Genomic DNA, 144,179 nt, shown 5'->3' with positions numbered 1-144,179 from the left:
TCAGGCTGAGTCCAGTGAGGAGCTTTTTAAAGACAATATTGGCAGCCCAGGATCATAGCCGTCTTGTCACTGACTTGACGTGAACTCAGAGCACCTAAGGGCAAGCCAGGACATGCGTCTTTGCATCACAGAGAACTAGTGCAATGCCTGCCACCAAGGATGCACTTCATAAATGTTTAATTAAACGAATAAACAAAATATCTTACCCAACCCACTCCATTTATAGATGAAAAACTCAAACCTCATAGGAGTGGAAAGTTTCATGAAGCAGAAGTTAAGACATAAAGAGAGGCAAAAGAGCCAGGCATATAAAAGAGAACATCCTGCCAATTCCTTCCTTTTTCCCAGCTCTACCTCTTCTCTCTGGTTCCTTGTTCACTAAATTAATTGACATTAATATGTAACTAAAATATATGGTTAATGTATTGAATTAAGAAAACTTGAAATATTTAAACAGACTTCTTAAAAATGAGCTGACCTCAGATAGGTTTGGGTTGCTGTGTACATCTCTATGATATGTACACTCTGCATTTATTTGTCTCTCTTTGGGTTAGTAGCCCTCAGGCGTAAAGAGGTTTATTGTACCAGCAGCTTATGTTTCTAGTTAACTCATGTAGTTCCATGCTCTCATTTTATTTTCAAGGCTAAAGAGGGGAATAAACTTGTCATAATGTATATAAGTAACTCACAGAAATAACAGAATTACCACTGAGACTCCTGCCTCTTGGTCATAGAATCAAAGATGCTCAGGGATGAAGGGATCTTTGAGTTGAATCTATGACTCCAACTGTTCAATAGTTGAATCCCTTCCACAACACCCATTCTAGGCACTTGACTATTCTCTTTCCGAATATCGTTAAATAATGGAGAATTCAGCCGTGCTTGAACTGCTCTGAGTTCTGAAAACTTATCCCTGTGTGGAGGTGAACTTTCATGCCCTAAAGCTTTCACACATCAGTTGTGCTTGATTGAACCCTCTGGAACCACCCAGAACAAGTCTAGTCTCTCATCTACCTGACACTCTTCAGATATTTGAAGACAGCTTTCATGCCCACCCCCATCACCCAAGTCTTCCCTTTTCTGGAATAAACTTCTCTGGTTCATCATATAACATTGTATTGAGTAGCTTTACACTATCAAGCGTTCTTACCTGAACATACTGTCATATGCTGTGTACAGGGCTGACAGGGGTCAGATATATACTAACATAGATACACTGTGTATTAAAATAGTTTCCCTATAATTGATAAAAAGTCATGGTTCTAAATCTCTCCCTGAGTGTCCACCACTTCCTTTGCCCATCACCTGGCACCCTCCTGACATCGGCATGACCAATAACCAAGGGTTGTTCCTAGACCAATGTGTTGATTAGTAAATGACTAAATCATATTAGTTGCTAGATGTTCTAAATATGACCTATTCCTAACTATATTTTTCAAGGTAATGGCCGGAAATTTAAAAAAAAAAAAAAAAACTTGAAGGAAACTTTCAACATTTACTCAGAGCTTCTTATGTGCCCAGCAATATGACAAGCGTTTTCAAACATTATTCTCATCTAACTGTCATAGAAAGACTGTGAAGTAATCATTATTATTCCTATTCTAGAAAAGAGAACACTAAGATCCTTGGAGGTCTCATATCTTACCCAGTGTTTCACAACTGTTAAATGTGAGAGCCAGAATTCAAAAACAGATCAATGGTCAAATAAATTTGGCAAATGCTACAGGTTCTTTATCCTCATGGAAAATCCTGATGAACTTGAGCACATTAAAGATTCTAAAAAGCTCCTTAATAAAGAAAGTAGTTTAACCCAATGCATTTGAGGTTTTACTCTTATTTAATACCCATAAGCACTTAGCCGAACCAATGCTTTAATTACTTTGGAAGCTGATCCCCACTATTGATTCATGGCAGTCTAAATGATGACTAAAGCCCCAGATCTTTTTCATGGATGTCATTGTTAAAGATCAGCTATCCTTTCCTATCCCTGAAAAATGTGTTTTGAACTCAAGGGCAGAAACTTAAGTCTATCTCTTTTATATTACCTTTGGTTAAATTCATGCTTTTTCCAGCTTGTCAATATCACAACTCTGCCATCTTATGTAGTCACTGTTCCTTTTGTTTTCATTCATCCTCACACTGACCACATTCTCTACATCTTCACTTAGACTGGGAATTATAAATGTTAAACATAGGAGAATTGAGGACTTTCAGTTTCAGATCTAACATGTAATGAGGTCGGAAGTCATCACCTCCATCCTTATAATTAAAAATCTGGATAAACTAAAAATCACTGACCTTTCTTGGACCTATTAGAGAATTGAGGTTTCAGGGCAAAACATTACCTCCAAATCTGAAGGGTTCATCCAGACAGACACAGTTGACACCTGCTTACTTAGAGCAGAAGGTAATGGAGCCATAAACTGTTAGAAACACTCACACAATAACTTTGACAATTTGCTATAAGCTGAGGGAGGACTAGTGTGAGAGGAGAAATTCCTGGGGGTCACACTTCTCAGGGGTTCCCTCACATATTTATGGGCTTTATGTCCAGAAACCCAACCAGGTTCTCATGATGAAGATCTGAGAAAGATCTTCTACTGGCTCTGGCAGAAAAAAAGGAAGAATAATAATTGTGAAATATACGCAAGAGTCTTCTTCACAACAAAGGTCTAATCTCCCTGGGGAAAGACTTTCCCTGAGCATTAGTCCAGCTGGAGGAGGGCATTCCTCCCTCTCCAGCCCTGTCTACTCTCCCTGTCTCACCTAAGGGAGAAATTAAAGAGCTATGTTAGTGCAGAAATACTTGTGAAGGTGACAGCTCAGAGACACGGCCCCAAAAAGGACTGAGATTTAATCATAAAATTATTGAATGTTTCTGCTCCCCCTACCTTTCCACCACAGCAATGGGGCTCCAGTATAATAGTGGGTTGCCAATGAAGGAGCTTCAAGATTCTTTCTGAGGAAAAGTAAACAGGGAAGCCCAAAGGCAAGAGGAGAGACAAAATTAAGGAAGAACTTGAAATCTCTGATGCCTAACACTATAGTGAACACTAAACACAGCTCAACTACTAGCCAGATTAACATAAATCCTCACACTGAAATCCTATTACCTATTTACCTGTCTCACCTTCAACCAAAAATTACTAGGCATGCCAAAAGGAAAAACAAAAAACAAAAAAACACACTCTAAAGAGAAAATCAGTCATCAGAACTCAGATATGCCAGATCAGTCTGGTAATTTATAATATAATAACTATGATTAGTGTGTTAAGAGCTTTAACAAATAACGTAGGCAACATGCAAGAACAGATAAGTGATGCAAGCAGAGAGATGACAACTCTAAAAAAGAATCAAAAGAAAATATTCCAAATAAAAAACACTCATTTATGGAGAACTATATGGAGATAACTTTAAAAAACTAAAAATAGAGCTACCATATGATCCTGCAATCCTATTCTTGGGCATATATCTGGAGAAAACAATAATTCAAAACGTTACATGCACCCCAATGTTCATTGCAGCACTATTTACAATAGCCAAGACATGGAAGAAACCTAAATGTCCGCTGACAGATGAACAGATAAAGAAGATGTGGTATATATATACAATGGAATATTGCTCAGCCATAAAAAGGAAGGAAATAATGCCATGTGCAGCAAAATGGATAGACCTACAGATTATCATAATAAGTAAAGTAAGCCAGACAGAAAAATGTCATATGATATCGCTTATATATAGAATCTAAAAAAAAAAAAGACACAAATGAACTTATATACAAAACAAAAATAGGCCCACAGACATAGAAAACAAACTTATGGTTACCAAAAGGGAAAGAAGGGGGAGGGATAAATTAAGTGTTTGAGATTAACATTTACATACTACTATACATAAAATAGATAACCAACAGGGTCCTACTGTGTAGCACAGGGAGCTATAGTCAATATTTTGTAATAACCTAAAAGGGAAAAGGTTGTCTTTTTCAGATTGAAAAAAACACAGATAAATAAATAAATATATATATATATACACACACACACATATATATATATATAACTGAATCACTTTGCTGTACACCTGAAATTAACACAAAATGTAAATCAACTATACTTCAATTAAAAATCAATAGGTCAATAGCGACTTCCAAAAACTGAAATGCAAAGAGAAAAATAATGAGAAAAAAATAAACAGAACATCTAAGACCCATGGGGCAATTTCAAAAGATATGACATATAATTGGAATACCAGGATAAAAAAGAGAGAATGAAACAGAAGAAATATTTGAAGTATAAAGGCCAAGAACTTTACAAAATTAATGTCAGACACCAAACCACAGATCCGGGAAGATCAGAGAATACCAAGCAGGTTAACTAAGAAACACAAAACAAAAAACTAACCATATCATATTCCAACTGCAGAAAACCAAACACAAAAAAGAAAAATCATGAAAGAAGCCAGAAGGAAAAAATCATTTTACCTATAGAGGAACAAGAATAAGAATCACCACAGACTTCTCATCAGAAACCATGCAAGCAAGAAGAGAGTAGAGTGAAATAGAGTGTTCAAAGAAAAAAGTCCACTCACCTAGAATTCTATATCCTGTGAAATTATCCTTCAAAAATGAAAGAGAAATACTTTTCTCAGACAAAAACTGAGGGAATTCATCACCAACAGACCTATCCTGCAAGAAATGTTAAACGTGGAAGAATCCTGGGAAGCAGCATTTAGAACTTCCTCTTTGGATAACATCATTCTGTTAAGCAGCCCTTGTTCAGACGCATGTGAACCATTTCCCAACAGGATATTTATAATTGCATTAAATCTTTTCTTCATCCTTTCTCCAGAAACTTTATGAAGGAACTTCCAATATGCCTGTGGAAGATCAAATACACTCATACGACAGGCAATATTTCTTGCTAAAAGATGAAATGAAGTTATTCTGTCATGAAGTGATCTTAGTGAGCTCTTGTTGGATTTTCTTCTCGGTTTTTCTGAATCCTCTCTTTAATAATTCATTCTGGAACCTTGCCCAATATTAATTTAAATCTCACTAATCTGGAATGTCAGAATATACTCTTTTTTGTTCCTCTTTTTAAAATGTGAATCTAAATTTGCATAATCGTATCTTCAACTTTTCCTTCTAATTTCTTTACACGTCACTGTCCTCATTTGCACCCTGGGAAACTGTACTCCTGATTTGCCACAGCAGGAAACTTGAACACATTTTTAGTAGCAGGATTATCTCTTAGACTATTTTATTCCATCTTTATCTTCCATTCTGCCTAACCAATGTTTATTCTGTACAATTTAATATAGAAGTCAGTCTATCTCAGTATGCTAACACATATATATGGAATCTAAAAATAAATGGTTGTGATGAACCTAGGGGAAGGACGGGAATAAAGACACAGAAGTAGGGAATGGACTTGAAGACAGGGAGGGGGAAGGGTAAGCTGGGACGAAGTGAGAGAGTGGCATGGACATATATACACTACCAAATGTAAAATAGATAGCTAGTGGATAGCAGCCTCATAGCACAGGGAGATGAGCTCGGTGCTTTGTGACCACCTAGAGGGGTGGGATAGGGAGGGTGGGAGGGAGACGCGAGAGGGAGGGGATATGGGGATATATGTATATGTATATGTATAGCTGATTCACTTTGCTATACAGCAGAAACTAACACAACATTGTAATTATACTCCAATAAAGACGTTAAAAAAAAGAATGTATCTGTACAATATGAACTACTTGCTTTTTTCTTAAAAAAAAGAATAAAATATTAATATGTTTTTGGAAAAAAAAAAAAGAGTTCTACTCTCTGGTGTCAGCAAGCAACTTTATATCCTAATTGTGATATACCTGCTGTCCCTGAGCCTAATCTCTTGATGATCTTATTCTTGTCCTAAATGTAACTAAGATCGTTTGGTCATCCTTGACTTTCTCATAAGTTACAAACCACTTTGGATCTTAGCCTTTCTAAAGCTGATCTTCAGATCTTTGCTTCCCCCTCTGCTGTGACTTTAAATTTTTCAGTATCAGGAGCCCTTATTTTTACTGCTCTAAACCTAAGGTCATTGAAGAGTCTCGTACATTTCCTATACTGCCACTCAGGCCAAATCTCTTCCTTCTCCATACATCTATTACACTATATATGAAAGCAGATGAATGAAATTTCCTAACCAACCTAGATCCCTCTTGAAATAAATCACAAGCAGAGGCTGAATGTCAGTTAATAAAATGTCTACCCTCAGGGCATTGAAATAAGAAAAATCAGTTTCCTGTATCTTAATAAATTTTTTTTGATAATTTTTTGTTACTTACTTATTTGAGATATTTAATAATAAAAGAGCTTAGTGAAATAAGTCAGACAGAGACAACAAACACTGTATGACCTTTCTTATACGCAGAATTTTAAAAAATTGAACTCAGAAACAGAGACTAGAATGGTGGTTACAAGGGGCTGGGGTATGGAAGAATAGAGGAGATGTTGGTCAAGGGATACAAATTCCAGTTGTAAGATGAGCAAATTCTGGGGATACAGAATAATAATGATAATCACCATACAACATGGTGATTATCGTTAATAATATTGTATTATATACCTGAAAGTTGTTAAGAGACTACCTCCTAAATGCTTTTATCACAAAAACAAAATGGTAATTTATGTGATGTGATGTGATGCAGGTGTTAGCTAACACTATGGTGGTAATCATTTTGTAATATATGTGTATCAAATCAACACATTGTATACCTTAAACTTATACAGTGTTATATGTCAATTATATCTCAATAAAGCTGGGGAGAAAAAAGGAATAAAAAGAGCTTGAAATAGTCATTGTATAACGTATAACACAATAATAGTGTGAAACATAATAATATAATACAATGATTGTATAATTGGAAAGTGCTTTGTTTCTCAAAAATCTGGGCTCCTGTCTGTATCTAACACTAAACACGGGGGAGCAGTGGTCTTTTAACCTCCTTAGTCTTTGTTTCCTCATCTCTAAAGTTGGTCTAATAAATGAACAAGCTGTTAATGCCAACCTCATAAAGTTCTTGTAAGGGTAAATGAAATAAAGTATATGATCTTGACCTTGAAAGCCTCAAGGCAGTGAATTCAAAGTATGGGACATGATGTTTTGTTTTGTTTTGTCTTGTTTTGTTTTGTTTTATGGCTGTTGGACATGTATCAATACTAAGTAACATTAAATCACATAGTAAGAAAGTGATTTCAATATTTTTAATTATGTAAAGAAGAAAGTCTCTTTTTGGTGCTGGTATGGTTTCACACCTTTCTAGCCCTAGTTAATCTCCTTTTTAAACAAAGGGAATGTAGGTCACAGGCCTCCCTTCAGCAGGCAACAGCATTTATCTAGAATTTAATTATATTATTTTGTTTTAATTGTACTTATTTTTTTAGAACTATACTTACTTTAATGTTTTTTAAATTTTTATTTATTTATTTATGGCTGCATGGGTCTTCATTGCTGCGTGCAGTCTTCCTCTAGTTGCGGCGAGCGGGGGCTACTCTTCATTGCGGTGCGCAGGCTTCTCATTGCAGTGGCTTCTCTTGTTGTGGAACACGGGCGCTAGGTGCACGGGCCTCAGCAGTTGCAGCACGCAGGCCCTAGGGCACAGGCTCAGTAGTTGTGGCGCACGGGCTTAGTTGCTCCGCGGCATGTGGGATCTTCCCGGACCAGGGCTCAAACCTGTGTCCCGGATTCGTAACCACTGCATCACCAGGGAAGTCCCAATTGTACTTATTTCTATAATTACTTTCTATTTAAACTATATTTGTTTCTGAATTTCCATTTCTTTTTCAAATAAGCAAATTGAAATAAAAAGAAAATTGACTTTTTAAATGAGTAAAAACTAGTACAGATGGTTTAAGGTTTGGCATAAATCATGAAGTTAATATAAAAAGGACTGAGGAAGTATCCTACACTGAAATGTACTCATTTTACTGTATTATACTGGTATTATCAATGGAATTATATTCTTATTATTTGTTACTAAAAACAAATAATTATTTGAAAAATTGATGTTTGGTACAATTTCCTACACCTGATTCCCAACGCTTCTTACACAGAATTTTAAAAGAATTCATCCATAAAAAATAAAAATGCAACTTGCATTTGATGTCTGACTTTTATCTCCTTTAAGTTAGGGATAATATCCTACCTCCTTTGTTTGTCCTACGGTTAACTCTCAGAGCGCCGAGTGCATAAGTGTTGCTAAGTAAATATTCAAATGTGTTAAACTGACATTTAGGAATATCAAGAAAGTTTATGTTTAAGATATCAGTGCCTCCCCAACTCTTCTCAAAGTATCACTGGATGTTAACTAGCAGGACAATTTCCTCACCTAACTCCCATTCTCAACTATGCAGTTATAGCTAGATAACGTAGAGACCAGTCTGGCTCACAGAATCTTTAGCTGTTTAGCATAATGTCTGCCAGTACCCTTAAGCAGGCTGAGTCTAGGTCAAGGAAGTGTACTTTTCTCCATAGTTTATATATGCTATAATTATAATTACATGTCATTAAGTGTAATTATATATGTCTTCTCTAATCCTTTCCCAATTCAGTCCCTGTTCCCCATCACCATGACAATGCATATCTTACGAAGAGAGCCTTTATCAACAGTCAAAAGGTGAGACCTTTTGACTTTTCTCTTCAGGGATCTCATCCATATCCATATTCTCTGTTTGTGGGCTCCTAACATTTTAATGTCTGAAATACCTAAATCCTTTATAGCCAATAGGAAAAAACAAAACGAAACAAGCAAAAAAACACAATGTCTCTACGTTCTAATCACAAAAATGGTTGTTCAAAGTCTTAAGCCAAAAAGGAATAAAAAACATTTCCAGGAACCTCATTTTGGAAGATATTTCAATATTCATGAGAAGCATTATTTACCATTAAAATATCTGAAAAGGAAAACCAAAGCCTGCAGAGGAAAGCCAGCTAAAGGCAGATTTTAAATTCTCTGCTCTTGAAGCTGGGTTAGTAGAGCTCATACCAATTGCATTTGATTAGGTTCTGCTTTAAGCCTGTGGAATCCTCTCAACTAGTTGTATGCTTTTCCTTTATTTCTGACTCTTACTCTTTTTTTTTTTTTTTTTTTGCTGTATGCGGGCCTCTCACTGTTGTGGCCTCTCCCGTTGCAGAGCACAGGCTCCGGACGCACAGGCTCAGTGGCCATGGCTCACGGGCCCAGCCGCTCCGCGGCATGTGGGATCCTCCCGGACCAGGGCACGAACCCGTGTCCCCTGCATCGGCAGGCGGACTCTCAACCACTGCGCCACCAGGGAAGCCCTCTGACTCTTATTCTTAAGGTCTTTAATCAAAAAAGTGACTTGGCTGACTGCCCAAATAACACAGTTGGCTAAAATCCCAAGCTCTGACATTTGTCTGGCATGCTAGGTTGTTCATCAGAGCCTAGATTTCTGAACCTTCTGAACGCTGGGCAGGCTGACTGCTGGCTGATAACAAGCGTCTGCCCAGTCTTCTGCCTGCCCTCAAGAAGGACTCTAGTGTAACTATTTTGTGAAAGACCAAGCTCTATTTTGCCCTTTATATGTGATATTTCCTGTCTTCCTCCCAACAACTCAATGAGAAAGTCTTGCTATGTGCATTATAGGGAGAAGGAAACCTGAGCTTAGAAAGTTGTTACTCAAGGTTATGGAACTTGTGAAGGGCAGGGCAAGTTAAAATCCAGGTCTGTCTGACTACAAAAGCCATTCTCTTTCTATTACACCAGTGAACTCCAAAACAGTGTTATAATGGTAATCTTAAGAGTGTTTTAGAATATTAAAAGAAGTATTTCAATTGACTTGCATCCAATATTAGCTTATCACTTGCCTTAAGAAGCAACTATTCCTCCCATCTGTTCAATCAGAAAATCAAATCTCAACAGATATGTAGTACCCTCTCTGGCAACTTGTGATGGTAAAACAGCTCCTCTGTTCAAATGCTGTTACACTTACTTCATGTATATGTGAACATAGTCATCCTTTCTGCAGAAAATACAGAAAATAAATGGACTACCACATCTTGCTATTGCTTATAATTAGTCTGTTGTTCAAACTCCTAAGCTTCTGTTTCAATTCTGGTTTTTTATTTACATTCTTGCTTTTTTTTTTTTTTACCGCTAATAATTTCTACTGTTGCTGTTTTATCAAATTCAGGAAAGTCAGGCCTTCTGCGCCTCATTAATAGCATTTCCTGCAGACCAACAGCACTTGTGAATCTAATAAGCCTGAGCAATCTGCAAACAATACTCCTCCCATGTATGTATAACCAAACCTTGGGGAAATAGTCTACGATCCTTTCAGCTTTCTCGAAGAAGACATGCTTTCATCTAGAGAAAAACAAAGCTCGGGACAATTGGCTGCCTGATGAATGCTTCCATATGGAAGTCTGTGATTCCCAAATTTTCTGACTGGTAAAGCATGTTGGCATCTGCTTATTGCATCTGGAGGCAGCCTGGGGCATATGAATTTTATATCCATATATATTTCTTCATGTTCCTAAACAGTGTTTTCACTATATCTTTTGGTTAAAACTCTTCCTGTTTACTCTTTCCAAAATATTCTCTGCTTCTACATTGTGGCCACCCCTCCCGGAATTATTCCAATAAAACAATTTTTAGAAGAGACCCCCAACAGGATTCCTACACTAAGAATGCTTCTATGAAGTTTTAGAAGCCCTTGGATCACAGTTTTCTGAAATACAAACAAAATCATAATAAGAAGAACGCCTACTCTTATTATCATTTAGTGGAACAGCTTATCACCACCACTCTTCAGTTCCATAGAGAACAGACTTCCACATCTCTCTGAAGAGTAAGCAGTGAGTTCTAAGTCATAGGCAGCCCACTATGTCGCCCACAGTGGTTTCTATTTTCCCAATTGAGCTCTGACTGAGACAATCATATAAATTAATAAGAAATGAGATTGAGAACATAGTCTATCTTGCTGTGAGCCCCATGCTCTTTCTGCAAAGAAATAAATGGCACACTTGTGGAGGTAAGGGAATTTCCACCACCTTGGATACCTATACCACCCATGGCTAACTAAAGTTTAGCTTAGTACTGAGTGGCACCTTAGAAGCCATCCTAGTCCGGTGCCCTCATTTTACAGAAGAGAAAACTGAAGTCCAGAATTATTGAGACTTGCCAGAATCACCCAGATAGAATGTGGCAGAGTGATAACATGAACACAAATCTTTTGAGTCACATACAAAAAAATTTTTTTGATTAACCCATTAACTTTCACATTACCACAAAGGAAGAAAGAATCTGGGGACTAGATACAAGAGAGGAACAAGTTTGGTCTTGCTAAGAAAGGGAGGACAAATCTGAATGATTCTGCCCTTTATGAAGGAAATTAAGAGTGGAAGGGTGTGTTAAAGATTAATGCCATCTCTTCCAAATTGTGCCAACATAATTCACACACACACACACACACTCGCACATCAGTTATTTATCAAAACCATGTCTATTTGTGGGAATGAAATTATGGGTCTAACACAGCTTCCTTTTTTAGGATTGAGGAAACAAGTCTGCTTTGAAATGGTAAGGGAAACTGTGAGGCTTGAAAAGGTGGGGATGCTGATTTCCCATCTGTGCCTGAGTAGGACCCGGGTCACCTGCATCCACTACCTGGCAGGTGAAGGACTGGCAGGTGACATGCACACGTAAATTCTCCAGAGCAGTGCTATCCAGGCTGGGGACTACAGGTTCCCAAAGGAGAGGAAAGGGTGGACTCAGAATGATTTCAAGAGTTCTGTCAATACAGAGTTTCCTTTCATAGAATTTTCTGTTGACTAATATTTTTTTGCCTCCCTGCATTGGAAGCATGGAGTCTTAATCACTGGACTGCCAGGGAAGTCCCTGTGGACTAATTATTATCCAAAAGCACTCACAAAACAAATGATTTCTAATATTCCCAAATGATTAGGAGTTGTTATTTTAAAGCAAATGTGCTGGCTCAGCCACATCTTTTCTTCCCACTGGCTCCATTCCCTTCACTACCTTGCCCTTTTCTGGGTCACTGCACATCACAGCTGAAAGAGGCAGCCGGGACATTCTCTGTGACAGCCCCAAACACCTAGGTGGGGAGACACGGGGGAGGTACTGCTATTTCTGCATGAAGAGAAGATCCACCAAAACAGAGAAGTTGCAAGTATGGTCCTAATCCCTGTCTCATTTTTGTGTGTTTCTTTAATTCTTTCCATTTTTACCACAGGTAAAATTTTAAAAGATGAAAAAAAACCCCCCAAAAAAACCCTGAAAAGTCTTTGCAGGTATCAGCCAAGATCACTTTGAGATTGAGTTCTCAATTAAAATAATTACTTTATTGCAAACAGCTATTCATCTCAGTAGACAAGAGCTGAATGTCTGATTTAGAGGTTAGGTTGAGACAGTCAAAGAAGGTTTGAAAAGCCCTAAACTCAATGTGATTGCACCCTAAGAAGTGGGAAAAGGGATGGAGAGGAGGAATGAGGACTTATGATGCATGGCTAAGAAGGCCAGGGTCAACATGCTTGGCAAGAAAGCTCAGGAAACAGTGTTGAATTGAACTTAACTGAAACTAGCCAACAAAGTGGAATTTCAATGTGATATTTGAATAGAAGACTAAAATAATTCTAGAATAGAAGAATGGAGAAAGAATATAGAGGAGTCTGTTAATTCCACTGAAAAATTAAAGACAAATATAACCATTTTGGTGGACTTAGATGACTAAATATAGTAATATGTCAGGAAAAATCATAAACAGTGAACTAAAAATCTTAACAAAAGGGAACGAAAAAAAGGGAAACATTGGGCTCTTTCTCCAGGTCAAATATATCACTTCCTTTAATATTAATAATAACCTTATAAGACAAATATTATTTCTACTTTATGGATTAGGAGGCCATGATTCTGTAAGGTACATAATGTGCTTAAAGTCATAAAGATACTTTGGTTTCTGCAAGTGTTGGTAGGTATTCTACAAAAAAGAATTTCACAGTAAATAATTTTTGAAAAACAACAGCTAATGCCATTTCTCTCTTCTAGAGATTAGGCTCTGAGAGGTTGTACAGAGATAAGTATTTTTAACCTCTCTTTAACCCAGAACTTCTCAAACTTATAACATGATGGGAAATGTGTGTGTGTACGTTTGTACTCTCTTACTACCTTTGTGAGCACATGAATGTTCTCTAGGAAGTATTTTGCAAGAGACAGCTAAAAGCTATAATAGAGCTAAACCAATAAGACTAAATTTAATAGAGAGCAATTTTAATCTGGCATTGGATATTTTTAAAGTCTGATGGTGCAAGAACAAATTCCAGGCCAAAAATGTCATTTAAAATGCCCAGAAGCAGGGCTATCATGAGTCAAAAGATGATGACAAAGCTAAAAGTTAATGAAATATTAGACTATGTTAATAGAAGTATACTGCCAATATTAAGGGAGGTTAGGGTGTATGTCTGGCCTTGGATGAAACCTTGAAATAGAATGTTTACAAATTAAAGAAGACATTGAGGGGCTTCCCTGGTGGCGCAGTGGTTGAAAGTCCGCCTGCCGATGCGGGGGACATGGGCTCATGCCCCGGTCCGGGAAGATCCCACATGCCGTGGAGCGGCTGGGCCCGTGAGCCATGGCTGCTGAGCCTGTGCATCTGGAGCCTGTGCTCCACAATGGGAGAGGCCATAACAGTGAGAGGCCCGCGTACCGCAACAAACAAACAAACAAACAAGCAAAAGAAGAAGACATTGACATTAAAGTTGAAAGTTCTGGGAATTATGTCACATGACATTACTGGTTAATTTGAGAATATTTTAACTGATATAAATATTTGGTTGGAGGCTTGGGGTCGCTAAGGAGAGGTAGTTATCTTGCCATAGTTAACAGATTGTCATAAGGATAATGGTGTAGACCTTGGTGTTTTTCTAGAATGCTGAACTAGGACTAACAAATTATAGTTATAAGGGATTAAATTTAGGTGTAACATAATAAAGTGATTCAATAAGGTATCTAAGAAGAAAACAGGCTGATGAAAGATTAGACTTGTTAGATAGTCTCTTAGAAGTTACCAAGGAACAGAGGCATTTTCTGGTTACTTCACTTAATAAAGTTTCACTCTGAAAATTCATTAGTGAAAATGGCAGTCTCAGAAATCTCATAGCTGTGTTTAAAGAAGAAATAGAATATTATGTACTGATGTCCAGAATTCAGACATCTTTAGTTGTCAAAGAACTGTTCTGTTGACCCAACACAGCAACTCCAGTTATTGGCTATGCTTGTGACTGAGCTTCTCCTCTTTGCTGCTCCAACTGCTTTGACCTGTCCCACAATTGACTAACTTCTTTCCATCTCATGGCTTCTCCTATTCATGACTTCTTATGCTTCAGGGCAGGAGAACCTGCCGCATGGTTTGTACTCACTAGTTTCTTTCTCTGTTGTTTGGCTTCTGACAGCTCTGTTATCTGATGATTTTCTCCATGACTTACTTTAAAACTCTGTAGGAGATCATCTTATTGTATTGGCCTGTCAACATCCAGTTTAGTGCATCACTATTAGATTTCTCTCATGAGGCTGTCTTTCTTACTATTTTCTCCAGATAGCTGCCTTGGGGAGAGCTATCCAGCATAATCCACTCAGCAGTGACCAGGATGTTGCTCCCACATGATAGCAAACATTTTGCAACCTATATGAAGGAAGTTCTCAAGCAGGGATATAAATGGCAGACACTTTCAATGACCTATCCAATATCACCATCTCTTAGGAATGTTTCAGAAGGAGCTTTTGCTCTTTTTGAAGGTTAAATAAGATCTCCTCCATAGTCTTTTCCAACAATAATATTCTATTACATTAAAGAATAACTATGAACTTATTTTACCATATTGATAAACTAGATTTTAGGTCTTCTGGAAATATTAGACTTACTGGCATCATATTTACTACAAAGCATTAATTGAACATAATATTACTTCTTCCAACAGAAGCCTCTAATCCAGACCATTAGTTAACAAGTGAGACAAAAGAGAGAAATGAGAATAAGTTATAAGCATACAGACACAAGCATATATTTTACATGTTCCATCCTGCCTTTTACTTGATGAATTTAAGCAAATCTCTTAAACTCTCCGAGACTCTGTTTCCTCATTTGAAACATGTGGAGACTATCACCTGGCTTCCAGGATGTAGGAATCAAATGATCTAAGTATAATTCTTTATAAATAACAAAAATTTCTATAATACCCTTGATCAATAATCCAGAAATGATTAAAATCACAGGGTTTTGTTTCCCTCTGTATCTTCAGGTATCAAAGTACATTCTTTCAAGCAACTGTAGAGTACCTGTTTGGTGCTCAGAAGAAAACTGAGCATTTGGAATTTCAGGCACCTTTCTAGATGACAAACTCACGGCTAGCCAATTGTTCTGCCTTGATTTTCACCATTCCCTTCTCCATATTTTTCCCATTTGATTGCCCTTAATGATTCTTATGTATACAACCACTAATTATTCTATATTTCTTATTAGTCTTTGCAAATCACAGGGAGTTATAACTTAGACAATAAATCTTAGGGGAAAAACCCAAGAGTCTGTTATGACACATTTCTTGTTCTCTGGAATAAGCAGGGATAATAATTAAGAATCACATGAAATATCACTAAAAATAGATTTCCTCTGTTTTTTTGTCATACACACATCTAAACTTTTTTTTAATGTTTATTTTAATGCGATACATATTTAGTGTCTGAGAATCATTTCACTGAGTAGCCAGGAAGCTACAGTAAGTTCTTAGTTACTAAAATGACAAGCAGATGAATTATTTAAATATCCTTATGTGCATAACAATAGCGTGTTTGAGACCAATATTCCTGTTGTGGCTAACTCATAAAGAACTCATAATCTAAATAGGAGGTATCATGCATCTTTTTTTTTCTCAATGCATGAATCTCTTTAGATAGTCATTCCTTCAACATTTATTGAGTATCCCAAGGCTAAGGATACTGCAGTCAACAAGACAGATGAATATACTTCTCTCATAAATTCACAATTCTATTTTAGGAAGGCAGATATTGAACAATGAAATAAATAAATAAATATATAATTCCACATGGAGATAAGTGTTATAAAAAAAGAAACTGGGTAACAGAATCAGGAAAAGCTACAGAGATGGGGACAAAGAAGAGCTTATTTCTACTGGATTCTTATGGAAGACCCTGAGAAGGACTGAGTGATGAGAAACCTGTCACTTGAACACTGGGAGGAAGGATGGTTAAAGTAGAGGGAACCACAATGGTAAGCATGACATATTAGGGAAGGGAGGCCACTGTGGCAGAAGCACGGAAATCAGAATGTGTTTGGAGATGTGGTCAGTGTGACAAATGAAAGCCAGATTCTGCAAGGACGTGGGAATCTTGATGATGAGTTTATATTTAATCTAAGTTCCATGGGAAGGAGCAATTGAAGAGTTTTTAGCAATGGACCAATAGGACCTAATTTACATTTTCAAGAGCTTACTCTGGTTATTTGGCAGATAGGAATGGAAGTAGGGAAGTCATTTAGGATTTTGAAACACTCAGTAATACAGACAAAACTAGTGATGGCTTGGACTGCCATTGAAGGTGGGTGCAGAGAAGAAATGGTGACTTTGAGAGGTGGTCAGATTCAGGATGTATTTTGGAAGTAAAGCCAATGGGTTTTATGATTGATGTGACATGTGAAATTAAAATGAGGAAATGAGGCAGCAATTTTTGTACTTTATTCTTCAGTCCATTTTATACCAACCTCTGTGTTGCATGGTAGGAGTTCATAGTTGATAATAAAAATAAAGAGTATCTACATAACAGAAGGGGTTTTTTTGTTTTCTTGGTGGTACGTGGGCCTCTCACTGCCGTGGTCACTCCCGTCGCGGAGCACAGGCTCCGGACACGCAGGCCCAGCGGCCACGGCCCACGGGCCCAGCCGCTCCGCGGCACGCGGGATCCTGCCGGACTGGGGCATGAACCCGCGCCCCCCGCATCGGCAGGCGGACCCCCAAATACTGCGCCACCAGGGAAGCCCCAGAAGGTTTGAGAATGAGGAAGGGTCTACTAGATATTAGAGAATTGCAGAACAATGCATTGTGAGACCCCCGTAGAAACAAAAGTAAGTAAATGCTGTCTCTAATTCTGTGATCATTGTAGGAAGACCAGGGCTTCTGGATTTGTGGAATTTTCCATGTCCTTCCTTTATTATAACACATTATTCTACTTCTGTCTTTATGTTTTACATTAGACTATAAATTTTTCACAATGTTTAATGAAGTGCCACAACCCTATTACATAATTTCAATAAAATTTGGCCAGCATAGATATGGACAAAGAAAAAAAAAAAACAAAATGAAAGTGAAAAAAAAATATGTAAAGACAAAGAGGATGAAAGAAACAGAGGGGGAAAGCCTGAAACATGCCTGGAAAATACAAAGCAAATTCATTTCTAAACATCAGCTCCTGTGTGCTTTTGAACTGAGGAAGTTTTGAACTGAGTGAGTTCAAAAGGTGGCCAAGACTGATAACATGTCTTTGTTAATAGAAAAATTTAAAACAAGTCTACTTGAGGGAGGCATACTTAGAAATCCTCTAATGAATTTCTCAGTGGGGAAAAAAAAATCTGAACCTAACCTTTGGTTTAGTAAGTTAGTTCTCTTAGTGAAAGAGAAGTCTAGTGAAACAAATTTTATGAAATGCTGAAAGAAAAACTCTGCAGAGAATTGGGGCTCCAAACTACTGTATTTCAGGCCTCTCTTCTCTATTTTTTTTTCCATCCTCTTTGTTGGCTACTCTAGAAACCATGTATCAGGCTTCTAGGCAAGGCAAAAGTCTGAATGCTTTGTGACAGGCATTTGAAAAAAATCACATTATGTCTATCAAAACTTTGTATTTGTGGAGGTGAACAGTAAAAACCAAGAGAAAAAGTCTGCAATCTGTATTACTAATACAAGGATAATGCCCAGAACCCTTTATACTTAGAGGAAGAAGAGCATAGGATCTCAGGCTATGTCCTTGAAGTACAAATATTATTTGTACTACAAGGAAAGATCTGCCTTGAACTGCATGGCCCTTGGTATTTTGGTAAACCTAGTTTCATAACCTTATAAATGATGCAAGGAAATTTCAATAAGAATCTCATGAAAGTAGACTTGGGTTGTAGAAAACATTATAAAGCTTTACTTCTGTAAGTCTCGAGGTAATTGCGAGCATCCAGTTTTACCAGCTCATTACATAATGGTCAGCTCCTTTTAGCCATGGATAAAGAGTAGAAGAAATTTAAAGATTCAAAGCTCTAAACTGTTTTAACTAACTTCTTTTGTGTGTGTGTGATACGCGGGCCTCTCACTGTTGTGGCCTCTCCCGTTGCGGAGCACAGGCTCCGGACGCGCAGGCTCAGCGGCCATGGCTCACGGGCCCAGCCGCTCCGCGCGGCATGTGGGATCTTCCCGGACCGGGGCACGAACCCGTGTCCCCGGCATCGGCAGGCGGACTCTCAACCACTGCGCCACCAGGGAAGCCCTTAACTAACTTTTATAACAGTTACAGAAAACATTTTGTCAACATGAGTAAATAAAACAAAGTGGTACTTGAGTTAAAATTAGAGTATTTCTATAGAACTTTTCATGGTAAAACGGCCAAGGTGAATTGGATAATGGGGCTGGACACATTATTTTTATATAAAATATAAAAGTAGTGATACAAAAGTAGAGAACAAGTTTTCCTTTTTATTGGTAATCAGCAAGTACCAGTGTGCCCCTCTAGAAACAATATTTTCCATCAATGGAAAAAAAATAACTAGTATATATAGATGGTTAAGGTAAACCTGGGAAAAAATGTCAAAAGGAAGATTATGCATTACAGCTTAATTCACGTGTTTAAGCTACTTTATTGGAAAGCCATGTGGTATTGCAAAAAGAGCACAAAGCATCTAGTAAGAAAGACATGTTTGCATTCATGCTCCATCACTCACCAGCCAGGTCATCTCAGGCTAATTACTTTACCTTTCTGAGCCTCAATGTCCTTAACTGTAAAATTTAGATTCAAAAATTAATCTCATGGAGTTGCTCAAAGACATAAATGAGAGATTACCTTGGAAATATTTGACCCATGGTATGTAATACCTAAAACACCTTCACATCTAATTCATAGTGTTATCACTAGCATAGGTGGCAAAACTATATCAATTTGTATTTAAAGGAAAACAGCATCATTCAAGAAATAAGAACATTCAATGAGTTCTATAATTCCATTTTCCCTTAAAATACTGCATCCTCCTCTGTAATTACACTGAGACATTTTATTATTGGCAATGAGTTAAGCATCTCTTTACACAAATACACTTCTTGTTAACTTAGAAGCTCAGGACAAAGGATAATGAGAAACACCTTTTTTACAGGCTTAGGGATAAAGGGAATAAGTGAAAGTAAGAGGCTAACAAGATAGGCAATTTCTTCTCTCTCAAAGGCGTTTTAAGAGAAAGGATCAGAGTATCTGGAGAAGAACACCGAGTGTGGATTTATTTAAGGTGAACTGAGTTGGAACGGAATGGTCTAAGTTATAAGAACTCAAGCAGGATTATCTATAAGTAAAGAGGAATTCTAGAACCAATGGAAGAATTTCCCAACTTTCACCCTTCTAAAAGAGTTGCGGAGATAAATGCCAAAGTGTGGCAGTTTTTAAACATAATTAACATTTGTCGAATCTTTATGGACCAGGCACTGTACTGAGAGCTTACATTAACAATCTCATTTAATCACCCAACAACTTTATGAGATATAAAATATTTTGATCTCTATTTTAAAGATTAAAATAATAGGGCAAGATCATATAATTAGTAGACAGAAACACCAGCATCTGATTCCAAAGTCCAAGCTCTCAACCCTTTCACTGTACCCTTTAACAGCACCGGTAGATCTCGTAAGCTTCTGCTCAAACATTTCCACTTACCAATAACAGCCTCCTGGTGTTTAACCATAACTTATGGGATCAAATTCTTCAAAACAAGCAGCCTGATATCGGGCACAGTCTGACAATTTGTGGTCATTTTCTTATGGAGCCTATGAAAATCTCTATATTGGGTTTCTTTTTTTTTTCCAAGTAAACTTATTAAAAGAACGATTCCATTTTCTTTTCCTCTTGCAAGTATCACTAGGTATGAATTTCAGAAAACTCTGTTTATCAGATTGATTTGCAGGAATTCCCTCCTATTCTGTAACCTCTTGCTTTCAATGAAGATGTGAATTATTTATATTTTATAGCTAGCATTTATTGAGTCTTAGTATGTGCCAGGCTTGGTCTTAAGCTCTATGCATAACATATTCTATTTGATCCTCACAAATCTCTATAGGTAGATGCTGCTATTATCTCCATGTTATGTCTGAGGAAACCGAGGCTCAGAGAAGTTGTGTCTTGTCCAACATTAAAAAGCTTGCAAAAAGCAGGGACAGGATTTGATTCCAGAGCTATGCGACTACAAACTCAAACTCTTAGGCATTATAAAACTGGATTAATGTCACTTTTTATTAGCTATGGGTACCTTGGGCAAGACATAAAACCTTAATGACCCACAATCTCCTCATATGAAAAATGGGAATAATAATATAACTGGCTCTCAATTATGATCAGTAAATATGAGATAATGTATGTGTAGAGTTTAAAGAGTGCTATAGCATACATAGTAAGCATTAAATAAATACTAACTAAAATTTTAATTCTACCCAACAGTATTTTTGAATAGAAATGATAAACTCTATGCAAATATGCTTGGGTGTATCTCAGGTCCTATGAACACCAAGTTGCAATAATAGCAGGACAGAGAAGCTTCCTGGAAAGACTTCTACCTGATTATGTGCTGTTAAAATGCTACAGTTGGGGATGGTTAATTTTGCTTGGATTTGTCCTTTGGCTCAAACCCCAGTCTCCATGTGAGCTACTGTCCAAGTTCTAAGGAGAGGAGAGGCTATAAGTAAAAGTTCCCACAGTATTTTTGTGACCCAAAATATCTGTAAGACTCTGGTGGATAGAAACAGAAATGCAAGGTGTCACTCTTTATAATCGAAGTAACATGGAGGAAAGAGAGTCTCCTAAAAATGTTTTCTGGGAAGAAGTTCATAGTGTTTAAACCTTTCTCTTGCATTGCTGTTTGAGTTGGCCTCCTTAAATGGTATCTCATATCAAACCACATCAAAGGACAATCCTGCAGGCTTGTATTGAAAAAGAAGCAGGCCTTGCATTTAGCCCCATTCTTCTAAAATTGTTTGGTTTGGAATTTCAAGAAAATACGTCAAATTAAAGTTATATCTATTCTATACTTTTCCTTGAAATCTACCAAAAGTACCAAAAAAGTTTTATATGGGGAGTAACATTACATTCATAAGTTCAGAAAAGTTCTACCATACAACCAAACAAACAAACATAATAAAAAAAAAAAATCAAGGGGAATGATCATGCAAAATCTACTGAGTTCAGTAAAATATGGGCCAAAATGAGGGAGGCAGCTATAAACTTAAGCATCTTAAAGTAAGCCAGAGACAGGATCACTCAAAGACTCTTCTGATGGCATTTTATATAACATAAGGAGGATTAAGGGCATGGCTTCTGCAGAAGACTCATGGTAGAGCCCTAAGAATGTCAAAGCCAACATCATGCAAATAGCACAGGAGAAACTACCACCGAGGCTGGGATATTTGACCTCAAACCACCATCTGGAGGTAACCTGAGGAGGAGGAGAATAAAAGGGAAACAAAATCCAGACTTGCAATTAAGTATGAATGTAACTGAGCAGAAGTAAATCCAGAATGATCACTTTCAAGACCATGGTAAGCCAAGATGCTCTACTGAAACCCAATATGACCTCTGACTAGGTCACCTGCTCACCCTGAAGGGAAAAGTGCTACAAGGTCAGAAAACTTTGTTGAATTGATGCAGACTTGTGAGGCAACATTCCTGAACTGAAGCTGTCCATGGCTCAGACCAGGGGTGCTTGGTCCATACTGCTCTTAATCAAAGTGCAGGTACACATTAACTTCCTCATTCAGAAGCAGGAATAATAAAAATAAAGATTCCAACATGGGAACCTCAACTGAAAGCTATAAAATTTTAAAAAATGAATAAAAGGATAAGAACAAGCAAAAAAATCGAATAGTACCCTAAGAAATAGAAGAAAATTAAGCACTACAACCCTACACTCTTGAAAGTTAAAAGGATTATGAACTCTGAAAAGGTATTCAATGAAGAGCTATAATGACCAAGAACACACCAAGGAAATAAGTCACCCTGGGTAAGAGTCACTGGAAACAATAGATCGTATCATCAAGGTCTTCAGATATTGGAACTATCAGATACAGAATATAAAATAGCTCTGTACTAGGTATTTTTAAAAATGAAAAATTGATTTGTTTAAATGAGCAAGGGACAAAAGCGTACTAAGTAATGATGAAAATTTGATAAAAAACCAAGTAGAACATTTAGGGAATATAAGCACTGAAATTAAACTTTCAGTGAATGAATTAAATAGGAGATTTGGTGCAGATAAAAGAACAATCTGAAGAAATTATCCAGAATTAGTTAAATGTAAAGAAATCAAGAGGGAAACACAGTTAAACAAGGAGAGGCAAAATGCAAAATAGAGGTTAAAACACAGAAGCATAGAATGGAGTTATCCAACATACATCTAATTAAATATGCAGAAGGAGAAAAAATAGAGAGAATGAAGGCAAGGTGATATTCAAGAGATATAGCTGAAAAATTCCCAAAACTGATAAACAACAAGAAGTCCTAGATATGGAAAGCAAAATATATGCCAATCAAGATAAACAAAAGAAATCAACACCTATACATATTGCAGTGAAGGGGCTTCCCTGGTGGCGCAGTGGTTGAGAGTCCGCCTGCCTATGCAGGGGACACGGGTTCGTGCCCCGGTCTGGGAGGATCCCACATGCCGCGAAGCGGCTGGGCCCGTGAGCCATGGCTGCTGAGCCTGTGCGTCCGGAGCCTGTGCTCCGCAACGGAAGAGGCCACAACAATGAGAAGCCCGCGTATCGCAAAACAGACAAAAAAATAAAATAAAACATATTGCAGTGAAAAAGGTAGATTATTATAGACAAAATGAAGATATAAAAATTATCCACTTAAAAAAACAACCTAGGAAGGACAATAAACTGATAGCAGACTTCTCAAGGGCAAAAAATTAATAAAGTCATAAAATAAAATCTTCAAGGTGTTGAGAGAAATTGCTACATGCCTATAATTATGAATCCATAAAATCTTTATTTCATAAAATATGAAATAAAGATTTGTTTTGTATTCAAAAAAGAGTATTCACCACTAGATTTTCACTAAAGGATTTTCTAATGGATCAATATTTAGAAGGAAGAAAATGATCTCAGGACTGTCTGAGAAACAAGAAGGAATAGTAAGAATTAATCATGATAATCATGATAATTGTCTTTATAAAATAATAGTTATTATATTTAATTTGTATAGTTAGAATTCAAATACTGGAAAATAATAGCATGCAAGTGAAAAAAAGGATGATCAGAGTTAATGGATAATATTCTTGCTTTCTTCAAAAGAGGAGGTTAACTGTTTTTATCAACTTCAGGCCTTGCTAGGTTATTAAGTGCACAAGGTACAAGTTCAAGGGTGCCCATTAAGAGTATAGAAATAGGAGGTATAATCTCAAACCCAACCCAATAGAGGGAAAAACAAAAACAAAATCCACTCATTTAAAAAAAGAGCATTTTAGGAAGCACAGAAAAAGCAAATCAATAGCACAATATAAAATACTAGGACAAAAAATTCATTTATCAAAATAAATAAAATGAAACTAAATATTCCAACTAAAAATAGACTTTTAAGGATAAGCTTTTAAAAATTGAGCTATATTCTGTTCAAAAGAGACATTTAAAAAATAAAGATCTAAGCCCTTTGGAACTCAGGGAAGGTCTAGGAAGCAGAATGAAGCTTATTTCCTACAAACAAGAAATGAGGGACACAGGAAGGATTTGTACTTGAGAGGGCCCCACAGGGTCCTGCTAAGTTTCATGCCTGCTTGAACTAATATGACTAAGCAAAAGCAAACAAATACAAAGGTTAAAGTAAAAGTAAAAGAAACTGACCCAGTGTGGAGTCAGATTTGTTCTTCCCGATTACACATTGAGTTTCTGTGATGGACCAGGCATTGTAATACGCACTAGAGAAACAAGGATATTCCCTGTCCAGAAGGATTTTCCCTTCCAGATTGTGAGGAAATGTATAAACTCCATGAAGCCAGCCATTTTTGACTGCTTTTTACTACTGAAATCCACAGACCTGGATTAGTTCCTGGTTCATACTGTGTGGCTGACAGGGTCTTGGTGCTCCAGCTGGGTGTCAGGCCTGTGCTTCTGAGGTGGGAGAGCCTAGTTCAGGACATTCGTCCACCAGAAGCCTCCCAGCTCCATATAATATCAAACGGCAAAAGCTCTCCATCTCAACACTAAGACCCAGCTCCACGCAACAACCAGCAGGCTACAGTACTGGACACCATATACCAAACAACTAGCGAGACAGGAACACAACCCCACCCAATAGCAGAGAGGCTGCCTAAAATCATAATAAGGTCACAGACACCTCAAAACACACCACAGGACGCAGTCCTGACCCCCAGAAAGACAAGATCCAGCCTCATCCACCAGAACACAGGCACCAGTCCCCTCCACCAGGAAGCCTACACAACCCACTGAACCAACATTAGCAACTGGGGCAAACACCAAAAACAACGGGAACTACAAACCTGCAGCCTGCAAAAAGGAGACCCCACACACAGTAAGTTAAGCAAAAATGAGAAGACAGAAAAACACAAAGCAGATGAAGGAGCAAAGTAAAAACCCACCAGACCAAACAAATGAAGAGGAAATAGGCATTCTACCTGAAAAAGAATTCAGAGTAATTATAGTAAAGATGATCCAATATCTTGGAAATAGAATGGAGAAAATACCAGAAACGTTTTACAAGGACCTGGAATAATTAAAGACCAAACAAACAATGATGAACAACACCAAAAAGGAAATTTAAAATTCTCTAGAAGCAATCAATAGCAGAATAACTAAGGCAGAAGAACGGATAAGTAACCTGAAAGATAAAATATTGGAAATAATTACCGTGGAGCAGAATAAAGACAAAGAATGAAAAGAATTAAGGACAGTCTCAGAGACCTCTGAGATAACATTAAACACACCATCATTCAAATTATAGGGGTCCCAGAAGAAGAAGAGAAAAAGAAAGGGGCTGAGAAAATATTTGAGATGATTATAGTTGAAAATTTCTGTAATATGGGAAAGGAAATAGTCAGTGAAGTCCAGGAAGCACAGAGAGTCCCATACAGGATAAATCCAAGGAGAAATATGCCAAGACACATATTAATAAAACTATCAAAAATTAAATACAAAAAAATATTAAAAGCAGCAAGGGAAAAACAACAAATAACATAAAAGGGAATCCCCAAAAGGTTAACGGCTTATCTTTCAGCAGACACTCTGCAAGCCAGAAGGGAGTGGCAAGACATATTTAAAGTGATGAAAGGGAAAAACCTACAACCAATATTACTCTACCCAGCAAGGATCTCATTAAGATTTGATGGAGAAATTAAAACCCTTACACACAAGCAAAAGCTAAGAGAATTCAGCACCACCAAACCAGCTTTACGACAAATGCTAAAGGAACTTCTCTAGGCAGGAAACACAAGAGAAGGAAAAGACCTACAATAACAAACCCAAAACAATTGAGAAAATGGTAATAGGAACATACAGATTGATAATTACCTTAAATGTAAATGGATTAAATGCTCCAACCAAAAGACAGAGACTGGCTGAATGGATACAAAAACAAGACCCATATATGCTGTCTACAACAGACCCACTTCAGACCTAGGGACACATACAGACTGAAAGTGAGGGGATGGAAAAAGATATTCCATGCAGATGGAAATCAAAAGAAAGCTGGAGGAGCAATTCTCATATCAGACAAAATAGACTTCAAAATAAAGACTATCACAAGAGAGAAGGAAGGACACTACATAATGATCAAGGGATCGATCCAAGAAGAAGATATAACAATTGTAAATATTTATGCACCCAATATAGGAGCATCACAATACATAAGGCAAATACTAACAGCCATAAAAGGGGTAACACAATCATACTAGGGGACTTTAACACCCCACTTTCATCAATGCACAGATCATCCAAAATGAAAATAAATAAGGAAACACAACTTTAAATGATACATTAAAAAAGATGGACTTAATTAATATTTATAAGACATTCCATCCAAAAACAACAGAATACACTTTCTTCTCAAGTGCTCATGGAACATTCTCCAGGAAAGATCATATCTTGGGTCACAAATTAAGCCTTGGTAAATTTAAGAAAATTGAAATCATATCAGGTATCTTTTCCAACCACAATGTTATAAGACTAGATATCAATTACAGGAAAATATCTGTAAAAAATACAAACACATGGAGGCTAAACAATACACTACTAAATAAACAAGAGATCCCTGAAGAAATCAAAGAGGAAATCAAAAAACACCTAGAAAAAAACGACAATGAAACCATGACAACCCAAAACCTATGGGATGCATCAAAAGCAGTTATAAAAGGGAAGATTATAGCAGTACAAGCCTACCTCAAGAAACAAGAAACAGCTCAAATAAACTACCTAACCTTACACCTAAAGCAATTAGAGAAAGAAGAACAAAAGAACCCCAAAGTTAGCAGCAGGAAAGAAATCATAAAGATCAGATCAGCTAAATGAAAAAGAAATGAAGGAAACAATAGCAAAGATCAATAAAACTAAAAGCTGGTTCTTTGAAAAGATAAATAAAATTGATAAACCATTAGCCAGACTCATCAAGAAAAGGAGGGAGAAGACTCAAATCAATAGAATTAGAAATGAAAAAGGAGAAGTAACAACTGACCCCGCAGAGATAAAAAGGATCATGAGAGATTACTACCAGCAACTCCATGCCAATAAAATGGACAAACTGGAAGAAATGGACAAATTCTTAGAAAAGCACAACCTTCCGAGACTGAATCAGGAAGGAATAGAAAATATAAACAGACCAATCACAAGCACTGAAATTGAAACTGTGATTAAAAACCTTCGAACAAACCAAAGTGCAGGACCCGATGGGTTCACAGGTGAATTCTGTCAAACATTTAGAGTAGAGCTAACACCTAACATTCTCAAACTCTTCCAAACTGTAGCAGAGGGTGGAACACAAACACATTCTACAGGGCCACCATCACCCTGATGCCAAAACCAGACAAAGATGTCACAAAAAAAGAAAACTATAGGCCAATATCACTGATGAACATAGATGCAAAAATCCTCAACAAAATACTAGCAAACAGAATCCAGCAACACATTAAAAGGATCATACATAATGACCAAGTGCAGTTTATCCCAGGAATGCAAAGATTCTTCAATGTATGCAAATCAGTCAATTGGATAAACCAGATTAACAAATTGAAGGATAAAAACCATATGATAATCTCAATAGATGCAGGAAAAGCTTCTGAAAAAATTCAACACGCATTTGTGACAAAAACTCTCCAGAAAGCAGGCATAGAGGGAACTTACTTCAACATAATAAAGGCCATATATGACAAACCCACAGCCGTTCTCAATGGTGAAAAACTGAAAACATTTCCACTAAGATCAGGAACAAAACAAGGTTGCCCACTCTCACCGCTATTATTCAACGTAGTTTTGGAAGTCCTAGCCACAGCATTCAGAGAAGAAAAAGAAATAAAAGGAACCCAAAACAGCAAAGAAGGAGTAAAGCTGTCACTTTGCAGATGACATGGTACTATACATAGAGAATCCTAAAGATGCTACCAGAAAACTACTAGAGTTAATCAATGAATGTGGTAAAGTAGCAGGATACAAAATTAATGCACAGAAATATCTTGCATTCCTATACACTAATGATGAAAAATCTGAAAGAGAAATTAAGGAAACATTCCCAGTTACCATTGCAACAAAAAGAATAAAATACCTAGGAATAAACCTACTTAAGGAGACAAAAGACCTGTATGCAGAAAATTATAAGACACTGATGAAAGAAATTAAACATGATAGCAACAGATGGAGAAATATACCATGTTCTTGGATTGGAAGAGTCAACATTGTGAAAATGACTATACTACCCAAAGCAATCTACAGATTCAATGCAATCTCTATCCAACTACCACTGGCATTTTTCACAGAACTAGAACAAAAAATTTCACAATTTGTATGGAAACACAAAAGACTCCGAATAGCCAAAGCAATCTTGAGAAAGAAAAACGGAGCTGGAGGAATCAGGCTCCCTGACTTCAGCCTGTACTACACAGCTACAGTAATCAAGACAGTATGGTACTGGCACAAAAACAGGAATATAGATCAATTGTACAGGATAGAAAGCCCAGAGATAAACCCACACACATATGGTCACTTTATCTTTGATAAAGGAGGCAAAAATACACAGTGGAGAAAAGACAGCCTCTTCAATAAGTAGTGCTGGGAAAACTGGACAGCTACATGTCAAAGAATGAAATTAGAAGAATCCCTAACACCATATACAAAAATAAACTCAAAATGGATTAAAGACCTAAATGTAAGGCCAGACACTATAAAACTCTTAGAGGAAAACGTAGGCAGAACACTCTATGACATAAATCACAGCAAGATCCTTTTTGACCCACCTCCTAGAGAAATGGAAATAAAAACAAAAATAAACAAATGGGACCTAATGAAATTTAAAAGCTTCTGCACAGGAAAGGAAACCATAAACAAGATGAAAGACATCCCTCAGAATGGGAGAAAATATTTGCAAATGAAGCAACTGACAAAGGATTAATCTCCAAAATTTATAAGCAGCTCATGCAGCTCAATATCAAAAAAACAAACAACCCAATCCAAAAATGGGCAGAAGACCTAAATAGACATTTCTTCAAAGAAGAAATACAGATTGCCAACAAACACCTGAAAGGATACTCAACATCACTTATCATTAGAGAAATGCAAATCAAAACTACAATGAGGAATCACCTCACAGCAGTCAGAATGGCCATCATCAAAACATCTACAAACAATAAATGCTGCAGAGGGTGTGGAGAAAAGGGAACCCTCTTGCACTGTTGGTGGGAATGTAAATTGATACAGCCACTGTGGAGAACAGTATGGAGGTTCCTTAAAAATCTAAAAATAGAACTACCATACGACCCAGCAATCCCACTACGGGGCATATACCCTGAGAAAACCATAATTCAAAAAGAGTCATGTACCACAATGTTCATTGCAGCTCTATTTACAATAGCCAGGACATGGAAGCAACCTAAGTGTCCATTGACAGATAAATGGATAAAGAAGATGTGGCACACATATACAATGGAATATTACTCAACCATAAAAAGAAACGGAGTTGAGTTATTTGTAGTGAGGTGGATGGACCTAGAGTCTGTTATACAGAGTGAAGTAAGTCAGAAACAGAAAAACAAATACCATATGCTAACAAATATACATATGGAATCTAAAAAAAAAAAAAAAAAAAGGTTCTGAAGAACCTAGAAGGCAGGACAGGAATAAAGACACAGACGTAGAGAATGGACTTGAGGACACGGGGAGGGGGAAGGGTAAGCTGGAACGAAGTGAGAGAGTGGCGTGAAGATATATACACTACCAAATGTAAAACAGATAGCTAGTGGGAAGCAGCCACAAAGCACGGGTACATCAGCTAGGTGTTTTGTGACCACCTAGAGGGGTGGGATAGGGAGGGTGGCAGGGAGACACAAGAGGGAGGATATATGGGGATATATGTGTATGTATAGCTGATTCACTTTTTTATAAAGCAGAAACTAACACACCATTGTAAAGCAATTACACTCCAATAAAGATGTTTAAATAAATAAATAGATAAAGATCCAAAAACATGGAAAGCATGGAAAATGATACACCTGGCAAATCAGAACAACAATTAAAAATCCTGAAATATATATATTAATATTAGAAATATGGACTTTAATACAAAGTGCTATAGGGACAAAGACATCTCTACGAAGTGCTGAAAGTAGCCAGTCATCAGAAAGATATAATAATTCTAAACTTTTATACATGTAATAAAATAGCTTCAGAATACATAAAGCAAAATATTATTTAAACATGAGAAACTGACTAATCTAACCCGAAGTGGAAGACTTTCAAACACCTTTCTCATTGTCCATGCACAGAAAGGTGAATTATATATAATTCTACAGCCAGAAATTAGAGAATACATATCTGCTCCAATAAACGTGGAGCAAGAAAAACTTGACCATGTAAAAAGCTGAAGAAAATCTCAGCTCATGTTAAACACAATGCATGATGCAAACCATATTATTTGCATTATAATTAATTAAGAAATAAATAACGAAAAGTTAAATAAAGCATCCCATACATTTGGAAATATAAAACACAATTCTATATATCTCATTTATAAAATAAGTAATAATGCATACTTAAAATATTTAGCACCAAACAACAATAAAAAATACATATATCAAATATTTGTCACAACCTGTGGGATGCATGCAAACTAGTCATCAGAAAGAAATCTATAACCTTGAATTATTACTTTAGAAAATACAAATCCATCATGAGAAATTAGAAATACAACAGTAGACTAAATTTGAAGAAAGTAGTAGGAAGGAAAAAATTTTAAAAGAGCAAAAGTTAATAAAATCAAAACCAAAAATACAATAAATTCAACAAAGGTAAAAGTTTATTTCTAAAGACTAATTAAATAGACAAGACTCTGCCAAGATTGAAGAAGGAAAATGAAAAGAGACAAAAAAATTAGGATTTTTAAAAGGTAACATAACCAGAAAGTTAGTGGAGATTAAAAAGAAAATAAAATGATACTATGAAAAATATTATGCTAAAGTCTCTGAAAAGTTACACAAAATGAACAGAGTTCTAGAAGTACATAAACTATTAAAATTGTCTCAAGAAGAAACAGAATTATCCTAAGATTAGTACAGAAAATCAAATCAAAATTTTAAAGTTTTTCTGCAAAGTAAATAGTAGACCTAGGTGATTTTACAGTTGAGTTCTACCAAGCCTTCAAGGACCAGACCATGCCAACCTTTCAGAAACTCTCTGGGAGAATAGAAAAAGAGCAGACATTCCTCACTTCAACCCTAAGGCTAGTATTACCTTGATAGACCAAAAGGCTACAATGAGGAAAATGGTTCAGTTAAGAGTCAGGACCATAACCAGTACTAGAAAGTTTTGGGTAATCTTAAACCTCAAATAGGATAAGGAGGATGGGGTGGAAGTGGAGTGACTGGATATCTGTAACTAACATAGACAAGGAAGAAGAAAATCAGGAAATCATTAGCATAAGCAAGGGACTCATTAAGATAGTTAAAATGCTAATTAGAAGAAAACATTTCAAGGTAACATAATTAAATTTTAAAGGACTTTAGATATTAAAAAACTTGATTGTAAATTTTACAAAAATAAGAGGACTCTAATGAAATTTAAAACATCAAGTTGCTGAGCATTATATATGGTATATTTCAGTTTATATAAGTATATTAAACGTTTTTGGCTTTTTAGATATTAAAAAGTACAATTTAATATATAAATTTTATATATATATATATATACATTTTTTTTAACCACAATTTAATATATCAATGCCCAGACAAAGGCCTATAAGAAAACTCACCAAAGTTTTGACAAAAATACCTCTGAGGAAGTGAAGAGGAGTTAACTGAACATTTTCAATTTGATTTAATAACAGCACAAAAATTGTTTTGTCACTGCCAGGCAACTATGCTCATGAAGATTCTCATTTGAGTACTGTCAATGATCCATGCTTGATTCCTGCTAAGCACGTTCCCTGTTCTGGCACCACGCGAGGGGATTCTGCTCTTGTAAACCTGACATTTTCAAATTCTTTTTTGTTTCCAAAATAAACCCAAAGGGCACACATATTTCTGTTGCCTTTCTAAAATGACTGCCATGGCTTCTTGGCCTTTAGGCTAAGATCAAGTGTATTATCTGTTCTTATCAGATTAAAATGAGTGCCAAATTTTTGTCTGTTCCATGCATTTTTAAGCATGGAACACAACATTTTTAAGTTTTTTGTTTTTAAGGCAAAAACATCAATAAATGTCTTCTGGACCATTTTGAATGTGAAATTCTTCCCCTTAAAATAGCAACAATCAAAAACCTCCAATTGCACAAAAGTAAAGCATGTGGATTTACAATCTCGAATTGTAAAATTAGCATAGATACTGCAAACATGATCATGTATTAAAATCCAAAGATTTTGCTAAAAGCAGTGAACGTCAACTCAGTATTGGCCTGGCTATATACCACTTGTAAGTTCAATGTATCTTTCTACCCGGAGTTGGTTCATGTGCCAACTCCGATGACAGAAAAAGGGAAGGAACTCATTATTACTGGCCTGCAAATCGTGTGACAGATTTTAAGTCTCTTAAGTATTTAAATACAATCTTTCAAAAGAAAGAAAGAAAGAAAAGGAAGCGGAAGCGAGGGAGAGAGGAAGGAAGGAAGGAAGGAGGGAAGGAAGGAAAGAAGGAGGGATGGAAGGAAACAAAACCTGAAAAACAATTCACTGGAGCTGAGTAGCAGCTGGCTTCCTGGCCATAACCTCCTGAGTGCCCACCTTTCCCTGTTGTCCTGACACTGAGGCTGTCTGTTACAAAATGATCCGTCTTTCCCTGGCCCACACCACTCATTTATGCATTCTCTCTAATCTCTGTAGTCATAGAGACAGAAAAGTTTGTTCATTCAATACAATTAAAATACGGGATATGTAGGAGAGACAGGGAAAGATAAGGTCAGAGGGTTAGATTAAAAGCAAGGAATTCTGGTCTGGGAAAATGGCTGAGGTTTACAGCAGTGATATTTGAAGTTGTAACAGAAGATGAGGACCCCAAGGAAAAGAGTATAGAGAGGAGAGAACCTAAGGAATGGCTCCGTTTAAGTGGCTGAAAGAGGAATCAGAAAAGGAATAATCAAGAAGGCAGGAGCAGAGTATTTCATAAAGGAAAGAGTGTGATCACAGATATCAAATGTTACAAAGAGGTTGAGGAAAATAAAGTTTAATTTTAAAAAAAACATAACACTGTTCTTTAGAAGGCTGTCAATGACACTTTTCCAAGATTAGCTGTTAACAGAAGGAAAAAGATACAGCAACAGATGCAAGAAGAAATCAGTCAAGATGCATATATACAGATGTATACATATGCATGTGTGTGTATATATATATATATATATATATACACACACATATCACATATATATACACATATATTTAAGGCATATAAAATTACGACAAATTTCTCTAAGCCTGGAAGTGGAGACAGCAAGTTATCCTGAAGTATGATTTTGTTAATAAGGGAAGAATCACTAGAATGGCTCTTTAATTAGCTAGTTGTAACACAAGTAGCAACCTACCATCCCAGGTGTAAAAATAAAACAGGACCTTTCATCAGCAAACAATGGCTGTCCTTGGTATATGAAGTTGGACACCATTGGAGGAGAATCGAGAAGCCAGAAAAGAAATACTGGTTCCTCTCTCTAGACTCTAAAATTAGCTACTTAAGACCTCTGATAAACTGAGATTGTCTTTAATGAGGTCCACTAACAGGAAAAGCTCACAAAGAGATTTCACCACAAGGGAAGGATCAGTCTCAACTGGTGGGTTTTGCTCCATATCTGAACCTTGCTAGGCATGAAAAGAGGGGTTGCTCCATTTTGAAAATTAGACCACAGCTCCTTCCAATTCAGCCATCCCATTACGAAAGGGGTCTTGAAGACAAAAAATGGAGCACGTGAATGAAAGCTAAAAGAACTGCCATCTTGGGAGCTCACATTCTTTTGGCGGCATTAAATACCAGATGACCTAGACTGGCTTCTTTCCAAGAAATACCAAGATCTTGAAGGCTCCGGAGAAGGAATGGTGTCAGTGCCTTGAACTCTACAGGGCAGGATTTCGGTAACAACATTTTGTGACAGCAGCAGAACAGTAACTGAACCTGGGGCCCACTAGTGTCATTTAAAATTCTCCATTTCTCTTTTCAGGAAGTTTGGAAGCACAACCAATTAAGGACCCTCGATTCTCAGGGAATTTAGGAAAGAAGGCAGAACAGGATCCATGAATGAAAATCTCCTCCTGCAAAGCTGAGCAGATTGTGGACTCATGAAATTAAATATTGAAGAGATGTGATCTTCTTTTTACTTCATGCTGGAAAAGCAGGTCTAACTGGTTAAATTCAGAATAAGGAAAAATAGAAAACATTTATAGGCCTAATGGAAGAAATCCGTGGGTAAGTAAAAAAGATGTGAGGGAAGGGAAAAACATGAATTCACTTCAGTCAGTACCTTATCTCTGAAACAGGGGCAAAGGGAAAGAGAGACAGAAGTCAATGGGGGAAGGGAATTAAGGAAACTCCTTTCAGAAGACTTCCACTGCAGTGGAGTAAGGGTTAGTGTCACTCACTGAAAATGAAGGGTAATAGAGGCTGGAAAGGGTAAAGATTTCACACAGCCCTGATGGGAAATCAAACAGGAAATTCCTAGGAGGTAGTTTTTTTCTAAAGACACTTTTAATATTTTTTAGATTTCTCATAAATTTTTCTTATACTTCTCTCTTTATCACTCAATCTAGCCCTTTAACACGACCAGAGCTGGCAGAGAAATTGTAAGCTTCTTGTGTTTCTCAAAGTGTGGTTCCTTGGCTATCTGTATGAGAATCTCTTGGGGAGCTCGTTTAAAAGGAAGATTCCTGGACCCCGCCCAGACCTATTTGACAGACTCTTTGGGATCTGGTGCCTGGGAATCTGCATCCTAACAAGTTTCTCAGGTGATTCTTACACAGCAAGCCAGCACTGGTCTGAAGATGCTGTTTCAGAACCACTATCTTAGCTCATGTCTAGTCCAGCAAGTCCTACGCATAACTGTTTACCCACATCCTGTTTTTAATCAGTGGCTCCGTCTACAGTTTTAAAACTAAATAAAAGTGTCACACACTGTGGTGAGGAAATGACAACCGTGCCTTCAAGTGCAGCTAGCTAGGATCAGACTCATACCCATGATCATCTTCTACGGTTTCATTATTTTTTTATATTTAAAAATAGTTTAAAAATCCACTTAGTTATTGATGGTCAAGAATGGTAGAATAACTATATTGAAGCAATGTTATAATAGTAAACTGCATTGTTTAGTCAATTAGATTTGAAGATATATCAACCTAGTTACTTAATTCTGAGCATTTGAGGACAAGACAATTACAGAATTTCACTACCAAACAGTGCAAACACATTTCCTCTCTGGTTTAACTGGTTCATTGGTATTTGGAGATTCAGGTAGGAAACGAGTGTGGCAAGAATGGAAGACGCTCTCTTCATTGGCCGTTGGGAAGGAAAGTGGGTACCATTCCACCTGCTCTGCTCTTCAGTCTGAGCACACACTTTCATCAATAATGAATTTGTGACCTGACCAGAAGGCTCTCAAGTCATAATCACCAAATTGGCACAGCTGTGAAGAAAAGGAAAGCTTACTTCAAATCCCAGTGATTTGCTTAGATTAAAAACTTTGTAGTTTCCTTTGTCATATGTCTGCTTTAATGTTATAACCAGGTGAAGTTCTTTGCACTCCTCCCCCCGAAGGGTTTGTGAAAAATAATGATCACATTTCTAACTACAGTCTGAGTTAAGTGGCCCTTGTATAAGTTCTTAAATTATGTTACATTTCTTTACCTTAGAATTTATCATGGGGAATTCCCTGGCGGTCCAGTGGTTAGGACTTCGTAGTTCCACTGCAGGGGCCAAGGGTTCGATCCCTGGTTGGGGAACTAAGATCCCGCATGCCGCACGGTGCAGTCAAAAAAAACAAACAAACAAAAAAAAGGGGTTTCCCTGGTGGCACAGTGGTTGAGAGTCTGCCTGCCGATGCAGGGGACATGGGTTCGTGCCCCAGTCCGGGAAGATCCCACATGCCGCGGAGCGTCCGGAGCCTGTGCTCCACAACAGGAGAGGCCACAACAGTGAGAGGCCCGCGTACCGCAAAAAAAAAAAAAAAGAATTTAGCATGCTATAATATCAATATGTGTCTTCTGACAGAACTCTACCTTTTGAGATAAGGAATTTTTAGTTGTTTTGACTTTCTAAGAGTTCCCATTAATTAGAATTAGCTCAAAAATGATTTGTTGACTTGGATGATTGTAGAAACAAGTAAAGATTGAATATATGTATTCTTTTACATACATATCTTCAAATCCTTGTCCCTTTAATAAATATTTTCCTTACCTAGTAACTGCAGAAATATGAGAAGGAAAAGCGTGCGCGCCACCAATGGTAAGTTAAATTCTCCCCTAGGAAAGTACAAATGTTCATGTATCATTTTTTTGCCTTTAATTTTACAGACTTAAGTCGTTTCCAAAGTTACTTAGGTCAGCTTCTTTTCCTTCCACTTTCTTAAGGAGGTTGTTGCATACATTATTAATACAGTTAGATTGTCTTGTCACATTCTGCATTCTATTCTGGGATCCCCCAAACTCCTAAGTTGGTTTTTATTAATTTGCATACGTTGAGTCATTCTTTGTGCTGAAAGTTCTGTGGATATTGACAAACACATAGTGTCATGTATCCACAGTTACTGGTACAATATCATACAGAGTAGATTGCCACTCTTGTCTTTAGCTCAGGCTGCCATAACAAAATTCCACAGACCGGATAGCTTATATGATAAAAATTTGTTTTCTCATTATTCTGGATGCTGGTTCCAGATCCAGTCCAAGATCAAGTTCTGGGAGGGTTCAGTTTTTGGTTAGAGCTGTCTCCTTGGACTGCCCCCAGAACTATGAGAAAATAAATATCTGTTGTTTCAGCCACACAATCTGTGGTATTTTATTTCAGTAGCCCACGTAGACTAAGAGAACATTATAAAACTCATGAGTACCAGCAAGCCCTCGCTGCCCTCAAGAGCAACAGCAGGGTCTCAGCCTGAAAGCCCGAGGGTGGGAGCCCCAGCAGGTGCCCCCAGAATGGGGCCCTGGGCCAAGAGGAGCTCACCTGATGGTGCAGCCCTGAGGTCACATGGCAGCCATTGGCCAGGGCCGCTCTGTCGCCTCCCCCTCCCCATCTTACTTGAATTTAACCAGGAAAAAATGTGATAGCACATGGGTAGCCTAGGCAGTGGGTAAATACCTCAGAAGTCCTCTTGCAGCAAGTGTCTGTACATGTTGTGGTCATTTTCTATCTTACATGTTCTCGAATGTTTGTATTTCAATAAACCTCTACCTCTTCACACACACACACACACACACACACACACACACATACACACACACACACACACACACACACAAACTCATGAGTGCTCCATCGATTCAACCTTCTCCACGTACACACACACCCCCCACCACCCGCAAACCCCTGCGAACCACTGATCTCTTTACTATTGCTATATTATTGTCTCTTCCAGAATGTCATATAAGTAGAACCATACAGTATGTAGCCCTTTCATACTAGCTTCTTTCACTTATCAACATGCATTTAAGGTTCATCAAGTCTTTTCTTGGCTTAAGAGCTCATTTTTATGATGGTTGAATAACATTCCGTTGTTTGTTTATCCATTAACCTATTAAAGGACATTTTAGTTTCTTCCAATTTTTTTGTGATTGAGAACAAAGTTGCTATAAATATTTGTGTGTGGTTTTTTGTGTAGACATAAGTTTTCAAATCAATCAGGTAAATACAGGCATACCTGGGAGATACTGAAGGTTCAGTTCCAGACTACCGCAGTGAAGTGAATATCTCAATAAATAGAGTTACATGATTTTTTGGTTTCCCAGTGCATATAAAAGTTATACTTACAATATACTGTAGTCTATTGTGTGCAATAACATCATCTGAAAAATAAAACCCACCAATTTACACACCTGAATTTAAAAATACTTTATTGCTAAATAATGCTAACCATCATCTGTGTCTTCAGTGAGTTGTAATGTTTTTGCTGGTGGAGCATCTCCCCTTGATGTTGATGGCTGATGACTGATCAGGGTGGTGACTGCTGAAGGTAGAGGTGGCTGTGGAAATTTTTAAAAATAAGACCAAAAATAGTTTGCCACATCGATTGACTCTTCCTTTCACGAATGATTTCTCTATAGCATGCAATGCTGTTTGATAACATTTTACCCACAGTAGAACTTCTTTTAAAATTCAGGTCAATCCTCTCAAACCCTGTTGCTGCTTTAGCAAATAAGTTTATGAAATATTCTAAATCCTTTGTGATCATTTCAACAGTCTTCACAGCATCATGACCAGGAGTAGATTCCATCTCAAGAAACTATTTTCTTTGCTCACCCATAAGAAGCAACTCCTCATCAATTAAAATTTTGTCACGAGATTGCAGCAGTTCAGTCACATCTTCAGGCTCCACTTCTACTTCTGGTTTTCTTGCTATTTCCACCACATCAGCAGTTATCCCCTCCACAGAAGATTTGAGCCCCTCAAAGTAACCCACAGGGGTTGGAATTAACTTCTTCCAAACTCCTGTTAATGTTCATATTTTGGCCTCTTCCCATGAATCACAAATGTTCTTAATGGCATCTAGAATGATGGCTCTTTTCCTGAGTTTACTTTGCCCAGGTCCATTAGAGGAATCACTATTTATGGCAGCTACAGCCTTACAAAATGAATTTCTTAAATGATAAGGCTTAGAAGTCAAAATTACTCCTTGATCCATGGCGTTGTGTTAGCAGGCATGAAAATAGCATGAATCTCATTGTACATCTCCACCAGGGCTCTTAGGTGAAGAGGCACATTGTCAATAAGTAGTAATATTTTGAAAGGAATCTCTTTTTCTGGGCAGTAGGTCTTAACAGTGAGTTTAAAATATTAAGTAAACCATGTTGTAAACAGATGTGCTGTCGTGCAAGCTTTGTTGTTCCATTGATAGAGAACAGGCAGAGTAGTTTAACATAATTCTGATGGGCTCTAGGATTTTCAGAATGGTGAATGAGCTTTGACTTCAACTTAAAGTCAGTAGCTGCATTAACCCCTAACAAGAGAGTCAGCCTGTCCTTTGAAGATTTGAAGCCAGGCATTGATGTCTCATCTCTAGCTATGAAAGTCCTAGATGGCATCTTCTTCCAATAAAAGACTGTTCGTCTACATGGAAAATCTGTTGGTTAGTGTAATCACCTTCATTAGTCATCTTAGCTAGATGATTCTAGCTGCAGCTTCCACATCAGCACTTGCTACTTCACCTTGCACTTTGATGTTGCAGTGACGGCTTCTTTCCTTAAACCTCATGAACCAACCTCTGTTAGCTTCAAACTTTTCTTCTATAACTTTCTCACCTCAGTCAGTCTCTATAGAATTGAAGAGAGTTAGGGCTTTTCTCCGGATTAGGCTTTGCCTTAAGGGAATGCTGTGGCTGTTTGATCTTCTATCCAGACCCCTCAAACTTTCTCCATATCAGCAATAAGGCCGTTTCACTTTCTTATCTGTGTGTTCCCTGCAGTAGCACTTTTAACTTCCTTCAAGATTTTTTCGTTTGCATTCACAACTTGGCTAACTATTTGGCACAAGAGACCTAACTTTTGACCTATCTCAACGTTTAGCATGCCCTACTCACTAAGCTGTACCATTTCTAGCTTTTGATTTAAAGTGAAAGATGTGTGACTTCTTTTTGCTTGAACACTTAGAGGCCATTGTAGAGTTATTAACTGGCCTAATTTCAATATTGGGTCTCAGAGAGGGGGAGAGATGGGGGAACATTTGGTTGGCGGAGCAGTCGGAACACACATAACATTTATCAATTAAGTTTGCCGTCTTATATGGGCACAGCTTGTGGTGCCTCAAAACAACTACAATAGGAACATCAAAGATCACTGATCACAGATCACCATAACAAATATAATGATAAGGAAAAAGTTTGAAATATTGCAAGAATTATCAAAATGTGACACAGAGACCCGAAATGAGCAAATGCAGTTGGAAAAATGGTGCTGATATTGCTTAATGTGGGGTTGCCTTCAATTTGTAAAAAAAAAAAAAAAAAAAGATGCTTCAATTTGTTAAAAAAAAATGCAATTATCTGTGAAGCATAATAAAATAAAGCACAATTAAGCAAGGTATGCCTGCACCTAGAGGTGCAATTGCTAGATCATATGGTAAGGCTATGTTTAGCTTTGTAAAAAACTGTCAAACTGTCTTCCAAAGGGCTGTACTAGTTTGCATTCCCATCACCAATGAAGGAGCATTCCTGTTACTCCACGTCCTTGCCAGCAATTTGTATTGTTAGTTATCTGGATCTTAGTCATCCTAATAGCCATCTAGTAGTATCTTGTTACTACTTGGGATTTAATTTGTAAACCCCAAGTGACAAATGATATTGAACTCTTTTAATGCACTTATTTGCCACCTACATATTATCTTAGGAGATGTGTTCACATCTTTTGAACATGCTTTAATTGGGTTGTTTGTATTCTTATTTTTGAATTTTAAAAGTTCTTTTTATATTTTGGATGCAAGTTCTTTTTCAAATATGTGTTTTGCAAATATTTTCTCCCAGTCTATGGTTTTTCTTTTGATTCTCTTAACAGTAAATTTCCCAAAGCAGAAGTTTTTAATTTTAATAAAGTTCAATGTATCAACTTTCTCTTTCACAAATCATCCTTTTGGTGTATCTAAAAAATTTATCATGAAACCCAAGGACATCTAGATGTTTTCCTTTGTTATTGTCCAGAACTTTTATACTTTTATGTTCTACATCTAGGTCTATGATTCATTTTGAGTTAATTTCATGAAATGTGTAAAGTCTTGCATATGGATGTCCAATTGTTCAAGAACCATTTTTGAAAATACTGTCCTTTCTCCATTTAACTGCATTTACTTCTTTGTCAAAGATCAGTGACTATATTTGCGCAGGTCTATTTCTGGGAGCTCAAATCTGTTTCATTGATCTATATGTCTATTCTTTTGCCAAAACCATGCTGTCTTAATTATTGTAGATTTATAGGAAATCTAGAAATTGGGTATTGTGATTCCTCCAACTTTCTTCTTCTCCTCCTCTTCCTTCTTATACTTCTTATTCTTCAGTATTACATTGGCTATTCTAGGTCTTCTACTTTTCCATGTAAATTTTAGAATTAGTTTCTCAATGATTGCAAAATACTGATTGGAATTTCAATGAATCTATAGATATTAAGTTAGGAAGAATTAATATCTTAACACTACTGAGTCTTCCAATCCATGAATACAGAATATCTATTTAGATTGTCTTGGATTTCTTTCATCAGAGTTTTAGAGTTTTCCACATATAAATTATGTACATATTTTGTCAGGTTTATACCTAAGTGGTTCTTTTTTTTTTTTTTTTGGTACTATTGTAAACGGTATTGATTGTTGAATTTCAAATCGCAGTTGTTCATTTCTGGTATATAGGAAACCAGTTGACTTTTGTATAGTTATTTGTGTCCTGTGACTTTGCTATACTCACTTATTAGTTCCAGAATGTTTGTTGTTGTTGATTTGATGGGATTTTCCACATTGACAACCGTACCATCTGAAAACAAAGTCAGTTTCATGTCTTCCTTCCTAATTTGTATACTTTTTATTTCCTTTCCTTGTCTTAGTGAACTAAGTAGGACTTTCAGTACAGTGGTAAATAGAAGCGGTGAGAGGACATCTTTAGTTTGTAACTGATCTTAGAGAAAAGGCATCTAGTTTCTCACATTATGATATTAGCTGTAGCTTTTTTGTAGATATTCTTTATCAAGTTGTGAGACTTATCCTTTATTCCTAAGATATACATTTTTTATATTCTTTCAAACTGTTTTATTTTCTCAAGTTCTAATAATTCTGCTATTTGTGGAATCACCTGACATTTGCTCATGGTTGATCATTTCCTTTTGTGCTTTGTAGTTTTGATTATGAAAGCTTTGTTTTGTTTTTCTGTGGAATTCCTGTTGTCTGCTCACAAAGATGCACCCACATAGAAGTGATAAAGTCCAGCATGTCAATCACTGAATTCACTCAAATACACTCAGATTCCCTGAGCAGAATTTGGAAGCAAGTTACTGGTTCACTCTTTAATATTCTTTTAAAATCTTCTATCATTTCATGCACTTGGGGGACAAAGTTGGGTGGTCAATAATAGACCTGGATACAGTTTCCTACTCAGCTTATCGGCTAGTTATACAATCTTGGCCAGTTTCTTTAATTTCAAAAGTCGTTAATCTTAACCTTTCTCTCTATAAAAATTAAAAATGGTGACATTCACAATTTCTTTTTGCTCAATGAAGTTTAGAGAAGACTCAATATCTGAAGTTATCCATCTGTGAACTCCTTGAATAGTGTTGTGAATAGATTCTAAGGTAGCCCCTGATCCCCACCTCCTGATGTTCATGCCTTTGTGTAAGCCCTGCTTTGTGAGTGTGGGTGGTTCCTGTGAATTGTGTCTGACAAACAATATGCCACAATTGATAGGATGTCACTCCTGTGATTATGTTCTATTATATGGCAAAGGTGCCGAGATGTCAGTCTGGTTACGTTGCATTATTTAGGACTCTTGTCTTGCTTGCACTATCTCTTTCTCTCTGTTGCTGGGTTTTAATAAGCAAGCTGCAATGAAACCTACAGCCACAAGGAATGCTTCTGACAACAACCCGAGGGATTGTGGTAGGAAATCCTTCCCCAGTAAAGCCTGCGGATGAGAACTCAGTCCTGGGTGACACCGTGATTGCTGCTTTGTGAGACACTGAGGAGACCCAGGTAAGCTTTGCCCATACTCCTGACCCACACTTTGAGATAATAAATATGTTTTAAGCCTCTATGTTTGCAGTAATTTGTCAAACAACAACAGAAAGCTAATACAAGTGCAAAGCTTCAATTAAGTAGGTAAAGCCTCTTAAGAACCGCAAAGAGGTAGGTGTTAAGAGGTCACCCAGATTTTTTTTAATCTTCTTTTAAAACAACCATTTCATTTAAAGTAAGTAAGTAAAGTGAGAGCAGAAAGTTCTGACACTGAAGAATAGCATTCTTTATTTCAAAAAGGTATCAAATTTTTATTTTATTGCCCATAGTTCTGTAAGGAAATGGATATAAAGCACCAATAATTTTGTGATCTGAAGGATAGTATAGTTGTTAAGTATTATTTACTGTGCTTAGGTTGTATACATCCATAGATATTTATACTTTATGATTAGTCACACAAACTGTGTCCAAGTTTGATATTCAGTTCAAACTGGGATTTTTAATACTGTTTGTATCATGCAACTAAGATATAAAAGAATTGAAAAGTACAAAGTAATAAATAAAAGTTCATTTCAAAAAATATGGTTCCAACCTGTTTGACACGGTGGTGTTCCTTTTAGTCACATGACAGAGTAATTTCCAATAGGCTTGATTCAAATTTGGCTTATCAATCAATGCCATACTAGAAAAATACATTTTCATAACAAATTATCAATTAATAAGTTCACCAACGTTACATATTTGACAACTTTGGGGTTAAAAAAAACTCTTCATTTTTCTTTTCCCAGTAAATTACAGCAAAGTGAGTCCTGTGGTCATTGTGCACCAGAAAATTAGAGAAATGAAATCTTCTAAAGCCCCACTGAGGTCAGATTCAGTCTGAAAAGCTGTGCTTTGAGAAATTTACCCACATTTCCACTAAACAAGAGTCTTCATACAACTTGTGAACACACAAAACATGACATACGCTTACTTCCTGTACTTTGGTTAAAAAGTGCTTAACTTTTTTTCCTGAACATATCTAATTCTTGACTCTAACTCTGCTCATCACAGACTACAGCAAAACATGCCATGTGCTTCTTCCCTGTACCATTTTGGGTTTGATGTTTACTGTAAGAAAGTATTAAACTATATTTAACACTTAAAACCACAGAAAAGCAAATGACGTATTGTCTGCTTTTCCAGATGAACTGTGGTAGCTCTTGAAACATTGTTCACATTGTAGAAGCCTTTAAAGTCATCTTTCCTCAAATAAATGTGATATTTCTTTCCCCTTGACTTGGCGAAATAGGACTAACAGATAATGCTGCATTCATGTAAACAGATCTTTAACATAATTCTAGCCTACAATGAGAAATAAGCAGTATCAATTAAATCACAATTGATTTGCAAGCCCTTGTTGAAAATAAATGTATTGCTAACCATGCAGTTATTAATGTGCTTATATCTGAAAACTTGCTTGAGGAAGCGAGAAGGAAGAGTCACCCTAAATATATGTTTGTTTTCCTATTTACCAAATAGGAATTTTTTTTTTCCTATCTACAATATCCTTATTCATGCAATATCTACAATTGTGCATGTTAAATTTTCCTGGGATTGGGGCAGGAGGTAGTCCTGTGGTGATAACTACACAGACCCAGCAAAAGGGTAAGCAATATCTAGAGAGACTAAGCGGGTAGGCTAGAGCTGGGAAGAACTGGCTTCCAATATCAGCACTGCCACTGACCATGGGAACTTCTCCCAATACCTGCTTCCTTATCTGTATGCCTAACATCTCCCTACAGGGTTATTTCGAGGATGACATGGAAAGCATCTACAACCTATTATGCATTCAGTAAATGACAGACAAGACTGCTATTGTTCCTGTGAAAGCTCTGCTTTTCACATGAATGATTCTCAAGCAGAGCCCACTGGATACTTCTGAATTCAGAGACTTAATAGGAAGCAGATCTCAATTAGAAATCTTTTTCTATTTTATTATTTATTTCTTACCCTACAAGCTTCCTTACCTTCACCTCTTTTTTTTTTTCTCAAAATGACTCACTCTTTACTCAGTTTATTTAAGTGTTTAAGTGTATCAGTTGCGCTCAAAGTCAACTATCTCACACACACACACACACACACACACACACACACACACACACAGTTTAAAATCAGTAAGGACTATTTATTGCATTGTCCAGATGATCTACCCTAGAATATAGGTAATGAGCAGCTTTATCACCAGAACAGAGAAATCATGGACTTTAATGAGTATTGAATAAAAATATGATTGAAAGGCTAGAAGTGATGTGATACTAACATAACTAATAGACAAAAGAGCGCTGAGGCAATAACTATTTGGAATATATAACATAAAGTGAGGAGTAATGTGGAAAAAAACCTACAGGAGGAAAATACTTTTCCTGACTAATTTTTCAAATTTTAGACATTTGTTCAAAAAAATCACAAGGCTGTAGGATCTTGAGAGAGCTAGACTTGTCATCAATGTTTAGGCAGAACAAAAGTTGAATTAGGTAAGAATGACATCCTCATCCATTTTGTTTAGGCTACCAATAAAAAAGGACTTACTATAGTCTTCCTTAGCACCCATCTTAGGTAACATCTTTCCATGGATCTCATAAAGTTTAAACCCCCATATTAAATCTTATACTTCCTGATTTATTGTCATTGTGGATGTAAAAAAGGGCTGATGATCATCTTTGTTTATAATCTTTCATAGATTTGAACAGAAACATTCAAAATTGCCTACTAATAAGCCTCCCCAAAGGCTACCGAGCTTAAGCAAATATAAAGTTTTGTAACCTACCAATTAACCTACAGAAGGTATTCCAAATAATTATATTCTGTCACTTTCTTATTCATACTTGACTCCAAAAAGTTCTCAACGTTTTACGTGAATAATCTAGAAAATAAATTTTACTCTTGCCTTCACAGGCAGCATTAAAATGAGCAGGCACTTGTGTTAATATGTTATATTTTCTAATTTATTACTTAATTTTCCTACTGCCTGCTTGGAACTTGAGTTGTTCTGGTTAAAAAAATGATTGAAGGAGCAAACATAATGATACAAAAATTTAAATAAAGTTCACTCTTGCCATGAAATGGGATGTCAGTTTTGCAATCCATCTGCACTTTCCCACTAAGCTGGGTGGAGTTGGTCTAAATGAATCTGAAGACATTTATGAAATAAGCTAATACGAAAGGGCACTACAACCCATTAAAAGCGACTCTCTTCCTCTTCCACAGCGCGATGAAGGCCAGGGATGAATTTTAAGAGCTGTTTCCGGACACTTCCCCTTCTGCTTTTCCTGGGCAGAGTCCCAAACATGCTTGAGAAGTTGCCTTCCCACAAGGGAGACATGGACCCACTACTAGCAGAACTAATGCTCTGGTTCCTCCTTGAAGAACACCTCTTCAGAAAATCATCCCCATCCTTGAGGACAAAACACTCATCGTCTGTGCTTGTCTGCCGGCTGAAGGCTTCCCTGCTCGAGTCTTCAGACACACATGTCTGGTACCCATCCTCACTGTCTATCGTCATGGAGCTCAGGCAGCTCTTACAGCTGCTCTCACTGGATAAGCGACTCCGGTCCAGGAGAGCTGAACCCGGCAGGGGTCCAAACAAAGCTGATTCATCTATGTCCATATTTTCCAAACTTGGGCAGTTAGCTGCATCACCTAGAAAGCAGAAAACAAAGCCTACTGGGAAATGGATCTGAGCATCACTCCTTATAAGTAAATACACCAAATTTCTCTTTGAAGGGCACAAGAAAGAATAAGGGTAAATAATACTTTTCACTAAATTTTCACTTGCATGAATAAGTAACTGTTCATGAGACCATTCAATAAACCTTATAGTATGATTTTTCAAACTATTTGTTCATGAACTAGTTTCCAGGTAAAAGGGTTCTAGGGTGACAAAAATGGTAATGCTAGATTAAATCAATTGAAACAAGAGTCTTCATATGAGAACAATTCAACTCATCTAACAGTATGCCAGTGTGACTTCTGAATTTCCAAAAGAATCATTTCTTATATTGTAGTGACCATGCCACCTTTTATTAAAATTATCATAGAAATGGGCTCCAAAGAATATACTTGGGGAAATGCCTCTTATGGATTTTCTCTATCTTAGTTCCTCTGATTTTTAGTTACTATCTTTTTTTAATAATTGTAAAATTATTATAACATCACTTGAAGTGTATGGGAAACACAGATATAAAACCTGCCCCTGTAGGCTGATTATTAGAGAATTCAAAGATGTTTAAAACAGAAAGGATATCTTCCAGCCTCGATATGCCCAGTTGATTCTTAGAACACTTTAATACTTAAATGCTTTGAAACGGTAGTGTACCCAGAAAACACCCCTGTCCTAAAATAAGTAATAATTCATTTGAAGAAACTGAATGTTATCTGCTTAGCTGAATTTCTTCATCAACCTTTTATAACCTACATCTGGGCTCTCCAAACTCAAATTTTAATCTCACACCAACAGCCTGTTCATATCCCACTTGTTTCTGTACTATGTGAGTTGGTTAGTATGCTGCTAGAAGAAAGGAGATTATTTGTAATACTAGCATGAGAAAAACATCATTAGAAGATGACTTTGCTTCAGGAAAAGTAACAGAACCTTACACACTCAGAAATTGTTTTATTTTGTGCTGATAATCTCTAATTCTGCTCTCCTTTGTCCTTGGTTGACACTATAAAAAGAGACTGCTTATTTTTCCATTTGATCTGCAAGGTTGAGTAGGGCCAGCCCTGTGGTGACTAGTTATAATGCTTTCCTTTTTGTTAACAAAACCAATTTTATTTCATCTCCCAACAAGTTGATGAATTTCTTTTGATTGGCGAGCAGTTGGCTTGTAGAAACTCATGCCCTGGATATTTACTGTAAGTCCAGAAAAAGTAAGCTAAAGAACTCCTTCAATCTCTCAAAAAATATGTACAACAATGACCTATGAAAAGTCAAACTCCTTGATTCTGAACTAAGGATCGTGTCTATACAAGGCCACTTCCATAAAGCCATAGAACTGCCTACACTTACCAGACCAAACCCCATCTCCACTCCAGGATGCTCCGGAAGTAGAGGCAAAGATATCCCAAACACCCTCAAGTCTACAGAAATCCAGGAAGTGGCCAGAAATGTGTGCCTCTGTCTGGTTAGCAAACTTCAGATCGCCCCCCAACAAAGCCTGCTATAGGTTTTTAAGAATATTAATTTAGAAACACAGAAAAGAGAAGTAACTCATACATGTTTCATTTTTTGAAAAAAGGAGAACTTTGACACAAGCCCCTAAGCCATAAATTAGTGCCTAATTAAGAATTAAATGTATCCATCTTCTGTAAACAGATTATCACTTTTAACAAACAGATATTCTAAGGTTATAGAGACGTTAGCTCTGTGTTAGCTGAAGAAGATACAACCTATATTTCACACCCACACAGTTAGTGGTTTCAGTGAATTATTTGTATCTACAAGTTCATTCCTCAGGTTATACCAGTCACATGGCAAATGCCATGTCAACAAATTTTAAACTCAACCCTTCTTTTCAGAATGTACACAACAGCAAGAGCCATGCATTTACTGTTATAATGATCCTTCATATTTCTGTTTTGGATTTGAGGGCCATGAGGAAGGATTTCTCTGCATTACTGTAACTTACACAATTTGAGCAAATAATAGGAGCTCCACCCAAGAAGCATGTTACCATTCCCAGCTTCAAGAGTTTCTGAGAACTACCCTGCCCCTGAACCGCAGATGTTCTCAGGAATTTAATTCATCTGCTGAAGTAGTAGGAAAATCAGGCAATCATTCATATTACTCTTCTAAAATCCCCAGGTGCCTCTTGAGAGCGAGTGCACACATGCACCTGTGTCCATGTTTTCATGTGCATGTGTTCTGTGTATGGAGGAGGGGGTGTGATGATGACTTACCCCTCCTCCAAATACAGTGGTCACTCCAAAAGCCATGCCAAAGAAACACAGGCTACTATTCTCAATCCATGCTAGGCAATTTTTTTTCTTGTAATGATGATAATCTTAAAACAATTTAGAGGCAGAAATACTGAAAGAATGAAATGTAAGTGTGGTTTCTGAACAGGAAATCACATTTACCATGAAGCAGGCGCTGTTCCTGTAACTGCAGAGATCTGAACTCCACCCATTTTCTCTTCAAGGTTTGCTGAGAAAGAAGAAAAGTGCTAATTATTTGGAAACCCCAGTGAAGATAGCAATTTACTTCCAGGTGTTGAGATTTGTCATTAATTTTTTTTTCATTTCTTTCTATCACTAACAATCCCTCCCACTCATTTGAAAGATTCTTTTTCTGTATAAAAGCAGAATATTGGGAACACTAATTTCTCAAGAAATAATCTAGTATCACCAACAAGTTGAAACAATGATGTCATTTCAATAGGAACAACAGATAATAGAAACAATGATATTTATATTTTTTTATTTAAAAATATTAGAGAAACAGATTGCTTAGGTTTGTGTCCATTTACTAGCTGTTTCGGCAAGGCTTTTACACTCTAGGCTTCTTCCATTAGCAATATGAGAACAACGACAGCGCCTAAACCTGGGAATTGTCATGAGGATTAAATGCATTAGTAAATGTAAAATGGTTGGAACAGTGGGTACAGCTTAGTAAATGTTCAAAAAATACCATGATCATTTTGAATGGATACAGAAGACGTGGTATACGTACACAACGAAATATTACTCAGCCATAAAAAAAGAACGAAATAATGTCATTTGCGGCAACATGGATGGACCTAGAGATTATCATACTAAGTGAAGTACGTCAGACAGGAAAGATAAATACCATATGATGTCACTTATATGCGGAATCTGAAATATGATACAAATAAACTTATTTACAAAACAGAAACAGACTCACAGACATAGAAAACAAACTTATGGTTATCAAAGTGGGAACGGGAGGAGGGATAAATTATGAGTATGGGATTAAGAGATACACACGCTATACATAAGATAGTAAACAACAAGGATTTATTGTACAGCATAGGGAACTACATTCAGTGTCTTGTAATAACAAGTAATGGAAAAAAATCTGAAAAAAAATAGATGTATAACTGAATCACTTTGCTGTACACCTGAAACAAATACAATATTATAAATCAACTATACTTCAATTTAAAAAAAAAAACCCATCATTCTATAAGCCTGGGGCACTAAAATAGTCTTTTCTGCCTGGATATCTACTTATTTTCTATACCCAAAAGGGGAAGCTGACCAGTTCTAAAAGGCTTCCTTGGAGGGCTAAACTTAGAACACTGTAAGCACCCTGACTTCTTAACTGCTTCCTTCTTGGCTACACCGCACATGAGAGCAGTGGCCCAGGGAAGGACAAAACGGCTGCTGTAATGGTCACGACTGCACGTGGGGCCTGGCCTAGCCCACAGGCTGGAATCAAAAGTCAACCAAGCAGAAGGCATCTGACAAGGCAAAAAGGCTCCTTCTCCCTCCCCCTCTTTTCTCTTTACTCCACCCCTTCCTTTGCCATTTCAGGTCCCCACAGCAAGTCCAGCAGGTAAGCACAGCTCAGATTTGCCTGGGGACACTTATCCTGAAGGACAGCCAGCCTAGTTGGAAACAAGTGGTCCTTTGTACAAATCAATCTGGAAGGGGCAGATGAAGGCTAAAAAGGAAGAGGGGAAAAAAAGCACATTTGGAAGGGGAAGACTGAAGGAAAAGAAAATATTACAAGAATGTCATTAAGTGTTTAAGGGGGAACGTGGCTGGTTCCTCAGTTCAGGGATTGAACAATCACTGGGCAGGATTTTCCAAGCCTTGATAAGAGCAACATTTAGCAGCAATCATTATGATTGTCAATATAATATGCAATCAATGAGTCAAAGCCATAAAATACCCGGCTCAGTTAATTTCTTGTTCTTTCTGTACTATAATATAGTCTACCTGGCTATGAGACTGCTGGGCTACCTGAATTACAGCTCTTGTAAACCTGTGGTCATGTGAAGGTCAGAGTTAGGAAACCAGGAAGTACAGAACTAGCAGGGATCTGGCATATATACCAAGCCCTTTTTTCTTTCTTAAAGAGGTTTATCTCTTGCAAGAGAATAGAGTCTAGTTGGGGAGCATAAGGATAGACTGATGCTCAAAACTAATTATAGGGAGAAGAGGAAGTTGTATTTCTGCACTTACTATGCAGAAATACAAAGTTAGAGCTTGCCAAACAGTTTCTGTGAAAGTCAAGGTTTTTAAATGTCAAATCTGTTGATTTGTCCCAGTCATCTAAGTATGTCGTCACTTAAACCAAGAAAATACCAATGCAAAGAGCAGATGTGTCAAAGTGACTAAGAGTTTTTAGTCTATATTGAAGCTTCCTTATTTTCCTCAGAGTCAGCCTATTATTAATATCACAGTAGTGTATTTGGACAAATCTAACCTCTCACTGTTAGAAGAAAATTAAAGTACATGTGAGACGTAACCCTACTGGATCACGTCACCTCGCTGTGCCTAGCTCAGCGCCTGGTACATAGCAGATGCTCAGTAAATATTGGCTAAATGAATAAATGAAAGGATGGCTTCCTGGAACAACACTCAGCTATCACAGACTGGATATTTTGGTCGAACATATCTCCAACGTTTTCATTCTACATGAGACATATAGCTAAACATTTTCATGGCACTTTACTACTTTTATAGCGCTTTCATGGATAATATGCTGTTTAATTTTTCTAACTGTCCTAAAAAGTTCCAGATTAGAAAATAAAGGTTTAATGTAGCAAAATATTTCCCAAGGGCTACAAACGCAGTAAATATCAGAGCTGGATTAAAAAGTAGGTCCCTCAGCCCACTAGATGTACTGTTTTCATGTTAAACATTTGAGTCACAGGCCATGAGAAAGGGAATCCCTGAAAACACAGCTCAGAAGGCACCATTGTTTCTAAAGAAGAGGTTATGGCCCCACAAAGAGTCTCTGAGGGACACAATGCACACGTAGGATGCACAAACTAAATGTCATTGTGTGAAGGGGAAGCCAACCTGACTCTGGTTAATAGGTCAGACCCAGACATTTCTGACTCAAGAGATGAGCTGGAAATCTCATAATTTCAAGATTAGAAAAGGAACAGAAATGAAAGAAAGTGAGCAGAAATGAACCCGAAAGTCTTCTGGATCTGGAGAAAAAGAAAGAGGTCACAAGGAAATTGGACCCTATGGCGATAGTTTAAATGCAATTATGTGAGGCAGAGACAAAGACAAGTTTCCTGCTTGAGAGAAGAACCTTGGCTGAAGCTCCACCATTGTGAAAAGGAGCTGAGCAAAGCTGTTGAGGGCGACTAAAGCTCATGGAGAGCATGGACCCAGAGAAGCAGGAGCACATAAACGTAGCCTCATGACCTGAACTGAGCAGCACACTGGCCCTCCAGGGAAGGCATCCAAGCTGCCAGACCTGGCTTTAGGCCGGAAGCCTTGAAGTGCAGAGCAGAGGCCACTGCCCAACTCTCACACTGAGTGGAAGGGAGAGGCCCAGGGAAATGGGCAATCCAGACTCTGGAGCTCCACAGAAGTTTAATGATAAGAAAGACAACAAAACTGATAATCAGTACATGGACTCTCTACAACAAAATAAAAATAGAAAAGTGTTCAAAGACTTTAAAATAAGAATATTTACAATCCTCTGAGAGAGAAATGTGATGTTCCTAAGAATAAGAAATTTGAAACAAAGGAAGGACAGATAGACACGAAAAAGAACTATTTGAAAATAAAAAATTAACTTTCAAAACTCAAGAGAAAAAACACATTCTACACAGAACACAGACAACATTACTGAAGATATTACTAAAGAATTCAAAAATAACATAACAGTGAAAAGAACTGCAAAAAAGAATATAGATATAGTAGATGTAGACACACATGTATGTATAACTCAGTCACTTCGCTGTACACCTGAAATGAACACAGTATTGTAAATTGACTATACTTCAATAAAAGATAACATAACAAAAGAGATAAAGTGATACAAAATCTGAAGTGGTTAGGAAGCATGGAAAGTAAATCAAAAGAGTCTGAAATATGTCTAACAGAAATTTCAGAAGATAATCCAGGGAATGATGAGGAAGGTGTATTCAAAAAGGCCAAGCTGATAATTATCCAAAACTGAAGAAAGTCAGAAGTCTTTAGACTGGAAGGACACTGCAAGTTCCAAGCAGTATAAATTTAGAAATGAATCCAGACCTAATCACCTTGTGGTGAAACTGTAAATCAGGAAAGACAAAAGAACATCTTAAAAGCAACCAGCAAAAGATGAAAAATTGCCCAAAATTGAAATACTGGGTTTTGAAAGGAGCTTAAAAATGGGAAATCCTCTAGAGAGAATTACCAAGAAAAAAAAAAATAGAAAGAAGGCATAAAAAGTAGTACAAATGAAAATGGGGACACAACCACAGCTGTGATAGAAAAGAAAAAGATGAGAACAGAATGTTTATTATCAACTTCATGCAATAAATTTGAAAATTTTAAAACTTTATTAACAAAAACATCATTCAATAAACCTGGCTCAAACAAACAAACAAAAATAGAAAGCCTGAGCAGTCTTATGGCTAATAAAGAAACTGAAACAGAGTTTAGAAGTATTCACATCAAAAAGAAACACAAGCCCAGATGATTCAGATAGCGTTACAAGAATTCTACCAGAGGACAAAAAGGGGAAGAGACTCCTCACCTCATGCTAAGAGTCCAGTAAATTTGATACCAAAACTAAAAAAGATAGTCTGAGAAAAGAAAATTACAAGCCATTCTACCTGTAAGATGAAGTTACCCTCAACAGTGCTAAAGAAAATGTTATCAAATCAAATCTACAAGTATATTAAAAAGATGATAAATTATGACCAGGTTGGATTTATTACAGAAATGCAAGGGTGGTTTTACATTAGAAAATGTTTAAATGTTATTCACCAAATTGACAGATTTTTAAAGATAAATAAATGAGACCACCTCAACACTTATAGAAAAAAAGTATTTGATACAATTTAATACACGAGCACTGTAAAAACTATCAGAAAACTTGGTGTAGAAGGGAACGTCCTTAACCTGAAAAGTATAACCCTAGAGACAGGAAAGAATCAAAAGAATTCCCTTTAAGGTCAAAAGCAAAGCAAGGATGCCTACTATTTTAGCTTCTATCCATCATTGTATTATAGGCCTTAACCAGTGTAGCAAAATCAGAAAAAGAGCTAAATATCATTCTCAGCAGGTAGTTATTATCTTCATGAGAAACTCAAAATAATCTTTAATTTATTAGAAATTATATAGTTTAGCAGGGTGTTTGAATATAACAGCACAGAAAAATTGATTTCACACATCTACACATTAATCTCAATCAAAACATTATTTTTAATAAAGAAACTATAATAAGAACAAAAATCATTTTACAAAGGAATAAATCTAATAAAAGCTGCATAGGATCTATCTGCATAAAATTACAGGAATTTATGGAAAGAAAATAATTAAAAATTATTTACTGAGATAGTCTGTCAGTAAGATAACTCAATACCATATGGATGTCAAGTCTCCTCAAATTGATCTATCTATATAAAGCTGTATTATCTATCAAAGCTCCAACATACATTCATAGAACTTAACAATCTGATTCTAAAATGTATACAGACAATCAAAGGGCCAAGAATAACCTGGAAAGCTTGCCCAATCAGACATCAATATTAATTACAAAGGTACAATAGCTGAGTTTGAAATAAACAAATTGATCAATGGATCAGAATTGGAAGCCTGTAAGGTCCATTCATATCTGGAACTAGCTTAAAAATAGAGGTTTTACTGCAGGTCCGTTGGGGAAAAAGAAGGACTGTATAAGATAAATGGTACTGGGAGAACTGAGTACTCAAATAGAAAAAAATAAAACAAAATTGGAATCCTATCTCATACTACATACAAAAATTAATTCTGAATAAATTAAAGACCTGGATATTAAAAAGCTTTAAAACTTTTAGAAGAAAATATAGAAAATGCAGAATACCTTACAAAGGATAAACAATTAGGAGCTCCCTCATAAACAAAATATCAAAGGAACAAAGCGTTCAAAGTGCTAAGGAGACAAAACACCAACTTAGAATAATTCAATTACCTGTAAAACTCTCTATAGTAGCAATGAAATAGATATTTTTCAATAAAGACCCACCTACCCTCACTGAAGGAGTATAATACTACAGCAAGAAGGAAAGTAAACCCGGAGGTAAAGAACAGAATACAAGAAACAAGGGCAAGGCTGACAGTTCACAGGTTGGTATACTTGCTTACCAGTTGTTAAGAAAAAAAGCCTGTCTTTTTCATTTTAAAAATGGATAGAATTTTCTCAAGTAAGCAATAATAAGGAAGATGGAGCCTTAAATGGACATTTAAACATGTTAAGGTCCTCATGATGTTCTGGGAGAGGATGGAGATGTTGAAAATTTTCTAGGTTAGAAAAATAATAAAGTATGTATATTAAAAGTTCAAGAGAAAATGTTTGAAGAACAGAAAATGCTTAGAAGCATGCAAATATGTGTTGTGCAAGAGAGTTCTTTATTCCATGAAACATAAACCTATTTTTCACTTATGTTTTAAATAACATTACTAGTTTACATTCTACATTTCTTTCCTTTTTTTTTTTACAAAAGCCTGAAAAAGCCAGTTTTACTTTTTTGAATATGAGGTTCACTAAGACTCTCTCTTTTGCAGAAACAAATTAACTTTCGACAGTTTAAAAAACCTAAATATAATATGAAGAACTATTTACTCCTTACAAAAATTTAATGATAAAATGTTAGAGGCACCCCTTTTAACATGAAGAAGATGACTCACTATTTATAACATCCTGAGGGTCCTAGCCAATACTGTAAGAGAAGAAAAAATAAACTAGTTGAATACTTGGGAGTAAAGGGGCAAAACTTTCATTATTTGCAGATGATACTATGTTTATATAAAAAAATCCAAGGGAATCTACAAACATATTACTAGAATAAAGGGAGTTCAGCAAGACTCCTGGATTTAAAACTTTACACAAAAATCAATAGCAATAAGCAGTTGAAAATGTAAAAGACCACATTAATTATAGCAAAAAAATTAGAAGGTATATAGGAATAAATATAATCAAAGATATATAAAAATGTATGAAGAAATTACAAAATGTTTTTGAAGTACATAAAAGACCTGAATGGAAAGAGGGATCCTGTGTTTGAAGTAAGGAAAGCAAAAACCATAATAACGTCGATTGATATCATTTATTCTATAAATACGATTCAATTACTATCACAGTCTGAAGAGGACTTTTTTCCGATGAATTTTATAAATTGATTCAAAAGATCACAGGGGTAAGCAAAATGACAAGAATATAAAACCAATGTTGACAAAGAAGAAAACAGGTCTTGTTGATGAATTAAATGTGGTAGAAGGGAGGAATAAAAGATAAAGTAGGAATATACTAACTCTGCCCTCCTGAGCTCAATAACTGAGCGCATCCTGAGATGCACATGAGCGAGGGCCTAGACTTCATGGTCTGCCAGAACCTCACCAGTCTAGGAAACTGAGATTTTTAAGACCCTCAAATAGCCTAGAGAATTTTCACTGAACATCCTGCATTGTACACTATCTCCTGTAAACTTTAATTTCCTCTTCAAAGTTGACATTGTATTTGCCAGTGAAAGTAGATACAAGGACAGCCACAGGAGTAGAGGGAGATGATTTTTGTAGTAAGAATGAGGCAAAACGAAAGGACGCAGAGGAGGACAACAGAAAAACAAAAATCCCAGGCCCTCCTGCACACATATATAGCACTTGGGAAAATGACAAAAAGACAGCTTCTACTTCTTTGGTTTTTTCCAAACAAAATGTAAATTGAAAGAGATCACAGGTGCATTAATGAAAAGTTCTTCAGGTGATGTGCCTTCCTGTTGCCTTTCTGAGCCTCATAGACATGCAGAAGAAGGAAGGAAGAAAGTGATTTGCCCTGGTTTGTGGAATTTAATATTCCTGCAAAGGTAATTGTATGGCTCTTGATAATTCAGCAGTTTAGTCTCATCACGACATTTCATCTTCAAGGGCTATCTCAATTCTTCAAATAGATCTTTATTCTACCACTCACATTCAAGGATGAAAAATGTGTCTCACTGTATTAAATTAAATTACCTTTAAAACTTGCAGCTTTGCCTCAAGCTCTGTTCTTTTGAGAATCATTGTTCCATTAAGAGTCTCTATCCTGTTTTAAGAAAAAAAAGGAGGGGCAGGGGAATAGCATGAGTGATTCTTTCAAACAAGTAACATCCTTATGGAGTACTACACTTTGAGCACAGGCTATCCTTAAAAGGTAACGTAAATGTTACCATTCTCACGGCACTTCAAGTATCTGGATGTAAGCCAAACCTTCTGACAACATTCTAAGAAAGAATATGGAAAATAAATACTCTCTTTGAGAGGGTGACTGAAAGAGAAGACTCTGGTTTATTTGTAAACTGTAGCTCATTTTATAGAAGCCCCTATATGGCAATGACGGTTGTTCTCTGCTAGAACCTATTCTTGTGTGGTCTGGGTGAATCACCTCCTTCATTTGGTGAATATGTATTGGGCATCTACTATGTGCCAGACTCTAGACATCGTGCTAAAAGTGAGGGATACAGCAATGAAAACAGGCACTAGGGACTTTCAAACAATGGAGTCAAGAAGCTATTTCTTGAAACAAGCGGAAATCCTTTCTTCCCTAAGATTCTAGGAAATCTTACCTCTGTAAATTGCCTTAATTTTGGAACTAGAACAAATAGAACCAGAACTACTGTGAGATAATAACGTTCATATGACTCTCATCTCAAAACCTTTTAAGTGTACAAACTTTAATCTTAGAATTATCCATCTAATGGTGTTCTTTCTCCCTATACCAAATGCCCTTCTAAAAATAAAAAGACTTGCTCTATCCTGAGTGATTTGATTTGTTTTGTGGGCTCAAGTTAGATGCCATCAATCTGCATAAGATAAATATGATATGTGAGTTATACAACTAAGCATTTTAAAATATTGGTTCAAATTCATTTTGATAAATAAGCTATAACTCTATAAAGATGCAAGAAAATTTTCAAGACATGGTAAAATAATAGTATTAAATGCAGAGACCAGTTTCCCTCTATTTCCAACAGCATTATACCCAAGATAATGAGATGATAGCAAGAGAACACGTTGTCCGCTTTCTCATTAGCGGGTCTTGACTCTGGGCGATAGTGACAATCCCTACGAATCTATTTGGCACTTTAATGTTGACCTGACCTGCCCAAGCAATAGATGTCTGTGGGCAGAACTGCAGCCATAGATTGGCCGCTCTCTTCAGTATTTGTACAAAGAGTCTCTCATCTTCCTTATCTCTGGATTTCCAATTGTCTCCACCCAATACTCTTTAATTATCCACCTGAGGTCTGCCCACTTTACCCATCTGGAATATAGGTTTCTGTTTCTAATCACCAGCATGTTCTCCTGGACTCTATGTGATTCCTACCTTATAGACTCAAGTTTCTCTGGAGCTCAAGTGGCCCCAAGCTTTACCCTGAACTCATAGGATTCACAGAGTTGGACTCAGTCCTCTACCATCACCAGTCATCTTTCAAAACTACTCTCACACAAACCCCAAAGAAATATTCTTTGAAGTTTTAGACTAGAATCACTAAAGAGTGTCCAGCAGATTTTTTATTGGCAGCTTACAAGGAGCAGCTGTGGTGTAGCTGGAGAATAGAGCCTGGCATCCAGAGCAGATGGTCAAATCCCAGCCCTGGCATTTACTAGATGGTTGGTCTTAACTAAACCTCATTTCAGCCTGAGTCACTTCGTTTATAAATAGAAATATAACTAACTTCCGTGAAGAATAAATGAGATGATCAGAATAAATTCTAAAACTATTAAGCCTGGCTGGTGAGGCCCATACTCTGCTCCCTGGAGAACTCTCTGTCTTCATTTCTTACTATATTCTTCCTAATTCACCAACCACCAATTACACTGGCTTCCTCTCTATCCCTTGAATATGCCAAGCCCACTTTGAGAACTCAGAGACCTCTCCCTTTATCTGAAATGTTCTCACCAGGAGTTCATCTAACCATCCCTTCTCTTCATTTCGCTCTCAGCTCAAAGCTCACCTTCTCAGAAAGGACCACTTTAAACACTTAAGCTAAAATAGCAGCCCTCTCACTCAATGTGCTATCCCATTTCTTGTTTTACCTTCTTTATAGCAGTTATCAATAACTGAAATATCAAAATTACTTACTGTTGCAGGCTCTTCTTACCTATCTCCTTCCACAATAAAGCAATAGAAGAGTCTTTATCTCTCCTGAGCCTATCACAGAGCTGGAAACATAGTATTTGCTCAATAAATATCGTTTTAGTGAATGGGTGAATTCCATCTTTCAACTAATTACTAAGGTCTTATTAGTTACTAAGGGTGGAAATGTCAGTTGAATCTCTAACTGGGGAAACAAATGTCCCAATAGTAAGTTGGGAATAGTAGCAGATGTGAGTGTGTTGCACGGCATGAGGGCCGAGCAGACTGTTCTTTCAAACAGAACACTAGGAGAGAAAAACAATTGGCTGGTGGTAGAAGAGGAAAAAACTCAGTCCTTCTGACCTTTCATTTGTTCTAACCACAGGATTATATCAGCCATGGAAATTGGACCCATTCCTCTCTGTCCAAAGAGAATGTGTGCCAGTTTAATTGAATTTGAATTAAAAATAAAATTTAAAAAATGCTATCCCGCCCACTCAGATGTTTGGACTATTGATGTCCTCTGACTTCAGATGCTGACAACATGTTCAAGTTTGAGGAAACCTTGAGAAACAAAAGGAACTGATAAAAACGTCTGTACCCAATCCCCAAGCTATGGTGCACTGCCTCCCTTCTTGTGATCCTGAACAAAAAGCCTATTCATTCACTCAACAGGCATTATGAGACACCGTAACATTTTTGAAGCCCCACGGGAAGCAGCCAGATAGTTACATTAGCAGGTTTCCTGATGATCTGATCAGGTCAACAACTTGTTTGTGGGTAAAACCTTCTGTGCTCACACCATTGATATTTGCAAGGACATCACCTGGGAGATGCCAAGAAAAATGAGTGTTAAAACGGTTGGTTAAATAATCTTTCCTGACCCACGAATGAAATAAAACAAGCAAGACCCAAACCTTGGCAACATAAAGGAGTTAAGGAAATTCAAAGCAACAATCATGTCCTGACCTTCACTATCAAAAAAGTTATTTTTCTTGCTATTTAAATAATTCCTAACATGAGCATAGTTCTAACTTACCAGCTTGCAGGCCAGCGCAGTGTGCTGGGCTGTCCTCCTGGATTTTGCAGATCAGGGTGCACATCTCTGAGGAGCAGGTGTTCTGGTTTTGGAGCCTGTAAGTCTGTAAAATTAAAGGGATACATAATTACCAATACCAAATATAAAATAGATTACCATTACCAAAAAGCTCAAAATCTATTTGTTAAAAAAATATTAAGTGGTATCAGTTACCTTAAGCAGCATAATAGATAAGTGCAAAGAACAATTTGGGAAGCTTTTCTGAATATAAACTAAATCTAAGTACCAATCTTACACTTCTCCCACACAATCTGTAGCTGACTCCATTCATAAAAAATACATCTGGCTTAGGGAAGAAAGTAGGATAAGACTGGCTTAAGACTTTAAGACTTCCAAGCCTAAGAGACCACCTGATGCTATCATTATTGCATATTTAACAAGAAAAATTTGGTTTCTCTTTTCCCAATGGGCTAAAACAATAATGGCCAAGAGCAGAGAGAAAAATCTCTATGTGGTTCTCCCGAGCTAAAGTACTTATTACAGGAGCGTATGAAACAGTACATATCCAGCAAGGGGGATATGCCAACAATAATTATTTTAAATCAGAGTTCTGCAAATAATGACAACCTGCCCTGCATTCATTCAAAAGCACTATGATTGACTCAATTACCTTCATTCCTGAGCGCTCGGTGGTACATCTGCCCTAAATACTCATTCATTAGCCACTCGATTAAATTAGAAAAAGTTATGCTTCGCCTCTGGCCTCAATTTGGCAAAAGCAGCTTGGTTTTGTTTTTGTTTTTGTTTTCGATTTGTACCAAGAACACAGCACAAGTGTTTGGTGAACAGAGTGGCCCAAGGACCTATATTTTTCTTTTTCACATATTTAAGTTATGAGGTCTTGCTGCATTTAGAATCAAAATCAGCATTCTGAGTTGAGTAAGTCTTCTAAACATCGGTTTCCTAAAATTAAACCACATTCCAGCACTGCTTCCCTGTGGAAAAATGAATGTCCGCTGTTCATTCCTTTTGATTTTACAGACCGACAGGCTCCAGAACCAGCAGAACCAGAAGTCAGTCAAACTTCTAGAAACTTGACTTTGTTAACCTAAGAGATTTCTATGTACTCTGCAAGGCATTTAGAATCCCCGTATCTTAAAGATAGAGGGGACTTTCAGAGATCGTGTAATCTACTTTCCATCTATGCCAGAGATCCCTTTAACAGCTTTTCTGCCAGGGAGTCTTCTTGCCACAGCCCGGGCCCTTCCAGAGATGGAAGGGTGGTCTGGTTCATGGAGGACATGAACCAAAGCTATAACAGGCCCTCCTCTGGGAAACCACTGTTGTAATGATTCTCATTAGCAGTGAGAATCTACCCTCCATGTCCAGGGAGCAAGGTGAGTACAGTGAAGGGGAAACATGTTAATTGATGTAGCCTGCACCTGTGTATATGTTTGCAACAGGTATAAAATTTGTGGCTTAGAGAAGGAAAGGCAGAGGTCCCCAAGTTTTGGAAAGAAATTATTAGTTGGATATTTCTCTCTTTTATCCAGTCTTCTGGCTCAATCATTTCCTAGAGACACAAAAGTACATTGCCTTTCTCATGCCTGATAGCCTTCATTCTAACAGTTGTCGTTTGCTGATCTTCTACTGGAACCAGGCACATTACTAAGTACTTTATGTGTTAGTTCATTTGAAGTGCCTAAGAACCCACTAAGGTAGCACTGAAAGAATATGAACTCAGGTGTACATGAATCTAAGGTCTATCTTCCTGCCAAATTACTACATTACTCTCTGTAGCAGCAAAAAACTAGCACCCATGGAAACCAGAGGAGGTGGACTTGTTCTCTCCCAGCATGCCCTGCACCTGGTAGACCAGGGCCCAAATACGTGTTAATGATGGGGGCACAATAAGGGTACGTGAGGTTCTATCTGGTCTTCAAAATGTTCCCAGAGCATGTCCCCTATTTGATGACTACTACAAATCTTATGAGTACTAGAGAATAGGTTATGGTGTAGAGCTGGTAATGGAAAGCATACACCGTAAGGGAATTTGCAGAGGAGTGGATCCTTGCATCACTAAGATAGCACAGACATGCTGCAGTCCGGAGGTGAAGCCATTAGCTCACATGAATCCACAAAGTTTCAAGGCACTATAGCCTGCTGTCTACTAATGATAGTTTTGATTTGATTCTTGCTTCATGTAGAGTGTTTATGGTATAAGGGAGAAACATGGGGGAAGCAGTGACATGTCTGTAGAAAAATGAGAAGAGATCCTCGCTGGTTACATTAAGTAAGAGCAAGTGAGTAGACTTTGCTCCTGTTTTCAGTAGCAATCACTGCACATCCTTGGGGATAATCTCATTTGAAAAGAAGTGGTCACAAAAAGCCTAGTGTCTCTACAACAGAATAAGGAGCGTTTCATGTGAATGAGGAACAAGAGAGAGTATTATGCTTCTAAAACCTGATGGAAGAATTAGAGATTTCACCAAATTCAAAAGTAGAGGAGTTAAAAAAGGAGAAGGTCTCTTCTTTTCTCCTAGAGCCTTCTCCCTATTCATTGCAGCTAGAGTTCCATTTTGTTTCTTTATTCATAAAACACATCTTACATAGCAGCTTCCTGTTCCTAATCTAAAAACACACTGACTTTACAACTGTGGGGCTTATATTTAGTCACCAAAGTTTTCTGAAGGCAGCACCAAAGTTAAGATATAAAAACTGATGTGCAGTATAAGGATATGGTTATGCAAAATGCCTCTAAAAGAAATGCAAAAGTGTAATGGAAAAAGAACACAGTAATACTTAAACTACTTCTCTTGCACTTAATTAGACTAGACTTCATTTGACCTAACTCATCACCTTAGCAAATATGGCCATGAAAAGCAGACAGCAAATAAGAAATGAAATTCTTAGGCTATTAAATAGAAATCCATAAAGAAGTCAAAATTTTCCTAAAGCATGAGACAATATGCACATAGAGCCAAATGTTCTTAAGTGTTTCAAATAATAGTTTAAAAATGTTGCCATAGTGAAAGCAATCTTGAGAAAGAAAAATGGAGCTGGAGGAATCAGGCTACCTGACTTCAGACTATACTACAAAGCTACAGTAATCAAGACAATATGGTACTGGCACAAAAACAGAAATATAGATCAATGGAACAGGATAGAAAGCTCAGAACAGGATAAACCCACACACATATGGTCACCTTATCTTTGATAAAGGAGGCAAGAATATACAATGGAGAAAAGACAGCCCCTTCAATAAGTGGTGCTAGGAAAACTGGACAGCTACATGTCAAAGAATGAAATTAGAACACTTCCTAACACCATAAGCAAAAATAAACTCAAAATGGATTAAAGATCTAAATGTAAGGCCAGACACTATAAAACTCTTAGAGGAAAACATACGCAGAACACTCTATGACATAAATCACAGCATGATCCTTTTTGACCCACCTCCTAGAGAAATGGAAATAAAAACAAAAATAAACAAATGGGACCTAATGAAACTTAGCTTTCACACAGCAAAGGAAACCATAAACAAGATGAAAAGACAACCCTCAGAATGGGAGAAAATATTTGCAAATGAAGCAACTGACAAAGGATTTATCTCCAAAATATATAATCAGCTCATGTAGCTCAATATCAAAAAAACAAACAACCCAATCTGAAAATGGGCAGAAGCCCTAAGTAGACATTTCTCCAAAGAAGGTATACAGATTCCCAACAAACACATGAAAGGATGCTCAACATCACTAATCATTAGAGAAATGCAAATCAAAACTATGATGAGGGGCTTCCTGGTGGCACAGTGGTTGAGAGTCCGCCTGCCGATGCAGGGGACACGCGTTCGTGCCCTGGTCCGGGAAGATCCCACATGCCGCGGAGTGGCTGGGCCCGAGAGCCATGGCCGCCGAGCCTGCGCGTCCGGAGCCTGTGCTCCGCAACGGGAGAGGCCACAACAGTGAGAGGCCCGTGTACCGGAAAAAAAAACAAAAAAACCCCTGCAAAATACTGTTTAAATGCTGGAGAGGGTGTGGAGAAAAGGGAACCCTCTTTCACCGTTGGTGGGAATGTAAACTGATACAGCCACTTTGGAGAACAGTATGGAGGTTCCTTAGAAAACTAAAAATAGAACTACCATATGACCCAGTAATCCCACTACTGGGCATATACCCTGAGAAAACCATAATTCAAAAAGAGTCATGTACCACAATGTTCACTGCAGCACTATTTACAATAGCCAGGACATGGAAGCAACATAGGTGTCCATCCACAGATGAATGGATAAAGAAGACGTGGCACATATATACAATGGAATATTACTCAGCCATAAAAAGAAACGAAATTGAGTTATTTGTAGTGAGGTGGATGGACCTAGAGTCTGTCCTACAGAGTGAAGTAAGTCAGAAAGAGAAAAACAAATACCATATGCTAACACATATATATGGAATCTAAAAAAAAATGGTTCTGAAGAACCTAGGGGCAGGACAGGAATAAAGACGCAGACATAGAGAATGGACTTGAGGACACGGGGAGGGGGAAGGGTACGCTGGGACGAAGTGAGAGAGTGACATTGACATATACACACTACCAAATGTAAAACAGATAGCTAGTGGGAAGCAGCCGCATAGCACAGGGAGATCAGCTTGGTGCTTTGTGACCACCTAGAGGGGTGGGATAGGGAGGGTGGGAGGGAGACGCAACAGGGAGGGGATATGGGGTTATATGTATACATACAGCTGATTCACTTTGTTATACAGCAGAAACTAACACAACATTGTAAAGCAATTATACTCCAATAAAGATGTTAAAAAAAAACACATCACTAATGCAAATATATAAAATGCACATTATAAAGAGTACATCACTCTCTTATTTATGAGCTGGCTGATATCAAGAATTTCTGATCAGTCCCAAACCTACCAGAAGACTAAAGCGCTACAAACAAGAAGCAGACTATGTCTCAGGGTGGGTTTTTTATCCGCTGAATGTTTTCTTTCCTAGATGGTACCCAACACACTGAAAAACTACCAAAAACATTGAAAACAAGTCACAGCCTCCATCATTCCCTAAGCCCAACTTCATTCTTTCTCTGCAAATATCATGACATAACCAGTGCCACTTTCTTCACTAAAAGTCTGGAAAATCTGAAAACTGCCCACCTGAATTTCAAACCCAAATTTTCCTTTATCTTGTTTTTCCACAGTAACAAGCTTTCTGTAAAATGAAAAACAAAAAAATTAGGCATGAAGATCAAAGTATAACATTTGGCACATACCTATCATTAAAAATAACTGTCAATAAAAAATAGCTGATGTTTATGTAAACTGTAGTATATAAGACTCTATGTGTGTGTGTGATATCATCAGCCTGGAAAGCTGTGTTCCTAAATATCTTGCTGAGAAACCAAAAAATAAATTAATTTCTTTACCTTTGAGACCAGAAAAAGTCACCTAAAGAACTTGATCTCGTCAGAGCAAGCTGAAAAACACAAGCACACAGTTATTGAAAGGTCCTTAAGACACATCTGCAAAATGTTCTATATCACAAAGGACTTTGTTCTTTATCACCTTCTTTGGCCCAGCTCCTGGGAAATTGTTACGGAAAGGCTGTAATTTCCATTCTCTAGCGATAGCAAAGGAGAGCTGGGAAAGGGACCGTTCAGGCAGTCCGCTTGAAAGATTAAATGAGGCTTCCATAATAATACCCCATGGCAAAAGAGTTAATGTAATGTGGCAAAGCTCCAAAGCTTCCAAAAAGAACTTCACATCTAATCTGTATTTAAAATAGCCTCTGAAAGGTTAACCGCAGCAATTTATAATCACACTGAAATCCAAAGAAAAATAACACCCATGGAATGGCATATAAAACCCAAATAGTTGATAGTTTGGGGAGATGCTGATGAAATGACTGTGTTTATTGTAATAGTTCAATATGTTACTGTTTTTAGCAGGATAAAATCATCTCCAAAGAACTAACTAATACCCAGAAGCACAATTCAGGTGAAATCAGAGACTCAAAACCTCAATTCTTTTTATGATTTATTTTTGCAATAGTTTTAAAAGAGTACAGTGAGATTTCCAGCCAAGAAAGGAAAGGAACCTCAGAATGATGTAAATGGTATAAATAACATCACCTTTACTCCTCTGCATGTTTTGGGAAAAGATCATATAAACATAAGCTTCCAGGATACAGTCTACCGTTATAAACAAAGTAAAAGTTAACAAAAAGTGGCATCTTGTTTTTAAGGTAATTATACTGAGTTTTTGTGTTTCTTGTTTTGTTTATTTGCTTAGGAATTAACAAATGTTAATTAGCTCTTTCTCAAGTGTTGGTCCAGGGCTCCAAAACATAAGCTCATTCTACTAGTTAACCCATGGTGTTTATTTAACTGGCAACCTATTATGCTTCTCATATGTCAAGGACTACAGAAAATATCAGGAGATCAATGCAGGAGTCCAAACAAATAAAAGTAAAATAGAGGATGAAAGCCAGGAGAAAAACACGTAGAAGAAATGAATGCACAAATTAAATCTTCATTAAGGCATTTGTTAGTGGAGAAGTTTACATCACTATAAGGAATTTGAATTACCAAGTACAAAATGTCAGCATTCTCACAAATTTTCTGGAATGGCTCAGTGTTCAGAATTTGGCCACTGGTCAGTAATGTTAACGTAATGAAGACCTACGAAGACCTCTTCCTAACAATTTGATGTAAATTAATTAGATTTTCCTCTCTTGTCAGTTTTGGACTTCAAATCATTTATATCATCGTGAAGACTGCAATAGGAAGGCTCAGAACCAAAAAAAGAAAAAAGTTCTCTATATTTGCTAAAAAAATATCTATTTTCAATTTATAAGGACTAACTGTGGAAGACCTATAACAGTTTGTATGGTTTGTTTCAGCCTGATTTCGTCCTGATAAGTACCATTAACAAGGGTGGGGACCATTCAGTTATGCAGTAGGCTGCCTTCTTGAGGAAGATAGCAGTAAATTCGATATGCCCAAGCATTCTCAACCTCTCTGTTATACTGTACACACATTTTCTTAATCTACTTTCATTATTTCCATTTTCTTGGCTTTGATCCTTATTTCAGATTGTAAAGTACTTAGGTAGGTCATACCTAATCGTGCTATCTGTAAATCATAACTAGGGTTTATATTTAAAATCGTTACTCTTGCTGTCAATATTCATCAGATAATGCACATATTCATTCATGTGGAGGCATAGATGTGTATTTATGTGAAGGGCAGATTGGATTAAATACCTCACTTCTGTTCATAATTCCCCATATCCTTTGGGCCTCTTGGAGAATGTATTTGTTTTACTTTCTACCCCAGTGCCCATCACAGGGCCTGGAGTCGAGTGGAACCGTAAAAACAGCTAAACAGACAAACAGAAGTAAACTACTAGACTACAATACGAGCAGGTAAGAGGTGGTGGGAGATCCAAAGTAAGAGAGCCTTCAACTCTGTCCTTCATTAAATTAAATATCCATAGGAAAAGCTCAAGGGTAGACATTTAAAAATATAAAGTAAAATTTAAAATGAAAGAAAACAAACAATGATAAAAAAACAAACACCGGAATCACAAAACAGCAAGAACCATAAAAAAAGGACTAATAGAAAACAAAGTAAGTCAGTAATGCCTTAATACACAACTGCTAAATGAATGAATGGTGGCAAAAATTAATGAGTCCTTACAATTTTGAGCCTTCCTTCACCAATTTTAAATACCCTTTTGCTAAGCAAATAATCATAGCATTGATGGGAACTTCAAGATTTCATCTCTTCCACCATTTAACCTGCCTTCTAAATCAAAAATTATTCTAGATAGATTCAAATATAAAATTGTTTAAGTCCACATGACAAATCCCAGACTTCTATAGAGAAGGAAATTTCCCCACCTCTCTCGGTCTAACCTTTCTATCTAGCTAATCGACTAGATTAAGATGGAAATATCTGCCTAGCACAAGGTGAGAGGCAGAGCAGATACTCAATTCTTGTGGACTGACTGATCCAGGTCATCAGTGACACAAAGGAAAAACTCAGACTAAATCAAATTATGAATTAGTTTCCACTCTGGATCAGCAATGAGCCTGTCATAGGCACCTAACGTTTAAATAAAAAAACAATTTAAATAAATTAAGCACCATCAAATTCTCTGACACGTTCCACATCTTGCCACAATGCTTACTTGGTTTTGATCTGGGCTGTCAGACTCAGGCGATGTGGAAAGGAACGTTCTCAGGGTTCAACCAACTACCTGCCTAAGTGACAAGAAGTACGTCTGAGGTCTTAGCAAAGGTCTTACACTTTAGAAAAAGTTTTCCCTGCAGCCCTGGAGTGAGCAGCCCTCTTCTAGAATCTGACCAGTGGAGTCTCTGCTCCCTTGACTGCCCTCCCAGCCTGAGCTTTTTCTTAGGGCTGTGGGGATGACAGCAAAACTCATGAATGAGGAACTGGTGTGCAATCAACAGCATATGCTGGCAACAGCTGTCTTTTATTACACATTATCTAATATGAGAAATCTAGGTTTAGCAGTTTGGCAGGGCTGCAAACTACACATTCAATTACATCTGCTGAGTAGACAGCTCTTTAACCCCTTGCGAGCTTCTAAAATAAAGATGCCTGGGGTAGGGCTGAGGATCCGTCTCTTTTGTTTTTAGATGACTTAAAAGATTAGACATCAATGTTAAAAATGTAATTTTTGCTGCTATGCAATGATTCACAATGCCCCTCTTTAGTGCGAAACCAAGACCAAATACTTCAGCTGTCAGTTTGCAAAAACTAGGAATAATCTGCCCCAGAGCCAGCCAGACAGCCCTGCAGAGGAGCTTGTAGTTCCAAACTGTAGCCACTTCTGCTGCTAAGTAACAGCCTGTTACTTCCTGTCCCCTCTGTGTACTCGTTTCCTGAAACTGTTGTGGGTCGGGGAGGGGAGGATACCTATTCACAGATGAGGTATTTTTGGTTTTGTTGTTTGTTTCAAAAGTCCCAAAATTATGTGCTCTGCTCCCTTTCCAGTCCCCTGCCTCATTCTTCCCAATTCTTCCATGAACACAGGTTTGTTTGTTTTTTTTTTTCCTTTTTAAGTCAGGAGCTTTAGGATAGCAGGGCTCCACAGAAATATTCTAAGATTAGCAAAATAATAGAGCTGAACTCAAGTTTTTAACTTTAAGGGCCCTTTAGGAACCCAAATAGAATGTTGTGGCTTCTCAGGAAACTCTCATTGTGGGCCCATGAACCTCTTTTTCAAGAAAAAATTTTTGGATATTGTCTCTAAGCATACCACAGTATGGATTAGAGAATACTTTTCAAATTCTTTTGTAGTGAATTTAACAGTTTTCTACTAAACGTATACATTAAATGACCAAAATATCTTGCAGTCAGGAACACTTGGGAGTTTTGGTAATGGATGGGTGTGTAGCCAGAAATAACGTAAAAGCTCCTGAAGGGCCGAACCCATCCCAGAAATACATGCATTACCGGGTTTAGCACAATATTCTGTACCTGAACTTACAAGTGAAATAACCCTTCCAGAAGTTGTCTATTTAGTAATAATTTGATAACCAAAAGAAAACCAGGCAAAGAGAGTCTGTCTATGGTCCCACTAATGCACATTCAGCCTTCTCCTCTGTTTGTCAGGTTTTCACTATAGCATTCAGTGAAAACTACTTTCCAACGACAACCTACTACCCTTGGGAGAGTGGGTGTAAGGTCCAGTGGTACTCCTTTAGCATTGCCACATTCATCAAGATGACGTTACTTCATCCTGTCTCCTTCCTACAGCGTTTTCTATTGTAGAGATTGTTTTTTCTCTAAAACCATGTTCAGAAGTAGGAGCCATACTGGGAGTGTGTCACCTCCTACAAATAAAGGTATTGAGATCATATAAACACACAGAAATCTGTTTTTAAATAATGTTGAGTATAAACACCCTGGCTAACCAGATAGAGCTTTGCAGAAAGCAAAGCCAATGATAACAAGAAGTATGAATTGTTGACATCAGCCCTGAAAGGGTTGAAAATAACAGTGGGCAGAGAAACACCTGCTTGTGGGATTGCCTCAAAGGGATCTTGCTGCCTGCAGTTCGGTCAGTGCCAAATAGGTGATTATTCTCTAAAAAACCAGTTAAGGGAAATGAACATCCATTCGGAAAATTCTGAACTGTTGGGATAAACTTGCATCAAGCCTCACTGATGATAATTGTATAGAATCAGAAGTATCGTATACAAGATGTTTTGTTTTGCCTTTTTTTTTTTCTTAAGTAAATCTCACAACAGTAAGAAAAAGCTGTTTGAATAGGAAAAGTCTTACCATGGGAAAGAATATGAGAAAAGGGAAAAGAGAACTAAAAAAGATGAGAACATATGAATAAAATAACTGGTGTGGAAATGTGTGTGTATGTGTAGATATTGTACAGATTATACACACACACACACACACACACACACACACACACTCAGGTACATATGCCTACATCCCTCTCATTATCTTCTGCCAATAGCCTTCTACTGATTCCTCTTTTTAGTTCATGCTACCTTCACTCAGGCTTAAAACCAGATGTGTCTCCTCCTTCTTCACTGCCTTCACAGCCAAGCCTCTGAGCCTCTTCTCCATTCCTTCGAATCTTCTTTCTCCAACTACAAAAGTTGCTCCCTCACTGCTAGTCTCTACCCACTTACTGACAAGCATGTTGTCCGACTAAGGTTCCTAAAACCTTCTACTCAATCATGCTCAGTTGTTTCCCTGTGCTGGTCAAATTACTACTTCCTCAGGGAAAGTGTCCAAGTGTTGTGTAAAGCAGCCCAGCTCTGAGGTCTCCCCTCCCCTCCCACACAGACTCTCATCAGGTCCACCTAACACAATAATGTGTTGTTACTTAAACTGCCCTAAGAGCCCCAAGATCTGTGCTGCGGCATTTAAATTATTCCTTTTCTCTGGAATACCCTTCAATATCTGGAATATCTATCCTTCAAGGTTGTATTCAAAGACATGTACTTGGATTGGAGCAGGTATATTATTTTACGTTGTATAATGCCTATTGGTTCTGCCTACTCAATTGTAAACCCTGTAAGACCAGGAAAAAGTGTCCTTCTCATCTTTGTACACCCTACACTGCTGTACACATGAAAAGTGAATAGAGATTTTGGTACTTCCCACAGTTGCTTTCGTTTCAGACAGTAAATTGATAAGAATATTCATTATTATGTTAAACAATGTCATAAAGGCACTTTTGGATTGAAAAGGATCAATCATCCAAACCATGACAAATTATTCCCTTATCTTCATTGTGAAAAATACCAAGGAATCAGCTATGTACATCACTGGAAAAAGATCACGACTCTCCCCCTATGCTGTAACTCTCTAATCCTGAAATTAGAAGACTTAAGAGTAACATATGATGTGCATACAAGATTTAAGGGCAAAAATTCATGCTTTAAAGCAATTCTTAATATTTTCTGTATTCAGATATGTACGTGGGGCATTATAGCAAGTTATTTAACCAAAATCTGAAGAGGTGTTTTGGTTTAAATTTTTTTTTACTAGCTGGAAATTGAAAAATGAAAAAAACCGCACAATAAATCCAGTTGTACATGGATTTTTTTCCAAATGAGTTTTCCTCTCTAGGGAAATACTCTTCAATAAAAATTAAAATAATAGCATAATTATTGAGCACATACTACATGTCAATCACTCTGTTAAGCACTGTACATTTCCTCACTTAAGCCACAGAAGAGCCTCACTGGATGGTTCTATTATTATCTTCATTTTAGAAAAAACAAAACAATCTTAGAGAAGAAAGTGACTCTACTCAAGATTCCACAGCTAGTAAGTGGTGGATCTTGCACTCATTTATCCCATTAAGTCTTAATTCCCAATAGTGTGAGGTATGTGCCAGTGCCCCAGAACTGAAGATAATTTAGTCAATAAAATTTGCCCTAAAAAAAGTATTCTCATTGGATTATGAACTGAAATGACTATCAACGACTGGGAGAGAGGCTGGGAGGGAAGGAATCAATGGGAGACACTGGAAAAAGGAAAAAGGAACAATAACTCTCAAGCTGGTTGTGTCTACATACACCTTCTTCAAGTTGATGCGCTCAGTGATTTTTATTTTACCTGAACACCTCTTCCAGTGAGAAAAACAATCTTCTTTTAACTTTTGCCTTAAAAATGTTGTCTTATAGTCTTAAATCTTCAAGATTTAAGGATTAGTGCAGGAGCTCTCTGGGTTCCTCACCTCCTTCCTCACCCATACTCTGAGCCACTAATTCCAAAGCAGCTAAAATAACATTTTTAATATGCAGTCAGACAAACATATCACTCTGCTCTCAAGAGAACATGAACACTCTAAAAGGTACAAAATAGCAATCATACCTGCTTTCTTCCCCGAGGCAAAGTAGCCACAGTATCTGCCAGCATTTGAAGCCTTCTATTATCATCCATGGGAAAGCTGCCTGTGAGTGTGGGGTAAGAGCTATACGCTGGACCAGCGCAGTACTCCACGAAATTGCCATTGCTGCTCTGTTGCATGAGCCTTTGTAAAGACATGGTGAATAAAGATTACTCCAGCTAGCACATGGTTGAGTGGCCTTGCAGGCTGGGGGAAGCTAAAAGCGTAACCCTCTGACAAGTAATCAAAAGTAGCAAAGCAGAGAGAGCCCATGTGACTTCTGTGGTTTGAGGTACTTGTTACACAAACCTTATCTTGCAGTTCACTCCCATTTCTCAGTGCTCTTTTCTTTAAGCCCCTGAGAAAACCTAAAGCTAGTTTATACCATTAAAATAAGTCGACTTATTTTTTTTTCTCCTTCAGACAGCCAGAACTCTTATGCTTTCATGTTCTATGGCAAGTTGTGTTCAAAACACCATCTGCCTTTTTTTTTTTTCAAAGGAAAAAGAAAAACTTCCCCAAATTCTGCCATTTGTTTGCCATCCACTAGGCTACTTAATATGGTCAGTGCAATGTAAAAGTCAGGAGGTGCGGACATTGAGTTCTTGTGAATATAAGCAAGACTTACAGGATCCAGTCATAAGGTCCTCTCACGAAGTCCTTGGAATGCACTTTCCCCAAAGTACATCTTAGCTCATTAACGGTCATCAAAAAGACATTATATCTGCCACGTGGTCTGTGACCATTCAGCATTCTTCTGATTGCCCTTCCACTACTTTGTCCTCACTAAAATTATCCATTATCTTCACAAAGAACAATGGGAGGGGAAGACCAGCCCATTTAGAGCACAAAGTTGCCCATATCTTAGACTGGAATTTGTCACAGCATCAGCAAGTGGTCCCAGGGGAGGAATGAGGAGGCCATGAAAGTAATAGGCAGACCAAGGTGGCACAAGAATGTTGCCAGTTGGTCCCTGCCTATGCATATGGGCCAAGGGTACCATCATGAATTACTCAAGATCACAGATGCTTTTATTGGCTGGGGGGTGGGGGGATTGGGGACATGCAGTTTTAAGAGACTTGATTTTAGAGAAGGAGCAGTGTATATAAGTAGAAGGAAGATTCAAAACAAAAATAAAAATGAGAAGTTTTGCATAGTATAAAAAGTCAATTGTCATTTTCAAAATCATTTGGAAGGTCAATAGTAGAATTTTAGAGACAGGAAGTCTTTGAACTAAAATGGAAGTCAGTGTGAATTCAGCTCAAGCAGAACCTGCCAAATGTAAATTGTAAAATCTTCTGAGTTAACAGTGCTTCAAGAGACCCTATCACAGCATGACTCATTACCATTGGAATTGGATAATGACATGAACAAAATGATGTCTCCAAAGACATAAAAAGATCTAAATCAGGGATTACAAACACATATGCCATCTGGATTCAGGTAGGTAAAATAATATAACATATATGTGTAAAACAAAAGGGAGTGGTAGAGACTTTGGCAACTAAAAATATGGTCAATTATAAAGACATTTATGTAATGTGTGTGCGTGTGTGTGTGTGTGTGTGTGAGAGAGAGAGAGAGACAGAGAGAGAGAGATTGATTTTAAAAACATCTCCAGGCTGCTATAAGGTACATGACTTAAATCAACACTGTTACTTGAGGACAGCAGTCTTCCTGTCCTCTGGGAATTTTATAAAATTAGGGAAATATTTTAATATTTCAAAATACCAAATGGAAATTACATATTTGCTTGATATAAGGCCACTAGGCCAACCAACAACCAAGTTTTACAGATGGATGCTAAAATTGTATCAATTTAGTTGTGTGATACTAATCTTAAGCTAATATAAATTACAGAAATCTATTATTAAATTAAGAAATTGGAAAATAAATTATCTTTTTACTTAATTTATGAAATGTGTTTAACAAGTAGAATATTTCAAATCATGAGATCCATGGCTGTAAAATTGGAGTCAAAGGCAAGTTTGACATTCAGCCAGTACATACTGGTATGGTCACACTTGTTAATTACATATTTATGACTTGGTCTATTTTGATTGGTCAGTTCCCTGTTCTGATTGTCAGGACCTGTGTCATACTAGTTATTAAATATTTTTAATAACATCCCTGATCAAAGGTATCCTTTGTGACAAAATGTGGGGAAAAACTAATCTTTCCATACAAATGTGACTTCAACCCTCAAACCTTGATTTACAAAGGTGTTCTACTATTTACAACTTCTCTTTTCTATAGAATTTACCTTAAGACAAATATAATAGCCTGAAGCTGTCTTCCCCTTCATCATCCCCTTTATTTTATAATAAAATGAAACCAGATCAAGCTATCTACCTGCTCAAAAGATTTCACGAGTCCCTCATTGTCCATAAAATAAAATTAAAAGTAAAATTAAATTAAAGAATTTCAAGTTCTTACCTAACTTCATCTCTGAAATGTCATATCACTTTTTTTAGAGACATCAATGGTTTAATGGATGGGGGATCTTACACATCTGAAGCAAGGTCCTGGAGCAATACCCCACTGTGTGCTGCAGACGGAGGGCAGGACATGGTATCTGCCTTCGCTCTCATATCACTTTTTTCAGATCATTCTTTTAAGACTTAATATTTTATTGTTAGACTACAGTTAATTGTACACAAGTCTGTTTCTACACTGTCTAATTTCCTCTAATTACCTTGAGCACAAGGCCCATCTCTTATCTTTAAATTTACACTCATGTCCTACATCTATAGGTGTTCAGTAAATGTTTGTTAAGAAAAAGAAAAGGGTAGAGCAGTAGATATTTAACAAAATGAATTCAACAATATTGTTCTAAAACATCAAAGAAGAAAAACTAAACTGGCAGAAAATTTTTGTGCTATTAACCCATATTCCAAAGTGCTATAGTCTTCTATAAGAGTGATCTGAAAGATGTGGACAGAACCTTTTACAGTAGTCAAAGTAGTCAAAAAATCATGAGACTAGACCCAGGTTACTTTATCAGTGCTATACCAAATTTTCAAGATAAATACAAATCTTATATTAATAGTCCCAGAGCATAAAACAAGATGCATTCTCTAAAGCTAATTAATCTGATCCTAAACTATATATAGAGGGAAAAAAGGAAGGAAGGAAGGAGTGAAGGAAGGAAGCAAGGAAGGAAGGAAGGAAGGAAGGAAGGAAAGGAGGGAGGAAATTAAGCTAATTAAGCTAATCTCACTTATTAATTCTGATACAATTAAAATATCAAATTGAGTCCAATAGTGTATTAAAAATAATACCTCTCAACGAAGTAGGATGTACCCCAGGAATACAAGGATACTTCAACTTTAGGATATAAAATACTAACAGACGTCACTAAATCTCTGGATGAAAGAAGAAATTCAATGCAATAGACACCGACAGTATAGTGATTCATCTTTGCTTTGAAAAATCCTAAATAAATGAGGAATAGCAGGAAAACTTTCTTAGCATAATGAAAGGTATCTACCAGAAACACCCACAAAATACCATCTTCAATGTTGAAATGTGTTTCCATTACAGTGAGAAGGAAAGCAGAGATGACAGTAGCCCTCACCACTGATCACTGTTGTAGTTCATATCACAGACAGGAGGTATAGAATTTGTAAAGAAAGAGACTAAACTATAAGGTTTGTTGGTGCTGTGGTTGCATAACTAGAATATCCAAGACAATCCACTGAAGAACAGACTTAATAAGATAGTTTTCCTAGATGTAAGATTCTAAGGGTAACACATAAAAAGAAAGAAATTTCTCATACAGCAGCAGTGGATGATATGAACTGGTAATATCAGAGGAAAGAAATACTATCAAAACAGCCAAAAATTCATAAAACAGGAATGAACTTAGCAAGCATTTGTAAGATTTTATGAAGAACATTATAAAGTCCAGAGTAAGGGAAAAAATACCATGTTCCCATATGAGAAGAGTCCTTCTTGTAAAGATGTCTATTATCCCCAAATTTTCTAAAATATTCAATGTACTGAATTCAAAATCACACAGGTTTTGTTTGTTTGCTTGTTTATAAAAGTTGACATACATTCTTACACTCATCTGAAAGAGAAAGTGCACAAGACGAGCTAAGAAAAATTTTAAAATAATAATGGTAGGGGATAGAGGTAAGGATGAGCATTGAGAAAATCACCCTACTTGGGTATCAGAAAATATTACAAGAGTTAGGACTGTATGGTCAAATAGAATAGGTCAATGAAAAGAATAATGACAAATCAAATATTGTCAATGAATAGAGAATCCCAAAACATATCCATGAATATTCAGAAATTTACTATATCATTAACTTATTTTAATTCATTAGGAAAAGAATAACCCCTTCAATAAATGGGTTGGTACCCGTGTGGAAACAATTAAGTTATAGTCTTTTATTACATTATAATAATAAATTCCAGGTGGCTTAAGGAGTTAAGTATAAAAATAATTTTAAATATTTAAAATAATAGCAAAAACATAAAGTATTTTAGTAAGATTAGATTGGGAATGGTTTTCCTAACAATACAGAGAAGTCCAGAGAGCATTAGTAACATAAATAACTTCCATTCAAAGAAAAACAACTTCTGTTCAATGGAAGCTATAATATACATAGGTTAAAGCTAAATGACAACAAGAAATTATTTGTGATACATAATTGATTAAAGGCCATAATACATAAGGAATACTTTATTCTTTGAAGAAAAGTAGTTTTAGATGATTAAAGGCTCTGAACAGATAATTTACAGAGAAAGCTCAAATCATCAATATACTTAGTAAAGGATGTTCAAACTTACTAGGAATCAGGAAAGTAAAACTTGAAACAACAGTTAGATACTAACTGTTGCCTACCAAAAAATGAACAAAAAATAAAAATTGGCAATATCCAGTATTGGTGAAGTTACAAGTAAATGGGCTTTTAGCACTTTGTAGGAATATAAATCAATAAAACTTTATTAGTGGGGTAATTTGACAGTATTGAAATTTTAAAATGCACTCCAGGAATTCTACTTTTAAGAATTTATCCGACAGAAGTACTCTTACATGTGCAGAAAACAAGTATGTTTCTTGTGACATTGTTTGAAATTGTGAAAAACTGAAGTTTTAAATGTATATCAGTTGAGAAGTAGCTACATAACTTACGATAATTTAATTCAATGGAATGCTCGGCACCCACTGGAAAGTATAAAATAAACAGTTACGTGCATAAATATTTTTAAGACAGATAAAGTAGGGGAAAAGATAGAACAATGTGCCCGATATGTTTCCATTTATTCTTTTTTCTTAAAGAAAGAGCATGTATCTATATGTACAGTGACACATACAGACATAAAAAAGACTACATAATATGGATGGTTCCCCACATAAGATGGTCTGACTTAGGATTTTTCAAATTTACCTTGGTGTGAAAGTGGCATTCAGTAGAAACCATACTTTGAATTATGAATTTTGATCTTTTATCAGGCTAGCAACATGGGGGACGATACGCATGATGCTGGGCAGGGCAGCAAGCCGTCGCTCCCAGTCAACCACCTGATCACGAGGGTAAACAAACAATAGACTTTACAACCATTCTGTTTTTCAGTACAGTATTCAATATATTACATGAGATATTCAGCATTTTATTATAAAATAGACTTAGTGTTAAGTGATTTTGTCCAACTATGTAGCCTAATGTAACTGTTCTGAGCTCATTTAAGGTAGGCTGGGCTCAGCTATGATGTCCAGTAGGCTAGATGTATCAAATGCATTTTCAACTTACAATATTTTCAGTCTATCTGGATGTAAACCCATTGTAAGTCGAGGAAGATCTGTATATACTAATCTGTTAACAGTGGTTACCTCTGGAGAACGAGTTGAGGGAGAAAGTGGGAAGGTTTGTGAAGGAAGACTTCCAAATTTTGTTCTATTATATATATGGTTTGAACCTTTTTTAATAAGTATGCATTCTTATATTAGTTGGTCAACTTTTAAAATATTAATAACTCACAGAGAATTTTTAAAAGCCAATCACATTTTGCTGAGAATACCTTATGATCTTCTAGGTCCTCATACCGTTTATGCTTACTGATAAGAATTACTGGTCTATCTACTGAATGTTTGCCATTTGTTTATAGGCTAAAATTTTATTTTGCTTAATGGGATTTTTTAGGTAATTCTTTCATATTTCTTTATCATGTTCTTCCAACCAAGCAAAATTCCTCCTCAAAAAGGACTGCTGAAGTCTCCACGAAATAGTACAGTAAAGGAGAGTAGTGCAATCACGCCGCTAATTCTTATGGAAGCAAAGGGCATTAGTTTGTCCTGTTGAAATCTGCGGTTCTCAAATGGCAGTTATCAACTGCCTAAGAGTTCTCATTAGTCATTATTACCTCCACCTTCCCCCACCGCATACACACTGTTCCATTTCAAAATCAGAATCTTTTATCAAAATTCAAGGTAAACAGGTGACAGTGTTCCTTCCTCTTCCTTTAACTAACACCCTGTGTCACACTCAGGGTTCAGCTTTTACATAACTTGCTCGATGGGGGTGGGCAGAGCCACCCCACAGAACTGAGAAGGGCTTTAGTGCTTTAGAAAGTAGCTTCTTAGAAAGCAAGAAACCTGTTTGGGACTGGAATTTTGTGTAATACTTGGAACAACAAAATACTTACTTGAGATGTAGGTAAATTCCCCCTGGCCTTTGAATAAAATCCAAACTTTTTAGCCTGTCATTTAAGGTCATGTTTGTTCTAGTAGATCCTATGGCGTCATATCAGACCACATCCTAGTCACACTGGCCTTCCTTCTAACCCTCCAACAGAAGCAGTTTCTCCTCAGGGCTTTTGTACTGACTCTTCCTTCTGCCCGGATCACTGCTCTCCCCACCAGTCTTCATTTGTCTTGTTTTCTCTCTCTCTTTCTGTCTCTCTCTTCAAATCTCAGCTCAAATGCTATCTACTAGAGAGCCCCCAAATATTCCTAACTGAATGGATAAAGGTGTTAAACAGGCTGCATCCAAACGGAACAGCTCCAAAGAGAGCTTTCACCTTGGAGTTCTCTAAGTAGACACCCCTCCAATCTGCTCACCCCCCAGAGCTGCCTGGATTGGCCACCTGGTGGAGACTTGCCTTTGACAATAGCAAGAGAATCAGCAGAGAAGGGCCAGCAAGAAGCAGCTTAATGGACTGATCCTCACCTTCCCCGTCTTTGTTTTCAGAGTCTAGAAAGGCGGCAGGGGCAGGTAGTGGGAAATGTGTGTGCACCAGAAGGAAGTACAGAAGAGCAATAAGGTAACGTCTTAGAACATCAGAATCCCCTATTTTCTTTCTATCCCTGTCTAATTACAATTTCAGAAAACGATATGCAATCTCAACTTCTTTGATATTCAAATGTAACACAGGGAAGAATAGTATAGTAGTCATTTCTATGTATAATCTAACACAGAGACTAACAGTGGGCATCAGTAAATATTTTTTAACTTTACTGAGTTAAAATAATAAAGCCAAACAAATAAGCACAAGGTAGTAAGGACAGGAGATAAACCACTAACAATACATCTTCCTTTGGTAATCACAGTGCTTGTTAGAATAGAATCAACTATACATCGAACTGAAACTATATATATATTCTTGAAGTCATCAGAAGATACCAGCTGAACTTACAGAATGTTAGACTGGAAGGAACCTCAGAGCCATGTCATCTAACTCCCTTAATTTTCAGATTAAAAAAAATAACGCCTAGAAAATGTAAGTCTTGCCAAAGAGACAGAGTAATTTAATGGCAGAACTATGGCTGGACTACTTGGTCTCCTTCAACTCAATTCTACAAAAATTTATTGCGACTATAGTCATAGTAACAGCTAGGCAATGTGCTAAAGAGTTTAATCCCATAAAACAATGAGAATAGTATTATATTTCTCATGCTTTTCCAGATGAGGATACTGAGGCTAAAACCCCTGCCCAACATTACACAGCTGATACCTAGGATAGCTGGGATTAGAATCCACATCATCCATTTCCAACGACAAGGTTAACCACTATGCAAAACTGCCTTCCCCAAATTGTGCTAACACTGTGCGTATGAGCCAGGTATGACTCCTGCCCTCATGGAGATCAGAATCTGGTAGGAAAGATAGAGAAAAAAATGTCTCAGTGTGACAGCAATTAAAACAGTGATTCGAACAACCACTATGAACTTACCAAAGAACAAAACAGTACTCCCTCTACTATAGTTCATCTCATACCCCTAAGAATTTTACAATCTAGATAAAATGTTATTATCTGTATAGAATTAACCATAATAAAAAGGAAAAGTGCCAATTATTGCTCACTATCTTTCTTTCTTTTTTTTTTTTTTTTTTTTGCGGTACACGGGCCTCACACTGTTGTGGTCTCTCCCGTTGCTGAGAACAGGCTCCGGACACGCAGGCTCAGCGGCCATGGCTCACGGGCCCAGCCGCTCCGCGGCATGTGGGATCCTCCTGGACCAGGGCACGAACCCGTGTCCCCTGCATTGGCAGGCGGACTCTCAACCACTGCGCCACCAGGGAAGCCCTATTGCTTACTATCTTATAGGTTAAATTCTATCTCCCCAAATGATGTTGAAGTCCTAACCCTTGGTATCTGTGAGTGTGACTCATTTTAGAAACAGGGTCTTTGCAGATGTCATCAGGTTAAGATGAGGTCTTAGGGTGGCCCTAATCTGATATGACTGGTGTCCTTATAAGAAGAGAAAAATGCCATGTTAAAAACAGACACACAGGAAGAACACAACGTGATGTCAGAGGCAGAGTTCGGATCGTAGGCTTTACAGTTGTAAACTAAGGAACACCCACTATCAACGTCCAGCACCAGAAACCGGAAGAGGCAAGGAAGTATTCTACCCAGAGTCTTAGATGGAACATGGCCCTATGACAGCTTGATTTCAGACTTCTAGCCTCTGCTACTGTGAGGGAAAAAATTCTGTTGTTTTAAGGCACTAAATTTGTGATAATTTGTCATGGTAACTAGGAAATTCATACGCTAGGAAACACATACACTCTCTATTCTTGCTTACATTTAGAGATATTATGACAATATTAGAAGTGCAATGTGCTGTCAATCTCAAGAACAGATAGGTGATTGTTCAGCACCTCATTGGCCAGGATATTAACCCAAAACACAGTGGAAGTTCTTTGAAATAACCAGTATCGAAATTTAATATACAAATATATGACAAAGAATTGTGCTGAATTCAGAAATAGTGACACCTTCTCTTTAGCCAAGCACTGTGGACGTTCTATTTCACTAATAAGCTGCAGAGTGGGGGTCAGAAAGGTTGTGAAATGAATGATTTAACCTAAGATAGTTGGACAGCTGGCCTAGTTCCCAAAAGAGAAGTCTGCGAAATTTTCCATGAAATCCTGACACTGTTTTAAGAGGCAGCAGCTAGGACAACTCCCTCCTCATCAGTGGAAAAGTACAGAAGTCTCCTGACCAAGCACCTGACTGTGTGGTCCTGCCTGTGTCAGCCAGAAACTGGTCCATTTTTCTTGTTGGGCAAGGATACTATCTTCTACTTAGGAGTACTTATTTCCAGTGTTGAGCAAACCCACCAATTACAGCATGTAGACCCATTTACACCTCTGAACGTAAAGAGGGGACTGTTGATGTAAAACCAGTAAAAGGAAAAGAGGTCTGAGGAAAAAGCAGTAGCAATGATTTAAGCTCCAGAAGATCTTGCTTCCTTCTCTAGCTCCACCATCTATCAGCCCTGGGGCTTGCTTAGGCAAAGTTAGTACCAATGTAGGGTACGTTTTCCCATATACCCAACGCAGGGAGAAATGCCACATCAATCTGTGGATCAAAATAAATGACATAGGAAATGAAAAAGATCTTTGAGAATGTAAAGTCCTATAACAATTTAAGGGTTTTAAATGTTCCCTGGAGGCTGCTAGAATTTGACACACAACCTACCCTCCTCTGGTACCGTATTTCTAAAGACCATTACACACACTGATTCTATTACACATACCAAAAGGGGGGTGGCAGAGTGTTCCAAATCCAGAGAATGCCATAACATTAGCTACAGAGTCAACTTCAGACTCCATCACATAGTTTGCAGCACCTTCCCTAACCCATGTCCAGCATTCTTTCACAGCTGTATATTCCTGTGTGTGCCCTTACAAGCACACTGCTTATGAAAGGAATAAGGCCAACTGGTTCAGCTTGAGCTCTCAGACCCCTGGGCAAGTTAATTAACTGACCTGGTCTCACTGTCCTCACCTATAAAATGGGATCAATCATTCTACATATCGCCAAATAAAGTGTAACAGGACCTAGCACATAGTAACTGCTCAATAAATGTTTCCTGTAATCATTGTTATTACTATTATTCACACTTTTCCCTGCAACTACCCTGGACTGCTGTGCTCCCTGAATATGCATGGTTCTTTCCAACTTAACCTTTGTTCATAACACATGGTTCACCTGGATTCACTTACTTCACCTCTATCTGTAGAAATCCTACCCATTCTCCCAGGCCAAGTTTAAATGCTACATCCTTCATGAAGCCTTGCCTGATATCCCCAAGCAGATATGAGCATCACCTCCCCAGAGCATCCAAAGTACATCTAAAGGACCTCTCTTATGATAAATCACACGTTGCCCTGTGAAAATTATGTGCACCTGTCTTTCTTCTGTAATAACTTGTAAGCCCCCAGTCCTACCCCAAGACAGAGATTCTTTCTCATTCATCTTTGTATCCCTCCTGCCCTTACAAGAGTGACTTTCTCATAAGAGCTGCTTGGTATGTATTTGATGAATACATCCATAATCTCCCCAAAGCTCTGGCAGCTGATTTATTCTCCTAGTGATTCTTTTCTTTGGGCAATGTAGGTATTTGATGAATAATATTTACTGTGTGCTTAATACCTAATGTAAGTTATATTTACTGGGTAGTTTGGCTTAATTATAATGAGAATGAAATAATTTGGCAGTTTAAAATGAAAATGCAATACAGTAATAATATATATTTTAAACTTTATTTCTATTATGATAAGTTGCCATCAATTGCAGTATTCACCATTGATTTACTAACAACCTTTCAAGGAAAACTTTCACATTAAATGTGCCCATAGATGGTAAGAAGCATCTTAATTTCAGAAATGTAAAGGGTAAAGTAGAGGTGCAACAACATGAAGAAGTGCAGTCAGGGCTCTTTTCTCCCAATACATATTCCCCTCCATACCCCAAGATGTACACACATTAAACTAGACTCACCCAGTCAGTCCTGTAGAGCAGAACACAGCCTAGCATCTCATTTATCTCAGACTTCTCTTTTTCTATGGATTGGACCTCACGTTTTGTCACTTCTGCCTCTAGAATGTCTAACATCTGTCTCCTCCTTTCCATGACCACCTGCTGCTTCCAAGCTGAGGCCCTGGGTTCAGTCCTCAACACATACAATAGCAGGCAACGGGTCTCTCAATATAGAGTCTCCCAAACCTAACTATTACTATCTAATCATGTCCTACCCCATGCCTACTGAATTAAGTTTAGACTTCTTAGCCTTGCATTAAATGTTACCCACCGTCTAATCCTTACCTAATGTTCCAGTCTTAAGTTTTAATCTAAATAAATTGACTTAGAGGTGCCAAGATATAATAGCCTTCCTCCTGAGAACATACCTAGCACTGTCATACCTCTGCATCTTTTTTAAAACTATTCCCTCTTCCTAAAACTCCCTTCTATTCATTGAAATCCCCTCTGCTATTAAGAGCTGAGTTCAAATTCCACCTCCCCTGTGAAGTATTCCCTTTTGACAGCAGCCAAAATATCTCATTACCACTACTGAACTCCCATAAAATTTAGTATCTGCCCCATTCACATAACCCTTGGTACATCACCATATAACCCAGTTATTTATTTGCATGGCCATTCTCCTATTAGGACAGGAACCCCAATTTATATCTATTTGTGACCCTCGTAGATTTGAACATCTTGGTTTAGTAAAAATTGGATTAACATATGTCAAATAAGTAAGATTTTTGAAACAGGTAATTTCGTTGATTAGATGTCACATGGCGGTTTCTGAGATGACGCGGAGGGAGTCAGACCGAATAAAAATTACTGAAATTAAGAATTTTATTTCAAGCTATTTCGCACGCTCACACGGGACACTCAGAAGCGTGGTAGAGGAACACACCAGACATGTTTAGAATGCACTAAAAGGCGAAATAGCCATTGTCCCAACCAAATTTTGTTTTTTAGACCAAGCAGAACAAGTGCAAAGTGGAAATTATAAAACGTTAGTTTCAGAGTCAGAGAGGGGGCAAACCAGGGTGTAAGTAATCTACAAAATATCTGTATTTTGCATTAGCGGTGTCAGGAAAAATGTATCATCACCATTTTACAGGAAAGAGAGAAGCAAGGAAAAATAATGCCATTTTGCAGGAAGAGAAAAGGAAGCACTTTATGTCTTTCTCGCTAGTGGTATGAATTCAGCAGATAAGCTCTGTAACACAGAGAATTTCAGCACCACCCTTCTCCATAAGACTGGAGAGGAATAAAAATGAAGTCTGTGTAAGAGATGCATCTGGAGAGAGACAGTAATTACTGGCCAGGACTGTTTAAAATTCTCAGTAGGACCTCAAAGAAACACACTGAACATGGCTGAGCAACGGAAGGAAAGCATAGCAACTGCTTGGAGGGAGGAACAAAGAGAGGAAAATATAACCCTGGCTTCCAGCTACAAGCTAAAAACTGAATGAAGGAAAAGCCAGATTGTATCAATCTGTCACTCCTATCCATGATGTGATATTCAACTCCACCATAGGTGTATAAGATGTACTTCCCCTCCCTGGTAAGAATATTGTTAACATTTCCTAGTCTTTCTCATGCCGCTGCATTTCCCCTCCCTAAATAATACCTATCATAAGGGCCAAGTGTGTTTGTGTCACATATTTTGTCTTACACACCTGGCAAAAATTCTCTACATATTACATACCGATACAGAACCAAATAGGGAATCTTTCCTTCCCTCTTGACTCCAGAAAACAGACCCAAGATTTCACTCCCAGAACCAAGGGTTGTAAGGTGTTTTTTTGCCAGGCTACTGACTCCCATCTTTCCCTGGCTTTGAGAGTCAATTTACTAACTAGATTTTAAAGTAGATTTTTCAAAACAGGTGTTTTTGAAATATTCTTTCTAAAATGCAGGGATAGGGACTTCCTTCATGCTTCAGTGGTTAAGAATCCGCCTGCCAATGAAGGGGACACGGGTTCGAGTCCTGGTCCAGGAAGATCCCACGTGCCGTGGAGCAACTAAGCCCGTGTGCCACAACTCCTGAGCCTGCGGTCTAGAGCTCACAAGACCCAACTGCTGAGCCCACGCGCCACAACTACTGAAGCCCACGCGCCTAGAGCCCGTGCTCCACAACAAGAGAAGCCACCACAATGAGAAGCCCGTGCACTGCAACGAAGAGTAGCCCCCGCTCGTCGCAACTAGAGAAAGCCTGCGAGCAGCAATGAAGACCCAATGCAGCCCAAAATAAAAATAAAATAAATAAATTTTTTTAATTAAAAAAGAATTAGCCAGGAACCTTTAAAAAGATAAAATAAAATGCAGGGATAACATGAGCAATGGTGTTCACTACGATTAACTGATTTGTTTTCCAATTACTACTAACCGATGACTTCATTTTTCAAAGGGTAGAAATTCCCTAAAATAGTAAAGAGTTCACAAGTGCATAGCAATATTGATTTGTCACTCTCCACTGGACCCGTTGCTTGCTGTTTGCTATCCTTTGCTTAATGGTTTGGCTTTTGAAACATGGCTCACTCTTTCAAGCAACTGGAAAACAAAAACCCCCTAAATTAGTGAACTCCCCAGGAAAAAGAGTATACTTATCCGCAATGCTGGGTAGGCGGGTTGGGTAGGGACACACTAGGAAGTAAAACAGCCTTTGTCATTTTCAAGTGAACCGCCTTGCCCTAGTGTGACTTCCCCTTTCCTCCACTTTTGGAATGCTATTTCCCTAGAGGCAGGAATCATGTCATGGAAACTTTAGACTGCATGGGACTTTGAAGATTGTCTAGTCCTTGCTCAAAAAACTCTGAACCCCTCTTTGTCATTCTCCAAGGGAGGAGTAGTTAGTTATTTACTCGATTCCATGGGCTTGTGAAGGTTTTAGGTGTGGAGAGGAATGCAGTTCCGCTATTTTGCTTTTAAGTACTGAAAGTCTGTTAGTTTTATTTAATTTTGTGATTGCCTTTCTTTTTATTTCCTTTTTTAGCCCCGCTTTTTTTTTTTTTTTTTGCCAAAACTCTAACACAGTTTGCAAAGACACACACAAAACTGGCATGCAAACCCCGTTTGAAAAAAAGTAGGGCAGGCTGGAAGGAAACAAGTAGACTCCCCAGAAGAAATTGTACTTGGCATTAATTTTTCTATTTACATTTTTTTTTCTTTTTTACAGCTGGTATTTGAACTGCTAAGAATAAGCAAGACACAATGGGCTTTACAAAGGGAAGGAAAGAAGATAAACATTGAACCCAAATGCCAACATCATAGATTAAATAAAATTTCCCCCAATTCTATGAATGTTTCATCCCTAGCTTTAAAAATGCAGCATTTTTTTTCTTACCAAGGTTAACACCATACACTCTGTACATTTCTTCTTGTTCCACATTTCTGGTAGATGAGAAGCCATTATAAAGTTTGAGCTGGAGAGACCTTAAAAATTAACCAATGCTCTCACTGACTAATATGGACAATTCGATACAAAGAGGTAAACCGACTTGGGTCACTGGCGGCAGCTGTAGAACAAGGCAAAGGTCTCCTACCTCACAGAGCAATGCTCTTCCTGCCAAACCATACTACCTTTTACTGGAAGATCATCATGAGAACCCACTTTGCCGTTTTCTCACCTTTCTTCATAAATCCAAATTTTCAATCATTTTTTATGGTCTTTCAACTAATCTGTAAAATTTCAACATGGCACAAGTAATTTTTCAATAAAATACAAAATAACCAGTTCATTTTGTTGTAATGGTATCAAAAGTTCCAGCTCTCTAAACTTACTATGTTTCTATTCCTCCTAGTAAAAATAATTCTTTGTTGCTATTTTCTGACTTTAGACCAAATTCTCATACATATTTCTGTTTTTGCTCTTTTCCTACTCTTTTTCATGTGCTACAGATCAGATTGCTAAGATTTCTGAAGCCTGACACAAGAATCGTTTAGTACTCAATCCTGCTGCCTACTGCCTGTCATCCATCCATCAATTCAAAAATGAATATGTAGGAATGTATTTCACAGTCTTGGCAGGACAAATTTTTTAAAGACTCTTACTGATTTACAACATTATACTAAATTGCTAGAAATATACTCTGACAAAAAATAACTCTCAATACTAAAACATAATTATAGGAAAGCAAAAAAAAAAAAAAACCTGGAAAAAAGTCTGAGATAAAACAACTCTAAATGAAACTGCTTTTCTTATTACTTATTCTTCTAAATTAAATAAATCTAAGACTTTTTTTTGTCCTTGATTATTTAAGGTAGAAAGGAAAGGAGGTAGAATACAGATTCAATCATGGTAACTGGAATTTCATTAGAAAATAAAATTAATATGTTAAAGCAAAAAACTCCGTTGTACTAAAATATGCACCCTGAATTAGCATGACCTTTTTTCATGGGAAGGAAAAATATCATGGATATAAGGAATCTCACTCTCTAATAAATATTCTATCCACTGAGCCCCTTCTGTCTCAGGTGGAAAGCTAAGGAGATGCAAAGTTAATTTAATATACACATAATAAAGTTTTTAAAACACACGTGGACATTGTCACAGACTTTTTGTTCAATATCAGTCTACGTAAGAATAAGAATTTGGGGTAGTCATTGCAAAAGCATCCTAAGTGTGCTGCCTAGAAAAAGTATGCCTGTTTTCCTCTGGAAAAATGAAATGGGAAGAAAGAAGAAGAAAGAAGAGCATAGGGGAAGGAGGAGGAAATAAAAAGGAGAAGAAGAAAGAAAATCAGCAGGGGAAGTAGAAGGTTGAAGACTCTTCCTGAGTTATGGTGAAGACTCTCTCAGCAGGAGAAAGATGATCCTATTTGACTCCCAAACTCTTTTTTAACTTCAAAATTCATGTCTTTTTGTCCAACTGCCCCTTCACATCACCCTTCTATCCACAATGAAGTTCACCTACAATCTCAAAATCAGCAAGTATGATTGGAGTATGAAACATCCTTGGCATAATCCCGTTCCTCTGCTTCATTTATAGACAAAGAAACTTAGGTAGAAACAGGGTATTCAGTTTGCCCAAGAACACATAGAAACTTATTCTAAATAAGTTAGAAGAAATAAATTAATTCCAAAACAGAACTACTCTGGGCAGGAGGTGGTGGGGTGGTCCTTTAGATCAGTTTACCAAAAACTTATAACTGAATATTTAGAAAAGATATATTGTCTGTCCTCAAGTGTTCAATCCCATGTATATAAAGACACTAAGTTGAAGGACTCAGAATGACCTTTTACTAAAAGTTTTCACAGGAGTATATCTTCCTGGTCCTTGAGGTTCTTAACCAGAAGAGTTGGAGCTGAACTAGTTGGTGAAAAAGCAAACTTCTTTCACTGAGTTTATTTCATGTAGAAGAAACTTCAATATGGAAAATAACTTTAGAATAAAGAAAGCCCCAATTTTAGTCTTTCATAGGTTGTGGATATCTGGGAGGTGATTCAGAGAAGAAATCAGGAAGAAGCTAAGACCCTAATGACAGGGTTTGGATAAAGCAACGATAGATAAATAACTTGGTATCAGTCTTCCGATTATCTAAAAGAGGACATGACTGATGTCCTCAGATATCCCGATAAGAACAACCTGGTTATTACTCTTCAGATGATTACTTGAGGTGGTACTTTCCAGAAAAGAAAACCATTTGACATTAGCATGTATTGTCAAGGGAATTTGTGAAGTATCTTTTTCTAAGTTCTACAAAGTTAAGCAAGACATCTGGGGAAGAAGGTTGGATGAAACCCAGTGACTACATATAAGAACTGAGCATGTGGGACTTCCCTCGTGGTCCAGCGGTTATGATTCGGTGCTTTCACTGCCGTGGCCCGGGTTCAGTCCCTGGTCGGGAAACTAAGATCCTGCATGCGGTGTGGCACGGCTGTAAAAAAAACAGAACTGAGCATGTAAGGAGTGAGTATCATCAAGCACCCATCTAGCCCTAAGAAATCAAGCAAATGACCAAGAATGTGGAGAAAAGAAAATATATCCTATTCTCTAAAACAAAAACAAAAAACCATAAAACGACAACAACAAAAAGCAAACAAAAACACGAGGTAAAAAGGAAATTGCCTGAGTCTGTCTCCCAGCATTTGCAGAAGAGAACACGCTGTTTGCAGCTACAAGGACTGAAAGATACTATCAAAAATTATCAGTTTATGGGGTCACATTTCCTGCCAGACTAACCTAATTGTCTTTAACTCACTTTTCATCTGACTGGGTGTGGTGAGAACGGCTGATGTTGCTTAACAGCACTTGGTGTTAAATATAGAAAATTCACAAAAAGATTCTTATCTACAGAAGAATGGAAAACTTTGTTACACATGATGAAAGAGTCAGAGAGAAAGGAAGTTGGGAAACGTCCCCCATCCTGCCACACATTTCATCTATGAACAAAGCTCTGACTGGCCTCAAAGGAAGCTCTGTGCCCAAAAGAGATAGTTGAATGTGTAGGGGACTGAAAATCAGATCCATTATGAATAACATTACCAAAATACATATGTATGTATTACCTGAAGGTATGATGGAAAAATGACACACTTCAAAACTGAAAACAGGATAACTAAATATTGTTGAGGTGCAAAGAGAATCAATTCTGAACATTATAACATTTAATATAACAGAAAAAAGATTTGAAACAAAAAATCACAAAATTGAAACAAAAAAATCACAAAAAAAGCATTTCTTTAAAATTAGCAGTTTTAAGACTTTAATATGCAATTTTCTGTGACCCTAATTCTCATACTAGCCTACACATCAGTTGGCTCTTGTTAGTATAGTTGAAGATGGAAAGACACGTTGGAGGTTCTCTCTTCTTATAAACCTACCACACGACAGAGCTCACCTCTGAAAACAGATGAAGAAAACAAAGGCATAAGGCAAAGTATTTAAAGACTTCCCATGTCAGCATATTGGGTTACTTATAATTGGAGTTACTGTCTACGAGAGTTGTTAGAGTTGATAAGCTTTAACACATAAGAATAACCACTGTACATCCAGTTTTTGAGGAAACAATCCTATTGTCCTTGGGCAATTAGATCTCCGTGATATCCTTTAATAAATCACACTTAAAATTTTTGGCTTAGCAAATATAATCATGGTAATTAGGCACCAAAACCAATCATACAATTTCTTTACATACCCCTTGCTTTACACTCTTTACATACAGGAAAACTGGAGTTAATGGTCTGAATTAGATGTAACTTTTACCCAGAGAGAATCTGTGAAAATTCGATTCAAAACAACAAATTTTAGCAAAGGTCTACTACCTACCTGGCTCTAAGCTAAGGGAAAGTGATGCTGAAGTTATTAAAACCTCATCTCAGCCCTGCATGAGCCTACAGTCTGGTAAGAAATCAACACGCCCACTTCCATAGCTTACAAGACAGAAAACGATACAAAGCACTTCAAGAAGACAGAAGAGAAAGAGTAATTTCTTCTTGAGGTGGCGTAGGAGTTGCCATTGAAGGACAAAGAGAAATTTAAAGAATCAGCGTAATTCCAATAGTAAGATGTGGTGGCCAGGAAAGAATCAATATTTCCCATGTGAAATGAGCTTATTAAGGAGAGCCATTAAGAGAGAACACAGAGAGAGAACTGATCAGAGATTGGTAATGAGACTGGTGTTTCAGGACTGTGGGATGCTTAGTAAGGGATAACTACCATGCACTTTATTAGGGCTGGATGGGTAAGGCCCCTTGTCTATTACATCAAATAATTTGAACTTGATTCAACAATCAAAGGGGAAGAAATAGAGTTATAGATGTAGAAAACAAACTTATGGTTACCAGGGGATGGGGCGGGGGGAGGGACAAATTGGGAAATTGGGATTGACATATACACACTGCTATATATAAAATAGATAACTAATAAGGACTTACTGTAGAGCACAGGGCACTCTACTCAATACTCTGTAATGGCCTATATGGGAAAATAATCTAAAAAAGAGTAGATATATGTATATGCATAAATGATTCACTTTGCTGTACACCTGAAACTAACACAACATTATAAACCAACTATACTCAAATAAAAATTTTAAAAAAAAATCAAAGGGGAATCACTTTTTTTTTTTGGCCTCTCCACATGGCTTGTGGGATCTTAGTTCTCCGACCAGGGATTGAACCCTGGGCCACAGCAATGAAAGCGCCGAGTCTTAACCACTGGACCGCCAGGGAACGCCGAAGGGAATCACTCATTTTTTGAGGAGAGGCGTAAGTGAACTAAATAGGAATTTTAGGAAAATTGACTTGGCATTGGATTATAAGAGAATTGAAGGGAGAAAGCTAAAGACCAGTTCAGTTAATGCCATAATCTTAGAAACAGGCAATAAAGGCTTGAACTAGATCAGTGCCAGTGGGGGAAAATGGGAAAGAGTAGAAGCCAGAAGCACTGGAGAGGAATAAGCAATAGGGTTTTGTGCTTCCTGGATATGAGGAGCAATAGAGGGAGATGATGACTGAACCACCCTGGAGAACAGGAAGGATGATGGACCGTGATGACAAGGAGCCTAATGATTTTGCTCCATCTTTTGATCCGAATTTCACTGCCACCACTCCAGTCAAGATCCAGCAAACTGTGCTCAACCTCTGAGGTCCAAAAATTAAAATCACACTGGGAAATCTAATTCTCTCTTTATCCCACACTACAGAAGCCATTTTCAATGGCAAGTCAACAAGTGTCAAGATTCTGTAGCTTTCCAAAAACAGTAATTCTGAAAGCCACACTAAATGTACACCTTGAACTCGACGAAATAATTGTGTCTGACCATCCCTTTAGACCGATGTCCAATCAGAGAATCTGACTTGAGTATCAAGAGGCTGTCATGAAATTCATGTTTCAGTTGCTTTCTCTTCCTATATCAGGCAACCCCCAATGGTTACTAAGAGGTTATACTCTACCAAAGAATTTTATCAGTAGGGGAAGAACTTGGTCAGTGATAGGTAGGCAGCTGGAGGTTGGCCTTTAATGACCTATTCAAAAGCAATGGTTTAAAGTAGTTTAAATATTAAAAATAATAATAAAGCATAAGCCAACACCTGACCTCTCCTGTTAGCACTAAATTAAAGGGAGGATGGAGTCAAGCAATACTCAGGATATCCACTTGGGTGGAGATGTCAGTAGGCAACATGACAGAAAGCTTCTACAGGTAGCCCAGACGTATTTAGCCAAAGACGTTGACCTTGTCTGTCTGACAGTTTTCCAAATACACTTAATTGTGAGTACAACAAGCTTTTTTTCCATTGTATCTCTGGTTCTAAGCCCTTGCATCATCACTGAACCTTAATGACTGCTTGCTCCAACTCTATCGAAGCCAAAATGGGAAGAAGAGAAGAGCCCTTGGAGCTTGCATGCCCAGTTAAGACTCCTCTGAGGGAAGACCACAAGTATGTGCATTACAGTTGTACATGTGCATGTGGTGGGGGTCAGAGATTATTCCTAGGGGCCAGGTTGGTCTGAGCTAGGTGTCAGTTCAAGTGACACCAAGAGAGAACTAATATGTCAATCTCCAGTGAGCAGGGGAGGTTGAGAGCTGAGTGAGGAAACCAAGTGTGAGATGATGAAGGGTAGTTCAGAGGAGATGACGGAGAAACAAAGAAGACAAAATAACATGTAACAGGAATGGGTTCTGAAACAAATTCTGTGAACAAGGGCATCCATCCTATCTCCACCTCTCTCTTTTGCACAGCTTACTTTGCTTGGCTTGGTCAAGAAACGTGTTCTTCAAAACCAGACCTCAGCTGGTGTTACAGACTAGTTTCAATACCAGAAGGCCAACATAGATACTGCCAGTGCTCTGATAGGCACCTATAATATTTATCCCCCCCAAGGCTAAGACTAAATAAGACACAGCCTTCACACTTGGCTCTCATCTTTCCTACCCAGAGTTTCACCTTCATACTAATTTAACCACTGCCAAACATGCAAAACTTTTGAGCAGTGCAGGTGAGCTTCACTAGAAAGGGGCAGCGCTTTATGCACTGACCGTGGTTCCTAGAGGATGCACAGTTTCAGTGCACCTGCTCACATGAAACTGAGCCTAGCACTGGCCCCTCTTTCCCCTTCACAATCAAAAGGGCACTTCTCAGAAACCTCCTGGACAAAGAAGACAGCTCAAAGGCATCTACTAGTTACCTCAAGGGAATCATTTCATAAGCACCTTTTCTACTAACCCCTAGCAATTGTCCCTTGTGAGATTTTATACCCTTTTGAGATAATGGACAGCACAGTCACAAGCATGAGCCACCACCTCCCCTCCCTTGTTAGCCCAGAGCAGTGCAAAGAGCTGCCTCCTCCCAATCTGGAGTCAACAATTCTATCTCCTAGACGTTAACTGAGCATCTACTGTATACAAATATAGGAAATAAATGTCTGTACAATAGTGATGGATCTAAAATAAAAAGATACTTGTAACAAGTTGTATTTTCCAAAGATGGCCTCATCCATATAGCTTATCCCACACAATCTACTTACAATGTGATTTTTGAGAGGCAGGGTATACATTCTTTCCCCTTGAATCTGGGTAAGCCCATGGCTACTGCAACAATGATGTCATGTGGCATCCAAGGGTAAGTTATAAAAGAAAATACAGCTTCTTCATAGTTCTCTTGGGATGCTTGGAACCCAACCACCACACTCGGGGAAGCCAAGCAGCTACATGGAAAAACCATACGTAGGTGTCCCAGCTGCCACCTCATCTGAGGTCTCACTGACAGCCAGCATCAAACACCACACATGTGAACAAGCGAGACTTCGGGTAATTCTAGCCTCCAGCCTCAGCCACCCCAGCTGATGCCGAGTGCAGCTAAGGTGAGATTTTCCCAGTGAGCCCTGCCCAAATGGCAGATCTGTGAGCAAAATAAATGTTGTCTTTAGTTTAAGCCACTAAATCTTCCGATTATTTGTTACTTAACAATAGATAACCAGGACAGCACACACAGCATGACCTCAGAGAGCTTACAGTCAATTCAGGGAAGTAAATATGTTCACAGATAACTATAATATGTCAAGGTACGACACAAGTACCTTAAGAGATCCAAAAACTAAAATGAATATGTATGCATATGTGTGTATATCTTGATTTATGCATAGACAATTTTGAAATACATTACAAATTAATAATATTTACCTCTATGGAGTAGTCCTTAGGTGTAAGGGTGGAAGTCTTCCTTTTGTTTCCCTATCTCTTTGTATGTTTTAGTCCTTACCTTATATATGCACTTACTTTTGTAGCTTCAAAAACAGTTTAATTTGTAAAATAAAGATGAAATAAAGAGGAAAAGAGCTAAACAAGTGCTGCTGGTACCCCATGAGGACTGTACTAGGGACCCCATGAGGACAGGAGGCAACCAAGCTGCTGGGAATCACTGCATTTTCTCTCTGTGTCCCAGTTTTCACATCTATATAAAAACAGTACCAACCTCATATGGTTTTTGTGAAAATTAAAGTGCTGTAGAAGTACCTGACACAGTAGCAAGCACTCAATAAATATTAATAAAAATAAGATATCCTGAGTGGCTGAGCACTGGCACGGCATGTGGACACAGGGTCCCAAGTGGCAAAATCAGACAGTTGCTTTAGGAAGAAAGACATTCTCTCTCCTCCGTAAAGGATAAAAAGGGACCAGCATTCTTAGGTGCAATTACAAAAGAGAATACAAGATGACTTTGATAACAATGTTAGAACTTCTGCAAATGCCACATTGACTTACATTTTCCAACATGTTAAAAGACCACTAAATTAAAACTTTCCATCCCACTTCCCCATTCTGCTTCCCCTTCATGGTTTTTATTGGGTGTGACAAGCTGTCTGTATATTACAGATGACTGCCTTCCATAGGAGGCCAAGGAGATGAGGTGTTTACAACAATTTTGCATCTAACGTTTAGCTTCTCCCTGGATTTTTGAGAAACCAGTTATTATCTCAACTATGTCAAAGGAACACCAATCTTTCCATTTGTTCTCATATATAGTTTTCCCATTCAAATTACCAATACATAGTATGGAGTAGGTCACCCAAAAGACGGAGTGTTGTAAGTTATCTTCTTCCTCCCCAAAATGTCCCATGTTCTAAAAAGTTTGTGAAAATATGATCTAGTTCTGAAGGGCTGGAGTTGTCTAAAGGAAATGGAGAAGGTGAAGTTTTCCATGAGATTACATGGTGTGAGAGCATAACCATAGTATTTCATAATCGACAATGAGTTGTCTTAAGTTTTGTAGATTTCAGGGTAGTGGCATCATCTCTCTGCTTGCTAAGTCACATGAGTAATGAGCAGTTCCTCTCTGACTCAAGGACTTCTGTTGCTTCCTGTTTGGTTTAACTTATCTAAGTATCTTAGAAACAGATAAAATATTATTTCAGCTCCTTAAAGATGGCTGGACTTATGTTTTTTCTTATGAACTAGGTGCTTTACCTCATTCAAATTTCTGGCATTTCAGAAAAATTTTTTTATCTCAATTTTCCTTTCGTTAACTTAAAGATGATTCCAGCTTCTCAACTGCAAGAAAATCCTCTATACTCACAATGAAGTAACCCTCTCCCCAAAAAAGTAAAACTTTCTAAAGAAAAGAGAAACCATGCTAAATGTCAAGAGCCAACTGGTTGCATTTTACTAAAATTTAACCATTTAAATCCCTTTTGATATAAACAGGGATGAGATTAAATAAACCACGAGATTGGCTAAATAACAAACAAAATCTGGCTGATTCCATCACTGTGTAGTGCATATGAACAAATGTGTGTATGTGAATTGTAATGAATATGGAGTGTAGACCGGAGTGTAGTTTTGAATACTCAAAACTCTTGCTGATACGTTGGGTAGAATTGTATAGGGGCATGAAGCATCCCTAATTAGCTCTATGTGAAGTTCTTGAAGGGGGAAAATTTACCTATAAAGATTTTGTGACGACACTTAGCTGGGACTTCTGAAAGCTGGTCCGAGCCAAGAACAAAAAAAAATGTAAACAAGATTTATGTGATACAACAGTCAGCCACAGCCCTTTTCCAGGCAATTTCCCCTTCCATTTCATGTCTCTGTCTATGGCAACGTTCTGAAAAAAGAAGTAGAAGTGATTCTCTTTGATATCTTCTAAGTACCCTTTTATCACAAGCCTTTAGCACTAGTGGTTCTTCAACAAGAAGGCTACTCAGTATAAGATGAATAAGGTCTGAGTATCTAATGTGTAACATTGAGACTATAGTTGATAACACTGTATTGTACAATTGAAATTTGCAAGAGTGTAGAACTTAAATGTTCTCACACACACACAAAAAAGGTAAACTTGTGGGGTGATGGATGTGTTAATTAACTCAATGTGGGGAATCCTTTCATGATGTATACATATAACAAATCATCACATTTTACAATTTCAATATCTTACAGCTTTGTCAATTATACTTCAGTAAAGCTGGAGGAAAAAAAAGAAGTCTATTGAGGTTGACAGTACTTCAAAACAAGAAATAGAGCCCCATTAATCCATGGCCTATAGCTAAATACACCTTCTATTCTTAGCTTCCCAGGCCATACCTCTTCCTCCATCACTGAAAGTGCCTCTTCAGCGACCTGGTTAGAACCAATCTGACGCTTGCTCTAACTTCATCCCCTTGAAGTAAGGAATCTCTATAATCTTTTTTATCTATCCACATAGCACAGAGAGTAAAAATTAAAATTTGTTTTTGTGTTCTTTCTTATTTTATGTATTCTTACAATAAGTAAAAAATTATTTTCATAAAAACGTGTTTTTTTTAACTAATAAAACTTTTATAGCAGCACCAAAGCATCAGTATATTTGCAGAGTTACATAGGAACTGCTGATGTAAATGGTGTCGATCTGATAATCAAAGCACCTGTCTCCCTGTCCCCAACCAGGGTGGTTTCAACTACAATACTTCAGATCATTTTTTCTGGCCAAGAATTAACAACTCTAAGCCCATAACAACCAACACTCAGGAAACAGTACAAACGAAAACAAAAAATAAAACAAAACAAAACAGAAAATTAATGCCTAATGACACCTCTGCCCCAGGATGGAGTATTCAGGCCTCCCCACTGATTGCTGATTCTGGAGTCTGACATTGTTTCTCCACCAATGGGGCCCACTTGGCCTCAAGAAGACCCTTTGCTTGCCTTGTGTTATGGACTGCATGTTTGTGTCCCCTCCAAATTCACATATTGAAACCCTAATACCCAATGTGATGTTATCTGAAGATGAGGTAATTAGGCAATGGTAGGTGCTCTCTCTATATTTGCTAAAAGAATGATTGAATGCTAGAGGTAGAAGCAATGGTGGAAGGGTTTACATCAGAGGTTAATAGCAACAAGAATTCCAAGAGGGAACAGAGGGACTTACGTGATATGGAGTAAAACCGCAGGCTAATGCAGCTCCACACTTCTAGAGACTTAGTGACTCGAGAGGCATCTGAGCCTACCTATAGACATTCCGACTTTAAATTAGCATTTTACAATTGTTTGCGACTTTTATATTTACAAAGCAGCAGACAAAATCATAGCTGAACTACCAGTAGGTGTGTACCCACTGAAAGATGAACTGGCTCAGGCGATGAGATGTTCCTGTAAATAGGCACACCACCACTTGCGTTTAAAAATTTGGTAGTTGGGGTACAGTATTTGGAGGCAGGCAAAATTGCCTTCAGAGAGAAAGAGGAGATAGGAGATGAAAGAAAGTGAGGGTGGAGGAGTATGAATTCACAGGCATCATCTCCTTGGCTCAGCAGAGCAAAGCAGCAAAACATTACATATGCTCTGATGATTAATGCCCTGGGACTCGGTGACATCACTCTTTGGAGATCCACCAACCAGAATGTCACATCCTGGGTTGATGGAGAACCCCGTGGAATCTTACTGAGTCTGAGGGGAAAGAAAATTCTCCTCTCTACATAATATAGTTCAACGATGACTCAATGGAAAACACAACTCTAAATACACTTTGTTTCTCTTCAAGTTCTTTAGACATAAATAATTATGTTCATGCTTTAACCAAAGAAACATTGATACCTCTTAAAAAGGAATTTAAAAAAAAACACATTCCTTTCTATCATGCCTACCTAAATGGTCACTCACTGTTGGAATATGGGGTTAGGTGGTGGTGGGCAGGCTACTTAGTGCAAGAGAGGACAGGATGAGATCCCAGAGTAATCTGAGGAGACAGAAGCTGAACTTACAAACTTGAGTGTGTGGATCGGGGATCCAATATGCTGAGAGCAAGCACATAAGAGCCTGACTCTGGAAGGGTTTGATTAGAACCAAGAGGTCCAGTTGAGAACTGAGAATGCAGGGAAGTAGATTCCCTTGGCCATGGTGCAGAGCCTACAGCCAAGATATAAACACATCCAACTTCAGAAGAGAAAAGCATTTAAGAAAATACTTAGACTTTCAAACGCCTCCAAGACAGAGGAGGCCAATTGATGTGAGCAAAGGAAAAGTTGGAAACTTCTGTATTTTTAGACTATAGAGAAATAAAAGCAACAGTTAATAGACAAATTACATCTACATTTGCTGCTGCTTCCTGAACCCCTCAAAATTTATAATATAGCATGAATTGGAAAGCATGTTCCTGGACTTAAACAAAATATAGAGAAAATGCTAGAGACTGAATTCCAAGACTCATTTCTTTGAAAACATCTTAACCAGACATTTTAGAGGTAAATTTGAAAACCTACATGACATCTGTAAAAACATGAGTTTGGGCAGAAAACTAGTTTGTTTTAAGAAAACACTTTCATCGACATATCCCAGCGGATGGATTGGCTTTCCAATGGTTGAGCGAGAAGCAGATGTCTGTCCTTGCAGTTGTTATATTGACTCTGGCACTCTGAAGGAGCTGGCCAAAAGCATTAATTGTTCCAATATATTTATTTGCTCTCTGCTCCATTCCAGCTCTGCCAGGATATCAGATCTGAGATAATACCCATGTGCCTTTCACCATTTTCAACGATCTGCCCTTTTTTCCTTTGTCTCTGTATTGCACCCTGTATTTCTTTTTTCTTACTTAAAATAATTTTCCCCATTATTATGTCTGTTTGTTTTAGGCAGTTTGTAAAATATAAAAATCCTTTCTGGGGCTTCCCTGGTGGCTCAGCGGTTAAGAATCCGCCTGCCAATGCAGGGGACACGGGTTCGAGCCCTGGTCTGGGAAGATCCCACATGCTGCAGAGCAACTAAGCCCTTGTGCCACAACTAGTAAGCCTGTGCTCTACAGTCCGCAAGCCACAACTACTGAAGCCCGTGCACCTAGAGCCCGTGCTCCGCAACAAGAGAAGCCACCGCAATGAGAAGCCTGCGCACCGCAAGGAAGAGTAGCCCCCGTTCGCCACCACTAGAGAAAGCACGCGCGCAGCAACGAAGACCCAACACAGCCAAAAAATAAAATAAAATAAATTTTTAAAAAAATCCTTTCTGTCACCAATTATCATCATGGACATTTATCATGACTTTTCTATTCCTTTTTTTTATTGTTATTAATTTTAACTAGATGAGACAATTATGCAAAAATAATTACATATCCTCTTTTATTACACAAAGGATTATCTAATAACTGTTTTCTTTTCTCACTAAGAACTGCTCACAACATGATTTTATTTGTGGTGTGATGGTCCATCCTATAGCTGTACCACAGTTTCCACTTATTACCAACAAATTCAATTTTATTAAACATTGTTTCTAATATTGCACTATTAGAAATTAATGTTATAAAAATGTGAACATAAATCTTTGTCCACATAACCATTTTCTTAGGACAAATCCTTATATGAAAAAATATTGGTTTGAAAAATATGGCTGTCTTTAAGGCTCCCGCCAGAAGTTGCTAAATTATTGTCAGAAAGCTTCAACATGAAATCGTCCATCCATCCTGTAGAACTCCTGACAACCTGATTATTATCGGTTAAAAATCTTTGGTAAAATGTGCTCTGTGAAAACTGCTACCTAATTTTTGTTTTAATTTGAATTTCTGAAAAATTTGCCTTTCTTATATTACAAAAGAAGGTATTTTTCATATTTTGTTAACAATTTCTGTTTCCTCTTTTGTGATTTTCTTATAGATGTGTATGAAAAACCACAATTTCTTTAATGTGTTAGTTGTTGTTTATCTTTTCATTTGGTTTATAACATACAGAAACTTTTTTATTTTATCCATCAATCTTTTCCTCTGTGATTTCCTTAATTGCTTTTAAGTTTAGAAAATCCTTTTCCATCTAAAGATCAGGTAAATATTAAAGTATATTTCTTCTAAGTTATTTTGGTTTAGCTATTTAGGCTTAACTTTTTAAACTATTTAGAATAAAATGGGTTATTATTTTTAGGGGGATTTGCTAAACTGAATTTATTTAATCTAAATAATCAGTTTCCCCAAAATAGCATTTCAAATTACCCATCCCCTGTCTCACTGATATATGGTGCTTCATTTATCCTGTTAAGCTTTTCTTTTATTCTATCTTATTTATCTTTATTACATTAGTAGCTCAGATCTTTAGCTGGTACTGGTGCTTGTTCTCAGATTTCAGCTCTACCCCTTACTAGCTATCTAACAATAGACTAGTTATGGCCTCTCTGTGACTCAGTTTCCTTATCTGTAAAATAGGCATACCAATATTACTTCCATCATGAGACTGTCATGAAGAGTAAATTGATTAATAAAGAACTTAGAACAGTGCTTGGCACGTAGAAAGTCCACAGAAGTATTGGCTATTATTGTTGTCAGTGTTCTGTGTTAGCAGTGCAAGTCCTTCTTGTAACCCTCATCTTTCAAAATTGTCGTACCTCCTTTATCTGTTTTTCTTTTAGATAACCTTTATTTTCAAATGAAAATAGATTTTTTCTGATAATAAAAAATGCATGTCTATTATAAGAACACTTTTCAGAAAATGCATAAATATAATTTTAAATCACCTTTCATACCACCACCAAGAAATACACGCTCTTAACACCTAGCTAGAAGATTTCCAAATATTAACTCTTTATTAGTTGGGCACAACCTCTTATTTTGATAGAAGGTAGTCTGAGATACTGAGGCACAGAATTGGTGTCTATAGCTAAATGTGAAAAAGTAACATAACAGGCAAATGCGAGGTTTGCCCAAGGGGCTACATTTCTCAGAGCTGCTATACTATGTCAAGTTTGCCAGCTTCAATTTTGTCTTTCTCTGCTTCTTTTAACCTGGTTCAAAGATCAACTAAAATTGTGAACACAGAAATGAATGTTCTAGGAAAACAGAATCCCAAATTTGAGGGACTGCTGGTTTTTTTAGGTAATAATGAGTCACTGTAGAGTGACATCATTCAGAACAGTAAGTGTCGTACAGTTTTCTGTGGCCTTGAAAGTAGCTGCGCTATCAAAGAGAAGGCTTCCAGGAAGAGGCGTCTCTACTCACCCACCTGTGCTGCTGCCTAGTCATTTCAGGATCAGTATCGATGACCATAAAATACAGAGGAGGCAGAAGAGTTAATGCATCTATCATTTGCTAGACATTCACTGTCCAAGGGAAGGAGTCATATAACAAAACATCACTCAGTCCCACACAAAAGTGGAAAATCTGTTATCCATTTAGAAAGCAGACTTCTCTACTTCGGCTACCTATGACTTTTTATAATAATATTTCAATATAAATTAATGCTTAAGTAGACTATCTTTTACAGTAGTGTTAGGTTCACAGCAAAATGGAACAGAAAGTGCAGAGAGTTCTCATGTACCCCTTGTCCTCATACACACACAGCCTCCTCCCCCATCAACACTCCACACCAGCGTATTTATTACCACTGATGAACCTACACTAACACCTCATTATCACCCAAAGTCCAGAGTTCACATTAGGGTTCACTTTGGGTGTTGTACATTCTATGGGTTTTGGTAAGTATACAATGACATGTATTCACCATTGTAATATCACACAGACAAATTTCACTGCTCTAAAATCCTTTGTTCTCCACTGGTTCATGTCTGTCCCTCCAGTCCTTGGCAACCACTGATCTTTTTAATGTCTCCATAGTTTTGCCTTTTCCAGGATATCATATAGTTGAAATTTGGAATCATACATTTTGTAGCCTTTTCAGATTGCTTTCTTTCACTTAGTAATATATAGTTAAGATTCTTCCGTGTCTTTTCATAGCTTGATAGCTAGCTCATTTTTTTAGTACTGAATAATATTCCATTGTCTGGACATACCACAGTTTATCTATTTACCTACTGAAGGACATCTTGGTTGTTTTCAAGTTTTGGTGATTATGAATAAAGCTGCTTAAACATTCATGTGTAGGTTATAATGTGGATACAATTTTTCAACTCATTTGGGTAAATACCAAGGAGTGCAATTGGATCCTATGGTAAGAATATATTCAGTTTTGTAAGAAACTGTCAAACTGTCTTCCAGAGTGACTGTATCATTTTGTATTCCCATTAGCAATGAATAAGAGTTCCTGTTGCTCCACATCCTAGCCAGCACTTACTGTTGTCAGTGTTTTGTATTTTCACCATTCAAATAGGCGTGTAGTGGTATCTCACTGTTGTTTCAATGTGTAATTCCCTAATGAGATGATGTTGGGCATCTTTACAAATGTTTATTTGCCATCTGTATACCTTCTTCGATGAGGTGTCTGTTTCAGATCTTTTGCACATTTACTAATCAGATTGATCGTTTTCTTATTGTTGAGTTTTAAGTGTTCTTTGTATATTTTGGATAACAGTCTTTTACCAGATATGTCTTTTATAAGTATTTTCTCCCAGTCTGTGTCTTGCCTCTTCATTCTACTGACAATGCCTTTCACAGATAAGAAGTCTTATATTTTATATCAATTAATTTTTGCCCCCAAGATTGCACAAATGTAACAGGCTATTGAGGGCAAGTCTTCCTCTTACCCTAGATATGGCCTGTAAGGCCCCAATATTGGGATAAAGATGTTGGATAACTAATGACTGGAGCCACTATCTCCTTCAAGTTCAGACTCCTCAGGCAAGTTCAGATTCATCAGTAAACTCTTTATTCAAAGTAAACAAAATAATATAATATTGCCGTTAAGAACAGAAATGCTCCACTAAAGTGATCATAAGTGAAAAGTGAAGGAGTAGGACACTAACACACTTTGCATTGTATTTCTTTTTTTTTAATTTCAAATACATATATAATTTTTCCAAGCCTCCAAATATTTGTTTTGTTAGTTTCTGCTTTATAACAAAGTGAATCAGCTATACATATACATAAATCTCCATATCCCCTCCCTCTTGCGTCTCCCTCCCACCCTCCCTATCCCACCCCTCTATGTGGTAACAAAGCACTGAACTGATCTCCCTGTGCTATGCAGCTGCTTCCCACTAGCTATCTATTTTACATTTGGTAGTGTATATATGTCCATGCCACTCTCTCACTTCGTCCCAGCTTAACCTTCCCCCTCCCCGTGTCCTCAAGTCCATTCTCTACGTCTGCGTCTTTCTGAATAAAAATCAGGAGACTCTGAATCAAGGAGAAACTATACAGGATTATTATGAATGCACTCAGTACAGCAGATTTATGGTATATTAAAGGAGTAGAAACATGGGTTTTGGAATTAGAAAGACCTAGATTCACATCCTGACTCTGCTATTTGCTGTCTCTGTGACCTCTCAGAATTCTCATGGAAGATGGCCACAATAACGCCAACTTAACAAGGTTAGTATAAGGACGAAAGATGAAATGTGATGAGCACAATAACTGGCAGATGATAGGTGTTCAAAATATAGTGGCTTCTGTTATTTTTTTCTTCGCTATTTATCATTACTCTGTATTATCATAGTTATTTATCCAGAGAACTAACAGCATTGGTAAAAACATATTTAAGTTGAAATTTGGATTTATGGGGGAAAAAACACTAAAAAATTCATAGTTCAGGGTAAACAAAATTCCTCAAAATAGCTAGCATTTGGTGATAACTTAGGTACCTTAGTTAGGGACTACTTTCCAGGTGTGAAAAATGTAAAATAAAATGTGTAAACTGTTGGGATCTGACCCACCATCTATGCCTTATCACAGTGTATCAGGCCTAGAGGGGCATTTAGAGAGGAAAGTAAGGCCCAAAGAGCTAAAGTATTTGCCTACAGACAGTCTGATCCTACCTCACCCCCACCTGTCCATATCCCTCATCTATTAACTTGTTGGCTGGTTCAGCCATAGCATACATTCAAGTGCTGATAAATTTCGTCTTTGTGTTTTAAGAAAGGTATCAGTCCCATTTCCTCTATTCTTCATGCGTCATCTTGGGAGAGTACCTGGCAGCAGCCACATGCAAGCAAGCCAGCCGGTTCAGTACCACCTGACATACCAATGAATTACCAGAAAAGGATTTCATTTAATGACAGTCTATTTGATTTGTGGTCCCTGTTCCCTTCCTCCCTTTGACCATTTTTCTCTTCATTCATTAATCCTTCTATGTAGGGTGGGTGGCAGAGATGAACAAATCACTGAATTTGATGCATTTCATTCTGTTCCCTTTTAGACGTTCTTATAATGGTTTTCCCGAGGACAATCAATTAAACTATTGACTTAAATACTTTTGGGGATCAATTATAATTCCAATTAACTGTGCCATCTGGGTTGTTCATTACCATTCTTGGGAAACATTTGTAATGGTGAGAAATTTTGTCTCCCAAGCTCATGTTTATTCATCTTCCGGTCTAGGATCTCATCTATCTTTAGAACTAGCCTCCTGGTTGGTCCTGCCTTGCTCTGTCTGCTGCACACCATTTTCCTGGCCTCAGAGGACTTATTGACATCTCCTTCTCTCCCCACCACAAGAAGTAACGTTTACTGATTGCTTTGTTATGTGCCAGTCACTCTACTAAGTGCTTTTTTGCATTATTTCTTTAAATCCATGAGGTAGACAATAGGGTTCTCGTCTTTCTAAAAGGAGGAACCTGAATTTCAGAGAAGGAAAACACTTTGCGCAAAGCCACAGGGGATTCAAACCCTGGTCTACGGGGCACAGGCATGAATTACTTCTTCATCCAAGCTGCTCAGTCCCTCTCAGAGCCGGGCAGCTGGTGGGTTCTGAACCAACAGTCCTGCGATGAGATCAACAAGCTAGAGAAGCCTGACACTTTTTTCTCAAAAGTGACGTCCTCCAACACCTACATCTTTTACAAAGTAAAGATTCCCAGGGATATCTGTCCCACTCCAACTGATGACTTCCTGAATCTGAATCACTAGAAGTGACAACCCGGAACTAGTCCTTGAACACTTTTCATTTTTAAAAGTTTGAGATCCACTGCCCTGTGTCTTTCTTCTTTGACACCAAAAGTGTCCTTTAACAAAGCTTTCTTGGAGACAATGTCCTGACCTGTGGTGGTCTAACCTAAAAGCGTGACCACCCTGACGGGGATTTGAGGGAATACTGTGTGATCTGCTGCTCACAGCTCGCCTTTTGGCTGCAACTTATTTGATTAAGTTCCAGCTGCCTCTGCCTGAGCTCTGATTACCTTCTTCAGCCCTGTCTCACAGAAAGCACATAAAAGCAACTAGTTTGTGGACCTTTTTTTTGTAGCAGCTACAAAAAGAAATACCTTTTGTGATCAATAAATGTTTTTTAATTGTCATTCTTTGCAGATTGTACAGAGCTAAGAACAGAGTCCCTCTCCTCAGAAAGGCTAGTGTGGATATAGATAAGAAAATAAGCAAGTCTTCTCTCTCTGTCTCTTACACACACACACACACACACACGCACACACACCGTAAATTTCCATTAGCTGCCTTACCCTGTCTTCATCATTAGAATATTGTGTTTGAGCTCTAGCACTCAGCCAATTTAAACCTGGTTTCTTACCAATTCCCTCTTTTCTTTTCTCTTAATAAGAACCTTCAACTTTCTAAATGAGCCTCTTCTATTTTTCCCTTCTTGCAGTAACGTCACACTCCTGTTTTTATTGGACCTTTCTAACTATTACCAAAAGTTGTCTGGATATTACAAATTCAACCTTTGCCTTGATAGAAGACCCCTGTCATCAAATCTGCTGACCATATGCTATCAGAAAAAGTAGCAGAGACATAGTAACGAGAATGTCAACAAAAACGAGAGACCTAGTAAAAACAAGAAGTCCAAAATATTTAGGAAATAAACCAGAAAGAGCCAACCAGCTTACTCATTAAACACTTGAATAAGGAATTCCCAATAATAATTCCATCAATATTTTATTTATCTTATTAAAAAACACTTCATTAAAACTCGTTTGCTTCCTCCCCTCCCCCATATCAAAGACAAGAACATAATGAGAATCAACCGCATATTTCAAAGTCAAACTTACCATAGAAGTTGAGTTGGCAAATCTCAGTCAGAGATCCCTCCTGGTCTCAACACCAGAGCATATGAGGTGTCCTCTAGTCGGCTGCAGATGAATTTACAGCCCCCTGCAATGCAACAAGACACTGACATTCTGAAAAGGAAATTTGATCTCACCCTAACTCATGCTAACCTCCTCATCTTTCCTGAAGGGGGTTCCCATCTATTTATTCCAGGACATGGACAAACTGCTTAGTATCAAATACCTTACAAAGACAGAGGGAGCGTTCCGGGAAGATGGCGGAAGACTAAGACGGGGAGATCACCTTCCTCCCCACAGATACACCAGAAATACATCTACACGTGGAACAACTCCTACAGAACACCTACTGAACGCTGACAGAAGACCTCAGGCCTCCCAAAAGGCAAGAAACCCCCCACGTACGTGGGTAGACCAAAAGAAAAAAGAATAAACAGAGACGAAAGGATAGGGACGGGACCTGCACCAGTGAGAGGGAGCTGTGAAGGAGGAAAGGTAGGAAGCCCCTTCGCGGGCGGAGACTGCGGGTGGCGGAGGGGGAAAGCTTCAGGGACGCGGAGGACAGCACAGCAACGGGGGTGCAGAGGGCAAAGCAGGGAGATTCCCGCACAGAGGATCAGGGCCGACCGGCACTCAGCAGCCCGAGAGGCTTGTCTGCTCACCCGCCGGGGCGGGCGGGGCTGGGAGTTAAGGCTTGGGATTCGGTCAGAGGCAGGGAGAGGACTGGGGTTGGCGGTGTGAACACAGCCTGCAGGGGGTTAGTGCGCCACGGCTAGCCGGAAGGGAGTCCGGGGAAAAGTCTGGAGCTGCCGAAGAGGCAAGAGACTTTTTCTTCCCTCTTTGTTTCCTGGTGCGCGAGGAGAGGGGATTAAGAGCGCTGCTTAAAGGAGGTCCAGAGACGGGCGCGAGCCGCGGCTAAAAGCATGGACCCCAGAAACGGGAATGAGACGCTAAGGCAGCTGCTACCGCCCCCAAGAAGCCTGTGTGCGAGCACAGGTCACTATCCACATACCCCTTCCGGGGAGCCTGTGCAGCCCGACACTGCCAGGGTCCCGCGATCCAGGAACAATTTCCCCGGGAGAACGCACGGCACGCCTCAGGCTGCTGCAACGTCACAGGCCTCTGCCTCCGCAGGCCCGCCCCGCACTCCGTGCCCCTCCCTCCCCCCGGCCTGAGTGAGCCAGAGCCCCCGAATCAGCGGCTCCATTAACCCCGTCCTGTCTGAGCGAAGAACAGACGCCCTCCGCCGACCTACACGCAGAGGCGGGGCCAAATCCAAAGCTGAGCCCCTGGGAGCTGTGCGAACAAAGAAGAGAAAGGGAAATCTCTCCCAGCAGCCTCAGAAGCAGCGGATTAAAGCTCCACAATAAACTTAATGTACCCTGCATCTGTGGAATACATGAATAGACAACGGATCATCCCAAATTGAGGAGGTGGACTTTGAGAGCAAGATTTATGATTTTTTTCCCCTTTTCCTCTTTTTGTGAGTGTGTATGTGTATGCTTCTGTGTGAGATTTTGTCTGTATAGCTTTGCTTCCACCATTTGTCCTAGAGTTCTATCCGTCCGTTTTTAGTTTTTTTTTTTTAATTTTTTTCTAAATAATTACTTTTTTATTTTAATAACTTTATTATATTTTATCTTTATTTTATTTTACTTTATCTTCTTTCTTTCTTTTTTTGTCCTTCCCTCCTTCCTCCCTCCCTCCCTTCTTTCTTTCTTTCTTTCTTTCTTTCTTTATACTTCTACTAATTCTTTCTTTCTACTTTTTCTCCCTTTTATTCTGAGCTATGTGGATGAAAGGCTCTTGGTGCTGCAGTCAGGAGTCAGTGCTGTGCCTCTGAGGTGGGAGAGCCAACTTCAGGACACTGGTCTACAAGAGACCTCTCAGCTCCACATAATATCAAAGAGTGAAAATCTCCCAGAGATCACCATCTCAACACCAGCACCCAGCTTCATTCAACGACCAGCAAGCTACAGTGCTGGACACCCTATGCCAAATAACTAGCAAGACAGGAACACAACAACACCCATTAGCAGAGAGGCTGCCTAAAATCATAGTAAGTCCACAGACACCCCAAAACACACCACCAGACGTGGACCTGCCCACCAGAAAGACAAGATCCAGCCTCATCCACCACAACACAGGCACTAGTCCCCTCCACCAGAAAGCCTACACAACCCCCTGAACCAACCTTAGCCACTGGGGATAGACACCAAACACAACGGGAACTACGAACCTGCAGCCTGCAAAAAGGAGACCCCAAACACAGTAAGATAAGCAAAATGAGAAGACAGAAAAACACACAGCAGATGAAGGAGCAAGGTAAAAACCCACTGGACCTAACAAATGAAGAGGAAATAGGCAGTCTACCTGAAAAAGAATTCAGAATAATGATAGTAAAGATGATCCAAAATCTTGGGAATGGAATAGACAAAATGCAAGAAACATTTAACAAGGACCTAGAAGAACTAAAGATGAAACAAACAATGATGAACAACACAATAAATGAAATTAAAAATACTCTAGATGGGATCAATAGCAGAATAACTGAGGCAGAAGAACGGATAAGTGACCTGGAAGATAAAATAGTGGAAATAACTACTGCAGAGCAGAATAAAGAAAAAAGAATGAAAAGAACTGAGAACAGTCTCAGAGACCTCTGGGACAACATTAAACGCACCAACATTCGAATTATAGGGGTTCCAGAAGAAGAAGAGAAAAAGAAAGGGACTGAGAAAATATTTGAAGAGATTATAGTTGAAAACTTCCCTAATATGGGAAAGGAAATAGTTAATCAAGTCCAGGAAGCACAGAGAGTCCCATACAGGATAAATCCAAGGATAAATACGCCAAGACACTTATTAATCAAACTGTCAAAAATTAAATACAAAGAAAACATATTAAAAGCAGCAAGGGAAAAACGACAAGTAACACACAAGGAAATCCCCATAAGGTTAACAGCTGATCTTTCAGCAGAAACTCTGCAAGCCAGAAAGGACTGGCAGGACATATTTAAAGTGATGAAGGAGAAAAACCTGCAACCAAGATTACTCTACACAGCAAGGATCTCATTCAGATTTGATGGAGAAATTAAAACCTTTACAGACAAGCAAAAGCTGAGAGAGTTCAGCACCACCAAACCAGCTTTACAACAACTGCTAAAGGAACTTCTCTAGTCAAGAAACACAAGAGAAGGAAAAGACCTACAATAATGAACCCAAAACAATTAAGAAAATGGGAATAGGAACATACATATCGATAATTACCTTAAATGTAAATGGACTAAATGCTCCCACCAAAAGACACAGATTGGCTGAATGGATACAAAAACAAGACCCATATATTTGCTGTCTACAAGAGACCCACTTCAGACCTAGAAACACATACAGAATGAAAGTAAGGGGATGGAAAAACATATTTCATGCAAATGGAAACCAAAAGAAAGCTGGAGTAGCAATTCTCATATCAGACAAAATAGACTTTAAAATAAAGACTATTAGAAGAGACAAAGAAGGACACTACATAATGATCAAGGGGTCAGTCCAAGAAGAAGTTATAACAATTGTAAATATTTATGCATCCAACATAGGAGTACCTCAATACATAACGCAAATACTAACAGCCGTAAAAGGGGAAATCGACAGTAACACATTCGTAGTAGGGGACTTTAACACCCCACTTTCACCAATGGACAGATCATCCAAAATGAAAATAAATAAGGAAACACAAGCCTTAAATGATGCAATAAACAAGTTGGACTTAATTGATATTTATAGGACATTCCATCCAAAAACAACAGAATACACATTTTTCTCAAGTGCTCATTGAACATTCTCCAGGATAGATCATATCTTGGGTCACAAAACAAGCCTTGGTGAATTTAAGAAAATTGAAATTGCTTCAAGTATCTTTTCCGACCACAACGCTATGTGACTAGATATCAATTACAGGAAAAGATCTGTAAAAAATACAAACACATGGAGGCTAAACAATACACTACTTAATAATGAAGTGATCACTGAAGAAATCGAAGAGGAAATAAAAAAAAATACCTAGAAACAAATGACAATGGAGACACGACAACCCAAAATCTATGGGATGCAGCAAAAGCAGTTCTAAGAGGGAAGTTTATGGCAATACAATCCTACCTTAAGAAACAGGAAACATCTCGAATAAACAACCTAACCTTGCACCTCAAGCAATTAGAGAAATAAGAACAAAGAAACCCCAAAGCTAGCAGAAGGAAAGAAATCATAAAAATCAGATCAGAAATAAATGAAAAAGAAATGAAGGAAACGATAGCAAAGATCAATAAAACTAAAAGCTGGTTCTTTGAGAAGATAAACAAAATTGATAAACTATTAGCCAGACTCATCAAGAAAAAAAGGGAGAAGACTCAATTCAATAGAACTAGAAATGAAAAAGGAGAAGTAACAACTGACATTGCAGAAATACAAAAGATCATGAGAGATTACTACAAGCAACTCTATGCCAATAAAATGGACAACCTGAAAGAAATGGACAAATTCTTAGAAATGCACAACCTGCCAAGACTCAATCAGGAAGAAATAGAAAATATGAACAGACCAATCACAAGCACTGAAATTGAAACTGTGATTAAAAATCTTCCAACAAACAAAAGCCCAGGACCAGTTGGATTCACAGGCAAATTCTATCAAACATTTAGAGAAGAGCTAACACCTATCCTTCTCAAACTCTTCCAAAATATAGCAGAGGGAGGAACACTCCCAAACTCATTCTATGAGGCCATCATCAGCTTGATACCAAGACCAGACAAGGATGTCACATAGAAAGAAAACTACAGGCCAATATCACTGATGAACATAGATGCAAAAATCCTCAACAAAATACTAGCAAACAAGGCTTCCCTGGTGGTGCAGTGGTTGAGAGTCCGCCTGCCGATGCAGGGGACACAGGTTCATGCCTCAGTCCGGGAAGATCCCACATGCCACAGAGCAGCTGGGCCCGTGAGCCATGGGCGCTGAACCTGTGCTTCCGGAGCGTGTGCTCCTCAATGGGAGCGGCCACAACAGTGAGAGGCCCACGTACCGCAAAAAAAAAAAAAAAGAGCAAACAGAATCCAACAGCATATTAAATGGATCATACACCATGATCAAGTGGGGTTTATTCCAGGAATGCAAGGATTCTTCAATATACGCAAAACAATCAATGTGATAAACCATATTAACAAATTGAAGGAGAAAAACCATATGATCATCTCAATAGATGCAGAGAAAGCTTCCGACAAAATTCAACACCAATTTATGATAATAACCCTGCAGAAAGTAGGCATAGGGGGAACTTTCCTCAACATAATAAAGGCCATATATGACAAACCCACAGCCAACATTGTCCTCAATGGTGAAAAACTGAAAGCATTTCCACTAAGATCAGGAACAAGACAAGCTTGCCCACTCTCACCACTCTTATTCAACATAGTTTTGGAAGTTTTAGCCACAGCAATCAGAGAAGAAAAGGAAATAAAAGGAATCCAAGTCAGAAAAGAAGAAGTAAAGCTGTCACTGTTTGCAGATGACATGATACTATACATAGAGAATCCTAAAGATGCTACCAGAAAACTGCTAGAGCTAATCAATGAATTTGGTAAAGTAGCAGGATACAAAATTAATGCACAGAAATCTCTGGCATTCCTATACACTAATGATGAAATATCTGAAAGTGAAATCAAGAAAACACTCCCATTTACCACTGCAACAAAAAGAACAAAATATCTAGGAATAAACCTACCTAAGGAGACAAAAGACCTGTAGGCAGAAAATTATAAGACACTGATGAAAGAAATTAAAGATGATACAAATAGATGGAGAGATATACCATGTTCTTGGATTGGAAGAATCAACATTGTGAAAGTGACTCTACAACCCAAAGCAATCTACAGATTCAATGCAATCCCTATCAAACTACCATTGGTATTTTTCACAGAAGTAGAACAAAAAATTTCGCAATTTCTATGGAAACACAAAAGACCCCGAATAGCCAAACCAATGTTGAGAATGAAAAATGGAGCTGGAGGAATCAGGCTCCCTGACTTCAGACTATACTACAAAGCTACAGTCATCAAGACAGTATGGTACTGGCACAAAAACAGAAAGATAGATCAATGGAACAGGATAGAAAGCCCAGAGATAAACCCACGCACATATGGTCACCTTATCTTTGATAAAGGAGGCAGGAATGTAGAGTGGAGAAAGGACAGCCTCTTCAATAAGTGGTGCTGGGAAAACTGGACAGGTACATGTAAAAGTATGAGATTAGATCACTCCCTAACACCATACACAAAAATAAGTTCAAAATGGATTAAAGACCTAAATGTAAGGCCAGAAACTGTCAAACTCTTAGAGGAAAACATAGGCAGAACACTCTATGACATAAATCACAGCAAGATCCTTTTTGACCCACCTCCTAGACAAATGGAAATAAAAACAAAAATAAACAAATGGGACCTAATGAAACTTCAAAGCTTTTGCACAGCAAAGGAAACCATAAAAAAGACGAAAAGACAAACCTCAGAATGGGAGACAATGTTTGCAAATGAAGCAACTGACAAAGGATTAATCTCCAAAATTTATAAGCAGCTCATGCAGCTCAATAACCAAAAAACAAACAACCCAATCCAAAAATGGGCAGAAGACCTAAATAGACATTTCTCCAAAGAAGATATACAGACTGCCAACAAACACATGAAAGAATGCTCAACTTCATTAATCATTAGAGAAATGCAAATCAAAACTACAAGGAGATATTATCTCACACCAGTCAGAATGGTCATCATCAAAACATCTAGAAACAATAAATGCTGGAGAGAGTGTGGAGAAAAGGGAATCCTCTTGCACTGTTGGTGGGAATGTAAATTGAAACAGCCACTGTGGAGAACAGTATGGAGGTTCCTTGAAAAACTACAAATAGAACTACCATACGACCCAGCAATCCCACTAGTGGGCATATGCCTTGAGAAAACCATAATTCAAAAAGAGTCATGTACCAAAATGTTCATTGCAGCTCTATTTACAATAGCCTGGAGATGGAAACAACCTAAGTGTCCATCATCAGATGAATGGATAAAGATGTGGAACATATATACAATGGAATATTACTCAGCCATAAAAAGAAACGAAATTGAGCTATTTGTAATGAGGTGGATAGACCTAGAGTCTGTCATACAGAGTGAAGTAAGTCAGAAAGAGAAAGACAAATACCGTTATGCTAACACATATATGGAATTTAAGAAAAAAAAATGTCATGAAGAACCTAGGGGTAAGACAGGAATAAAGACACAGACCTCCTAGAGAATGGACTTGAGGATATGGGGAGGGGGAAGGGTAAACTGTGACAAAGCGAGAGAGAGGCATGGACATATATACACTACCAAACGTAAGGTAAATAGCTAGTGGGAAGCAGCCGCATAGCACAGGGAGATCAGCTAGGTGGTTTGTGACCACCTAGAGGGGTGGGATAGGGAGGGTGGGAGGGAGGGAGACGCAAGAGGGAAGAGATACGGGAACATATGTATATGTATAACTGATTCACTTTGTTATAAAGCAGAAAGTAACACACCATTGTAAAGCAATTATACTCCAATAAAGATTAAAAAAAAAAAAGACAGAGGGAAACAACAAAAATTCAGTAATGCCTATGTGATCCTTTAGCCCTGTACAAATGGAAAATCAGGGTTCTTCATTCTATAATGAATTAAGTGGAGAAAGAAACCATTTCTTATCTGGAGTCACTCCCATCTCAATGTTTCACATGTGGCTTTTATGGGGATGCTAAACTTTCAGAGTTTCAAATACTACTTACTGTAAACTAACTACAAATTTTATTCCCCTTGCTTTTGTTTTCAGATTAATAATGATTGCAATCTAATTGGAAGATACTTCCATAATTTATTCTGAACAAAAGTTGAGACTTTTGGTTGACTTCATGCTGTTCAACTAAACCATGCTTACCTGAGTTTTCCCTTTAAAGCAAAGCAGGCATCATTTACACGGTCTATCTTTTCAATAGAAAACCATGTTAGCTTTTATCCCCATAACATTCATTTCCAGTCCCTAGAAACAATTTCTAGAGAGAGCAAATTTTCACGCATACAGCAGCTAACATATAAATATGCATCATGGAAAATTTTCCACACACAGAGAAAACATCATGATTTGGTTTGGAAAACAAGTCATTTTAAAGTTGTGGAAAATAGGATCTGTTCCTGCCTTTAAGGCAAGATCTGCCCCTGATACAGTCATTCTAGTTATTCTGCACCTGTAACCGGCTTTCCCGGAATTACCTTGAGATATGCATTGTGTGTGATCAGTTGAAAGTTCATATATTGTAACCTGAAAAAGAAAAAAAAAACTGTTCTTCTAGAATTTCTTCATAAAGGACAACCATTCTTAATAGAAAACAGCTTTTGTTTCCCAAATCACATTTGAACTGTTTAATTATTGAGTTTCTAAAAATCAAGGCAATTTTTATAGCAATAAACACATTGGAAAACATTGCAGCCTATGATTATCTATTGTGAGATAGAATCTCTTTTTTTCATCCTCAAATATTTTTTTAAATTATAGGGAAAGTAATCATAACAGTTGAAATTTTTACCCATGTAAAAGAAACACATCTTGTCTTATTGAGTCCCTTTTAAAACAACTCTAGTACTTTCTGCCAGTTACTAGTCAAGGTTCTGTATTGTGTGTCTAAAATCATATACACTTTAGAAACCAGCTGCTTTGACACATGCTCCCAGTTGCCTCTCTGACACCCTCTATCTCCCCTTCAGGATCTAGTTTGATGTATCCTCACAGATCAACCTGCCTGTCCCAATAGCTTCTTCCATGGCCGACCAAGAATCTGCATCCCTCTATACACCAGTTGCTCTAAGTGTTATTAAAATCAACCCAAATTCCATATTTCCAGAGTCTCTTGCAAGGTCTTAAAGAAATCTTTCTGGCATTTGCTCTGTCCCTACCTGTTCTGCAGGGCTGGAGGTAACAGCTGCGAGAAGGCAGTGAGAGCGGTGTGGCTGCCTTCTGGGAGATCCTGGTGCAGCACAGAGCTGGGGGAGGGCACAGTGAGGGCAGCTGGAGGAAGAGGAGGAGGAATAATTTGTGTGCCACTGCAAACATGAAATGGTGCCAAAAAAAACACCATTCTTTTTCCCAAGAAGTTCAAAGTGCTTTGCAAACATTAACTCATAAGACCAAGTAGTCATGCAGGAATTACTACTTTATTATGCCCTTAAGGTAACCACTGCAAGCAAGGTCATGAGGAAAGAGAGTCTATTCATTGTTTTATTAGACCACAGATATTTAATGAGTACCTACTGTGTGCAGGGCACTGGCCGTAGAGAAACAAGCAAGACAGCCAACATCTGTGCTCCTCCAGGCTCTTATGCTAGTCTATGGCCTCTTGTTTGCACGATGAGGGCACTAAGAACCTGGCTACACTTCTTATCACACTTATTTACACTTTATTTTTGCCCAAATTGTTTAATGGAACATGCTCCATCCTTCAGAATGCCTATAATGTGCTAAGTGCTGAGCAAACACACAAAAGAAAAATTTCTTAACTTAAATGTAAATCTCATTATGATGATAGGGATCGGGGAATATCAGTTCAAAGTGCTTTCTTTTAAGATGCCATAAACAAAGCTTTATTGTGAGCAAAGTGTCTCTTGCAATGTTTGTGGAATTACTATAGGCAGACAAGAAAGTTTAATATCAGTAATATCATTCCAAGCAGCTTATATAAATAATTTGACTTTTAAAAATGATTAATCAGATGAGCGAGCATATTTGGTGAAGTGGAGAGCCTTTATCCATGGGTCTTTTCTGATCTCTTTTTTATTTTATGTGACAAAACGGCAGGTCAGACATAGAAAGTGACTTATGACATTTGTAAATACTTCTCCTTAGGCAACGGACTCTAGATATTTTAAGGTATATGGTTATCTAAGACTAACTGGACCACAGAGGCTGCTTTTTAAAAATGTGTGACTTTCTGATGATTCAAAAGGGATTTAAGCTGTTGTGTTTTAAAGATCCAATATAAGGATTCTAGCCTGTTCTGAGACTCACTCACTAACCCAACTTAGAGGTTGTTGCAGTCCTCATTCAGCAACTTACACATAGTTTGAAAGGCAGAGGGAATTATAACACTACTTAAAACCCAACTTCAAACCCAACGCTCCCTCATAAACACTTCCCTGACTAAACAGAATATCACAGGGGTATAATATTAATTCGTCACTCAAGTGTATTAGTTTACACACATACCCAGTGAAATTCAAACTCTATATCTTATTAGTTTAATAGTCTCTGCATTGGGCCCCAAACTACCAGTCCAGCCTCAGCCTCATCTCCCCATTATTTGCACAGATTTTCATAATTTTCACTATATCTTACTTACCTGGAACTCTCTCTCTTGAAGGCTGCTCTTCACCCACTCTAACACATGCATATATTCACTCTGCCCACCTGGAAAATTGTTCAATTTTAAGATCCAGTGATATCTTCTAGTTATTTCTTCCCCATTTTCCACACCACTAGACTTATCACGTATTTAGTTATATATGTAACTAAAGCCTGCATATATCATGAATATCTCATATATAGAGATATTTCTGCATATGTTCAGCACCTAGTACTAAATCGTTGTTGAAGTAGAATTTCCTACAAAACATCAAAATAGCACTTACTGAGGCTGGCAAGGTGATCAATTAAATTTGGGCTTACTCTTCAAGTGAAAGCACAAATGGGATGTTTAAAAACCCTTTATCATGCAGAGCTGCTAATAAAGAGAATAACATCAATTAAATAAAAAATCAATTATTTTTTTATTAAAAAGCTACTACAGGGCTTCCCTGGTGGTGCAGTGGTTGAGAGTCCGCCTGCTGATACAGGGGACCCGGGTTCGTGCCCCGGTCCGGGAAGATCCCACATGCCGCGGAGCGGCTGGGCCCGTGAGCCATGGCCGCTGAGCCTGCGCGTCCGGAGCCTGTGCTCCACAACTGGAGAGGCCACAACAGTGAGAGGCCTGCATACCGAAAAAAAAAAAAAAAAAAAAAAGCTACTACAGTAACATCAACACCATTGTCATTCAGCTTTTTATCCTTTAAATGAGCCAGGACCATACTCTACTCCAATTATAATCATAACACTGAAGAGAAAACGACATACTTAAGGAATTTCTACAGGGGATGAGAAATAGCTAACCATTGACAGCAGTGACAATACTAGCTGAAGCTACTTATTTCTGGTTTCAAATCAAACAAATGGAAGAGAAGGATAGGGAAGGGCCCAAGGAAAAACAGGAAAGGAGAAAAGGGAGGGATTATATTTCTGTAAAAGATTATTCTTCAAATTCATTTTTGCCATTTTTCTCTTTATGAAAGTGAGAAAAGCAGATGTTCTTATAGGTTGTACAGAACATAGTGATAGGCAGTTGAAGATAAATACTACTTAGTAAAAAAGTTCTGTCTCTAGAGCTTTTTATAGAAATTATTTGCAGGGCATCCTGCTTTCTTTTCATTCTCTGGATTTGAAATATCTATGATCTGTTTTCTAGTTTTACCCAAATACATTTCAGGAAGTCAATAATTGAACAATGTTGGTTTGTACGTTTGTGTGAACTCTTGTGTGTTCTGTTTTACGTAAACTTAGTTGATAAAGCGGCTGGCAGGGTTTGAGAGGATTGACTCTAATTTTGAAATAAGTTCTACTGTGGGTAAAATGTTATTAAACAGCATTGCAAGCTACAGAGAAATCGTTCATGGAAGGAAGAATCAACCGAGGAAGCAAACCTCATTGTTGTCCTATTTTAAGAAATTGACACAGTCACCACAACCTTCAGCCACCACCCTGATCAGTCAGCAGCCATCAACATCAAGGCAAGACCCCCCCCACCGGCAAAAAGATTATGACTCGCTGAAGGCTCAGACAATGGTTAGCATTTTTTAGCAATAGTTTATAATTTAGGTATGTACATTTTTTTGGACATAATGCTATTGCATAGTTAATAGACTACAGTATAAACATAACTTTTATATGCACTGGGGAACCAAAAAGTCTGTGTGACTCAACTTATTGTGATATTTGCTTTATTGCAGTGGTCTGGAACCAACCCTGCAATATCACTGCGGTGTGCCTCTACTTTGTGTGTGTGTGTGTGTGTGTGTGTGTGTGTACTCTTGTGTGAACCTGTGCATAGCACGTATATTTAAGACCTCATACTTTCAGTGGGCACAGCGAAGTGCTTTCTCGTTCCTTGTTAGCTCATCTGATCCTCACAGCAACGTTTTAAGGTGGATATGTACCTTACAGAAGAAGAAATTGAGTCTCAGATAGATTTAGTAACTTGCAGAATTAATATATAAATCCGGGCAGTCTGACGGCTCTCCCAAAGTTCCTCCTGTCATATACCATGTGAATACTTTAAAAATTATTAGAGATGCAGCTTTGATTCTTTACATTTCTTTAAAAATGCCAACATTGCACCCCTATTTACTGAGCAAGATGTATACATATGACACAAAGATTTATTTTTTTTCCTGGATACCTGGAAGTCTTCTAAGAAAGCCACATGTCATCCAGGGGATGCACTCCTTGATTAATTAGACCTCATCAACATGCAAGCAAATATTTATTTTTAGATAAAACCCCAAACTTTCAACCTTCATTAATTCTTTAGCAGGCAATGCAAATTCATTTTTCCTGCCAAATCCAGCAGAGGGCAGGATGCTCCCACCAACAGCCAGCTAGCTGGTGCCAACAGCCAAACCAGAGCAACTGCTTCGTAGAGAGTGTTCTACCTTTAGAGCAATCACCATTTTCTCACCTGGATCTGATAAAGGGTGTAGGCTTGAGCTGCGAATAGCGGCTGTGGGATGTGGCCTCGGAAACGTCAGGAAAAGTTTTGCTTTGGAGGTTGCCCATGTTTTGTTTGGGACTTGAAATTAAGATACCTGGAAACCAGCCAATTCCAATTATCTTCCTGAAATATCTTTCTGAAGAGGCTACACTAGGGAATTAATTTAAAATGTGGCATGATAATTTCTGTTTCTGGTTTTAGGTTGTCTGAGGTCACAGCTGGGCTATTACACTCACATGTCCTGTCTCAGGTCACCCACCTCAGCCCACCCTGCACCTACCAGCTCTCTCTGTCTTTCAAAACTTCTCGTGACTTCCCACTGCTTGCCCTCCTCTGCCTGTCATTACTGCACAGTCCCCAATGATAGGGGCTAATGACCTCCTGCTTGATAATTCAAATCCTCTCTCTCTCCCCAGGCCCAACTCAGGGATCACCTCCTCTAAGAAGTTTCTGGAGATCCCAGCCCCAACGATCATCATCAAGAAATTTTCACCAAATGAAATACTAGGTGAAGGATTTATACCAGGTCTTGGATCTAAAAATATATTGCCCGTTCCTCCTCGTGCAGGTAGTAGCATGGTCAGTGCCAAATGGAAGGGAGCAAGGATAAAAACCACAGCTCACAGTAGGGATAAACCAGGGCTTCTGAAGGTGGTAGAAAAATTGTAACAATCTGCTAGAGTTTTCAAACTATGGACTGGAAGTTTGTCATTGGTACCTCAAAGGTTTCCAGAGTTGGGTGGTGGCTGGGGAAGGGATGTTGTTTGGGCAGGCTTTCCATCACTCTACCACACACTCCTCTCTCCACATGTCCCCTGATGGAGCAATTCCTTTTTTCCTTGTATTATTTATGTACACCTCTGGACACTACATACAGATTTCCTTTAAAGAAAAGAGGCCTTAGAAAATAAGCAAATAAACAATCCCTTCGTCAATAATCACAACAACAGCAAAACAAATGTTTAAAAGTTTGAAAATCATTGCTTAAAAATCCAAAGACCTGGGCTTCCCTGGTGGCGCAGTGGTTGAGAGTCCGCTTGCCGATGCAGGGGACCCGGGTTCGTGCCCCGGTCCGGGAAGATCCCACATGCCGCGGAGCGGCTGGGCCCGTGAGCCATGGCCGCTGAACCTGCGCGTCCGGAGCCTGTGCTCCGCAACGGGAGAGGCCCCAGCAGTGAGAGGCCCGCGTACTGAAAAAAAAAAAAAAAAAAAAAAAATCCAAAGACCTTTCTTTACTCTTGAAGTAACCAAGCCTGGAGAGGGGGAAAGACTGAGGTGGGTTTCTGGCTGGAGGGTGAGAGAAGTAAGATCTGAATCCTTATATTTAGTCTCTAAAGCCCAAGATGGGGACTTCCCTGGCTGTCCAGTGGTTAAAACTCCACATTTCCAGTACAGGGGGGTGTATGTTTTATCTCTGGTCAGGGAACTAAGATCCCACATTTTAAATAAATAAATAAATTATAAAGCCCAAGTTGCTCTCCACTAAAAGATGGGGCTTGCATTTAGCCTGAAGGAAGAGGAAGCATTAAATAAAGGAATGAAGCCCTCAGCCACCAGTGGATACAGCATTCCAACCAGTGCAGCTACTTGGAGCAAAGTGAAAGACAAAATGTGTTTGCATGGGCTTGACCAGCAAAAGAAGATTAAGGTTATACTTTTCAGCACACTTATTGAACACTGACTATGTGTAAGGCAATGTGTGGGACAGAGCGGTGAATGAGATAGAGGTGGCACCTCTCTGTGTGCATAGAGCTTACATTCTAATAGGGGAGACAGACAGGATTGTAACTTGATAAATGCTGCATTGGAGAAGTTCAGGGTGCTACAAGAGCATTCTTAAACTCTATGACCAGCACCACTTCCTGGATTATTCATTTGACCCCATCTCTTTACTTATGCAAGAAATCACCTATATTCTAATAGCATAAAATCCTACCTGGCTCTCCAGAGAGCTTCCCCACCCCCAAGACAGGCTCTAATCCCACCCAGTCTCCTCCAATCTGGGACTGTTCCTCAGCCTTATATTTTCTTTGTCTTTCATGACCTTGACACTTTTGAAGAATACTGGTCAGTACAGAACAGTTCATAAAATGTTCTTCAATTTGGGTTTGTCTGATGTTTCCTCATAATTACATGAAAGTTATGTGGTTTTGGAAAAACACCAAGAAATGATGTTGTGCACTTTTCAGTACCTCCTATCAGGAAATCCATGATGTCAGCATATCACATTATTGGTGATGTTAACTTTGGTCACTTACATTGGTGTCTGCCAAGTTTCTCCATTGTAGAGATACTACTTTATCTTTGTAATTAGTATCTTGTAGAGAGATATTCTGAGATTATGCAAATATCTTGTTTCTAATTATGTTTCTGCCTACTGATTTTAGCATCCATTGAGTCTTCCTTATGACAACTATTACTGGGCATTTGCGAAATGGTGATTTTACATTTCCACCATTCCTTCTACATTTACTGATTGGAATTTTACTGTAATGAAGAGCAGTCTTTTCTGCTGTATTTATTTATGTAGTCAATCATCTGTATTAATCAACAGACGCACAGATATTTATTTTATTCAGTGTGTTATAATCCAATATTGTCATTATTTATTTTGTTACCCAAATTATCCCAGCTTTGGCAACTGAGCTACTTCAGGTTGGTGTCCAAGCTTTTCAATATGCTCCCATCATTTATTGAACACTTACTTTCTGGTACCACAAGATGATCAAGGATTACCGTATGCTTTCTGCACCCAGCCCTGGATTCAGTCATTTTATTGAAAAATGGCACTTAAAAACCAAGTTCTGGGTACTAGGTATACTCATTACTGCTGGGGTGTCATTGCTTCTAGGTTTTCTAAGTGAACAGAGCAAGGAAGTACATACATGTATACACATACAATTACATGTACATCTGTATCTATTTTTATATCTCCCTTTTTCTCTCTCTCTCCCCCTATATATATTATATATACATAATTATTATAGAAAATTATTATAAATAAATATATCTATATTACATAATATATTATGTATATATATATAACTAGTAGTGAAACTGATACCTACGATGCTAATACCTGAAGTTCACTCTAGTCTTCTCCCTTTCCTCAGTTGTATTCGGCTCTCATTCTACAAAATGTATTTACTTATTTACTCACTTTCGGAATACACATAGTTTCAGAATTACTAATATATATATCTCTGTGAAAAACAAATTTACTAAAAAGAGTACAGTATTTGTGTGCAGCGCTTTTGACTTTGGCCTTGTAGAATATATTCAAAATACTGTTTTTCAATATTACTTAGGTTTGTTATTTTCTTTTTTATCCCATTTGTTATGGTTGTGGTATTCATTTCTAGTACATTTATTAGTAATCATTTGTATTCTGTTTGGATTCTCACACATCCTGGTTAATATTAATTATCTGTTTGTTAATATGTGAGCCACTACTTGGTTCTCAAAGTCAGAACTGTACAAGAAGGTGTGTTTACAGAAGTGTCCCCACTCATCCCTTCTACCCATTCCCTCTCCCGCATTCTTCCTGCTCCATTCCCAGTCACCTCTGTAGGTAACCAATCACATTAAAGTTTTTTGGTTTTTTTGTTTGTTTGTTTTGCGGTACGCGGGCTTCTCACTGTTGTGGCCTCTCCCGTTGCGGAGTACAGGCTCCGGACACACAGGCTCAGCGGCCACGGCTCACGGGCCCAGGCGCTCCGCGACATGTGGGATCCTCCCGGACCAGGGCACGAACCCGCATTCCCTGCATCGGCAGGCGGACTCTCAACCACTGCGCCACCAGGGAAGCCCTAAAGTTTTTAATTTATCCTTGCCATATTCCTTTTTGCACAAATGAGCAGATATATGTATAATTTCTTCTGTCTCCTTCATGTTTACTTGAAGGGTATCATACTCTAGATATATTTTGGCACTTTGCTTTTTTTCATATGAAAACATATCCTGGATATCACTACATGTTGGTTCGAAGTGGTATTCCTCATTCTTTTTTTATAGCTGCATAATGCTCTCTATTGTGTGAATGTCTTGTAGTACATTTAGATGGTTTCCCATATTTTGCCTTTATACACAATGCTCAAATGAATAATATTGTGAATTGTATTGCTAGAGATAGGTCTCCAAAATAAATTCCTAGCAACAGAACTGAGTCAAAAAGTAAAAGCATATGTACCTTTGTTAAAGATTGCTAAATTTTCCTGGGGAGTTTTAATACCTAATAATGTCCAAGCCCTACCCACAGAGGTTCTTGTATAATTGAAGAGTGCAGCCAAGCAACAGTATCATTTTTTAATACTTTCTACCACTTTATCAAGGCATAATTTACACTATAAATCCACATACTCTAAGTGCACAATTAAATAATTTTTAAAGTAAATTTATAGATTTGTTCAAACATCACTACTGTTGGTATCTTTTCAAAGCTTCCTAATGATTCTAATGACAATCAAGAATTTAAGACCACTAAACAGGCCCACTACTGTTGGTGCTTTTTGCTACCACAGAGTGTCGCTATTAAAGACCCATCTGTTACTTGGAGGCACCAGGCTTTTCCTACACTACAGTGTCCCTGCTAGTTTAGATCCAATGGAACCTGTTTCACATTGAACAAACTGCAGCTCAAGATCCATTTTCCTTCTTCAAAGTGGAATCAAAATCCCTAAGCTACAAAGGCTGCATTTGAGGGAGTTTCCAGCAAAAGTTACACACCTGTCCAAACCAGTTCTCCACAAGACTCATATGCCGAAACCATTTCATTAAACCAGACTTCATTTGTGACTTCTTTAAGGATATTCTCTTTTTCACGTCAATCTGTTCCTTCTATCTCAGCAACTAGCTGAGTACAACCCTAACAAAGGAGAAGCCAACATAAATTTTAAATGTCTCCCATATGAGATACTCCTTTGAACGTCTCCCTTAAGAAGCACTCATACTGTTCCTTATATAAAGGGTGTAGCTACAGACTCAGTCTGGCAGATGTTGAAATGGTTTCCTTAGGTAGGTGATATTTGAACAGAGCTTTAACTGAAGACTGCTAATTAACCTGGTGAAACACAGGGAGGTGAAGGAGGACACACCCCAGGCAAAGCAAGATGCATATATATGCAAAGACCCTGCAGGAGGATAGAACAGGAAGGCTAGTGTGACTGGTGCACAGAGAGATGATGGGGGAATATGTTGCTAGATAAGACTAGACAAATAGACCTGAAGCCAGATCATCTGGGCTCATTAGAAACCTGAAAGAATTTGCTCCTAATCTTAAAAGCAGTGGAGTCCCACTGAAAAAAATATACGTTCTGGATTAGAGGAAGATAGGGGGGAATTGCATGACATGACAATATTTACTAAGAAAAGTTCACTGATTGCAGCAAAGAAAACAGACCGGCCAAAGTAGCTAGTGGAACCTCATTTAGAAAACTAATGCTTTGAAACAGGGAGAAATGATTTTTTAAAAAACCCAGTGGGTGACTAGAGTGGTGCTAATATTGAGAAAAGCAATAGACTGACAGGATTTAATGACTGGTTGACTCTGGGGGCTGAGAGAAAAGCATTGAGGATGACTCAGGCTAACAGACTATACCACCCACTTCTCCTTATTGCAATCATCTCTGGTCCTCATCATTCTTTTTAAACTTTTAGCTCCTAGCTCTCTGTCATTTTCTCCATCCTGTGATAATTCTTGATTATTTCAATATATGTGCAGAAAATCCTTCCATTTTCCTGGTGGCTTAGTTCCTTGATTTCCTCTCCTTCAATCATTTTGTATTCTGTTACCTTAGCCACAGATTTCCATAGACATATACCTGACCTTTCACCACTATTAACTGAAATCCCTCCATAGTCTCATTAGCAAAAACTCCTCGTAGTACTACAACTCCAATAATTTTTTTACCCTACATGGTCCCGTATTCCATTGATTCTACCATGGTTGCACTGTCCCTCATCCCATCGTATGCTCACTTTCATTACTAAAAAGATTAAGTTCCAGAATCAATTGTTGCAATTACTCTCTTTCATATACTCTCAACTCACTCAGATGTCTCTCAATCTGTAGAACCTCTTGGCCAAGCCACCATTATGATAATTAAATGATGCCCTTTGAAGTTGTGTAAAAATAAGCCATATGCCAGGTATCTTCTGTTTTTTCCTTAAGATTTAATCTCTTTCCTTCTCCTCCCCACTCGATCCCCTGGGAAGCTGACCTGTAAGTACTATATCTACAGTGTTCTCATGCCCTCTGCTTTCAGATGTACAACCAATGGAAAGTCCTAGCAGGAAATAGAAGGGATAGAGAATAATAGAGTTCTGATTATTTATTTCACTGGTTCCATCCCTGCAATTCACCAAAGTTTGTCCATGTCCCTAACTGAAGTCAGTTCACTGGCCTGTTGTAGGGAATTCACTCTTCTTCTGAATTTTGGAAATCTCTGCTTTCACCCAGGCCTTCTATCTAGAGATGTTAGTAGCTCCACTGCTAGTAGACCTGTGTTCCAGCATATCCCTGTAGTTTGACTGCACCCCACTCACAAGTTCTGTTTTACATTTATTATTAAAATATAAGTGAGACACAGTGAAATGTACATGAGCCAATCAACTTTGACAAATGTATACCCCTAAAAATCCCACATTCGAATTAAAACATAGAACATTTCCATCACATCAGAACGTTTTCTCATGACCCTTTCCAGTCGGTACATTCTCTGCCACAGCAGACACTGTTCTGATTTCTGTCACCATATATTTTGAACTTCTGTAAATTAAATTTTTAATTTTTATTCTTGCTTTTTGCTCTCAACATCACATCTATGAGATTCATCACATAGTTTTATCTGTGGTATGTCTCCTTTTACTGTGAATGTTATTCCATTGTATAAATATACTATTAATGATCTCTTCTTCTAGTCATAGACATTTAAGTGGTTTCTAATTATTGGTTTTTATACATAAAGATATTATGAGTATTCCTCTACAGTATTTTTGTGGGCATATGTTTTCATTTTTCTTAGATAATTAAAGAGGAGTGGAAGTGATGAGTCATAAGGAAAACCTGTTTACCTTTATAAGAAATTGCCAAAGTTTTTCAAAGTGATTGAATAATTTTATATCCATAAGTAATGCATGATGGCTCCAGTTGCTCCATGTTTTCATAACATTTGGGGTTTTCTATTGTTTTTATGTTTTTAGGCATTTTACTCAGTGTGCGGTAGTCTCTCATTGTGGTTTTAACTTGCATTCTAATACTGAGCGCCTGCTCATGTGCTTTTTCACCATTTGTCAGTCTTCTTTTGGGAGGTCCCAGCCTTTGTCCCAGTGGGGAAGGGAGCATTTATCTTTTTATAATTGAATTATAAGAGTTCTTTTTATATTCTCAAGGTAAGACTTTTTCATATACATATATTTTGAAAAATGTTCTTTCATTTGTGCCTTGCTTAATCCACATTTTCTGTAGATCAGATAATAATAGTGTATCAATGTTAATTTCCTATTTTGATCATTATATTACTGTGGTTATCTAAGAGAATGCCCTTGTGTTTAGGAGATACATACTGAAGCAGGTAGAGGTAAAGAAGCATCATGTCTGCTATATATATATGGATGAAAGAGAGACAGAAAATGTTATAGCAAATATAGTGAAATGTTAACACGGAGAATCTGAGTGAAGGGTAATAAGGAAGTGTTTATACTAGCAACTTTTCTGAAAGTCTGAAATTATTTCAACATAAAATTTAAGAAAGAATTTATGATATGAAAGAAATCATAGGAAGAAAGTCTTTTAGTAAGAAGGAAGGTGTTATGGACTGAATGTTTTTTGGCCATGCCACATGACTTGCAAGGTCTTAGTTCCCTGACCAAGAATCAAACCTAGGGCCATGACAGTGAAAGCACTGAGTCCTAACCACTGGACCACCAGGGAATTCCTGGACTGAATCTTTTTATGTTCCCAAAATTCATATGTTGAAGCCCTAACACCCAATGTGATGGTCTTAGGAGGTGGGGCCTTTGGGAAGGTTTAGATAAGGTCATGAGAGTAGAGCTCCAATGATGGGATCAGCACCATTATAAGAAGAGGAGGGGAAACCAGAGCTCCCTTCTCTGCCATGTGAGGATACAGCAAGAAGGCAGCCGCCTACAAACAAGGAAGAGGGATCCCGCCAGACACTGAATCTGCCAGCACCTTGATATTAGACTCCCCAGCATCCAGAACTGTGAAAAATACATATTTGTTTTTTAAGAAGCTACTCACTCTATGGTATTGTGTTATAGGAGTCTAAACTAAGACAGAAAGATTCATCAGACATGTACTGGTGGGAAGTCAAGTCAGATAAGGACTGAAGTACATTGAAAAGGTATGTAGAAGCTAAATTATAGCAGTTTTCAAGGCCACCCTAAAGATAATTGATTATATTCCTGAGGGATACATTAACAATTATTGAACATTGGGACAATATGTGTGATGCACTATTTTAGGAAGATTAATCTGGCAAAGGCATTCTTGGGGAGACAAGAGACTAGTTGGAGGCAACAATTCATAAATAATTGCAACAACCCAGCAAATGAAGATTTGGACTTGGGTGGTAATGAGAATGAAAAAGAAGGAACAGATATGAAAAGCATTATGATGCAGTAGCTCTGGATGGGCCCTAGAAATCTATAATTTTCAAAACTCCTCAGGAAAGTCTGATACACAGCCAGCCTTTGAGACTAGAAGAGGTACCAGCACCATATAGTGGCATTAATGGAGCAAGAGCCCTGGACAGAGGAATCCATGATCAAAGGGAACAAGATTGATGCTAAAGAAAGTGGAAGGTTACCATAATAAAATTGTGGGTTTAATTATTATAAGACAGAGCACTTGAACAAAATGAAACCTCAAAGTAATAAATCCAAAGGGAATGTAATGAAGTGGACAACTTTACACTGACTAGAAATGAAGCTAGAGATTTTGATGGGGGCTGTTCAATACTGTTTAGGACAAATTTTTTTATATCTTGATTAAATTATAATGAATTACAAGTTTTATTTTATGTATATTGGGGAGAGTATGAATTGATAAAAATATGTATGATATAATACAAGCTCTATCTACTCTTATTCTCTTTCTTCATCTCCCTCATTGGCCTGAACTGTAAAAACCTCTCTTGCATATTTCCTAAAGAATGAACCAAATGCCTGTTCCAAAGAACTTCTAGTTATACACTCTGTTCTCTGTAATGTCTACCTCATGAGCCTCTACAGCATCGCATACAGTAGTGCTTTGTGCTCAGTGTCAAACAAAATGGAGTGAAGTCACCTTTCCAGAGTCATAGGAACAACATAAATCTCCCTTTCTCCTGCCCCCCCATAGGATTCAAATAATCACTAATAATGAACATATTTTTAAGAAAATAAGGTTTGGCTAATCCAGACAGTAAATACACAAGCAAACAATGGAATAAACTGAGAGCTACATCAAGTACTTCAAGGCGGTCAATAAATGGTAGCCTCCTCCCCCAACCAACTCCATCCACTATGTGAGGAGGGTGAAAGGTAGTAAAGAAATTGTAATTTTAAAATAAAGTTCATTTGTGTTCTTACTGCCAACCTCAATTCCCTCCTCAGGCAACAGATTTATTTCTCTTGGGCCCTGTTGGCAACAAATTCATTTCTATTGGGCCCTGTTGGGATATAAAGTGTTTTACAAAAGGAGTGCAGAGAGGTTACAAAGTAACTTTCAGGAATATTTTTTGCTTATTGTGGGAGGAAAGAGAGAGTAGGCCAAGAGCTCTGGGAACAAAAATTGTCTCTCCCACTAATTCTACCAAGTAGAGACTCATAGTAGTTAATGAGCTGTTCTTTTAAAGTGCAAAGGTCTTATAGGGTTAAGCCTCACTTGCACCTGAATGTCATTAAATAAATAATCTATTTTAGCTAAAATTCAAGGCAGAAAAGTTTGTGGTAGGGGAAGGAGATATGAAGAAACTTTCTGAGGATTAGGGGAAGTGGCAGACTTCTGATAGCTAGAGCCCCAGAAGGCAGTGAGTATCTGAAACTAGGGAAAGAGATGGCAGTGTTTCCAAAGAGAAAGGGACAATGGCCAGGTTCAGTGTTGACATTTTGATCAAAGGTCAATGAGCAGTGGATGTATGACACTCATATTCCCACAGAACTTTCAGATGACTACAGTAAGATAGTCAGACTAATAATAATAGTTTCTCTTATTTTCATATAAAAATAATAATTCTTACAACAATTTTACAAGACAGATATTATATCATCGTTTCCTGATTGAGGAAACTTGCACACAGGGAAGTTATATAGCATGTTTGCGGTCACACAAAAACTCATAAATGTAAGAACAGAATTTGACTATAATTTTTTTGACAGCAAAATGTATCCTGTCTTCAAGGAAGGCCTCTACATTTAGCAGGCTACAAATCTCATCTTCCTTCCGCTGGGCTCAATCTTCTCAGTCTAGAGCTCAATCTAGTTCAACTCAATGTCTTTCTGGTCAACCTATGTCCTTTTACAGAAGGGTTTCAAAGAGTGGAAGGAACTCAAACTGTGGATTTAGGCACCCTGGGTTCCACAACTCAGCTCTTCCATTTATGTGCTATGTGGCTGTCAGCGTATATCCTTGACTGTAAAAATTGATGATCACACCTAGTTTACAGTATTCTTGGTGGTTATTTGAGTTACCTATTGCTGCATAACAAACCACCTCACAATTTAGTGGCTTAAAAATGACTCACAACGTGGGGTTCCAAAGATAAGCATTCCAAGAGAAAGAGCTGTCAGGTGGAAGCTCTGTTTCTTTTTGTGCTCTAGCCTCAGAAGCCACACAGCATCACTTTTTATAGCAATCTATTCTTTGAGGTAGCCACTAAGGTCTGCCAGGTTTTAGGGAATGGGATATACAGTCCATTAATGGGGGAGTGGCAATGTTCTGGAAGATCACTTGGGGCCAAAAATAGAGTAGAGGCTGCTCTTGAAAACTAAAATATGCCATGATTAACTTTCAGGCCATACCAATTCACATCTCTTCCACAAGCAAAATACACTCACTTTCTTCCCCAAGACCTCTCTCCCAAGCTCATCAAGCTTAGACTTGAGGTTTAGGACCTTGTCATCTAAATTTGATCAAGTGTTTTGGGTGTGGTTCCTTGGGTTAAGCACCTTGAGTGCCATTCCTCTTGATCTTCAGATCTGTGAACTAAACACATGATTCATCAACTCCACATACACCTGAGATACAATGATGTGTTAGACAGAGGAAAACCATTAAATGTACTCACAGTCAAAAAAGGTAAAATAGATGAAACACAGTAGTCACTGGTTCATAACAATTCTGAAATACAGCCAGGTACATGTTACCAGTTCCCTGATTAGTGCTCAGTCCTACTACCAGGAATTCTCCATGACTCTTTGCTCTGCTTTTTGGGCTCTTTCCAAACCCTGACTCATCTTTCTATTCCCTAAAATATAGGTTACCTTTACAGTTGAGTGGTTTTTTAATCCGTTTCCTGTCCATAGATTTTGAGGGGTCCAAATATATCTTTTCATGTTGTTCTATCTCTATCATTTTCAGTACAAGGAGATAAAATTCCTTTAAACACTCTGTGGGTTTCTTATGAATCAATTTATAATCCACCCCATTAGAGAACAGAAATATGTCCAAATCTCACTGGGATAAGCCTTTTTCTGACTTGAGCTCTCTTTAAGGCCACCTCCTTTAAGATTCTTAAAAAGCTTATTGTTTTTATAGAATGAATCTGTGAAGCACCTACCAAGATCCCTAGAGGGCCTTTTGTCTGTTTGAAATGGTCTATAAGGCGCTATCTAAAACCTTTATGAGGCTTTAACAAAAGGTTTTATATTTAGACCACATTTTCCTGACAGCACCCTGGATTTGATCTCTGCTCAGAAGCCACATCTTAATTTTAGCATCATTTGCCATCTGGAGAGGCTGGGAATGAGAAACAGTTTTCTTTTCCAACCCAGCAAGTCCTAGAGACTTTATATATAACAGTTCTTTCTTTAGCTCATCTTCCTTCCTTGCATTTTACTGCAGGCAGCTAGAAGCAGACAAGAGGCAAAGTACATTCAACCCTCTTTCAGCAATTCTTCTTAGCTAGAAAATAGGTATACTTCTTATTTTCCACCTTATTGCAGGAGACATTGTTGCTAAACTTTCTTTCACTACATAACAAGAGTATCTTTTCCTCCAGCTTCCAGCATTTCCCTCTTCCTTTAAGTCTTCACTGAAAGCCTTTTTAAGATCCATGAGGCTTCCTTTACTCATTTCCTTGACCCCTTTAAGATTGCACTAACACTGTCTTAAAGATGCTTCTCATTTCTGCCTGAGTCCTAGTCCTAAAGCTATTTCCACACATATTTGCTTTAGTTTTGGCTGTATGTTACTTCCTGAAACCCAAATGTGTTCCAACTGTTTACTCCTGCCTGTAAAACCACCCTAAAACTCAATGACCTAAAAGAATGACATTTATTTTGCTCAGGAATCTGCAATTAGAGAAAAACTCTGTGGGGATTGCTCATCTCTGCTCAACTCAGCCTTAGCAGGGGCAGCTTAAAGGCTGATGACTGAATTCACATTTTATCTCTGCTCCATGATGTTTGGGACGTCAGCTGGTAGACTAAAATCTTGCAAATGATTTGTAGGCTGGGGCCTGGAATAACCTTAAGGCTTGTTAACTCACATGCCTGCTGGTTGATATTGACTGTTGGCTTAAATCTTTACTGGGGCTGTTAGCCAGAACACCTACATGTAATCTTTCCATGTGTCCTGAGCTTCATTACAACAAGGTGGTTGGATTGCAAGAGTGAACATTTTTAGAGAAATAGTGAGCCAATAAGAAGATGTATTACCTTGTATGACATAGATGGATGTCATGGATGTCACTTCTGCTGCATTCTTTTCATTGAGACAGTCACACAGGCCCCATAAGTTCAAGTGGAAGAGAAATAGCTTCCATAGAAGGGACAGTAGCAATGTTCTGGAAGGGTACGTGAGACCAAAAAAATATTATTGCCATTTTCGGAAAATACCGTCTGCCTCAAAGGAGATAAATGAAATAATTTACATTAAAAAAGTAAATGTTCAACACATATCAATTCTCTGTCTCAAGCAAAACATACATTTCTCTTCTACCTTCATGCAGAATACTGCCTTAACATGGGATATATTCATGGTCTTTAAAGACACCTTGGATTGAACGCACAATCTTGTGAGTGTTTGTGTGTGTAAAAATTTTTATATGGGGAGAACACATCACATTCTTAAAATATCATTGACCAGAAACAAATACAATTAAGAACTATTGCTATGATCTGTATTATAGAGTATAATATTTTAAAATTGCATTTTTGGAAAAGGGACCTATTTCCTGTAATGCTGAAGTCAGTTTTACAGGTGTTTCATTCAGAGAAATTAACAGAAGGAAAAAGGAGCATTGGTACAAAAAAGTTAAATTTCCTATCATTTTTATATCTAAATGATATGTATTATATAGTTTTAAGCAAACACATATTATCTCTTTATGTGTTAAATAAGCTCTCTCAACTGAAACCAGAATCAATTTGCAGTAATTCAGCATTACTATTTCTTTAGAGAGGGCATCAAAGAACATACATTATGATAGTACTGAAAGTCACTGGGGACTGTGTCAACCTGCCCCTAGAGTTGTTTGTTCTCAAATTTCGATAACAAGCTCTGGTTTCATGAATCTAGCCTCAAAAGACATTAAGTTAGATTCACATGGGTCATGATTCAAAGGTGACCAAGCCATGTGAAGGAGGAAGTAATTAAGCAAAATTCTTTTCCCCTTCTAAACCAGTCCTCACCACTATAATTCCTATTATCTACTGCTTCTTGAGTAACTAGAGTGGGAAATGGAAAAATACACATAATCAGAAAGGAAAAGAAGAAAAAATGGTAGTAAGAAAGAGGAATATAAGTGTTATATTAGGAAGGATGTCAGGCACTTGCCACTCCAACCCCCAATTCCAGAGAAGAAAAACTTGTAACTGTCAGAAATAAGATGGAAGTGTCAAAAGTATATATAATTACCTACATTCATTTAGAATAATAATCAATGGTTTTGTTCTAGCGTTCTGTAAAAACTGCAAATTTCATAGCGATCTAAAACTAAAGATCCAAGTAACATAGGCATGCTAGAAAATATTATTTTCAAGCTATTTCTACAACGAAATTGAACATTGCAGAGACAATTTTGGAAATGCTTGCCTGCTTACAAGTAGTCTGTACCTCAAAGTTATTATTCGCCACCTCCCACCATCTGTCTATACTAACTCCTCAATATGAACAAATGATTGTGAAGCCTTTGTGATCTTTCTCTCTCTCTCTCATTCCCTGTTCCTGCCCCCTTTAGTATAAACACGGCTTAATGAATTGTACCTGTCCAAAATTTTATTGTAGTTACTCTACTTGATTCAGTTTCAAAAGACCTAGTCCACAGAATAGACAAGCTTATTGATAAGTAATTTGAAAAACACATTTAATACATCAAAAACTTAAAAAATAAAAGTAGATACTTCTGCTTCCATCCATGACAGACCATCTGGTGCTATAATTGCCTCCCTGCCATAAAGAGTTAAAAATCTGAAATGAATGAAATATATGCACAATATATATGTGAAATAGATATGCAAATATACTTGTGTAATATACAGTTGACCCTTGAACAACACTGGTTTTAACTGTGTGGCTTCATTAGATGAGGATTTTTTTCACTAGTAAATATTACAGGACTACACCATCTGTGGTTGTTGGAATCCCTGAATGCCAAACAGCAGATAGGGAGGAACTGCATATATGAAGGAGTGATTATAAGTTATATGTGGATTTTCAACTGCATGAAAAGTTGGCACCCCTAACCCCAACATTGCTCAAGGGTCAACTATACATGCAGTATTATATATTTTATATTATATATAATATATTTACATATATATATTTCAGACATCCAACAATAGGAAGCACAGGATTATAATTGCTAAAATGAGGGAAACACATGAAACAGGCAGCCCCACCGTTGCCCAGGATATTTTCCTAGAGGCACTTCCCGGAGGATTGTGAGGAGAGAGGAGGAACCAAGCTCATTAAATTGAGGAGATGGAGTTTGGAGTTTGAGAAGGCTAAGATAACTCATACTGGCAGAACAGGAGGGAGCTTCACAGAGAAATAGCTTCAAATGTCTGCAGTGAGGTACCCTTGAGTCTTTTGCCAAATATAGTACAGTGCATGCTTAGGTGAATCTTAATGAGAAAAGGCAAAGAACAATTATCGAGAAGTTGTAAACTGAACAATTCCCAGAGCTCACACAGGACTGGGAAATGTTTGAGTACTGACCAGGCAGTGTATAGAGAGCTTACTGAAACCTGGGGCATTCAGTTGAAACCCCAGGAGGGTCACACCTTTGTTAATAGTGTTAAACTAGCCCTAGAGTTAGGCTACTTTAACAAAAGTAGCTAGATTAACAAAACAATCTTGAAAATAAGATTTGAAAGGATAAAACTATTCTCCAAGCCCCTTAAATGCCTTCTAAATCAAACTTCAACTCTCCTAAAAGGATGACAGTAAAATCCAGACACTCACTAAATGTAGCCTTTACAATGTTCAGCTTCTAATAAAAAATTACTAGACATGCAAAGAGGAAGAAAAATATAATCTACAAACAAGAGAAAAAGCAGTTAAAAGAAATAGACCCAAAGGAAGACAAAGATTTTTAAACAGCTACTATAAATATGCTCAAGGACACATAAAAGTACACATGAAAATAGTGAGAAAAGAAAAGGTGTATAAAAAATCCAAACAATACTTCTAGAGCTGAAACAAGCATAATATCAGAAATGAAAATTTCACTAGAAAGGTATATAAGCAGATTGGAAAATGCAAAAGAAAGAGACAATAAACTTTAACTCATAAGCAATAGAAATGAATCAAACTGAAGCACAGAAAAGCAGCAGCAGAAAAAAAGATGATTAGAACCTCAGCTACCAATGGAACAACATGAGGTTGTCTAACATAAACATACTTGAAGCCTCCTATTTGAAGAAAAAAGCAAAAAAAGATCATAATACAGAAGAAGACAAGAATTACCACTGACCTTTGTATCAGAAATAATGCAAACTAGAAGATAACACAACAACATCTTTAAAGTGCTGACAAACAAAACAAAGCAATTTAGATTTCTATGTCCAGTGAAAATATTCTTCAAAAATGAAAGGTATTTTCAGATTAACAAAAGCTGAGAGAACTTGGTGCTATATAAGAAATGTTAAAGGAAAATCTTCTGACTGAAGAAAATAACCTCAGATTAAAACTCAAATCTACACAAAGAAATCAAGAGCATCAGATATAGTAAATATGATGAAAAAATAGTGCTCATTTAAGGATTTTTCATTTATTTAAAACAAAACCGACCATTTAAAGTGAAAATTAAGTCAATATATTGTGAAATTATAACATACAGAGAAGTAAATTGTACAACAGTAAAAACACAAAGGAGGAAGAAAATGGAAATATATTTTGTAAAATTCTTACATTATATGTAAACTGATATGACAGTATTTGAAGGAAGATTAGGATAAATTAATTAAAGTTGCATATTGTAAAACCTACAGTGATCCCTTTAAAAAAAAGAGAGGTCGCTAAGTTATAGAGGAAATAAATTAGAACAGTAAAAGTAGTGAACTAGTTCAAAATAAAATAAGAAGAATAAAAGTAAAATTAAAAAAAGATGAGAAAACTACAAAAATATAGCAAGGTAATAAATTAAAATTAAATATATTGATAATTATATTAAATATAAATGGTCTACACACTCCAATTTTGTAAAGTCAGAGGTTATCAGACTGGCTAAAAATGTAAGACCCAACTATATGCTGTCTACAAGAAATCCACTTTAAATACAGTCTACAGGAAAGCTGCATTGGCTATATTAATATCATACAAAGCATATTTCAGAATATTATGAGATTTCAAAAGAGATATCTCATAATAATAAAGGGATTCATTAACAAGAAGACATAAAACTAAATGTGAATGCACCTAAAACCAGCTTCAAGATACATAAACAAAAACTGAGTGAAAGCAGAAACCAACAAATCCACAATTATATTTGGAGTTTTCAACATCTTTCTTTCAGTAACTGATAGAAAATAGAAGTCAGATAGTTTAAAAAGACTTGAAAACTCTATCAAATAATGTGTCTTTATTTACTATTATAGAACACTATACACAAAACTACAGAATTCATATTGTTTTCAAGTGCACACAGAGTACTCACCAAGATAAACCATATTCCAGACCATAAAACTATACATTGAATAATAAGTTAAAAAGGATAGAAACCATTTGGAGTATGGACAACTCAGGACAAAACTATCAGTAAACTAGATTTGGGCTCAGAAGACTGATTCCACTAGCAAGGACAACATGTCATCTGCAAAGGGGGAATACTGCCAACTTCTGGAAAGATGTTCTTTTTGCCAAGAATCTGTTGGTCAAAGTATGTAGAACATGCTTATTCCTATTTGATAAGTAGAAAGAAGGAGAATGAGATTTTGCCCCCTATTTTTTATGACTTAGAGCCATCATACTTATGTTTTAGAACTATTGCTAATGTTATCTGAAAAGGAGGAAACATAAAGAGTAGAAATGAGCTAAAACAGTAGTGGCATAAAGATGAAGAGGAGGAATAGTCACACTAAGGAACTAGAAACAATAGGACTTGGTTACTGGGTGGAACAAGAGAATCATAGTCAAGAGCACAGGTTTGTCATGAAGAAAATGAGTTCATTTTGACAAAATATTTGTATCTAGTCTATATAAAGAACATTCACAACTCAACAATAAGAAAACAAACAACCGATTTTAAAATGGGCAAACTATTTTAACATACCTCCCAATATAGGAGTCAATACTCACAGGAAATGAAGCTAAATATCATTAGCCATCACAAAATTGCAATTTAAAATAACAAAGAGGGCTTCCCTGGTGGTGCAGTGGTTAAGAATCCGCCTGCCAATGCAGGGGTTACGGGTTCAAGCTCTGGCCGGGGAAGATCCCACATGCTGCAGAACAACTAAGCCCATGTGCCACAACTACTGAAGCCCGTGCGCCTAGAGCCCGTGCTCCGCAACAAGAGAAGCCACTGCAATGAGAAGCCCGCGCACCGCAACGAAGAGTAGCCCCCGCTCACCACAACTAGAGAAAGCCCGTGCCCAGCAACGAAGACCCAATGCAGCCAAAAATAAAATAATTAAATTTTTAAAAATAACAAGGAGATACTACTGCATTGTCACTAGAAAGGCTAAAATGAAAAAGTTGGGAGCAACTATTACCTCATACATTGACAGTGAGAGTATAAAATGGTACAAATACTTTGGACAATGGTTTTCACTTATCATTTGATCCAGAAATTACACTCCTAGGTATTTACCCAAGAGAAATGAAAATACATATCCACAATAAAACTTTTGCATGAATGTTCATAGCAGACTTATTCATAATAGCTCCAAACTGGAAAACCCAAACGCCCAAAGGTAACTGGATAAACAAATTGTGATATGTTAATACAACAGAATTGTATCCAGCAATACAAAAGAACAAGCTGCAGATACATCTAACAACATGAACGATTCTCAAATACATTATGCTAAGCAGAGGAAGTCAGATACAAAAAGGACATTTGAGTCAAGTAACTGTAGCACATCAGAGTGGATACATCAGGAAGCAACTAAAAATTAGGACTGGATCTTAGAAGAGAAGTCTGGAACGAACACGTAGGTTTGTTAAAGAAAAAGAGCAGATGAGATCACCAAAAGGGAATTTTTAGGCTGAAAAGAACCAAAGCCAGAATCCTGGGTAAATATTAGCATTTTAGGGATACACAGAGAAAAGAAACTTTGTGGAGAACACTGAAAAAGAGAAAAAGAGGTAGTAGGAGGAGAACCAGAAGAAAATGATATTTCAGAAAATAAGGAAAAATAATTCTGGGAGAGGACATTCTGTGTCAAAGATCCTAGAAGCACTAAGAAAGAAAAGGGTAAAGTGTTTTCTGCACTAGGCTATATACGGTCATTCCTGAGCATAGAGAAGGATATTTTAGAGGAGCAATGAGAAAAAAGGTCTATTACAGTGGACTGAGGAATGGATGAGAGGGGAGATGGGGACAGAGAATATATCCTACAGAAGTTTGTTTCAGAAAGGAAGGAAGAAATAAAGAAATAGCTACGTCTATGTATTTCTATGAATTTCTGTGAATGTAATCTTCCTACCTGATTATAAATTTGGGCTATTTAATAAGTATTCTTCAGCAAATGGCTTCTCAGTAAGAGGTTCATGATATCACCCATGCATTTTCTGATAAAGGAAAAGCTGACTTAGAGAAAAGCACATTTTATAAACTAGTTCACATATTATATAAAAGCAAAGATCCAGATTGTGGTATAGAATTGAAAGTCTTGTTTTTGCTCTGTGAAGAAAACTAGGCTGTATTTCCTTGTTTCTGGTTCACTTGTATCTCGTGATTGTGTCACCTTGTGTTTCTCCATTTGAAAATAAAAGGCAAACTCAGCAGTTCTTTTTTTCCTAAACTGCTTCAGTAACCAGCAGTTGCCACATTAAAAGCTTTAGCTGGAAGATTGTAAAAATAGTCTAATGCTTCCTAGCAGGTAACTACTTTTGAACAAACTCTCCTTTCAGGGATGTAGTGAGGTCAAATCAAATGGCCTAGGAAGGACAGGTTGTGAGAGAGAAGCAAGAGCTGGTTGAGATTCAAATGGCAAAAGTGCATTGTGCTTGGAATGTTTTGTGTAAATGTTAAACAGTGCCCACATTTAACCACCTGCTTCTTGTTTAGAAGAGTTCAAATGAACAATTTCAAGCACAATTGAGTAACACTCAAAAGAAAATCAAGTGTAATTTCCTAAGTTGTTGAAGCAAGTGTTCTTCTATGAAATCACCATTAGTATTTCTAAACCAAATTTGATTATATTTGAAATTTACTGCACACAGTTCAGTGGCACCTGGAAATTTCTTCATGCATAGATAAAATTACAAGAAAGACTATTTAAGATGATTGTTTCTGTGTGTGTGTGTGTGTGTGTGTGTGTGTGTGTGTGTTTTAAAATACCCTGGGTCATATTTGTGATAAAACTAAATTACTAAAGATGAAATCTTCAATTATCTTTAATAATTTTTCATTTAATTTTTCTCTTCCTTGTGAATAAAATTTGCTTTTCTTTTAAGGCACAGTAAAAAGTAGGAAAAAAGTACCATATAAAGACACCTACATGACACCAACCGTACAGCTTATCTTGAAATTCTTCACCTGTCTGCTCTCTCTAAATATTGACCAATTAGGGAAGAAAGGTAATGGCAGGATTTTCAGGTTACTTTGATAAATCTCCTAAGAAGATAACTCTTTTACTGCCTTTATTAAATACCAACGTCCCATTATCTTTGCTGCTTTAAACCCTTCAGTCTCCCTCAAAGGCAGAATCAAGTTTAAATGTTGAACCTCATCAGACCCTCCATTCTAGTTCCGTGGTTACTCACTGCCATGAGCATTCCTGACTTTCAGATATTTTTTCCTACCAAGGACTTCTCTGTTTATTCCACTTATACAGATCGTTCCCATCTTACAGTATCAACTCAGTAATTTTCTTGCCTCTTACAGCTTAACTCATACTTCATTTCTTTGTCTTTGTTATCATTTTTTACCTGTACCCACACTCAGCCTTAACAATTTTCTTCCTTATGACATCTCTGTATTACTAGCTTCTAAGGCTAGATAGCAATTCATGTACATGCTTTGTCTTCCTTAATAGATTATCTTATTAAGTGCAGGGGCTTACTGGTTTCTTAGCACCACCTACAATGACTCTTATGATACTATGGAGCAGCAATATTTGACAAAGGTTTGCTGACTAATATATGAGAGGAAAATAATTTTACCTTTTAATTATAGAAGCGATTGTAATTACAACATTGTTAGATATAGCATTAAAAAAACTATAGAAAAATGTTTCTCATTAAATAATTTTAAAGAAACTATTCAAATTAAAGTTTTCATAACCCTCCTTAACTGAACATACATTTATTTCCTCTAAAAGTCATAAAAGTCATCAGTCTCTTCTAGAACATCCCATAAAACAGCCTTGATTTAGTAATTCCCTGATCTCCAGGAATCCATCCTAAGGGAAGGAAGGTAACTCTTCATTTGTTAAGTTCACTCATTAGGTAAATCATTTCATCAGCATGAATGTTCAACTTTTGCACACATTAGTGCTAAAAAATCAAATGCTAAAAAGTTATTACAAAATTAGAGCTGAGGATAAAATACTAACACTAGTGCTGCTGAAACTAAACCACTTGTTTTATTTATTGCATAGGTTTCACAACCTAGGTTGATGTAAAATAAACATATTTTGCCTTTCTCAACTCCAAGAAGAAGCTAATGATGAAGCCAGATGAGAACCTGATTTAATGATTGTTGAGCAAGAATATTTGGCTTGTAAATCTGGCTAGTACCCACTTAATGCAAGACGAGGACACATCAACAAAACTGCCCCCCAAATGGAAAAAAAATGAAGAAGCAAAAAACTTCAGAACCCACACCAAAAATAAAACCCACGCAGGGTTCTGCTTCTCTTATGCTAAGTCCTAGAAAAATCTTTGTAGGGTTGGAAATATAAACCAAACAACCTAATTTTCTCATAATGTCAGTCTGGAACAGCCACTATGACTTTGGCTAAACTATTCTTGACTGGGTTTTACTACAGACATTTCTGGGGGAGGGGGGAGTTAATGCATTCCATAAAGTATTACTCACTGTGCAAAACAATGTATTAGTCTTAATGTTTTAAAACTACATCTTCAAAAAACACCCCATGGCGGAAGAGTAAGACGCGGAGATCACCTTCCTCCCCACAGATACACCAGAAACACATCTACACGTGGAACAACTCCTACAGAACACCTACTGAACGCTGGCATAAGACCTCAGACCTCCCAAAAAGCAAGAAACCCCCCACATACGTGGGTAGAGCAAAAGAAAAAACAATAAACAGAGACAAAAGGATAGGGACGGGACCTGCACCAGTGGGAGGCCGCTGAGCAGGAGGAAAGGTAGGAAGCCCCTTCGCGGGCGGAGACTGCGGGTGGCGGAGGGGGAAAGCTTCGGGGACGCGGAGGACAGCACAGCAACTGGGGTGCAGAGGGCAAAGCAGGGAGATTCCCGCACAGAGGATCAGGGCCGACCGGCACTCAGCAGCCCGAGAGGCTTGTCTGCTCACCCGCCGGGGCGGGCGGGGCTGGGAGCTGAGGCTCGGGCTTCGGTCAGAGGCAGGGAGAGGACTGGCGTTGGCGGCGTGAACACAGCCTGCAGGGGGTTAGTGCGCCACGGCTAGCCGGGAGGGAGTCCGGGAAAAAGTCTGGACCTGCCGAAGAGGCAAGAGACTTTTTCTTCCCTCTTTGTTTCCTGGTGCACGAGGAGAGGGGATTAAGAGCGCTGCTTAAAGGAGCTCCAGAGACGGGCGCGAGCCGCGGCTAAAAGCGCGGACCCCAGAGACGGGAATGAGACGCTAAGGCAGCTGCTGCCGCCACCAAGAAGCCTGTGTGCGAGCACAGGTCACTATCCACATACCCCTTCCGGGAAGCCTGTGCAGCCCGCCACTGCCAGGGTCCCGGGATCCAGGAACAATTACCCCGGGAGAACGCACGGCGCGCCTCAGGCTGGTGCAACGTCACAGGCCTCTGCCGCCGCAGGCTCGCCCCGCACTCCGTGCCCCTCCCTCCCCCCCGGCCTGAGTGAGCCAGAGCCCCTGAATCAGTGGCTCCTTTAACCCCGTCCTGTCTGAGCGAAGAACAGACGCCCTCCGCCGACCTACACGCAGAGGCGGGGCCCAATCCAAAGCTGAGCCCCTGGGAGCTGTGCGAACAAAGAAGAGAAAGGGAAATCTCTCCCAGCAGCCTCAGAAGCAGCGGATTAAAGCTCCACAATCAACTTGATGTACCCTGCATCTGTGGAATACATGAATAGACAACGAATCATCCCAAATTGAGGAGGTGGACTTTGAGAGCAAGATTTATGATTTTTTTCCCCTTTTCCTCTTTTTGTGAGTGTGTATGTGTATGCTTCTGTGTGAGATTTTGTCTGTATAGCTTTGCTTCCACCATTTGTCCTAGGGTTCTATCTGTCCGGGTTGTTTTCTTTTGTTTTGTTTTTTCCTTAATAATTACTTTTAATAACTTTAATATATTTTATCTTATTTTATTTTACTTTATCTTCTTTCTTTTTTTCCTTCCTTCCTCCCTCCCTCCCTTCTTTCTTTCCTTCCTTCCTTCTTTCTTTCTTCTACTAATTCTTTCTTTCTACTTTTTCTCCCTTTTATTCTGAGCCGTGTTGATGAAAGGCTCTTGGTGCTACAGCCAGGAGTCAGTGCTGTGCCTCTGAGGTGGGAGAGCCAACTTCAGGACACTGGTCTACAAGAGACCTCCAAGCTCCACATAATATCAAACGGTGAAAATCTCCCAGAGATCTCCATCTCAACACCAGCACCCAGCTTCACTCAGTGACCAGCAAGCTACAGTGCTGGACACCCTATGCCAAATAACTAGCAAGACAGGAACACAACAACACCCATTAGCAGAGAGGCGGCCTAAAATCATAATAAGGCCACAGACACCCCAAAACACACCACCAGACGTGGACCTGCCCATCAGAAAGACAAGATCCAGCCTCATCCACCAGAACACAGGCACTAGTCCCCTCCACCAGGAAGCCTACACAACCCACTGAACCAACCTTAGCCACTGGGGATAGACACCAAAAACAACAGGAACTATGAACCTGCAGCCTGCAAAAAGGAGACCCCAAACACAGTAAGATAAGCAAAATGAGAAGACAGAAAAACACACAGCAGATGAAGGAGCAAGATAAAAACCCACCAGACCTAACAAATGAAGAGGAAATAGGGAGTCTACCTGAAAAAGAATTCAGAATAATGATAGTAAAGATGATCCAAAATCTTGGAAATAGAAGACAAAATGCAAGAAACATTAACAAGGACCTAGAAGAACTAAACATGAAACAAACAATGATGAACAACACAATAAATGAAATGAAAA

General features: G+C 37.9%; 1 protein-coding gene and 1 pseudogene across 6 annotated transcripts; one reads left to right on the top strand and one right to left on the bottom strand.

Moving 5' to 3' along the window:
• The first annotated feature begins 32,063 nt into the window (after positions 1-32,063).
• Positions 32,064-32,209, top strand: LOC114897335 (annotated as a pseudogene).
• Positions 32,210-43,125: 10,916 nt separating this feature from the next.
• On the bottom strand, positions 43,126-116,223 carry CYTIP (cytohesin 1 interacting protein). 6 transcript variants are annotated; one of them, XM_029224686.1, is made up of 10 exons: positions 116,112-116,223; positions 115,431-115,479; positions 107,093-107,195; positions 65,585-65,634; positions 65,316-65,370; positions 60,151-60,253; positions 59,844-59,937; positions 57,008-57,077; positions 48,956-49,022; positions 43,126-46,516 (listed from the first exon to the last, which is right to left on the bottom strand). In XM_029224686.1, the coding sequence occupies exons 3-10, from the start codon at positions 107,093-107,095 to the stop codon at positions 46,056-46,058; spliced, it is 903 nt and encodes a 300-aa protein (XP_029080519.1). In that variant the 5' UTR covers positions 107,096-107,195; positions 115,431-115,479; positions 116,112-116,223; the 3' UTR covers positions 43,126-46,055. The 6 variants fall into 6 exon arrangements, with proteins under 6 accessions (XP_029080519.1, XP_029080515.1, XP_029080516.1 ...); XM_029224682.1 differs by lacking the exons at positions 107,093-107,195; positions 115,431-115,479; positions 116,112-116,223 and adding exons at positions 72,539-72,698; positions 80,520-80,658; positions 87,163-87,858; XM_029224683.1 differs by lacking the exons at positions 107,093-107,195; positions 115,431-115,479; positions 116,112-116,223 and adding exons at positions 72,539-72,698; positions 80,520-80,658; positions 86,206-86,241.
• Positions 116,224-144,179: the final 27,956 nt, after the last annotated feature.

Source organism: Monodon monoceros, unplaced genomic scaffold (genome assembly GCF_005190385.1).
Source record: "Monodon monoceros isolate NGI ecotype Baffin Bay Population unplaced genomic scaffold, NGI_Narwhal_1 Super_Scaffold_16, whole genome shotgun sequence".
NCBI classification, from domain to species: domain Eukaryota; kingdom Metazoa; phylum Chordata; class Mammalia; order Artiodactyla; family Monodontidae; genus Monodon; species Monodon monoceros.
The sequence above is the reverse complement of the archived record's forward strand: the minus strand, read 5'-3'. Positions and strand labels throughout refer to the sequence as shown.

What these genes read in the sequence shown, in the direction of transcription:
- CYTIP (XM_029224682.1), bottom strand. Translation starts at nt 80,554, where the DNA reads ATGGATGATGTGGATTCTAATCCCAGCTATCCTAG. An exon ending in GACTTTTTCTGGTCTCAAAG is followed by an intron (nt 65,371 to 65,584) that starts GTAAAGAAATTA and finishes TTCATTTTACAG; the next exon opens with AAAGCTTGTTACTGTGGAAA. An exon ending in GGAACAGCGCCTGCTTCATG is followed by an intron (nt 46,517 to 48,955) that starts GTAAATGTGATT and finishes TCTGCTTTCTAG; the next exon opens with GTGATGCAGCTAACTGCCCA.